General features: G+C 36.6%; 3 protein-coding genes across 6 annotated transcripts; 1 reads left to right on the top strand and 2 right to left on the bottom strand.

Annotated features, from left to right (window-relative positions):
* Positions 1-12,449: 12,449 nt before the first annotated feature.
* Positions 12,450-15,381, bottom strand: LOC127858539 (pyruvate dehydrogenase [acetyl-transferring]-phosphatase 1, mitochondrial-like). Its single transcript, XM_052395749.1, has one exon. The coding sequence runs from the start codon at positions 15,307-15,309 to the stop codon at positions 13,795-13,797; it is 1,515 nt and encodes a 504-aa protein (XP_052251709.1). The 5' UTR covers positions 15,310-15,381; the 3' UTR covers positions 12,450-13,794.
* Positions 15,382-15,531: 150 nt separating this feature from the next.
* On the top strand, positions 15,532-44,395 carry LOC127858541 (cysteine desulfurase, mitochondrial-like). The gene is made up of 13 exons (XM_052395754.1): positions 15,532-15,699; positions 20,749-20,852; positions 21,598-21,714; positions 22,693-22,830; positions 23,760-23,858; positions 25,110-25,203; positions 25,726-25,860; positions 26,373-26,530; positions 30,169-30,274; positions 30,751-30,832; positions 31,288-31,371; positions 38,435-38,524; positions 42,964-44,395. Exons 1-13 carry the CDS (start codon positions 15,606-15,608, stop codon positions 43,025-43,027), a joined length of 1,365 nt encoding a protein of 454 aa, XP_052251714.1. The 5' UTR covers positions 15,532-15,605; the 3' UTR covers positions 43,028-44,395.
* An 8,579-nt stretch (positions 44,396-52,974) lies between these two features.
* LOC127858537 (protein CBFA2T1-like) lies at positions 52,975-103,184 on the bottom strand. Of its 4 annotated transcripts, none has more exons than XM_052395748.1 (10): positions 103,081-103,184; positions 65,859-66,014; positions 62,296-62,507; positions 61,104-61,193; positions 60,307-60,488; positions 56,580-56,821; positions 55,491-55,561; positions 55,043-55,247; positions 53,647-53,837; positions 52,975-53,406 (listed from the first exon to the last, which is right to left on the bottom strand). In XM_052395748.1, the coding sequence occupies exons 2-10, from the start codon at positions 65,995-65,997 to the stop codon at positions 53,089-53,091; spliced, it is 1,650 nt and encodes a 549-aa protein (XP_052251708.1). In that variant the 5' UTR covers positions 65,998-66,014; positions 103,081-103,184; the 3' UTR covers positions 52,975-53,088. The 4 variants fall into 4 exon arrangements, with proteins under 4 accessions (XP_052251708.1, XP_052251706.1, XP_052251707.1 ...); XM_052395746.1 differs by lacking the exon at positions 103,081-103,184 and adding an exon at positions 76,513-76,807; XM_052395747.1 differs by lacking the exon at positions 103,081-103,184 and adding an exon at positions 71,261-71,282.
* Positions 103,185-144,179: the final 40,995 nt, after the last annotated feature.

Consider the following 144,179-nt stretch of genomic DNA (forward strand, 5'->3'; position numbering starts at 1 on the left):
AAATTTGACCTCACTGTGACCTTGACCCAACCCGGACTTAACCTTGACTCAATTCAGACTTAAACTGGACCCAACTCAAGCTAAACCATGACTCAATCCAGACTTAACATTGACTTAACCAAATCCAGACTTAACCATTACCATATCAAGACTTAAAATTGACCAAATCCAGACTTAACCCTGACCCATTCCAAACTTAGCCTTGACCCAATCCAGACCTAACATTGAGCCTATCCAGGCTTAACCTTGTCCCAATCCAGATTTAACATTGACCCAATCAAGATTTAACCTCGACCCAATCCAGACTTAACATTGACCCAAGCCAGACTTAACATTTACCCAATCCAGACTTTACATTGACCTGATTCAGAATTAACTTTGACCAAATGCAGACTTAACATTGTCACGATTCAGACTATACATTTACCTGATCCAGACTTAACCTTGACCAAATGCAGACTTAAAATTGACCCAATCCAGACTTAATATTGACCAAATCCAGACTTAACATTGACCCTATCCAGATTTAACATTTACCCAATCCAGATATAACATCGACCCTATCCAGATTTAACATTTACCCAATCCAGACTTTACCTTGACCCAATGTAGACTTAACCATGAATCAGTTCAGACTAAACAATTGCACCACAATTTGACAATAGGCCTCTGGGATCTTAGCCTTAGAAAGAGGGACCTTGGTGTTGCGTGCAATTCTTGCTAGGCTTTTTTAATATTCCATCATCAGTTACGCTGCAAAAAAACATGTTTTGAAAAAAGGGCCTTTGTCCTCTTAGTGCAACATTGACCTTGAAGCGAGAAATCTGTGTGATGCTCAAGACACATCATCTGGTAGAAGTGAACATTTTTGCCATGTTATATGAAAATCCTATCATTACTGATTTACTAATATTCGAGACACGATACACTACATTACAATTTGACCTTTGACCTCTAAGAGTGACATTGACCTCGGATCTTCAAACTTGTGAGTAAATGCACTTTCACGAGTTCTACCACGCCCATTTTTCTTTTTAAAAGTCAAAAGGTCAAGGTCACTGTGACAACAAGGGCAAAGTCTTTAAACAAGAATTGTATCTGTGTGCTTTGACCTAAAACTTTCATCTTTTCTAATAACGATTATTTTCCTTAAAAATTCTGCTTTACTGTAACATGTACTACATTCCGTATTCTCCTACCATTGTTCGATAGTGCCCAAGTTTTAGGCACATAAAACAACGCCTTGAAAATGGGCGTACATTCATGCAATTTGTGTATTTTCAATACGCAAAAATCAAATAAATGTATCAAAGTCTTAATTGTCAATGAGATCAGCATGATTGAAATGTTTATTCCGAATACATGTATACGCAACATGTTTAAGTACGCTACTACTATAACGTTCAGCCATTTTATTGAATTTGAGACGATGATATTAACAGATGTTGTGTATATCAGCATAAAAATAATAGCATAATTTTACAGAAAATAAAAAAATCACTGTCATTTTATATGACGATAGTCCGTATGAGTTCCGTAGAAAAAAGGCTGCCGCTGTTTATCTTCCTAGCATGTTCTCACAGGAGTATCAGTTTCTCCACTGGATGGCAGACCGTTGGGTGCAGGCAGTATCAGCGTCATGTGGCATTTGTAAACCCGGTTTCAGGAGTTGAGCCAATTCTTTAAAGTCTTTATTTTTGTTCTTCGGAATGGAGTACATTCGTTGAAGCAAATTACGTCTTGAATATCAACATTTGTGCCGAAATCTTGGCTATCAAATAGATCTGGTAAATGGAACATTACGTCAGGTTTTCCATAATTGAGCTCGTTATTCTTTTGGGTCTAATCGTTTGATATTTCCAATATTGAGTAATTCGATCAAGGTGTGTTTGAATTAGCAAAATTTTGAAATATTCAATAATAAGTTCAGATCTCTGATTCAAAGTTTTCTTTGGCAAATAAGTTGGTACAACACATATAACCACGTCAAAAGGCGCCAAAACTATTTATAGTATGAGCCCAATCTTTATTTCGATTGCCGTTAAGAGTCAATATCTGAAAAAATAAAACATAAAAATAATGTGAACAGTCATGATAATGTATGAACATTACAACATGATTTCTGGTATTTTATGTTCTTGCATTGTGTCAATAAATATTTTAAATGAAATGTTGATGAATTTTGTGTGTTTCAATCTTGAACACGCGTGTCAAGGGTTTGCTTTGGATAATATATAACAGCATATATTTAGGACTGATAGTGCAGAAGGGTTGATGCTTATAGACACTCTCTTGAATATCTTACAGGATAGGTGTTAATTTCTTGACAAGTGAAAAACCAGCTAGCCCAAACCTAGCAGAGTTTAAAACCGGACTACCAACAAATCCTCCAATCACAAGTAAAATGTGTAAACCACTCAGTCATTCTGCTACCCAGATCTTTGTTTTTGGGCGACACTTTCGCAACATAATTAATGGGAATATATATTGAAAAATCCATCGACCCTCAAATGTATCAAGTGGTTTATAAATATAGCGAATAATGACAGCTTTCACAATCGTTATTGAAATAATAAATGCTAAGAGAATCTACACGTGAGAGGGCTTTGTATAACACTTACATTTTGAATACGACATCACAGTCGACAATAGGAGATGCTCAGCAGCCTTCCAGTCGCAGCTTACTAAGATGATAAGAATATGCTTTAAGAAGAGACTATGTTAGAAAGTAGATTAAGTTAATAAGAAAACTGTTATAGAATATAAAGCGTTTTTGTCTGCCATATTTCATTAAAAAAAAACCTCTCCGAATTATGTCACAAGTAACAAGTCGAAAGTCAAAAGTCACAAGTCGAAAGTCATAACTCACAACTCAAAAGGGCAGGTTTATGCTTCCATACGTTAGCGTGTAGGTGACAGAAACATCATCAGTAGATAGTACAGTAAACACTAGTATTAAATTCACTCAGTAAGATAGGGCATATCGGAAAATTGTGCTCATGGTAGATCTAAATGCGCAATTATTTTCAACAGATGCTAGATATTAAATTTCCATGTGCAACATATAAAAGTATTACGCGCAACTGTATGTTAATGGTGGAAAATAAATATTGGACAGAGAAACAAGAAATATTTTAAAAAGATATTTGGCGTATATCCTGACTTTGAAATAAAGGTAGATTTTTTTAAGTTATTAAATTAAAAACAAAGGTTTAAGTATTGTTGTGTTCTTTTCTCACTAAATAGTCTCAAATCCACCGCATGAAATGTTTGTTATGTAGTGCACGTATATTTAAGTCCAGAATAGTGTTCGTAGATAAATATTTTACTACCTGAGATCACATAATTTGTGTCCTTCTATGAATTTATTTCTTCGTAATCGAAACATATGGTATGTTGATATATGACTAAGACACAGTTTTCTTTCCACACATTCATATAAAACTGCCACAGCCGCGTCATGCGAAAATTGGTCTTATGGCACATGCGGCAATCGTAGCGCAGCCGAGACCGCGCACTTCCGCAGTCTGATCATGGACTACGCTTTCCTCTATAAGAACACGCAATATTGTGTGGTATATCCGGAGTATCCTCCTCAGTATCCATATCCTGACAAAACTGAGCGGATGCACAGGCTGGGCTGTGATGGAGCAACGCTGGCAGCATATAAATAAGACTAATGTTCGCATGACGCGGGTCTTTAAAAATTTAATTGCGTCTTGTAAATGGAACATCAAACGAAGATGCTTAAATTGAAAAATGAAGTCAAACTGTTGGTTACTTATCATTATACTGTTAAGATCGTTTCATTTTTATTTCAGCAGAAGGAACAATTCGTTGTTGTTGATGTGTTGTTGCTATATTTACCGACTTCGTTACATACGCAAAATATTACATGCCCGCTGTATTTTGGAGCAAACGTTCTTAAGTTTTTAATCTTAATTTGAATTATTCAAATAATTTCAAATAATATGCAACATAATTTCCAGATTAATATCATAATAATGTAATTTGACCCCCTTCACGCCAATAATCGCCAGGTAAATCTTTGCCGTAACAAAGTTTAACGATATTACAGCCCTTAAAAAATACTCGACAGCCTTCTGAAAGAAACAAGATAATTATTTATCCCTTAAAACTATTTAAAGTAACGTACCTTATTAATAAATACATAGAAAAAAGTATTTTATATCAAAATTAAATACGACGAGCTTTACTATGTTTAAAACACATAACGGAGTATGCAAAAAAGTTAGCAAAAAATGTTGGGAACATATTTATTGGAATGATGGCATATATGAAACAAGTTGTGGAACTACGATATTGAATCAACAAATAGTTCCCATCCACGTTTTAAAGGGTATTGTTAACCGATTTTGGCTTTTTTTATTTATAGATGTCATTAGATACACTGTATTGATTACATTTCTTTAATGTTTTAAAGGGACCGTCAAACACAAACGACGAAAAAAAGAAAAGTTCTAAAATACCGTTTTTTTTAATTACAATTATTAGTTTATATTGATTAAAATATCAAGACTGGTATATTACATTACTTGAAAAAGTTCACATTTTCAGTATATTCGCTATAAATAAAATTTCGCGATGTAAAATCGAAAGAACATCGCGAAAATAGGTGACATAAGGATATACAACTACAGAGACGTAGATAACATGTTATCTACGTACAACTATAAATAACGCAAGTAGTTTGATCATTTTATATATAAAATATTTACAATTCACTACGCATTCACAATTTGCATTCCTGGGTTTACCACGTGATGATGATGATCAATCTACTTGCATTATTTATAGTTAACTGGTAGTTACCTGGTAGACATACCCAGTAAAATTGCATTACCGAATATACTGAAAATAAATTATGAAAACTTAATAACTTTTTCAAGTAATGTAATATCCCAGTCGTGATATTTTAATAAATATAAACTAATAATTGTAAAAAAATACGGTATTTCAGAACTTTTCTTTTTTCGTCGTTTGTGGTTGACGGTACCTATAGTCTTAACTAATTTTTATAGTAAGAAAAAATGTTGAAACAAAAAATAAGGTCGCCGGGAAACGAACACGTGCCTTCGGGATCCGTAGTCGGGCACGCAACCACTGTGCCAAACTGTATACTGTTGGAAACATAATATCTAATGTAAACGTAATGCATATCGTCTACCAACATCAGGATATCGAAGTCTTTGATAAACACGCAACTGACAGCAATATGTGTTTCTGGATACATGCTTCTGATTTGCGGTTTTCAATAGTCTATTGGCTAAAGCCAATAGCCTAATCATACGTTTAATATTCCCATCCCATGTATCATAAAACAAAGAATACATAGCAGACATAGCATGATTAGTAATCATTAACAAAAACACATTCAAACACTACATACAAGTCTTTTATTACCGCTAAGTATCAACAAGAACAAGTAAAGGGAAACAATCATAAACCTTAAAACGCAATACAGAGTTTTCTTCCTTAGTTGAAGTATCCTATGGATTTGCAACTTGGCTTTGTTACAGAATAAAAAATCGTAAGTCAGCAAAAAAGCACTTCGTCTACTGAATGTAATAACTAGGGTAACTGACATTTTGTGAATTGTTCAGGAAAGAATATTTTCAGACATTTTCCTAAAGACAGTAAGAGCACTTACGTTATTTTTTGCGCTCAAAATATTTCAGTGTTGAAATAATGGTAACTGCTCCTTTCTTAATGTTTTATTGTTTTAAAAAAGACATATCAATTTGGAGTTTTGTTTCGGTTTTCAAATGTTATTATAATACTAATCAGAAAATTTGAATACGGAAAAATGTTTACTATTTTAATAACACATTTTTTTGCTTCTCCTGAAAATTTAACAAAATGTCAGTTACGCTACTTTTTACATTCAGAAAATGACATGTGTTTGTTATGTCAATTTTGAAAATTCGATTAAAACATTATTTTTACCAAAAAGGTTGACTTAATATTTTAACAGTTGATGTATGTCACCTTAATAAACACAAAAATGGAAAAAAGTAAAAATGAACAAAAATGTCAGTTACATGACTTATTACATTCAGTAGGCGACTTGATAAAAAATATTTATATTTTATAAAACGCACATTTTTCAGGGCTCTTTATACATAACAAGCTAAACATTTTTTTATGGATGCCATGACAACAAGAGGGCCCAGGGGAGCTTAGGATGGTCACCTGGTTTCATTTTAGGAGGATTTTAAAAATATTAGGCTAAAATAGTTATATGGTACTCAAAGCTTGACCAATTTTGAAAACAAAAAATCAAGAACATAATACCCAGTTTTAATTCAACTGTTATATAAGTTCGACAAACATGAACTAAATTTCAAATGAAAATAAATATAGCAAGTGTTCATTTTAGCATTTCCTTTAATTTAACACTAAGTATTTAAACCCTCATCTTAAGTTTAACTCTTGGCTTAGATATATTCAGTACAGATATTCTAACAAAGATTCATGAAGATTGGGAAACCTACTACATGTAGTATATGTGGCTTCAAGATTGTTCACAAGCTTAAAATTGACTATGAATGATGAACAAAGGTGGTCACAAAAGCTCAGAATGTTGAGGCAACGGGATGTATTTGAGCTTCTTATTCCAATACTTTTTTAACTTTCTTAGCTATTTATCTCCCCCATTCCCCCCAAAATAAGTAATGACACAGTACTAAGTCAAGATCATTCTCAGTAAAAACCAACTGATAAAGATTTTCACTGATTATTTTAAAATTATAATTGTGTACATTTGAATTTCAGTATCAATAAAATAAAATATTTTACAGCCAACACGCATCTCCTTTTTCAATATTTCTAGAGAAGAAAATGCTATTAACTTATTCAGAAGAGCATAATGTGATTACATTTGTAGAATGTACAAGTCAACACCTTAAGTTTTGCCTACAAACTAATCACAGATTTGTAAAAATAATACAATTTAAGATATGACTTGCTTGCTAGTATCCTATTATTTATTTATTTATATCGTTTTATAATGTTTATTTTAAAAAACTATGTGATTCACACATTAATAATTTTGGCATACTATAACAACCATGTGCATGACTATGAATGATGAACAAATGATGTAGATGTGCATCAAAATCTATAATTTGTTACAACTAATACAATAATGAAATATATATAATTGTATATATAGTTATATTTTGCATATACTAGTATTATGCATTTATCTTTTTTTAAAGCAGTTTAACTAAAACAGCTAAATCATTAAGAAAAATCATGAAACACAAAAGTGACAACTAATAATAATATCAATCGGTAACAGTTTATTTACACAAGTATACAAGTCTATACTAAACTGACCAAACAACAATAATAATAACAATAGGCCACAATGGCTCAAAGCACACATCTGATTTTTTTCGTGTAAAGACTGGTAAAGATGCAAGTCATACTATCGTGAAATCATCTAGTGATTCTTATTTTATGGTCAGAGCAATTAGCATTTCAAGTTGGGAAGTTAAGCCGATGTGTTTTTGCTCATGGTGTGCATAAATAGGAAGCCATAGAGTTGCAGGGAAATATTATTGCATGAATATTGGCAATTGTTGGAAATACTATTTCCCCAGTTTTGAAGCAAAACTGTAAGATGAATTGAGGTCACTTTCCTGCATAGTATTTGTCATCTTACACCAACATGGGGCTGTTACTCTGGTATATGTAACCCAATACGTCGCATTCTGAGAAAACATTAGGCTGGACAAGACAATCTGGGACAACACTTTCTGCATAGACCAGATTTTCGTAGAGAAAAGACTTCCTTTAAAAAAAAACACAAACAAGAGGGCCTGAAAGGCCCAAAGTCACTCAATTGAGATAACAAGATATTATTGGGACAAATCTTCTGACCAAGTTTCATGAAGATCGGAAAATAAATGTGGCCTCTGGATTGTTAACACGGTTTTACTATAGCCATATAAGGAAAAATACCCCGCCCCTTGGAAGCCATTTTTTTCAAGCATACATAATTATTTTCGAACTCATCCAAGATATCATTGAGACCAATCTTCTGACCAAATTTCATGAAGATTGGACAATAAATGTTGCCTCTAGAGTGTTAACAAGGTTTTACTATAGCCATATAAGGAAAAATGCCACGCCCCTTGGCAGCCATGTTTTTCAAGCAAACGTTACCATTTTCGAACTCATCCAAGATATCATTGAGACCAATCTTCTGACCAAATTTCATGAAGATTGGACAATAAACGTGGCCTCTAGAGAGTTAACAAGGAAAATGTTGATGCCGCACAACGCACGCCGCACGACGGCAAAGCGATCACAAAAGCTCACAAGAGCACATTGTGCTCAGGTGAGCTAAAAAAAGCAAAAGGCTTTGCCCCTAATTAGCCTGCGCAGACTGCATTTAACCTCGTTTTCCAAGAGTGTAGCTAAAAAAGTTAATGTTTTGCTTCAATTCATAATAGTTCATGTTTGCATGCATCTTTTTTAAGGGTTATAACTCTTGTATTTAAAGAATCCTAAATCTAGCTTAAATTGTATTTAAATTATTCAGCCATACATGGTAATTGCATAATATTTGTCAAGATTTAATGAAAATTCGATATGTGTTTTTTGAATAAGCATTCAATACCTAATTTGGCCTGATACTGATGAATTCCAATATTTTACGTTGTTGTGCCCAAATCTTGCTTATATTCTATTTCATGTGTGATATTATGGTCGCAGAAATACTGTGCACAATTGTTGAAGATAAAAAAGTCTCAAATGTGAGAAGACAGAAAGTTGTTGCCAGCTTTCAGACTAATCAAAAGAAGCCCCCTATACCAATAGCTCACTGATCTCTTCATGCTCAGGTGAGTCAATGATGACAGCAATTTAAAAACATCTTTTAATAGCATTTTTGATTGAAAGCATAATTGAAATAAAAGCACTTACAAGTACATGTAACTCAAATAAATAAACAAATGTAAAAACAGAGTCAACAATATGCTAGGAAACTCTAGGAATTTCCAGGAAAAAAGATGTTTACAATATTTATCACAGTGACATGATACAGGTTTCAACAAGACAAAAAAGTCATGTTTACATATGGAACGAATGCCCCCAGATTTCATTTTTGTCTCAAATTCCAATAATGTCAAAAACAAACTGTTTACTTGCCAAATAATACATATGATCTCTTAAGGAGACCCTGACCTTTGAGGTATGGAGATGACAGATAGACTAGAGACCCAGTCACCTTATGGTAGTCATTTGTGGTAGAAAATAATATTACAAGTGCACAATTCATTACAAACTAGAAATGGCGCGGCAGAGGCCGACGCGTATCCCCACGCCGCATGTTTGACCCAGTGGTGCCCCAGGGTTGGTAATGGGGCCATGCATAGTTGAGATCGACCATATTGTCATCAAAGAAGTTCAGTATCAACTAGTTCAGTATCAACTAGAAGTGAATCTTTGTAGAAATGATGAAATTATAGTAAAAGACAATTTTGGGTGGGCATGGACTATGTGGGCGGGGCGCTCCAGGGTTGGTTATGGGGCCATACATAGTTGAGATTGACCATATTTTCATAACTGAGGTTCATTATCAATTCGTAGTAAATCGGTGTAGAAATGAAGATATTATAGTAAAAGGCAATTTTGGGTGGGCGTGGCCTATGTGGGCGGGGCGCCCCAGGGTTGGTATTGGGGCCATGCATAGTTGAGATTGACTGTATTGTCATTAAAGAGGTTCATTATCAATTTGAAGTGAATCGGTGTAGAAATGAAGAAATTATAGTAAAAGGCAATTTTGGGTGGGCGTGGCCTATATGGGCGGGGCGCCCCAGGGTTGGAAATGGGGCAATGCATAGTTAAGATTAACAGTATTGTCATAAGAGAGGTTCAGTATCAATTTGAAGTGAATCGGTGTAGAAATGAAGAAATTATAGTAAAAGGCAATTTTGGGTGGGCGTGGCGTATGTGGGCGTGGCCTATGTGGGCGGGGCGCCCCAGGGTTGGTAATGGGGCTATACATAGTTGAGATTGACCATATTGTCATAAGAGAGGTTCATTATCAATTTGAAGTAAATCGGTGTAGAAATGAAGAAATTATAGTAAAAGGCAATTTTGGGTGGGCGTGGCCTATGTGGGCTGGGCGCCCCAGGGTTGGTATTGGGGCCATGCATAGTTGAGATTGACTGTATTGTCATAAGAGAGGTTCAGTATCAATTTGAAGACAATTGGTGTAGAAATGAAGAAATTATAGTAAAATAACCTAAAAAAATGAGTAAAAATCTCTGACCCAGCCCCACCCCAACCCCCATAACTTTTGACCCAGGGGTCAGAGCAAAATTCCAAATAGTGCAGGGTCGCACATATGCCAATAGCTACCATGTGTGTAAGTTTCAAGGTTCTAGTGCTTATAGTGTAGGAGAAAATAGTGGCCAGGACGGAAGACGGAGATAACCACAATATCCCCACTTTTTCTCCGAAAAGCGTGGGGATAATTACAGAAATGTTTAATGGCCAAATTGGACCCGTGACATCAAAGTGTGTACTTTAAATAAGAGATAAGAAGACATGTGGCACAACCTACACATTGTCTCAGGAAGATTTGTGACACATTTTTTTAGAATCTATAAATACATGGAAACGTTATGGCTGAGACACACATTTTTCAGTTTTTTTTCCCCACTTTTTGGGAAGATAGCCCATGGCTTTGGATTTGGGAATTTTATCGGCATTTTCATGAAATTGGGAAAATAAATTCATTAGCCTTTTTTTTCCACACGAAAAGTCCACAGACAAGGGAAATACTTAATTTGATATAACTCTTTATAATCATTCAAATTAAAAAAAAAAAAATCATATAATACTTTGTTTGAGGTAATTGAATTAAAATTGAGATAAAATACACATTAGACACTTCTTTCTAAAAAAAAAAAAAAATGTTTTTTTTTTTTTTTTTTGTAAATGGGAATTTTTTGCCACATTTTGGGAAAAAAGTATACTTTTTGGGATTGGGAACATAGCCGAATTTCGGCTATAAAATCGGGCCAAAAAAAACCCTATTTTTTGACAGACATTTGAACACTTGTACAGACAGACTGTTATATGCCACCTCTGAAATGGGCATACAATTTCTACAATTTGAAAGCACTTAACACTCAACGCTGAAATACTTCAAATGATAATCATGTGCAATTCTAGGACCTTATTCCCCTAACCATTCCCAAATTTAAAATATTTGTACAATTTACAATTGTAATATTTTAAAGATGCTTTAAAGTATTGAATCTTACTTTGCCATAAGGAACTCTGATAACATCATTCTTCATTTAAATAATTAAATTGGTATCTTAATCACATAAGTAGCCTGAACAAATGTATATGCAAAGAATTCAATAATTCTACTTTTATCTACATGTATTAGGTCTTTCTTTCTTATGTAATGATGGGTTAGTGAAAATGGTCCCCACTTTTAATATCCACTCGAACATACAACACATGATGACTGGAAAACAATCTGCTGGCAACAAAGTATGATGAACAGAAATAAAACATTGAATGAATACCTTTTAAAAGTTACATTTCCCTATTTGACTGGTAAGTCTTAAATTTTGTGACACCAAAACATGCATAATTTTACCTTAAATTGATTAATATGGCCAGTATAAAAACATGTTTAAAATTATTAATAATCTAAGACAATTTATTTGTTAACTTTTACAAATAAGATTTTTAATTTCTCTGAATCTTAGACATTTTTTAATTTGTCTCTTTTTTCCATTTTCATAAATTAAGGTAATGGAGCATGGGAGACAACTCTTATTAATAGTGAATTTTAGGATTAAACAGTTACAATGTACTCCCATTTGACTGAAAAGTGAAACCAAATGGGAGAAACTTCTTCTGTTTTTCTTTCCTTGAAAGTTTATGCTTAGAATATCTGAAGGAATATGATAAAATCTGTGAATTCAATACTATTTACTGCAAAATTTGAAACATAACAAAAGAGCCTTTAATAATAAATGACATAAAAAAATCGGGTTTGCATGAAGAATATGAATAAATAATGTACAGTTGAGCATCTGTCAAAATAATCTGTATTTACATACCTATTGAGATAACATCATATAATTTTATAACAAGAGCACCGCCTTGCGGTGCAGATCGCTCATCTACCGGGTATTTTCTTTTTAAAGGTGAAGGAACTCTCAATTTCAATCACAAAGAAGGGAGGGGTGGAGGGAAGAGGGGTGTATAGTGTGGGGTTGTGGACATTTATTACATTATCTTCCAAAAATGCGGGGTGTGGTGGTGGGGGTATAGTGTGAGGGTGTGGTGGTCATTTGTGAGATGATCGTAAAAAAAAAAATTTGGGGGGGGATTCGGGGGGGGGGGGGGGGGGGGGATTCAGGGGGGGGGGAGGGCACGGGGGATGGTTTGGGTGGTGTCTATTGTGGTATGTCAGGTAAGAGTAGTTTTGTCAAAGTATCAATGAAATCTAATCATAAATAAAGAAGTTATGGCAATTTTAGCAAAATTTAATAATTTGACCTTGAGAGTCAAGGTCATTCAAAGGTCAAGTATAATTCAATTTGCCGTGTACAGTAACCTCATGATAGCATTAAAGTATTTGAATTTTGAAAGCAATAGCCTTGATACTTTAGAAGTGAAGTGGATCAAAACACAAAATTTAACCATATATTCAAAGTTACTAAGTCAAAAAAGGGCCATAATTCCGTAAAAATGACAACCAGAGTTATGCAACTTGTCCTTTTACTGTACCCTTATGATAGTTTGCGAGTGCTCCAAGTATGAAAGCAATATCTATGATACTTTAGGGGTAAAGTGGACCAAAACACAAAACTTAACCAAATTTTCAATTTTCTAAGTATAAAGGGCCCATAATTCCGTCCAAATGCCAGTCAGAGTTACATAACTTTGCCTGCACAGACCCCTTATGATAGTTAATAAGTGTTGCAAGTATGAAAGCAATAGCTTTGATACTGTAGGAATAAAGTGGACCTAAACACAAAACTTAACCAAATTTTCAATTTTCTAAGTATAAAAAGGGCACATAATTCTGTCAAAATGCCAGTCAGAGTTACATAGCTTTATCAAAACATGAGCAATGGTCATTTAAGTGCCATACTTTGATTCCAAACTCAAAAGCATAACCCATTGACCCTCTTTGCTGAAAGGGTGACACATTTTTTATTCTCTTAAAGATTTCCACAATTAGCTTGTTAAATATGTGATTTTGAACCTAATAAGGAAAACTGCCATACCCCAAGACAGACATGATATTCAATTGAATTTAACAGGAGCCATATCTTACTTGTTAGGGAAATCAGGAGAACAAAATTAATGCTCAGAGCAAGTTTCATTGTTATTCATGAGTCTATTCAAACATGGCTTGAATTTTTAAATCGTAATGTATGTTTGTTATACTATTCACAACATGATTTATTGACCTTGTTGCAGCAACTTTGTGTGTTAACGTAGCACAAAAATTTCATTTGCATAAGAAATTAGATACATTTTTTTTTAAATAAACAGATTAACATTACATGCACACAGTAAGAACAATAAAAAACCTTTCCAATAAATTGCTCAACTTGAAAATCATTTCACAACAATAAAACTGAACTGCAGATACACATGATATTTTATTATACATGTTTCTTGACTAACAAAGGTAACAATTATGAGTATTCATATTAAGAATGTGTTCATACACAGTTCCAACTAAATAATACAACAATACTTACACCAACATAGGTATTACTCATTCCTTTCAGCAATATAGTCTGTATCAAAATACACAACTGTAATTGTAATATCATCTCTATAATTCCTTACAATGTTGGGTGGAATTGTTAAATACTGTGACAATTGTGTATGATCAGGACCCAATGCCATTCTCAATACATGGGTGGCAACGTTTTCATCTTCTGGCTTTTTGGCAAGTATCCTCTTGCGCACCTTAAGAACATCATTTATTTCTTTCAAAGTTATTCCACTTTGTGGAACTACAAACTGTGAAATAATCTGCCTGTCGTCCATGTGAGCAGCAATAAGATCAACTACTTGATTGGGTTTCAGAAGCTCCCACAGTCCATCAGATCCAATAACCATGAACTTGTCTCGTGCACTTAGTGCATGATGTACAACTTCAGGCTCAGCAGTCAAATATGGGGGAGTCTTATAATTGTGAGGAATTAAACTTTCTCCATAGATGCTTATACCATTTGGGCTGAAGATGTTCAACGCATGCTTCATAACAGCAGATGGCCATTTGTACCGAGCATCTCCAAATGCACGTAATGGTGCTAGGTCACCTAATAAACGTCCATTTCTCAAAACAGTGTCACTTTCACCAGGATGAGCACTACATATTCTTGTAACTTCTTTTTCATTCTCTGCATCATGTTCATATGACAGCATAATGGGAATCCATTCATCTTGACCAATTTGGTGTCCAATAACTGCCTTGCAATCACCAGTATTTGCTACATAAACATCTGTGCCAGTTATGTATGCCAAGTTAGCACATGACCCTGTTAATGCAAGTGACAAATTTTCTATATTGATATCCCCATGACCTTCCTTTGGAAGAGCATCTGCAAGAATGTCATGGTCCAATCTCAAAAATGCAGCTTTAAAGATGTCTTCAACCGTGCTGTCATCATTTGGAGCAGATAACAAATCTCTTGCAAGGCGCTGTAAAGCAACTCTATAAAGATGCTCCATATCTTGACTATGATAATAGTCCTTGTGTGTAAATCGGTAGATAAGATCCCTACATGGGTCTATTTTCTCTAACTGAATTTTCCTTAGCAAATCATTTGATGATAACATTAGAGCTACATAGCTGAACAGTCGTTCTGATAAAATTTGAGCACATGCACAGCCTCCGTGTCCATCAAAAACTCCAAACAAATACTCATTTTTTCTCCCGTCTGAATGAACAAGTCGAACTTCAGCAGCACGGTCTTCGATTGGGTTGTTTGATGCCAACTTGTTGGTTGTGAATGACTTCAAGACACCATCATTTATTTCTCCACTATAATATTCATGATATCTAAGATACCATGATACTTGTTGTCTTGAAAGTTTTGGATACAGATCAGAGGTCAAATGTCTGCAATTTGTCACTGTCAGGTCAAGGTTTTGGCAATGTGAAGTCGACTCGAGTCCAACAACGGAACTATTTCTTGCAATGATTTTCGAAATCACGTTTTTAGATAGATAAAATCGGTTCATACTGTACATGTATGACTTTAACCATGAAACCATAAATATTAAAATATTAGAGCCATTTATTCAGTGGTTCTGTTTTCCCGTTGGTTGGATTTGCGACCAGCTTCATGTCACTTAGCCATAAAGTCGAATTTAATTGTTTGGCATTTATTTCATATTTTTTATTTAAATACAATTACTTTTATTTTGAAAGTCAACAATTTACGTGTTTTATTATCAAAATCCTAATGAACAAATGTCTTGCTAATTCGAAACAAAAGTTGCATAATTTCATTTGGATAGATTCGGGCATCTAGCTTGTTAATTATTTAGAACAAATTTCAACTTTCGGAATGTTCTCAGTTGGTTTACGCCATGGCAGCCGAAGTTGCTGCAATGGATTTATTAGGATCTGTGCCAGAATGCAGCATTCTAACAAACTAAACCGTAAGGCCCTGTATCATAGTTATAAAATATTATAGAAATTTCGTATTATGCAACTATTGAGAAAGGCAGTGGGTGGGGGGAGGTTTTGTATATTGGGTTACGAAACACTAAACACTGATACCAGTCCCATCAATGTTGTCCTAAAAATTTTCATTGATTTTTAACCATCAATCAACCACCAATTTTGTTTGATGTTCTGACACATAAATAAGTTTTCGAAAACACATATCACCACAAGACCCTGTATGAGAATTAGCCAAGGCAAAGAAACTCAAGCGAACAGATTTTGAAGTGTTGACTTACCTGGATCTAAGAGCCATAATTTTAGGGGTTAATCTATCTTGGCCCATCTGAGGATTGTCATCATGTATTATGTTGACAACTTATAATAGAATGTACTAATTTCAGAGTACACACACACTACATACTAGTTTGATTATCTCAAAACATGTTATTTACCCGCCTTATTGCATGACGTGTTCTAGCCATATGTTATACATTGGTAAAACAAAAAACATTATTCAATGTAGAATCTAGGTATTTTCAAATTGGTATTGTTTAATGTGTAATCCGAAAAGAATTATCATGTTTTATGGTTCACGTAAAATTAACTAACTCGAGTAACAAATAAACCTTTCTTATGTATTCAGGTGTATTTTTTGCCCGATTTTATAGCCGAAATTCGGCTATTTTCCCAATCACAAAAAGTATACTTTTCCCTAAATTCGCTAAAAAATTCCCAATTTGGAAAAAAACGCTAATGGCATCGGCTGTTTGGCTTTTTTAACAAAGCATAGTCTGATGCAGTCTCTAGATTGGTAACATATACCTCCCCTTATCTATCGCATACTCTCTATATATTATAGTCAACGGAGTTAACGATAATATTTAACGGGGGACCAGTTTATCTGGTCTCGTACGGGTTTAAGACTATACCTCAATTTGGATAACGCTGTCATTATTCGTGTTATTATATTTGCCATGAAATTCAAGCGTTTTGTGATTCGGCTGAATGGAAAACAAAGATGTCGTGCAATTCGAAATATTATGTGAACAAGATACCTTAACAAAACCCTGGCAGCAAAACAAAAACTTTTGATTTTTCTTAGGCAAGTGTCATTAAATAAACAAACATTGTAAACAAGTACAAGTCTGCCCATTGAAACTCCTTCCAATGTTAATGATAGTAATTTAACAACAAGTGACTTTTGCATCTTCATTGTTGATTTCTGAAAGTGCTGACTGATATTCAACATGTTGAAAGCAGTAGTTAGTTCTTCAGAAGAAAATGAAACGCCTCCTAATAAAATGATTTCTAATGTGACTGAAGACTTTGTGTGAGCTGATTATGTGGAAAACTGTTAATGATTATCATGATGGTGTTTGTGATTATAGATGCTGAACTCATGCATGTAGTTTGAAATCCCAATTTATTTTCCCAATTTCTTGAAAATGCTGATAAAATTCCAAAATTCAAAGCCATGGGCTATCTTCCCAAAAAGCTGAAAAGAAGCCCTGGTATTTAATTTTATTTCATGTCAATCCTTTGTACTGATTAAAAGCACGAGAAAATTAGACCTCGTGGACAACATCATGTCATTTTTCCTCAGGGAAAGCTTGGGCTTTCATATTTGTCAGATCGTTAAAAATGTCTTAGTGCAAAGAACTCTTTGATCTTTACTTTAGGTTTAACAAATTGTAGTGCATTTTTACAAAATGTGGACACTTCTCAAATTAAAAATCAAATTTAACACTTTATCCACAGGGCTACATTCGTTGACATAAGTCAGTATTGATCTATTATAAATTATGTACAGTTAATGTATACACCTTTACATGCTGACGGCCTGTATTTGGCTGCCTGAGTGCTGATTGGCTGATACAATAACCAAGAATGTCAGTTAAAAGCAAATTTGATAGAGAACGTTGTAAAAAGTTACATGCACCATGGCGTAAAAGTTAAATTGTTGATCTTTGATATTGGGCTAGTGGGATTTTTTTTTTTTGCATTACACAAGCATGAATGTGATGTACAAATAATATGCTAAATATCTGGACCAAACTGGATTTCAGGGGTCTAGCTAGGCTCAAAATTTAGGGAGAAGTCACTTCTCCCTAAAGCCAAAATAGGGAGAATTGGTAACATCTTTGGGAGAAATGGTACATTTGTGTCATCGATCTTAGTTGTACGTATATTTTGCGGCAACTTAAAGGATAAGTGGCTTCTGTTCAGCTTTCAATCAACTCTTCACTTGTTTTATACAATAAGACATGTTAAGTGAATACCTTTGGTTGTAACACTCATTGATTGTTGATAAGGATTGTACTTTTTTTCCTGAACATGTGTATCATAAAAACTTCAATTTTAACAAACCAGTAATGTTAAGAATCTTTTCATTTCCTTGTTAATTTTAAGCAATTCGACATTTAATCACATTCATATTTTGTAACAAATATTTGTTTTAAATTAAGAATTCATTTAAAATCTCATTTTACAGCAGAGATATAAAATCTGACCTGTGAATGATTCCCATATTTATTGCCAGTGCTAGGTTACGTCTTCCCATTTGTTCATTCTTGAGTATTGTTTTTATAATGGGGCATTTAACTTTGCTTAATCATAGTTATTTGTAGCCAGCACAATGCAATTAATCAAGGCATCAGAGATGAACAATTTTAAGAAGTCTAAAAGCTCCAGACTGTTCTTTTGAATGTTCAACTTTGCATGACCTGTAAATGGTGCAACTTATGGCTAAGAATCCGCCTGTGTCCAATTCTGTCATCAAATTGATTTTAATTGGTCAATGTCTGGCACATCATGTAAATCATTTAAAGGGGGAGATGTTACTTCACCTTCATGAAATTAATGTGCGAAATTAGTATTTCCAGGGCGAACAGATCGCCCACTTCGCCCACTCACTAGACCCCTGGATTTAGTTATGAATGTCAGATTAAATCGGAAGTAAACCAAGCAGTGTCACTGTAAACATTTACCTCGGAAATGCATTATTTGATTATTTGTTGGTTTATTTTAAAACTTTTTTTTCTGAATTTTGTTCATAGCCAATGGTAATTGATTGACAATTTTCTATTGCCAGAGCTGAAATTTCATCGTATTGGCAATCAGGCGATGGGTTAATTTTGCAGACTGGTTACCAGCATTTAAATATTTATATTTATATTTGCTCTATAATTCCTTTTCTATTTACTTGTATAAACAGTGAAGTGTATTTTTAAAACAGCACTCAGCGATTTTTTTTGTCCAATTGGGAAAAGTACCCGTACTGGTCCAATTGGGAAAAATTGAGTCGTGAAAACCTGAAAATTGGGAAAAATCGAGTCGTTAAAACTCGTCAAATTGGGAAATTGGTGTATTTGATCTTATGCTCCCAAATACTTTACAATTGATAACTAAGTGTTTTCAAGCTACATCAATATTATATTTACTAAGGTTTAAGCCATAGAGCTTAATAGGGAAACTAACAAACAAATTTTTAAATTTTTTTTTTTACCTTAAATTGGGAATGTTTTAGACAGCAATTGGGAAATTTGTAGTTTTTTCGTAATTGGGAAAGTGCCGTTTACCGGTACTTTATAAAGAAGGAAAAAAATAGCTGGCACTATCAAGGTTGAACTTAATAGATATCAATTTAATTTGAAAATAGGACAAGCACAAGTCATGGCCTGTAGAAAACATTAAATGTAACAAAACCATGAAATACACGTACATGTACCACAAGATATCATCATATTACTAATTGATTTGAATTGGACGATTATTGCAGTTTTTGTAATAAATAGTTATTTTATACTATTGTTTTAGACAGTATTTTGTCTAATGCACACTTATTTGGTGTAGCATTTTTTCATGTATTCAATAATGCTTCTGAGCCATCATGGCCAATGTGTGCCCATGTGCCCATCATGATTTTATTAGCTGGGCTGTTTTTGGAGAAAACCTGAGGTATTGCCATAGCCAGCTTGTCCACCGTCGTCGTGCTAAAACCTTAACATTTGCTCTAAAATCAAAGTGCTTCCACCTACAACTTTGAAACTTCATATGTAGATGCACCTTGATGAGTTCTGCATGACAATCCCATTTTTGGGTCACTAGGTCAAAGGTCAAGGTCTTTGTTACCTCTAAAAAAAGCTCCCATTTATTCAAAACTGCATCCGCAGCCGAGCGTTGGCACCTGTTATGCGATGCTCTTGTCTGAATTATGACATTCAATCTTTTTATGTCCCCCACTATAGTAGTGGGGGACATACTGTTTTTGCCCTGTCTGGTCTGTTGGTCTGTCTGTTTGCGCCAACTTTAACATTTTGCAATGACTTTTGCTATATTGGAGATAGCAACTTCATATTTGGCAGGCATGTGTATCTCATGAAGCTGCACATTTTGAGTGGTGAAAGGTCAAGGTCATCCTTCAAGGTCAGAGGTCAAATATATATGGCCAAAATTGCTCATTTTATGAATACTTTTGCAATATTGAAGATAGCAACTTGATATTTGGCATGCATGTGTATCTCTTGGAGCTGCACATTTTGAGTGGTGAAAGGTCATAATCAAGGTCATCCTTCAAGGTCAGAGGTCAAATATATGTGGCCCAAATTGCTTATTTTATAAATACTTTTGCAATATTGAAGATAGCAACTTGATATTTGGCATGCATGTGCATCTCATGGAGCTGCACATTTTGAGTGGTGAAAGGTCAAGGTCATCCTTCAAGGTCAGGGGTCAAATATATGTGGCCCAAATCGCTTATTTTATGAATACTTTTGCAATATTGAATATAGCAACTTGATATTTGGCATGCATGTGTATCTCATGGAGCTGCACATTTTTAGTGGTGAAAGGTCAAGGTCAAGGTCATCCTTCACATGGTCAAGGTCATCCTTCAAAGTCAAACGTCATATAGGGGGACATTGTGTTTCACAAACACATCTTGTTTAAATTATGCCATTGTACATACATTTTATGTACATTGCACATACATTTTATATATAATGCTATTGTGATAATGATGCATATAAATTATATTTTTGTAGATTTGCCTCCAGCAAGACAAACAGATTATTCCAACGTTCGTAAAGACATGCCAGACAAAGAGCTTCGACCTTTGTATCTTGATGCACAGGCAACCACACCATTGGTAACAAATATACTTTAAGATATTAACAACTGAAGAACACCCTTAAAACTGCTGCATATTTAGTATTTTATAAGGCAAGAAAATAATGAAAAAAATTAATAGTTCTTAACTGTAAGAATATAATTTGAAGAGGCTTTTTCTATTCTAACTGAAATGTGATGCTAAAACAAGTAAAAGTCATCCTTATTTTCTTAAGAATTTAAAGTTATCAGTTATTTCTTCAGAAAGATACACATACATGTAATGTACTTATCTTGACAAAAGATGCGTCAGAGTTTAGATAGCAAAGTGCTTTTCATGTCTTTCTCGGATGGGTCACCAAGATCTTACAAAAGTGAATGTTAGGTTAGCGACTTTTGAAATCTCAAAAATATGTATTAATCCTTGCCCGCTCAAAACCAAAAAGAAAATGGCTATATGCAACCAGCATCTAACCAGAACCGCCTGCAAGTAATGGCTATATGAAACCAGCATCTAACCAGAACAGCCTGCAAGTAATGGCTATATGCAACCAGCATCTAACCAGAACAGCCTGCAAGTAATGGCTATATGCAACCAGCATCTAACCAGAACGGCCTGCAAGTAACACACAGTCTGTTTACTGTTCAGGTTTTATGCTGTTTGCTGCTAATCAGTATCTTATGGTTGGAAATAAAGCATTTGATAAGATGTTCTCAAGGACTACAAACAGGTGAAATTGTGTATCTGAGTGGTAAAGGGTTAACGTATAATTTTCTCACCAAAGGATCCCAGAGTGCTGGATTCCATGCTTCCTTACTTGGTCAGTTACTATGGCAACCCACATTCAAGGACACACGCCTATGGATGGGAAACAGAGGCTGCAATAGAGAAAGCAAGACAGGTAACTGAGATTAACAGACTTCAGTCCTATTTATATATGATACGTTCAGATGGATTAAGTTATTTGGAACAAGAAATCTCTCAGGGGCCAACTTTGAACAATGTTGTACAAGTGGGACACAAGTGGATAAAAACAACAACAACAAATAGTCATAAGCATTTATCTATAAAATAGTTAGTCTATAGAAGTACAGTAAAAACCAGCTAGAGCAACCTGTCAGGTCTTTATGGAATGGTGCCAGTAAATTTTGAATACACATCTCAAATAATGAATTGGTTAAACCAATGTCAATTAGTTTTCTACATAACATTATTTGATATCATTAATTTATGTCACTTCTATTGCTATAGACGCAATATGAAATCTGAAATCACAAAGAAGATACAAGTTCATATGTGTTTATTGTACAGGATTAATCACTTTTACCATCTTTAGGTCAGTTATGCGCCACACATCTGTTACAGAGTTGTTTTCGCTAATCCTTTTTAAAAAACATTTTATTGTCTGTTACATTGTTTTAAATCATCAATTTGATAATTGCTAGTAAGTATGTCATGTGTTCTTACATGAAGATGTGAATTGTCAAAAGCCAAATGACGCTAGTCCTTACAAGAGAGTACAAGTTAAGTTGGAACTTTGGTCTGAGATAAGTTATGGTAAGATGGAATACTGGAGCACAAATCAGCATAAGGAATAGAAAAGCCCAAATAATCAGGGTATGCTATTAAATTGTATGAAAAATCAATCAGGTGTAAAATTTGCCAATATTACTAGGTTGTTTGTAGAACTTAAGTGGCCATATAAAGGCAGGTTGTTGGAAAGACATTAAAATGTTTGTCATTTTTGTCTGAAAACAAAGAAAACTTGTTTGTGTTCAGCCGTAATATTTTTTTGTTTGAGAATGTCTAATTTATAACCTTAACAAATATTTTTTGCAATGTAGACATTATAATTATATTTACAATAATTGATTTCCAGCAAGTTGCAGACTGTATTGGTGCAGATCCGAGAGAAATTGTGTTCACAAGTGGAGCTACGGAGTCCAACAACATCAGTGTCAAGGGAACAGCACGGTTTTACAAGAGCAAGAAGAAGCATATCATAACAACACAAACTGTAAGGCCACAAATACTCTGTGGATCTTGATTCCATCTTGATGTACACATTTATACGGGAATTTTCATTATTCTTTAGGGCAGTGGATAATCCTTGCATTTATATGACTTGGTGATTGTTTTGTAGTCAGAATAATTGACGTTTGTGTGGTTTGATTCAATTTAAATTAAAACATTGATAGAAATGTTGCTTTAAGAATTGATACAAGTGTGCTATTTTAGGTTCAGAGACAAAGTATACAAAACAAGAATAATAATACCAGCCACGTTCTGTATAGTGCTCAGCACCAACAAAAGTAGTGTTGTGGATTCATAAATGTCTATTGAATTTATTTTGCTATCCTGTCAGAAATCATAGTTCTTATTCTCATTATGATGTTGTCTTTCAATTAAAACACCTCTCGCTTCTACTAAACTTGACAATATTATGTTGTTCATCAGTGATATGTTCTGAATCAATCAGCATGATATTTATTACTGCTAAGATATCTTTATAACATTGGTTTACAAGTAAAAGTTGCATTGAAATTTGAATAGAGATCTAGTATCAGGAAGCTAATGCTTAAAAATACTTTAGTTGCTATCACAGTGAATGAGAAAAAGAAACACAGAACAAAGGCTCAGTTGTCAATATCCAAATTATCTGAAAGCTACAAAACTAAAATATTAAGCAGCTTCAGAGAAGGAAATTTTAGATCTGGTATCTATATGGCCTGTGCAAATTGCAATTAATTATCTATTTGCTACAATTTTGGAGTTGTTGCAAAGTTTTCATATAATTATGAAATCATCAGGTTCACCTTATACTTAAAATATTTGTAATAAAATGTTATACAGTTATATTTGATATAATTCTGTGTTGAATTGAAACTGCTACTGCATCGCAATCATGGTAAGTTATCTTCCTGTACGTCCATTGTTGAATTGCAGGAGCACAAGTGTGTGCTGGATTCGTGTCGGGCCTTGGAGGGGGAGGGATTTGAGGTCACCTATCTGCCAGTGAAGACAAACGGCTTGCTGGATATGAAGGTGCGAGTGTGTAACGTGGGTTCTATGGGAGTTATTGAACATAATGCCTTGACTTATCTGTGGTTGACACTCACAATTATAAAGAGCTGTTGTAGGTCAGTGGAAATACCTAACCATTGTGTACATGTTCATTGATGAGTTACCTAACCATTGTGTACATGTCCATTGATGAGTTACCTAACCATTGTGTACATGTCCATTGATGAGGTCATTGCAAAATTCCAAATTAAAAGTAGTTTTTAAGTCTTTATGCCACAACTTTATTAGTGAGTGCATGTAGATTTGTTGCCATTTTTCTTTCTTTGCATCCGTCCTTCTTTAAGTCCCAATTTTGTGTATCGCGTAACTAAAAAAGTATGGTGTTAGAAGGATACAACTTTGCAAACCTATCAACCAGCATTTGAGCTTAGCAGCTCCATATTTTGGTTAAGATATTTTCAACATAACCAGTGTAAAAGCCCCTTTTAAGCAAAAACAAAACAAAAACATTTTAAACTTGTGTCACACATTACTCAAAAAGTGTTAAAGGGCTACCACTTAACAATTATTTTAAGCAGTGTGTACACTTGCGCATCTCCATATCTTTGGTTAGTTTTTTTACCTATTTAAGTGGAGTTTGTAGACAAAAGTGGACTTCGTGGGAATCTGTGTCCTACTGACACATTTTTTATTGGATATATAACAATATTATTTTAATAATGAATACAACACATTTTTAATATTCAAATGTACGGGTATATTTAAATATGATAATCAAACAACAACTTATATATAATTGACACACCATAGAATTGTATTAGCTAGAAAAGAACACTTTTCAGTCAGTTAAATTTTCCTCAACTGTTTGAGTGTGATATTTCCATGTCCATTCTCAAGAAAGTTTTCTAACATGACTTTTGCTCAATGGCAAAAAATTTAGAAACATTATTATGGAACTCAGGTAATGATGAACCATTTTTTAAGAGTCAAGACTCTAGTGCAGCATAGTAATAAGTTTATATGAGCCGCACCTTGCAATACTGGTTCTTATGCCATATGCCGGAGTAGCTCCAAACCAGTGTGTGCAGTTGCGCAATCTAGTAAGGAGCTACTGAGTCAGCTATATAGTCACACAAGATTTTTTGGTGTCATTAGCTGCCAGGGTAGGGATACACAGGCTGGTCTGGAGTTACATTGACAGCATATGGCATAATACCCATTTTTGCGTGCAGCTTATAGGGTAAATTATAAATTGCCACTTTATATATTCAGCTGTTGGAGGAAGCCATACGTCCAGACACTGTGCTAGTCTCTGTAATGTTTGTGAACAATGAAATAGGGGTTAGACAACCTGTGGAGGATATTGGTAACTAAGCAATATTTGTTCACATTTATTGTGGTCAACATCCGCCGTCTGTTGTCATTTGTCCCACAATTCTCTTCAAGTATTTACTCTAAGACCACATGGTGGTTAAATATTTTTTTTAATGTGGTGACCAGGGCCTCAAAAAAGATTCAAAACAAAAATAAAAAAATTGATTCGTATAGAAGCATGTTTGCCAGGTGGAATGGCTGTTGTATATAAAACTTTAAAAAGCTGAACAAATCTTATAAGATTAAATACTGGTAATAATTTGACTGAAATATTCCTTACCGTATGTGATTTTCTACAAAATTAAAGAAAAATATTCATTAAACAATATTTTTACCAGTGGATGAAACTGTTTTTCTTCTATGGCTAAATGGAAAACCAATAAATCTGACCATATGTCAAATAACTCTTTATAAAGGAACATTACACATGAAGCAAGTAAGCTTTGTTCTATTAAGCACATTATACAATAGTTAAATGACAGTGTTTTGACGAATTTGATCTATGATATTGTAGGCTCATTGTGCCGTGCAAAGAAAGTGTTTTTCCACACTGACGCTGCTCAGGCGGTGGGAAAGATTCCCATAGATGTGAACAAGATGAACATTGACCTGCTGTCAATAAGTGGCCATAAACTATATGGTCCTAAAGGTAATGAAATAGGAATCCTGGTATTTGGAGTTTCATTTAATCTCTGAGCTTATCTTCAGTACATGTATTCAATTCAAATCAATCGAGCAATAAAAGCTTTCACTAACCTAGGCATCACTGACACCTCAGGTGACCTGTCATCATGTGGTCGATATTCCTTCATTGATCACAAGTTTTAACCATTGCATTTGATGGTTGTTTAATGAAAAATGTACATAACAGCCTCTACATTACAGCCTCTACATTACAGCCATATTGAAATGAAATGATGAAATGCAGTCTGCACACGCTCAACAGGGACAACACTTTCTGCTTATTTTTTTTGTTTAGAAAAGAATTCTTTTAAACGAAAAATTCCATAAAAGTGGAAAGTGTGGTCTCTGATTAGCCTGTGCAGACTGCACTGGCTAGTCAGGGACAAAACTGAAGCATATAAATGAAGCCCCGTTTTTCCAGAGGGCGGTTGATATATTCATACAAGTCTCATGTCAGGCTTTGTTTTCCTGGTGTAGGTGTTGGTGCCCTGTACATTCGTCGGCGACCCCGTGTGCGTGTGGAGGCCCCCCAGAGTGGAGGGGGTCAGGAGAGGGGCATGAGGAGTGGCACACTGCCCACACCCCTGTGTGTCGGGATGGGCGCCGCATGTGAGCTGGCCTCACAGGAAATGGAGGTTAGAGTGCGGCAGAAGAAATAATAGTTATTGGATTTAATGGATGTGTGTAAAGTGTCATCACAGATTACCCTTTGCAGTCTGCACCGGCTAATCAGAGACAACACTTTCTGCGTTCATGGAAATTTTTCGTGTAAAGCAAGTCTCTTCTTTGCGAAAAAAAGTTAAAAACAGTTCAGGAGGTAAGTGTTGTCCCTGATAAGCCTGTGCATACTGCACAGACTAATCTGGCATGAAACTTTGCGCACATCCATTATATAAAGTTTTCCCCTAGCGTGGCTCAAATAGATAATTACTTACTTATATTCTTGAGTAGGGTGTGAGTTTGATGGTGTAGTGAATTTGTGGTGGTAAAATTTAAAGTGTGTGTAGTTTGAGTGGCAAGGACGGTAGTGTAGGTGGGTATGATTTGAGTGATTGGTGTAGGGATGGTGATTGTTGTAGTACACAACCCAATAGGTGGAAATGTATAACGGAATAGTCAATGGTGGATGTGGATATTTTATTTAAATAAAGGAATCTGAATGGTATTTGTAGTAGTGTTGATGGAAAAGATAGTGGCAGTAGTTGAAGTAGCAGTTTAAAATTGTTAATTTTGATATGGAAGGAGTTGTTTCGATATAGTTATAATTGCAATTAAAGTAGAGCTACTGGTGATTGTGGCATGAGCTGTTATTATGGAATAGATAAAACAACTTTTTCAATGCGTTCTCAGGAATATAATTGAGATGTGCTCTTTGAAAAGGGGGTTAAATTCATGTGTGTAAAGTGTTGTCCCAGATTAGCCTGTGCATTTCTCTTATCTGGGACGACACTTTCCTAAAAATTTGCTTTTGCTAAGAAGAGACTTTCTTGAAACAAAAAAATACCATAAAAGCAGAAAGTGTTGTTCCTGATTAGCCTGTGTGGACTGCACAGGCTTATCTGGAACAACACTTTACGCACATGCAATAAACCCCCTTTTCAAAAAGCAGGGCCCAATTGATTATATTTGTTAAACTATAATTTATCAATCTTACTCAATACTGTGCAGTCCATCATAGCTCTTTAAATGTTATTACCACCACACAATAAGAAAACATTGAATGAACAAATGTTCTTCCCCAATGATATTTTTGTATCTGTCTGTTTTGCAATCTTGCCCTCAGTTGTTGTTTACATCTGCAGTATGATCACAAGAGGATATCGGCCCTATCTAACCGACTTATTGTTTACATCTGCAGTATGATCACAAGAGGATATTGGCCCTATCTAACTGACTTATTGTTTATATCTGCAGTATGATCACAAGAGGATATTGGCCCTATCTAACTGACTTATTGTTTACATCTGCAGTAGGATCACAAGAGGATATCGGCCCAATCTAACTGACTTATTGTTTACATCTGCAGTATGATCACAAGAGGATATCGGCCCAATTTAACTGACTTATTGTTTACATCTGCAGTATGATCACAAGAGGATATTGGCCCTATCTAACCGACTTATTGTTTACATCTGCAGTATGATCACAAGAGGATATTGGCCCTATCTAACCGACTTATTGTTTACATCTGCAGTATGATCACAAGAGGATATTGGCCCTATCTAACCGACTTATTGTTTACATCCGCAGTATGATCACAAGAGGATATCGGCCCTATCTAACTGACTTATTGTTTACATCTGCAGTATGATCACAAGAGGATATCGGCCCAATCTAACTGACTTATTGTTTACATCTGCAGTATGATCACAAGAGGATATCGGCCCTATCTAACCGACTTATTGTTTACATCTGCAGTATGATCACAAGAGGATATTGGCCCTATCTAACTGACTTATTGTTTACATCTGCAGTATGATCACAAGAGGATATCGGCCCAATCTAACTGACTTATTGTTTACATCTGCAGTATGATCACAAGAGGATATTGGCCCTATCTAACCGACTTATTGTTTACATCTGCAGTATGATCACAAGAGGATATTGGCCCTATCTAACCGACTTATTGTTTACATCTGCAGTATGATCACAAGAGGATATTGGCCCTATCTAACCGACTTATTGTTTACATCCGCAGTATGATCACAAGAGGATATCGGCCCTATCTAACTGACTTATTGTTTACATCTGCAGTATGATCACAAGAGGATATTGGCCCTATCTAACTGACTTATTGTTTACATTCGCAGTATGATCACAAGAGGATATTGGCCCTATCTAACTGACTTATTGTTTACATCTGCAGTATGATCACAAGAGGATATTGGCCCTATCTAACCGACTTATTGTTTACATCTGCAGTATGATCACAAGAGGATATTGGCCCTATCTAACCGACTTATTGTTTACATCCGCAGTATGATCACAAGAGGATATCGGCCCTATCTAACTGACTTATTGTTTACATCTGCAGTATGATCACAAGAGGATATTGGCCCTATCTAACTGACTTATTGTTTACATCTGCAGTATGATCACAAGAGGATATTGGCCCTATCTAACCGACTTATTGTTTACATCCGCAGTATGATCACAAGAGGATATCGGCCCTATCTAACTGACTTATTGTTTACATCTGCAGTATGATCACAAGAGGATATCGGCCCTATCTAACCTACTTATTGTTTACATCTGCAGTATGATCACAAGAGGATATCGGCCCAATCTAACTGACTTATTGTTAACATCTGCAGTATGATCACAAGAGGATATTGGCCCTATCTAACCGACTTATTGTTTACATCTGCAGTATGATCACAAGAGGATATTGGCCCTATCTAACCGACTTATTGTTTACATCTGCAGTATGATCACAAGAGGATATTGGCCCTATCTAACCGACTTATTGTTTACATCCGCAGTATGATCACAAGAGGATATCGGCCCTATCTAAGTCATAACTGACTTATTGTTTACATCTGCAGTATGATCACAAGAGGATATTGGCCCTATCTAACCGACTTATTGTTTACATCTGCAGTATGATCACAAGAGGATATTGGCCCTATCTAACCTACTTATTGTTTACATCTGCAGTATGATCACAAGAGGATATCGGCCCTATCTAACCGACTTATTGTTTACATCCGCAGTATGATCACAAGAGGATATTGGCCCTATCTAACCTACTTATTGTTTACATCTGCAGTATGATCACAAGAGGATATTGGCCCTATCTAACCTACTTATTGTTTACATCTGCAGTGTGATCACAAGAGGATATTGGCCCTATCTAACCTACTTATTGTTTACATCTGCAGTATGATCACAAGAGGATATCGGCCCAATCTAACTGACTTATTGTTTACATCTGCAGTATGATCACAAGAGGATATTGGCCCTATCTAACTGACTTATTGTTTACATCTGCAGTATGATCACAAGAGGATATCGGCCCAATCTAACTGACTTATTGTTTACATCTGCAGTATGATCACAAGAGGATATCGGCCCTATCTAACTGACTTATTGTTTACATCTGCAGTAGGATCACAAGAGGATATTGGCCCTATCTAACCGACTTATTGTTTACATCTGCAGTATGATCACAAGAGGATATCGGCCCTATCTAACCGACTTATTGTTTACATCTGCAGTATGATCACAAGAGGATATTGGTCCTATCTAACCTACTTATTGTTTACATCTGCAGTATGATCACAAGAGGATATCGGCCCTATCTAACCGACTTATTGAGAGGATAAGCTCAAAGGTGCCACGTGTCATACGTAATGGAGACCCTGAACACAGTTACCCAGGTCTGTTAAATTAATTTCTCTTATACCTGCATGTAAAAGATTGCTGTTTTTTTGTAAAAAATAAAAACAACAAATAAGTTCAGAACCCATATTTTACTTGAGACTATTGGATGTTGTTTGTCTTGTTTTCCAGTATTTATAAGTTTAATGATAAATGTTTCCATGATTTTAGTTAAATGAATATAAATATAAAATTGTAGTGACATGATAACATGTATAAGCCAAGCGCGTGTATTTTAAATCTCCTTTAAACATGTTTAAACCCCCAATGCTTTACATTCACTGTTCCAAGGTGGTGACCCCAATTTTATTTAGTTTTGAGTATTGTTTAACGTTTTTGTGTGTCATTTCCATTACTTACCTTATATGTCTACATTTTGGCAAAAGGTCCCATGCCATAAATAAAGGATCGCATGCTTTTATAGGATGAAAGGTCACGTATATATTTAGTAATTAAGTGTAGTGTGGCCTTTTAGGATGTATCAACTTATCCTTTGCGTTTGTGGAGGGTGAAAGTCTACTGATGGCCCTAAAGGATATCGCCTTGTCATCTGGGAGGTATGTCTATTTATACATCATGCTGCAGTATTTGGTATGCAGGTATATAAACTATAATCATTATTTGGTACATTTAAATTATGATATGCCAAGCATCACTCTCGTTATTGTTATTCATAGCTGTTATTGTTATTGATAGCTGTGCAGTATTTTTATTAATATTCCCATGTGTATACAAACTTTACCACCCACAATAATTAATCATGTACAATTGTTACTTTTTCAGTTGCTTTGTTTTATAGTCCTTGTACCACCTCCCCAATATTTTACCTTGTATCCTCATTAAATTACACAATTTATATGTTTTGTTGTGCTTGTACCTCTCCACAATATTTTACCATGTATGCTCATAAATTTCACAATGTCCATGTTTTGTAGTGCTTGTACCTCCCACAATATTTGACCATGTATTATCATTACATTTTACAGTACCCATGTCTTTCCATGTCTTGTAGTGCGTGTACCTCAGCCTCCCTGGAGCCATCATACGTTCTGCGCGCAATAGGAGCAGATGAAGATCTTGCCCATAGCTCTATCAGGTAGGCAGACATCTTATTTAAGCTTCAAACAAATGGTGAGGTTTGATTAGATTGCTGTTGCAGTAGTTTACTAGTTATACCCCCTGTTATGAAGTAAAGTGGGTATACAGGAAACACCATGAACGACTCTCCATCTCTGCCCCTCCATTTTGTTTTCCTACACTTTTCAACATACAATATTACAATTGGAAGGGTAGTTCTTTATGATATTAAGTTGTGCACATGTAATGTTTATTTTTATATGTTGAAATCACAAAAACTATGCCCCCTTTGAAACTTACAATCTCTGAAATCCATTTGTGTTGCATTACTTAGGTATGTACTATCCAATATTGGCCAAGTACTTTGTTTCATGAAATCATGACGCTGTGTTCATAACTGGCCACATTCAGGAAAAGAATTTATTGATCATTATACATGTAGCAAAAAAACTTATGAACTCTTCACTGGCCACATTCAGCGGGAGATTGTATTGATAATTATAGACTTATAACAACATAACTTATGAACTCTTCTCACTGAAACCCAAGAGGTTTAAAATTTGGTATGTTAACACTGTATTGTGGTTCTCTTCAAACTATTAAAAACATGTCCCTGGTGTCAAAACTGGCCATGCTCCAAGTTTTTATTTTTATTCCCCCCTTCGAAGAAGAGGGGGTATATTGTTTTTCACATGTCGGTCGGTCCGTCGGTTGGTCGGTCCACCAAATGGTTTCCGGATGATAACTCAAGAACGCTTAGGTCTAGGATCATGAAACTTCATAGGTACATTGATCATGACTGGCAGATGACCCCTATTGTTTTTCAGGTCACTAGGTCAAGGTCACAGTGGCTCGAAACAGTAAAATGGTTTCCGGATGATAACTCAAGAATGCTTAGGCCCAGGATCATGAAACTTCATAGGTACATTGATCATGACTGGCAGATGACCCCTATTGATTTTCAGGTCACTAGGTCAAAGGTCGAGGTCACAGTGACTCGCAACAGTAAAATGGTTTCCGGATGATAACTCAAGAATGCTTACGCCTAGGATCATGAAACTTCATAGGTACATTGATCATGGCTGGGAGATGACCCCTATTGATTTTCAGGTCACTAGGTCAAAGGTCAAGGTCACAGTGACTCGAAATAGTAAAATGGTTTCCAGATGATAACTCAAGAATGCTTACACCTAGGATCATGAAATTTCATAGGTACATTGATCATGACTGGCAGCTGACCCCTATTGATTTTCAGGTCACTAGGTCAAAGGTCAAGGTCACAGTGACTGGAAGCAGTAAAACGGTTTCCAGATGATAACTCAAGAACGCTGAAGCCTGGGATCAGGAAAGTTCATAGGGACATTTGTCATGACTGACAGATGACCCCTATTGATTTTTAGTACTCTACGTCAAAGGTCAAGGTCACAGTGACTTGAAACAGTAAAATGGTTTCCGGATGATAACTCACGAATGCTTAGGGTTAGGATCAGGAAAGTTCATTGGGACATTGGTCATGACCGACAGATGACCCCTATTGATTTTCAAGACTCTAGGTCAAATTTCAAGGTCACAGTGACCTAAAGCCACTACAACTGACAGCCCATTTGGGGGCATGCATGTTTTACAAACAGCCCTTGTTACAATTTTCTACCTGTAACTACATGCGGCGACAGGTTTTAGACATTACTGTGACAAGTTCTAGTTCAAGCTTGATCTGTTTAATCAACTTGTGTAACTAAAGTTATGAGCGAATCAAAAGATAAACAGAATTTGGTTGTATCCCTTGCTGTGATAAGCATGTGATATTATTATTTTCAGAATCTTAATAATCATTTGACTGTATGGTGAATAATGACCGATATTAATTACCATTATGTCATCAGAGCCATTTCACCAAAAGTGTCGTATTTCTTTACTGAATACATTGTTACCAATTTTACATTTTTGAAGAGATTTTGTCTGACTCCATTATTAGTTTCTTTCAGGTATGATAATTAGTTTTTAGCTCATCTATTTTTTGAAAAAATTATGAGCTATTGTCATCACCTTGGTGTCGGCGTCCAGTTAAGTTTTGCGTTTAGGTCCACTTTTCTCATAAAGTATCAATGCTATTGCATTCAAACTTGGTACACTTACTTACTATCATGAGGGGACTGGGCAGGCAAAGTTAGATAACCCTGGCTTGTAATTTGACAGAATTACGTGCCCTTTTTATACTTAGAAAATTGAAAATTTTGGTTAAGTTTTGTGTTTAGGTCCATTTTATTCCTTAAGTATCAAAGCTATTGCTTTCATACTTGCAACACTTACTAATTATCATAAGGGGACTGTGCAGGCAAAGTTATGTAACTCTGACTGGCATTTTGACAGAATTATGTGCCTTTTTTATACTTAGAAGTTTTGTGTTTAGGTCCACTTTTTTCCTAAAGTATCACAGCTATTGCTTTCATACTTGCAACACTTACTAACTACAGTAAGGGGACTGTGCAGGCAAAGTTATGTAACTCCCACTGGCATTTTGATGGAATTATGGGCCCTTTATACTTGAAAATTTGGTAAAGTTTTGTGTTTTGGTCCACTTTACCCCTAAAGTATCATAGATATTGCTTTCATTCTTGGAACACTCTCAAACTATCATAAGGGGACAGTAAAGGACAAGTTACATAACTCTGGTTGTCATTTTTACGGAAATATGGCCCTTTTTTGACTTAGTAACTTTGAATATATGGTTACATTTTGTGTTTAGATCCACTTTACTTCAAAAGTATCAAGGCTATTGCTTTTAAACTTCAAATACTTTCATGCTATCATGAGGGTACTGTTGCGTATGATCGTATAGTGTTAATAAACTACGGAATCGTGTGTTAGGTTCGACCTTTTAATAAACGTTAATACAAACTTGTATATGTATAACATAAGAAGTGACGTCGATAGTATACATGATGTCACGTGCATGTTAGCGGATAACGTCAACGTTATGAATTCCCGACATATTCTGGGCCTCGAAATGATATAAATTCTAACAACAGTAAAATATAACATGAAATTATTTTAACAAGTATTATTAAATTAACGAAAGTCTCTGCTTATCACAATAATCACATAAAGTCTATATTATCACATTATATTAACAGTCTCTAGATATTGTTTTCACATTCTTCAATTGGATAAAGTTTCACAATTGGTCGATGAGTGAGTCCATTTTTTGTTTGAACTTTCGCCGAACGAACGAGTCCGTCATTTCCCGGCACAAGTTCCTCCACAACGGCCAAGCGCCACTGCGTCCATGGGCAGTCATCTTGAATCTGTACGACGTCCCCTACGGATATCGTCTGATTGTTATTTCCCCGTACTTGACTTCTTTCTCTGAGTGCCGTCAGGTATTCACGTCGCCATCTTTCGCGGAAGTTCTGTATTAGTTGCACTCGTCGAGTACCTTGCTTCACAAGCGATGAACGATTGATGCAATAATCTGCTGGCAATGTCGCAGGCTCGACAGGAAGTCTTCCATATAGAAGATGGGCAGGCGTCAGTGTTTCCGGCTGTCCTGGCTCGTCGGAAGTGACGTAAGAAAGGGGTCTGTTGTTGATAATGGCTTCTTGTTGGTCTACTTTCTCAATGACACATCCTTTTAGCTGATCGGCGATTATCTCTCCAAAGGTCTTCAACACTTCCGGCTCTTGAGAAAATCGGCGTATGGTAGCCTCTGTCCGTCTCTTGCATATATGGTAGTTGGTTGGTAGAATAGGGTGGTAATCTCTCCATGGTAATTTTTGCCAATTACTGACAATCTTCGAATGAAATGCTGTTGCACATATATTCTTGAAGGTTACCGGAAGTACCGTCTGTTGACTCTTCTGAAGATATTCCCATAGACTCAAGCTGCCAAAACTTCTCCATTTCAAATGTACTTGGTGGAGCGCTGATGACATTCATCATGTGTAGGTCAGTGGTTCGATGTCTTGATTCCGGAAGTGGTCCAGACAACAAATAACCAATCTTCAATTTCACCGCTGTTGGTCCGTTGCCTCTGATAACTCGGTCTTCAACTATATCCCAATAATAATACGCACCAACCAGAAGCGAAATTTCAAACAGATCGTTGTTGTGTTCTGTGAGTGGATGGGCTAATTTCAGACCTCTCAGATAATCCAAATGACGCATTTCTGTGGGTATGTTCTGTAATGGCACTGCTATCGTTGGCACTACAAGAACTTCCAGTTTTATCAAATCCCTCGTCTCGCTTTTCAGGTAAATCTCGCTTGTAGGTATGGACCGAACCCCTTGTGACATTTCACCAAATGAAGCCAGAGAAATTGTATCATGTCCGGTAACAGGGAGATGTAGAACCCTCGCGAGGTCCTCTGTAATAAAGGATCGCTGTGCACCCTCGTCAAGTAAAATGTTGGCGGAAGAATTATGACTTTGAGATAGAACTTCGGCTACAGCAGTCTTCAATAAAACGTTTGTTCTATCATGGGAGGCAGTGTGTAAGATTGCACTGTTGGTCATAGCCGACTTTAAGGGAATGGCTTCCCGGTTCATGGACGAAGAGGGTGTCGTCCTCTTTGTGCAAAAGCTGCTGTGGTGTTTACTTTTACAATGACGACATCCAAATTTAGATTTGCAGTCCGACACTTTATGGCGGTTCAGGCAATTGAAACACAAGCGTTTGCTTTTCACAATGTCAATTCTCTGGTGAATGTCTATAATCTTGTTTCACACCTGGGGTTGATGATATTCACTACAAAATTGACATATCAGCAGTTTGACAATACTGTTCATGGGACGGCTTACCTCCCTTTTTGAAGCTGTGAGGAATGAGGCAGTCGGGAGATGAATTTCTTGATCCTTGCTATAGCCAGCGTCCATGATTCTGATTTCCCGCCCGATGGCCACACGTAGCTCCTGAAGCTGCCACTTGTAATCTCTGTGGCTCCTGATAAGGTTGCATATCCGGTGGGAGCTTCTTCATAATGATAAGAACAAGTAGATCTCCGTCACGGCACCAAATTGTTGCGTATGATCGTATAGTGTTAATAAACTACGGAATCGTGCGTTAGATTCGACCTTTTAATAAACGTTAATACGAACTTGTATATGTACAACATAAGAAGTGACGTCGATAGTATACATGACGTCGCGTGCATGTTAGGGGATAAACGTCAACTTTTTGAATTCCCGACTGGTACTGTACCTGGCAAGTTGAATTTTACCTTGACCTTTGAGTGTCCTTGACTCTCAAGGTCAAATTATTAAATTTTGCTAAAATTGCCATAGTTTTTTTTTATATGATTAGATTCGATTGATACTTTGACAAAACAACTCTTACCTGACATACCACAATAGACTCCACCCAAACCATCCCCCACGCCCCCCCCCCCCCCCCAATACCCCCCCCCCCCCTCACACTATACCCCCCCACCCCACCCCAAAAAAACCCACCCCAAACATTTTTTTTTATGCCCCCGATAGGGTGGCATATAGCAGTTGAACTGTCCGTCAGTATGTCAGTCAGTCTGTCAGAAAAAAACTTTAACATTGGCCATAAACTTTTCACTTTTGAAGATAGCAACATGATATTTGGCATGCATGTGTATCTCATGGAGCTGCACATTTTGAGTGGTGAAAGGTCAAGGTCATCCTTCAAGGTCAAATGTCAAATTTATGGTGTCTGCCCGTCTGAAAACTTTAACATTTGCCATAACTTTTTTAATATTGAAGATAGCAACTTGATATTTGGCATGCATGTGTATCTCATGAAGCTGCACATTTTAAATGGTGGAAGTTCAAGGTCAAGGTCATCCTTCAAGGTAAAAAAAATAAATAAATCAAAGCGGCGTTCTCATGAAGCTGCACATTTTGAGTGGTGGAATTTCAAGGCCAAGGTCATCCTTCAAGGTCAAGGTCATCCTTCAAGGTCAAAGGTAAAAAAAATATATATTAAATTTCGAAGCGGCGTTCTCATGAAGCTGCACATTTTGAGTGGTGGAAGTTCAAGGTCAAGGTTATTCTTCAAGGTCAAGGTCATCCTACAAGGTCAAAGGTAAAAAAAACAAAATTCAAAGTGGCGTTATCATGAAGCTGCACATTTTGAGTTATGGAAGTTCAAGGTCAAGGTCAACCTTCAAGGTCAAGGTCATCCTTCAAGGTTAAAGGTCAAATTATTATTTTTTTTAATTCAAAGCAGCGTTCTCATGAAGCTGCACATTTTGAGTGGTGGAAGTTCAATGTCAAGGTCATCCTTCAAGGTCAAGGTTATCCTTCAATGTCAAAGGTCAAAAAATATATGTAAAATTTCAAAGTGGCGTTCTCATGAAGCTGCACATTTTGGGTGGTAGAAGTTCAAGGTCAAGGTCATTATTCAAGGTCAAGGTCATCCTTCAAGGTCAAAGGTAAAAAAACACTTTTCAAAGCGGCGTTATCATGAAGCTGCACATTTTGAGTGGTGGAAGTTCAAGGTCATCCTTCAAGGTCAAGGTCATCCTTCAAGGTCAAAGGTCAACTTTTTTTTAAATTCAAAGCGGCGTTATCATGAAGCTGCACATTTTGAGTCGTGGAAGTTCAAGGTCATCCTTCAAGGTCAAGGTCATCCTTCAAGGTCAAAGGTGAATTAAAAAAATTTAATTCAAAGCAGCATTATCATGAAGCTGCACATTTTGAGTGGTGGAAGTTCAAGGTCAAGGTCATCCTTCAAGGTCAAGGTCATCCTTCAAGGTCAAAGGTAAAAAAAATAATAATTTCAAAGCGGCGTTATCATATTGCTGCACATTTTAAGTGGTGGAAGTTCAAGGTCAAGATCATCCTTCAAGGTCAAGGTCATCCTTCAAGGTCAAAGGTCAAAAAATAATATTTCAAAGCGGCGTTCTCATAAAGCTGCACATTTTGAGTGGTGGAAGTTCAAGGTCAAGGTCATCCTTCAAGGTCAAAGGTAAATCTACAACACCAGATTAGTTAAGCCATATATTAATTGCACGATTTGTTGCCTTTGGTATGCAACTAAATACAAGTTTCTCCAGTGAGTGATTTAGTGCCATGATTGCTCTTTTTCGATCATACACTTTAATACATGATCATTTCAGGTTTGGTATTGGTCGGTTCACAACACAAGACGAGATAGACTATACAGCTGACAAATGTATCGAACACGTTACCAGACTGAGGGAAATGAGGTACGTAGACATTTTGCAACAAGAATCAGTCTATTTTTCTGCTAATCCCTATTGAAAGATTTGTGGTAATGTTTAGGACTGAAATATAATCTGATTCAGGTTGAAAAGTAATGAGTTACACATATTTAAAATGGTTGAAAGTAGACATTTCTTTTTTAGCTCACCTGATTGCTCAGGTGAGCTTTTGTGACTGGTCATTTTCCTTCGTCCGTCCATCCGTCGTCCGTCCGTCCACATTTGTTCGTAAACACTCTAGAGGCCACATTTCTTGTCCGATCTTCATGAAACTTGGTCAGAAGCTTTGTCCCAATTAAATCTCGATCGAGTTCGAAAATTGGTCGTGCCGGGTAAAAAACTAGGTCAAAAAAAAGAAAAAACTTGTTAACACTGTAGAAGTCACATTTCATGCCCAATCTTCATGTAACTTTGTCAAAATGTTTGTCTTAATGATATGTTGGTTGAGTTCAAAAGTGGTTCCAGTCCGTTGAAAATCATGGCTGCCAGTGGGCGGGGCAGTTTTCCTTATTTGGCTATAGAGAAACCTTGTTAACACTCTGGAAGTCACAATGTTTGCCCAAGCATCATGAAAGTTGGTCAAACCATTGGTTTTATTGATTTCTTGGACGAGTTCGAAAATGGTCCATATCGGTGAAAAAACATGGCCGCCAGTGGGCGGGGCATTTTTCTCTATATTTATATAGTGAAAACATGTGAACACTCTAGAAGTCACATTTTTTGCCCAATTTTCATGAAATTTGGTCAGAACTTTTGTTTCCTAGATACGCGAGTTAAGTTTGAAAATGGTTCCGGTCCGTTGAAAAACATGGTTGCCAGTGGGACGGGGCAGTTTTCCTTATATTTATATAGTAAAAAGGCTTTTAAACAATCATGAATTAAGGTCATGTAACAACTCTTCTAAATATTGCATTTATGTTTACAGTAGTTACTCCCCTTTGATCATTAATGTTTTCATAATAATACATTGTAGTTGTGTGTATCATTAATTTGTTAATTGTTATTCCAGGTTGGATGTTTTTTTTAGCTAACCTGATTGCTCAGATGAACTTTTGTGACCGATCTTTGTCCGTCGTCCGTCCGTCCACATTTGTTCGTAGAGGCCATATTTATTGTCCGATCTTCATGAAACTTGGTCAGAAGATTTGTCCCAATGATATCTTGATCGAGTGTGAAACTGGGTCATGCTGGGTCAAAAACTAGGTCACTAGGTCAAAAAAAAGAAAAAGCTTGTAAACACTGTAGAAGTCACATTTAATGCCCAATCTTTATGTAACTTTGTCTAAATGTCTGTCTTAATGATAATTGGGTTGAGTTCAAAAGTGGTTCCGGTCCGTTAAAAAACATGGCCGCCAGTGGGCAGGGCATTTTTCCTTATATGCAGTGCTCACACTGCTGCCAGACATTGTCGCCAATGGCGATTATTTTATCCAACTGGCTATTATTTCTTAAAATTGTCTAGTAAAAATGGCGATTATTTTATCCGCCTACATCAAAAAAATAATTGCCTCTAAAAGTTGTCCGGCGATTGTAAATCGGGCCATCAAGCAGGAAAAATCGATAACGAGATTACCTGTGTACACACTGTGTATTGTCATAAACACGTCAATAACTTCTGCGTCATCGTGGCCTAGAGCGTTTTTCTCAGTGTCCGACAGCAGTGATATCTTTCGGAAAAAAACGTCTTTAATCTCCCCGTGATTTACCAATTATCGGTCACTGTTAGATCTATTAATTTTTCGCCAATTATAATTTGTCATTATTGAAAATGGACGCGAATATTTTCGGCTGGTTTTGTTTTTCACGCCTTTGAAAATTGCTTGATGAAATAATTATTAAATCGCCATCAACGAATTTTCCCCGTAATTACCGCTGTTTGTCGTCTGCTTTAACATTTCTTGATGTGTGATAAATTGATAATGATTTCAATTTTTAACCAGGTAACCTGGTTAAAAATAATACTGAAAAACACTTCTTTTCTCCATTTGAAGCATTTTTAGCAAAACAGCTACAACACAAATCCTTAATTTTAGTCAAAACCCTGCGAATTTTTCTCAATTCAAAGGGACCCGGCATATGTCATGGCCAGCTAATTTTAACGAAACACGTGTTTGGAATTACACTGAGTTGGTGTATTTTAAATCACGCGCTGTGACGTTATTTGATGTAAACATGATCGGCATTGCGAAAGTGTTATTGTTGGAATAAATTATTTGCATTTGATATTGGCCTCTGTCTACAATATAGCGGCCGATGGCAAACGTCGTAATAAGAGATAAAGCAGTCGAACGATATGCACCTTTTATTTAATCATTAATGTGCAAAACACGTACAATTTTTCGGATTGCCGTTTTCGGATACTGTATTTTTGTCGTCGATTATGATTTATTTTCGAAGTTCATAATAGAAAAAAATAGAATGACGAATACACATGCGGTGATACGGAAGGTGTGGTTTATAATATTTCGAATTGTATAAAAACTATAATAAAAAGTATAATTAGTAAGGGCTCTAGGTGGGGTGGGGGCTCTGCCCTTTATTCTCATGTGTATGTAACTGTAGCTGATATCTGGTTTGTTAAGTGACACCCAAACCTTGATTGTATTCTTTATTGTAATAATATTTTATAAGAAAATGACACACTGATATTATGCTTGTTATATATTATAACTTAAATTCAATAGATATACATTTAATAAAACATAGATAAAATGAGAGATCGTTTTTTTCTTTTTGCCTTCAGTACTGATTTGCTGAAAAGTCCGCGTCTGTTTTGGCTATTATTTTTTTAAGGAAAAAAATTATGGCTATTATTTTCTGAAGGCCAGTGTGAGCACTGTTATATGGCTATAGAGAAACCTTGTTAAAACTCTAGAAGTCACAATTTTGGCCCAATCATCATGAAAGTTAATCAAAACATTGGTTTTATTGATATGTCGGACGAGTTTGAAAATGGTCCAGATCGGTGAAAAAACATGGCCGCCAGTGGGCGGGGCATTTTTCTCTATATTTATATAGTGAAAACATGTGAACACTCTAGAAGTCACATTTTTTGCCAAATTTTCATGAAATTTGGTCAGAACATTTGTTTCCTTGATACGATAGTTGAGTTGCAAAATGGTTCCGGTCCGTTGAGTAACATGGCTGCCGGGGGGGGGGCAGTTTTCTTATATTTATATAGTATATCATCGTGAAACTTAGTCAATACATTGGTTTTATTGATTTCTTGGACAAGTTGGAAAATGGCTCAGATCGGTGAAACACACTTTTTAGCTCACCTGATTGCTCAGGTGAGGTTTTAGAATTGGTCTTTTTCCGCTGTCCGTCCGTCCACATTTGGTTTGTTAACACTCTAGCATTTACATTTCTCAAGCATTCTTTATCAAAGTTGCTGAATGATCTCAGTCAAGTTTGATGATGAGCAAAATCACATAATTAATGCCATAATTATTGCCCTGTCTAAATTTTCATTATATTATACAAAATCCTTGTAAACAAAGTTTGATGTTTGGTAAGGGGGTCAACTCAAAATATAGGTCACCATTTCAAATCTTACAAAAACAAAAACACTCCCTATGCCAGAGTTTTGGTTCAATAATGATGAAACTTGACCAGGATGTTTGTCTGGTCAATATCTAGGTCAAGTTTGACATTAGGTAAAGATTGAATGAACCGACACCTCTCAGGTGAGTGAACTAGGGCCATCTTGGCTCTCTTGTATTCATGAGTGTTGAGCAATTAAAAAATAGTCTCTTAATAATGAAACCAAAATAGATACATTTTTGTATTTTAAAAAATTCTTAATTTTGAGTTTTTGTTTTTTTGTTAATTTAAAATGTTGAATGCTATGTATTTGAGTGTTATGTTATATCAAATAAAGATGATTGATGTGAACAATTAAATAACAGTGTTAGTAATGGTATAAAACAAGTTATTGTCTATTACAGACATTTATTGTCTATTACAGACATTTTTAAAGCTTTATATATGATTTATTAGCATAAACTATTATTAGCATAACATAATAGAATACAACACTAATGACAAGTGTTAAGATTTAGTCTGTCATGCTTGGCATACAAAAATATTGTATCTAAGCAGAGCATGCCTCACTAAATAAGTATTCATACTAATAATATGAGCCGTGCTCTGTGAAAAATGGGTTTAATGAATGTTCGTAAAGTGTAGTCCCAGATAAGCCTGTGCAGTCTGCACAGGCTAATCTGGGACGACACTTTACGCTTTTATGATATTTTCTGTTTTTAAGAAAGTCTCTTCTTAGCAAAAATACAGTTAATGCGGAAAGTGTCGTCCCTGATTCGCCTGTGCTGACCGCACAGGCTAATCTGGGATGACAGTACGCACACGCAATAAACCCCCTTTTCACAGAGCATGGCCCATATAATTCTTGTATTTCCTCTCAGTCCTCTATGGGAGATGGTGCAAGAAGGCATAGATCTGAAGACAATCAAGTGGTCTCAGCACTGAACAACTGTCTGACGAACCTTCGTGCGAGTTATACCGGCTCAAGGCTGCAAGATGGTGGTCAGCCCTTTTGGAGCCACTTGGATAGGCACTTGATGATAAAAGTGGTGTTGTTGTCGCTGTCATCCATTTGTGTGATCCTTTTTTTGAAGCCTCATTACATGTGATAATTGATATCAAGCATTTGGGTTCTTTTATTTACTCAGCTATTGGTGTATGCTGCGCTTTAATTGTCATAATATCAGACTGTGATTTTGGGAAATAAAACTCAGTGAGATCTTCTGTATGCAAGTCAGTGAAAATTCGAGCAATTAATTTTTTACGTAACTTTGTTGTTACAAAGGAGCATGAAGTTTGAATTGGTTTATTCAAAATAGATGTATTGATATTAAAAAATTGGAAAATCTCCAAGCATAGTGTTATTATTACTGCTCACTATAGATTATACTGATTCAGAAAGTATTTGTGTGGCAGTCACTGTCTACAATTTAATCCATGTTTACTTCCTCTGCATTGCTTATTCTATTTATCTACTGATATTACTGACGTGGCCAGTACCTTAGTTCAGTCAGCTGGAACAATATTTCAATATGAAGTGAACCTTGCTCTGGGAAAATGAGGCTTAATGCATGTGTGTTAGGTGTCAACTCAGATTAGCCTGTGCAGTCAACACTGGTACGACACTCTACGCGAAGAGTTTACGGTTTTGTTTAGAAAATGCTTCCTTTTAACCCTTTGCATGCTGGGAAATTTGTCATCTGCTAAAATGTCGTCTGCAGAATTTCTAAAATTAGCATTTTCTTCGATTTTTTTCAAAGAATACTATCAGAATAGCAAACAGTTTGGATCCTGATGAGACGCCACGTTCTGTGGCGTCTCATCTGGATCCAAACTGTTTGCAAAGGCCTTTAAAATTCAGCTCCAGCGTTTTAAGGGTTAATGAAAGAATTCCATACAAGTTTAATTGAATGTAAAACTTTATTCAGAATATGATAATCCAGACATTACTGTATGGGCATCTTGTGATCTATTAACCTTTGGTAGTTTTAATTTGTCATTGTCTATGATGTTTAATTGTTATTGCGTAAGTATGTTCTGTTAAATATTTAACATGTGGTACAGCATAACTCACATAACAGGATCCTGGATAACTCAAACACATGTCGTACCTTGAACAATTTTCTCAGTCCTTCCCAAAGTACCATATTTGGAATTACATTTACTGTATATTAAATAAAATTAAAATTGTGATGTTTTTGTACTTGTGTGCATTTAGAAATTTAGTATTATGTTGTTGTGGTTTATTATATCTTTAAAACATTGTTAAAACTGCTACGATTACTTGTAACAAATAAAAAATGTGTACAATTATGAGATTGTTTGCTTTTTATTGTGTACACTACGTCTGGCGCAATTTCTGCTATCCACATCACTCCCACTGTGGACAATTTTTCGTGAGCGTGGTAAATCACCGTGATCGGAAGGTGTTTCCATCATGATAGATCGCGTCGACAGTGGCTGAACACCGCGAGAGTTATCAGGAAATCGATCTCACGGTTGACCACCGTGATTGCGGTGGACCACTGCAGCCTCGGTGGTTCGCGGTGAAATACAGGTAAATGTGAATGAACATGTATATTTCGATATTGCATACCGTATAATTTTTGCAAAGTTCTAGAATGTTCTATTACATTTGTTTGTACATTTGTATACATTGTAACTTGATTGTAAACAATCGTCATTATTTTCTATTGTTTACCCTTGTTCCAGAATCATTTGACATGTCGTACATCGAGCGTGATGTACTTAATGTTTTGTTTCTACAGATTCTGCGTGAAGATTTACTTGTTGTATATTTAAAGAATTGTTTGTTTTTGTTAAAATTTTGGAAATGCTCTTGTTTGTTCAGGTATAGCTTGCCAATAATTACATATCAACATGTTACGTGTAATTTGATTCTGACTATTTTAGTGACTCCCATGTAGAGTTGATAATTACTTTATTTATTATAAAAGATCTGTTAATTGGTAATTAGTTTCTGTGAATGTCAAATTAGAGTTTCTTTATTTACCAATTAACCTAATTATATAAAAATATATCGCCATCTTAACGAGTAGATGAGAGTGTGAATATTTGTTTTGATTGTAATAGAAAATACCGACAGAAGTGAGAAGATGCGTTCAAATACCATCTGTTCTGTTATGTGTAAATAAATGTAAACAACAAACTCTCCATTTTATATGATATAGTAAATTCATGTAGACATTACATTCTCCGTCATTATTTCGTAAGAAAACAAGCGTTTTATTCGTATTGTAATACGGCACATGTACAATAAATAGACATACATATACATGTATAACCAAATCATATTTATAACATAATCAGTATTTAAATGCATGTTTATAATATTAATGATAAAAAACTCGTCAGCGTTGTTACTTTGTTCATTATTTTCCGAAAACCATATTCTTGGTCGTATCTGAAATAAAAGAGTAAAACAGTTTTAAAAAAGCTAAATGTGAAATTATGACTCGTTAAATTCACCGCGATTTCTTAACAACACTTCTTATCGATACTTTATTAATTTGATATACATTGTATTTGCTCAATGCACAACATTATTGTAACACAATAAGTAAATCGATATATACCATAATATTACGATTTCTTTTTTTTACGTTATTTTACATACAGTGTATGTTTCCAAATGAACTTGTTATTGAACAAAGAACAGGTATACAAATAGTCACTCACCAACATGACAACTGATCTTTTCGCATGACTATGATATTAAAATATCGCGGAATTTAATACTTACTGCGGATGTCTCGAATTTGTACATGTACATTTATTCGATCCAATACCTGTAACAAAAGAAACAGGAAATCACAAAAATAGTCTGATATCAATTACATGTAGTTGTACATGTAACATGTATGTATGTTATTGTTGGCGAGCTATATATGTACACAAACGAGCAAGGGTTTTTGAAAGGTTAACAAAAAACAAATCTTTAATTAAGAACAACATGGGACACTTCATGCAGAAACAATTGAAACAAAACCTGAAGCATGAAACGCCAACTATACTCCCGCTCGATGTAAGAGATGTCAATGATTCTGTAAAGAGGGCAAACACCATAGAAAAGAGTTGAACATTCGGTGATTTTTATTTTTTAACATCATACGATCTGCAATGTGAATGAACAGGTACATTTGGATATTGCAGACCGTACAATTTGTATAATGTTGTTTTTGCACATGTATTTCACTGCGAACCACCTAGACCGTGGTGGTCCACCGCGATCGCGGTGGTCCACCGTGAGATCAATTTCCTGATAACGCCGAGACTGACACCGCAATTCGCCACGGCGAAATCACCGTGTTCTACGGTGTATCGTGGTGAGATAGTAATTGTCCACTCTGGGCTGAATCACGGTGATGCGATGTGGATGGCAGAATTCACGCTAGACGTAGTGTACTTGCCATGACCACGATTTCTTAAGATGTAAGTTTACATGACAAATCCCATGCATTGATATTGTATTGAAATGCCAGTTGTAGGAAAATGCATGAAAAACAAATTATCACTTGACAGGTACATCTTTGTAGGTTTAAAGATGGTGTTTTGCAGGCAGTTCTTATCAATTATCAGGGAACGGACTGGCAGCTAAAACTGTACTGAATATAACTTTTAAAGTGCTTCTTTCATCATGATTTTCTTGTTGTTGCATTGAAAAATTCAGTAAATTGCTACAAGAAACCAATATTAGAAGTGAGAGATTCTTTTTTTAAATGAATGACTATTTATGTAATACTATGGAAACATCTTTTGCATTCTGTATAAAAGCTCCAAAACAGCAAAGTAATCATACATATTTTGTTTGTGGCACTCAGTACTGTCAAAACAAAACATTTGATAAACCAGGAAATGACTTGATAATTGCAAATTGAAAGTAACATGAAAAAGACATACACGTTTTGAAAGAGCAAAGAACCAGAATGTACTTGTCAAGGAAATGCAATTTTGTAAACAATTCAAAATAAGGCCTGGGTTCTGTTTTGAAGAACAAAATAAGAAAGCAACTTGGTATGGGGTCTTTGTAGCCTATTTTGGGAGCTTTTTATAAATCTGTTTACGTACACAAGTTTGTAAACAATATGTACTATGTACTACACTTCTAGAACAAAAATTATTCTGAGAAAAGGCATGAAAAACAAATTATCACATCCACTGAAACCTAACAGACATCTGAGGTTTCTAAACTTTGTTTTAAACTGAAAGGGCAGGCAGCTTTAACTAGTTATTACTGATTTGACTGGCAGCTATTTAATCTGCACTAAACAACATTTTCAAAGTGCTTAATTCATAAAGTTTTTCTGTTGTTGCCTTAAAAAATTCATAAAATTAGTACAAGAAAACCAATTTCGATGGGGAAGATGCTGTTTTTGAAATGCATTACCATATCTGTAGGACAACATCAAGTACCGTGTGCCCTAACACACTCCAAAAAAGCTAAGTAATCATACAGCTTTGTTTGTGGAGCTCAGTGCTGTCAAAACCACTTGTTATATAGACCAGAATATGGATTGATAGTTAAAAGTACAAAGTAAGATGAAAACTAATGCGTTTTAAAGAACCAGAATATACTTTTTCAGTGATTGCAAGTTCGTAAACTGAAGATGACCGGTTTGTACTGGTTTCAAAAAAACGAAATTGGAAAGAGACTCTTTATGTGGTCTTTGAACCTTATTTTAGAGCTTTTCAAGAATACATTCTGTTATCAATATGAGGTCAATGTACTAATATAAGGACTTTGGAGAAGGAAATAGCATTTGCTCTTCAACATGTTTGAATACAACTTAATATGTGGATTTTTTAAACTTGCCTTTTACCTGTTTGTCATGTCAGATGGTATGTTGATGGTTTAATTTCAGACCATTTGTTCCCAAACTATACCAAGAGACACTTACCAATGAGAAATCAAATTGGGCTGCTGATAACTTTGGACACCTATTGATTCTTTGGTTAATCATTTCCCCCATCAGAAGCAAAGTGAAAATGGCTTTTGCAATTCGCAGTCTGTTCAGGTTTTATGCTCTTTGCTGCTCATCAGTATCTTAAGATTGGAAATGAAGCCTTTAAAACTTGATTCTAGTAATGAATATTTTAAATTTAATTATATTTTCTAATCGCCTACAAGCACATCAAAGTGCGTTTATAAGGCATAAAGGGTTAACAGGTCAAGATCACAATTTTGAAAAGTAAAAATTGTTTCTTCTCACTAGGTGCAGGTCAGCTAAAAGTATGGTAAAGCAGTCATGTCTTTATTTCATGTAAAGGTCTTCTAGGTACTCTTGCTGGTTTTAACAAATCTCAAGCTGACGTTAACTTCAAACAGTGAGCAACATTATTTTTGTCATTTTAAACATTTAGTCTGTATTACGCTTACTTTAAACAACCACAATAAGTTAGAATATGGTGCATTAATGATTTTACTGAAGAATTTAAATAGATCATTTAAAGAACTTTCTCAATATGTATATGTAACAGAACATAAGGATCATAGAATAGTTGTTGATATAAGAGAAACGCCTGGCTGTTAATATGGAATTAACACCTAATAAAACTTGCATTAGCCACCAATAGAGCTGAGCAACACCCACTTGACAAAGTGGCCAGATCCAAAGGGCACTACAAGATTCTATCAGCATGCTAAAATACTTTTGAAATGAATCTTAGTAAAAGAAACTTTGACACCACAAACCTTAAGAAGAAAATTATTTATGTTAATAATACAAACACATATTTATTTAGATTTCTTTCATGTATTCAATGAAATTAATGTTTCATCTAATGAAGAGGGCCAGGATATACCTGGATGGCTCTCCTGAGTTTAAGGCAACTTAATGACATTTGTAAGTCTTATATATGCTGACATCAAATGATAATATATTTATCCCAGAAAAGCAACCTTTTGGAAAAACCCACTAATCTGCTTGTACAAATAAAATCACAGACTGTCTCAACCCTTATTATTTAAATCAAGCTATCATTGGTTGATATAATGGACAAGCGTTGTTTGTACAGAGGGATTAGTGTTTTTTTCTAAACTCAAGCGAATTTTGGGATCAGTCTATTGTTGACCAGTAGCAGCAACAATTTAAACTTAATTATCTTCAGTCATTAACCCTTTTCCCATCAGAAGCAAAGTGAAAATGGCTTTTGCAACCAGCATAAAACCAGAACAGCCTGAAAGTATCTCGCAGTCTGTTCAGGTTTTATGCTGTTTGCTGCTCATCAGTGTCTAAGCGTTAGACATGAAGCCTTTAAAAGTTGAATATAGTAAGAAATGTCTTTAATTAAATTTATCTTTCTAAGGTACTACAAATGGGTCAAAATGCGTATCCAAGTGGTAAAGGGTTAAGTAATGCAGAGTCTGGTAAATGTCCTCCAAGTATTGTCAGGTCAGTTACCAATGTAAATACTTATGACATAGGCACTCCAAGTATTGTCAGGTCAGTTACCAATGTAAATACTTATGACATAGGCAGACTGTGACTCACCAACATTTTTCTACCTTCAACACTTCCTGCTAATGTAAGATAACAACTCTTACAACCTCAATGCTTAAATTGTGTCCTTAGAAAAGTCACTAATATTGACGAAACACATCACAGAACATTGGTTACACACCACTAGGGCTAAGGGTACACTCATTTTATCGTCCCAACTAAAAAAATTGCAATGGATCCAAGTATTAGACCGACCACTTTTATATAAAGGCAAATAGGAAAAATTAAGGGTAGGTATAATATTCCTTTATTATCACGAGTCTCAATGAATGAAAGAAATACATAACCATCATTGGCCTAAACAAAAACTAAGACTTCTTTAGATTGTTTTTTATTTTATTTTGTAAGTACCACATTCACACATTGACAACAACACCTTGACATTGATCACTGTGTAACATCAAGAACAATTTACCCTATAGATACTACACAAAGTGCCAAAAAACTGTAACAGCTACCGAATAAAAAGCATTTTGAACATACTGCAAATTATTATGGCATCCACAGTTCATAAAAATAACTTCTGAAAAATAGTAAAGATATCTTACACATTTCAAATGCAAATTAACACAAATCTAATGACTCACATTACAGTGCAGTCAATACATGTTTATGTTCTATTATATTGATATGATATATGTTGGCTGTTATATAAATCATTCGCATTTTTAATACTGGACTAAAAATAATCAATTGGATACTGGTACCAGTTACTAGATTTCTGTCCGCAACATGTCAAGCCACACTTCATCTATGATTTTAATTATTTAATAAGAAGAACCATTCACATTTTTGACCTTTCATCTTTATTGTGACCTTAACCTTAAGTGTGACACTTTCTACACACCGTGTACAATTTTTGGTGTATTATTTTAAAATTGCAAGATTATTTTACAGTGTGGACAAGCTGGTTTATTGCCAAACATAACCTTTGACCCCTATGTATGACCTTGACCTTTGAGGTAGGAGACGGTTGTTACACATGACATGCAGTCTCAACATGGTAAACAGGTTTGGTAAATTATTTTAAAATTGCACGATGACTGATGAAGTTTCAGATCTTTATGGCCAACTTCGAGATTTTACCTCTATATGTGACCTTGACCTTTGAGAGAAAGAGACTGGTGTTGCATATGACACATCTATACTCATGATTGTCATTTCTGTTATTTTTTTTTTGTAAAATTGCATGAAAAATGTTTAAATATACAGTCTGGACAAACTCTTTCAAGGCCAAATTTTATATTTGACCATCAAACATCATTGCCAAAGGTGTACGTTTGATTTATTTTTAAAAGAGTGTTTTTTTATTTATCAACAATGAATGCCTGGGTTAGTGTATGGCTCAAAGATTGTCAATGAAAACATGTTAAATAGACAATACAATCATCCTCAAAGCTTGCAATCATTTACTGCACAATGAAGTTATCAGCTGCATACATTCTCATAGAATAAATAAAATTACGTCCAATACATCTAGAAACAGATGTGCCAATGTTGTTATTTAAATAATTTATTACATACTTTTAATACATAAAAAAATCTGATAATATTTGACAAATCTGAAAATCTATCATTTTAAAGCCAACTTTGCTCAACACTTCTGAGTGTGTAATATTAAGCACTTCTAGACATTGGATAACAATCATCGCTACCACCCTTCCTCAGAAAAAAGTAGTTATTATAATGTTTACTTCAATTTAACTTCAGAAAACATATACACATAAAAGCCCATATAGATATAAGAAATCTATAGATTTATCTCCCTTTCAAACACTTCCCATATACATCTCAACAACAACAGATTTATTTCCCCTTCGAACAGTTCCAATATAGATCTTTGAATCAATATATTTATCTCCCTTTTGAACAGTTCCCATATAGATGTAGGAATCAATAGATTTATCTCCGATTTAAAAAGCTCCTATATAGACCTAAGAATCGATAGATTTATCTCCCTTTCAAACAGCTTCTATATAATCTAGGAATCAATTAGATTTATCACCCTTTGGAACAGTTTCAAACATAGCAAAACCAATATAAAGTGAAATGTAGAAACACTAGGAATATCCAGATGTTATCAATATAACATTATTAGTAAGACTGCTGGAAATCACCACACAACTCCTATTGAGATTTGCAGGTCCCTTATTTATGGCTTTTTTTTCAACTTGTGAAAAAGTCGTTCGGGAATAAAATATACCCACTGTTCAGTAAGTGTTTCTTGTCAGCCAAAAAATTATGTAATTTGTTTAAGGACTGAAAGACCAGTCATCAAAGTATTAATGACTCTGAGGAAACAATTAAGGAAGCATTTCATCAAACAAAACTGAGATCACAAGAAAGGACCATATAATCTTGCCTCTACACATCATTCCAAAATAAACACACTTGTAATAATGCAGGGGTGCCTAAATCATTTTGGATATGCATTTATGTTTTGTAGATGGAGAATGTTATGTTTTGTCTTAGAAATACATCGAGTGAAAGCTGACACATTATAAGTATAGCACAAAATATTATACAAGTATATGTTCACAGTTCCATCATCATATTCCTGGATAAAAGGAAAAAAAAAGTTCAACAAGACGCAATTGTTCATGAACATGTGTTTATGTTGACATGATCTGATGACAAATAGTAAATTTCATGATGACTAAAACAACAACACTTAATGCTTTAATATTAACAAATAAGATGAAAACAATGAAAGTTTATACAATAGTTTAAATAGTTTATATACACGGTTTTTATATATACCCTTAAATGCAATCGCCCAAAGTAACTTCAAAATAATATGTTTAACAATTTACTTAGCTATGAACAACTCATGTGTATTATTGATTTGAACAAGAGCTCTCACAAACTCAATGAAGATTTTGAACATTAAAATTAATACATTTATGCCTAGCGTCCTGAAAAAAGGACTTTGCAAACAGCGTGGACCCAGATGAGATGCCGCATGATGTGGCGTCTCATCTGGGTCTGCGCTGTTTGCTTAAAGGAATTTCAGTAAGCAATAATCTAAATATAGTAATAAATATACTAGAAATCCCTAATTTTGGAAATAAATTAATCCAATTTAGAAGGATGGGAGAGTCCACTAGGCATAAATGGGTTAATACATGTTTTTGAATTAATCATATGTGCATATCCTTCAATCAAAAAGGAAAGTGTTCATAATAAGACATAATACCTTAAGAAAAATTTAGAAAGCAAAACAGCTTTCCTGAAGACTGACTTCAGAATGAGCCAAACCATTTTTACACAAAACTGCTGATAACAAAAAGTTTAGGCCAAGTATTTTAGTCTCAACTTAAAATAAAACAAGCATCTGTATAAACCAACCATTCATAATGTTCACTAACATGTGAACCATCTAGGAAAAAACAAAACAAATTTAACACCAAATATATTTAATCTCTAACAACAGAAAAAATAAACAACAAAAGAGCACATTTTGTAAAATAATGAACACAGAGCCCCTCAGCGACTGACATCAGTTGAAACCAGCTCAACCGGTTTAACACCAGATTCTGCTGGCGTGCTTGATCGAGAGGCTGATTTAATCGATGAAACAGAGTTTGCTGGGCTGGGGGAGCGTCTGTGGGCCCCTGCTCTGGGGGACATGGCCACCGTATGGGGTGGGGAACCCCGCTGAGGGGGCATAGTGGTGAGGGAGGCCTTGCCACACACATGGTGGTGGTTCTCCCAGTCCTTGTGCTGGCAGAAGCTGCCACAGTATCGGGCCGTGTTACACCCACTGCAGGTCTCACTTGCTTTGCGGCCGCAGTTCCAACAACTCTGCACGCATAAAAAGTGGGTGTGATATTGCATAATGGATTTGATTATTGTTTACATATTTTTTGCTGTACATGTATAGCTACCTATACTGGCACACAGCATAATTGTTTTGTGTTTCCTGATAAACCTATAGTTATCACAAAATGAAATAAAAGACTACTTTGGTATTATTTCTAATTTATTTGTCTATCATTTCACAACAAATCAACACAAAACAAAAACATTCAAAATTATCCTGACCTCACTACTCTCTTCTTGACGATGCAATGTGCCGAGGATTTCCTCCCTTGTCTGTTTACGCACATCTTGTATTGCTCGCTCCATCTTTGCCCGCTCCTGTGTCACCATGGCGTTGGCCTTCGTTTCCGCGGTAGCGACTGCCTTGTGCAGCTCCAACATGGCCTGCCTCTTCACTTCTTGTACGGCTTCCTCTAGCAGGGGATTATGGGTAAATGCATAACAATACATGAAGTAATAAGCTTTAAATGGACATAGTTATCTGACCTGCCCAGGTATATATTTTTGTTAAAAAAATCAAACCGGTGCAGTAGGCGGCATTGTGTTTCTGACAAACACATTGTGGTAAAAGGTCAAGGTCATCCTTTACGGTCTACGGTAAACAATACAAATTTAAGGGAAGTAATTAGCTTTAAAAAGGGAGAAAATTATTCAATATTGAACATAGCCACTTTATATATTTGGCATTCATGTGTATCTCATGGAGCTTCACATTTCTAGTGGTCAATCACAGTCACGGTAGTGGCTTTTAATTATTTGCTACTAAAAATAGAGATTTGTTAAAGAAAAATATTTTCAAGGGAAGTAATTTATAAAATTATAAATATCGTATTATATATTTTCTTACCAAGAATTGAAGTTCTTTTCACAGTTACTGTGCAGATTCATTAGTTTGATTATTTATAACTCAAATGATTGATTTGTCAAAGTTTTTTTTAAATGATACAATTATAATTTCTTTGATGTTCATTACATACTTGTGGATACATGATCAACTCTGGCTATGATCTCTTTTAAACCACAGACCTTGGTTGTCAGTGATGTCTGACATGGTCGTAATTGACTGTGAGACCCCCCCCCCCCCCCACCGGGTTGGATTGGACAAAATACAAGGGAATTAATAAGCTCTAAAGGGAGATGATTTCTATACCTGCAAAAGGATAAATAGCAATTTTATTTCAAAGCGGCGCAATAGGGGGCATTGTGTTTCTGACGAACACATCTCTTGATATAATTATAATTTCTTACCTGTTCTAATTTGTGAATGCTAGTTTTCATTAAATACCAGTGGACTTATGTGTCCATACAGACATGATGAACTCTGGCTATGATCTCTTTGATAAACCACAGGCCTTGGTTGTCAGTGATGTCTGACTTGGTCATTTTTTACTATTTCAAAGTGGCGCTGTAGGGGGCATTGTGTTTCTGACAAACACATCTCTTGTTGGGTCACAAGGTCAAAGGTCAAGGTCATTGTGACCTCAAATTATACGGTGCTCTTGTTTATAATTGAACTAATTTTTCTATTTGTATATTCCTATTTAATAAATAAAAGTCACTCTTTCTTCTAACAATAATTCAAATACAGCACAGCTACTTCTGATCAGCTTACACTTACCTGCCCGACGTCGAACCTCTGCAATACGATCATCGCCGCTTCTGATGGACATCCATTCAGAGTTGCGTTTCTTGAGGTCAGTGTCCTCGCCTGCGCCACGCCGCATCCACATTGAAAGCTCCTCTCGGTCCCGTGAACTTCTGTCTTGCAGCACGGACAGGGCACGCCTCGTTTTGTCCACCATGCCGATGATACATGACAACATCTGGAACATAAATGTTGTATCATGTAGATATATACACGACGATATCTGGAAACCAATTTTGAGGTCTGAGGTATGAGAAAATGTCTTTTAAAAATGTTTCTCAAACAAAAAGTTGCATGAGCCTTGTAATGTGACAATGGGTCTCAGACAGAAAGGTGTACTACCCATGTCGTGCGAAAATGGGTCTCAAACACGCAGTTGTGTATAATTTTCAAATGATTCCATGCCACTAATGGTACGTACTGTTTCCACATGTCTCCAGTCATCATCATATCGCTCCAGGGGGTCAAACGCAGACTCAGATCGACCAAAATCTGAAAGAAATCACAGGTATAAACTTATCTGTATTATCATAATCATATAGGCTAGTGTGGAACTAAACATGTCTTCTGATTAACCCATAAAAGATTGTTATTACAGTGTGCAAAAGGTAGTTATTGTTATTATTTTATACTTTATTTTCACAAATAAAACTCTATTCTGGAAAAGCCTGGTTTACATTGACATATTTGGTGTTATTCAAGATACATCTGTATTATCTGTATTTTATATCAATATTTTGTTAAAAAGTCTAAATTCAAAAGAAATAACAAAATTATGAATGTAAAGATTGAAAGATCAAATAATATGGCATTACCTCCCTTTACTTAAAACATGTTAAGTATTGCTAACACAATATTTTCTTAGACACATTTGTTTAACAATTACTTTTCTATTGACATGTTTCAACAAAACAATATTCTGTTGATAAAGACTGCCCGTTTCACCACATTATAAATGACTAAAATTAAATAAAGTCTCTGTGACATTTAATGGATTTGTATTCATGAAATATAAGAGACAGTAACATCATTATATTCCAATAGTGCTTACAAACATGATAAAATCATATTAATTCCAAGATATTTTTTTTCCCTTTTTTAGACATTTTGTTTGTTGTTTGTTAGCAAAATGCTTTAACATTTATACTGATTTACTCCATGAGCATCAACCGGTGACAGTATTTATCACCTTCACAAATAGACTATAAACTATTACCAATACCTTATCATTTTACCCATTCCAATTCTTGTTTTCTTGTAAGATACGTGTACATCATGGTGTCCATTAGAAACAATTAAAGCAAACAAGCTGTCTATAGGCCTTACTCTGGGAAAACAGGGCTTAATGCATAAGTGTAAAATGTCGTCTCAATTAATCAGGGACAACACTTTTCACTTTAACGATATTTTTCCTTTAAAGGATGTCAATTCTTAGCAAGAATCCAGTTTAGACAGAAAGTGTCGTCCATGATTAGTCTGTAATCATTTATTTCACAACTGCTCAACTTACTGAAGGCAGGGTAATGCCTCTCCCGTTCATAGTCCCGATCCCTGTGTTCCCCGTGGTCCTTCTCACGCTCACGCTCAACTTTCTCACGCTCCCTGAGTTCCCGAGAGAGGCTGATATCCTCCAATCTGATTGGTCCATTGGAAAGGTTCATTATGCCATTTGGACTGATTCTGCTGTTACCATGGGGGCTAAGTGCCTGGTGTCGCTTAGCAGAAGGTGCTTCTTGATTTTTGTCATGACGACTGGAATAAAATAAACATCTTTTTTCAGCCAATATACATTCAAATGTTTAGATTTGATACATCATTTTTGGAAAAATTACATTTAAAGTATCAGCAAAACAAATTATATCACTTTGTTAGATGATATGATAAAAAAGTCCTGTTTAGGGTTGCCACCAGCCTGATGAAATAAAATTCCCTGACTTTTCACTGACTTTTCCCTGACCAAATCTTGGTTTTCACCGACTAATAATTTCTAATTTCGCGACATATTTGGCCTCCTCCTCCCCATACAACCGACAAAATCCACCCATTTAATGTTCATTCTATTCTTTAACATATTAAACAAATAAAAAAGCAGTACTACTTGTACACTAAACTATGCATGATGCAAGGCTATATAGAAAATCCACAAAACCAAAGATAAAAAAGTTATGAACAAAATCTATGAACAAAACATACTTCTATAGGTAGATACATGTGATGTTAGTTATGGCAATACAGTAGTAGCACAACACCTTTGACACAAAAAATAGATGTGTTTGTCAGAAACACAATGCCCCCTATTGCGCCGCTTTGAAGCCATAAATTTGACCTTGAAGGTTGACCTTGACCTTTCACCACTCAAAATGTGCAGCTCCAGATGTACATGCATGCCAAATATCAAGTTGCTATCTTCAATATTGCAAAATTTGAACTTTTACCTTGATGGATGACCTTGACCTTTCACCACTCAAAAATGTGCAGCTCCATGAGATATGCATGCATTTTAAATATCTAGTTGATATCTTCAATATTGCAAAATTTGACCTTTGACCTTGACCTTGAAGTATGACCTTGACCTTTCACCACTCAAAATGTGCAGCTCCATGAGATACACATGCATGCCAAATATTAAGTTGCTATCTTCAATATTTAAAAAGTTATGGCCAATGTTAAAGTTTTCGGACGGACGGAATATTTGACATTTGACCTTGAAGGATGACCTTGACCTTCACCATTTACCACTCAAAATGTTCAGCTCCAGGAGATACACATGCATGCCAAATATCAAGTTGCTATCTTCAATAGTGAAAAAGTTATGACCAATGTTAAAGTTTTCGGACGGACGGACAGATGCCATATATCAGACATTTGACCTCGAAGGATTACCTTCACCTTCACCTTTCACCACTCAAAATGTGCAGCTCCATGAGATGCACATGCTTGCCAAATATCAAGTTGCTATGTTAAATATTGAAAAAGTTATGACCATTAAAGTTTTCGGAAGGACGGACAGACTGACATACTGATGACTGACGGACAGTTCAACTGCTATATGCCACCCTACCGGGGGCATAAAAAATGTCTTGTCTTTGTGCTTTTTGCCTTTGGCATGACTCCTTAAAGCTTGTTTTCCCATGTTTCCTAGCGTAAAGGAACCACCACCACATATAAGACAGCGTGCTTTGTTTTCATTTTTAGAGTTTTTGCCAACCCATGATGAAAACTCAGGGTCTGTGAGCCAACAATCATTAAATTATGTCTGTTTACTCATGCTTGTATTATGTTCATCTATGTGTACATTATATTAAATCTGAAATTAGATCAGAAAAACAATATGTGATCTGTGATATATGGTAGGTTAAAACATAGAAATCATGCAGTTAGGAGCAGAAGCAGGTCTTCTTGATAACTGAAATAAATAAGCAAAGTTAGTATAGCTCTTTCATGTTGTCATCTCTAATGATCCTGCAAAGCATAAAATATAGAATTAATCAGCTCTGGGGGCAAGGGTTGCAAAGTCTTTCAGCTTTCAAGGATACAAAGAAGAGCTGTCACCATAGGATGACTTATGCCCCCTATACACGCTTGATAGAAGTTATGAGCTTTTTTCGAAACCTAAACGCAGATTTCGAAACCTAAACGCAGACCCTTAGTTCAAGGTCAAGGTCACAGGGGTCAAAATTTGTGTGCGTATGGAAAGGCCTTGTCCATATACACATGCATACCAAATATGAAGGTTATATCTCAAGGGACATAGAAGCTATGAGCATTTTTGAAACCTTAACACAGATATCGAAACCTAAACGCGGACCCTAAGTTCAAGGTCACAGGGGTAAAAAATTTTGTGCGTATGGAAAGGCCTTGTCCATATACACATGCATACCAAATATGAAGGTTATATCTCAAGGGCAATAGAAGTTATTAGCATTTTTCGAAACCTAAACGCAAAGTGTGACGGAAGGACGTACAGACAGACAGACAGTCCGATCTCTATACGCCCCCTTTTCTACGAAAGGGGGCATAAAATTTAATTAAAGATAACAAAATAGATAAATTTACATTTTTGAACATGCTTTACACATGTTAATGTTTTATGTACATATAAATAGTCAAAACATTTCAAATAAAAACAAGGGCTGTTTGTAAAACATGCATGCCCCCCATATGGGCTCTAAGTTGTAGTGACAGCCATTTTGTAAATATGTTTTTTGTCACTGTGACCTTGACCTTTGACCTAGTGACCTGAAAATCAATAGGGGTCATCTGCGAGTCATGATCAATGTACCTATGAAGTTTCATGATCCTAGCCATAAGCTTTCCTGAGTTATCATCAGGAAACCATTTTACTATTTCGGGTCACTGTGACCTTGACCTTTGACCTAGTGACCTGAAAATCAATAGGGGTCATCTGCCAGTCATGATCAATGTACCTATCAAGTTTCATGATCCTAGGCATAAGCGTTCTTGAGTTATCATCCGGAAACCATTTTACTATTTCGGGTAACCGTGACCTTGACCTTTGACCTAGTGACCTGAAAATCATTAGGGGTCATCTGCTAGTCATGATCAATCTACCTATGAAGTTTCATGATCCTCGGCATAAGCGTTCTTGAATTATCATCCGGAAACCATTTTACTATTTCGGGTCACAGTGACCTTGACCTTTGACCTAGTGACCTCAAAATCAATAGGGGTCATCTGTGAGTCATGATCAATGTACCTATGAAGTTTCATGATCCTAGGCCTAAGCATTCTTGAGTTATCGTCTGACAACCACCTGGTGGACGGACCGACCGACAGACCGACCGACCGACAGACCGACCGACATGAGCAAAGCAAAAAACCCCCTCTTCTTCGAAGGGGGGGCATAAATATACTGTTGAATCTACTAAAACAAATGATACATGAAGACTGCCATAGCCACTAAATAACTAAAGCATCAACCCAAAATTGTATTTTTCCATGACTTTTCACTGACTTTTCTGAAATTTCATTTTTCACTGACCATTTTTTAAAATTCCCTGACTTTTCACTGACCTTGAAAAAAAATCAAATTTCCCTGACTTTTCAAGTTAATTGGCAACCCTGATGCTACACTTTACCCAAATCTTACAAAAATATTTAAAAAATAACATGTATAATTTTTTATCGAGCTTTTATCTCTGAAAAAAAATGACAAAAACATTAAGCAGTTAAAACAGTATTGCAAATTTCATTGTTCATGCTAGCATGCATGCTACCTGTCGGGCGAGAGACGTTTTCCGTTCTCATTGATCTGTGGGGCAGAGTTTTCCTGAGGTTCCACGGGGGACTGGGTCGCATTGAAGAGGATGTGCTCATTTTGGGAGAGGTATCCCTGAGGGGTCTGCTTCGCCATTCGAGCTAGATGCATCAGCTCTCGTTGCAATAACGGCAAATTTGCCTGAAATTGAAAACCAGCGATTAATTATGTGAATAGGCTTGCAATTAAAAATATAAAAAATACCTATAAGCCACATATGATTATATATTATTGAGTATCATCTGCAACACAAAAATAAAACATAGGACAGTTACTACAAAAATATTGGTGACAGATTTCCAGTCTTGTTCTCTGCAATTTCTCTTAATGTCCTCTTATCACAATATACAGAATCATATTCAGCAGGAAAGATGGGTGGACAAGCAGGTTACAATCAAGTAACTATAGACCTATACAATGCCCTTCTGGGGCAAAAAATCATAAAGCTACATACTGGTTTCGTTTAATGTTGAATAGAGATAATTTTATTTAGGGAGACTCCAAAAACCTGTAAACCAACTGTGCAAGTTTTTTGACCGAGCTAATAAACATATCTGTACTGAACAATTTCTTGGTATTCTATTTACCAAATCTTAAGAATGTATTTACAAGGAATGTTTTATCTAAAAAAATTACATGTTTTTTGCTGTGATTCATTTAGTAGTTCCGACCTCAGCATCAAACAATTGCATTTTCTATCAATACTTTTCAAATAAATGAACATATTTTTTTAAATGTTTAAACACATGCTTGTACCTTCAGGAAAGGTATTACAAATGGTCTCAATGGAAAGTTTGTGGCCTCTTGAAGTTTTGAATGGAATTCTTCAATGGACAGGTGAGAATTCTGAAATAATAACGTTAACATGAACAAGATGATAAACTACACAAAGACACAAAAATCTTTAAAGTAGGTATAGGAACGTATACCGTATTTGAATAATCAAAATCAGATGAACATTCAACTCAAAAGTCTGATTCAATATTGAATTTTTATGCATGGAAACTTTCAACAAATGCACAAGTTCAATTTTGTAAAGTCATTGTTTTCATAACAGCTTCTTTCAAATAATGATATGACAATTGGTATAGGGAAGGTAGGTTTCTGGGATATGGTAGTTCTACAGTGATTTTATGCCAGTTTGCAAGGAAGTTATTACACCAAGTTAAACCTATAGTTCAATGTCTTGCAATGAAAACAAATGAGGAAACCCGACTGGCTGTAACGTCAAATGGCCAATCATTTTAATTGCTACATGTATATCTATATATCGAATTCATGATAATCCAATAAGAATTAATTTACTTAAATATTAATAAATTACATTTGTTTGCAAGAATTATCAATTTATTTAGGCTCATGAGCTTTCATTTCAAACTAGCTTCATTTTCTAGATACATAGGGCCTTTTTCCTTCTTAAGCAGTAGCCTCATATAGGCCTCTTAATTCCCACAAGAGAAATACCCATTCCCCCACGAGAATTTCTTTAAATGATGCAAATATCCCCTTTGGTTTCATAACACCTTTATTGGTAAAGTTCTTTATTGGTAAAGTTCTTTATTGGTAAAGTTCTTTATTGGTAAAGTTCATTTCAACAAATATATGTGAATCCGCCTCTCTGGGAAAACGTGGTTTCATGCAAGTGCATAAAATGTCGTATCAGTTTAGTCTGCACAGGCTAATCAGAGACAACTCTCCGCCTGATCTGGATGAACAGAAACTTCTATAAACTAATATTACAATGAAAGTAGAAAGAAGACTGGTCTGGCTAATCTTGGACAACACTTAATGTACTTGTTGGACAACACTTTATGCACTTGTTGGACAACACTTTATGCACTTGTTGGACAACACTTTATGCACTTGTTGGACAACACTTTATGCACTTGTTGGACAACACTTTATGCACTTGCGTTAAAAACTGACATAGAAAACAAGAATAACATACTACAAGTCCGAGAACCAGTGCCCGGACACGTTCCCCGATTTCTGGCGAGATATCGGAGCCAAATTGCTGAAGCGTAGTTAGAAATCTCTTCAACTTGCTGAGTTGTCTCGCCCCACATGCTGGAGGAAGCTGCTGATTGGACGATGTTGGGGCTGCGTTCGGGGAGGGTGTCCGTCCGTTCATCATGTTTGGAGTTGTTGGCGACAGTTCACCTGAAAATCCATGGATGACTACCAGTTACATGGTTTTGCATTAATGATAACTAGTTTATACTTACAGGGGTGTGATTTTTCCGCGGATCCGCGGATTTCCGCGGATCGGGTTGTCCCGGATGTCACTTCTGAGATTTGCGTAAATTCGTTTTAAAAAATGTGGGGGAGAGGGGCTACCACCGATTCCGCGGACGTATTTCATAAGCGGCCCGAAATATCTCCGCATTTTACACTGGTAGATCCTGCCTAAGCATTTTTAAAACGAGCCATATAATTGGCTGTGGTTTCCCAATCTTCCAATTAAAATCGTGTTTTTAAAATGCGCTCTGTGATTTGTTTGCAAATGGTGCCGTTGTGAAGAGAAAATTAAGATTATTGAAATAACAAATAGCAATCGAATAAACGACTGACATCACCTAGTCTGATAGGAATAATGAAATGTGTTTGTCAAAAAAAAAAAGACTACGTTTTAGATACAAGCAACACATATTTTGTTAAGAAATGTGCCCACTGAATTTGTGTCACGGAAACCAGTGTTTGCAAATTTGAGAGTAGACTGTAGTCTACTCGTGAAGTAAAACAATTTAGAGAGTATCGTTCGAACATGGAAATAGACAAACATGATTTGATTTTTATATGTCTGTGGGTCTGTGTATAATCAGATTCATATGCATATTCTGCTTTATTATGTTTGTCACGCTGTTCAGTTAACTGAAATAGCTTTGAACTGAGTGAAGATGTGAAATGCAAGATATTGAAAGGTAAACAAATTCAATATATTAATTTAACTCAGTTAATACATCATTAACACCAGAAGAACACTCAAGTGTGTTTGGTTATATTTAGTCTATTAACTGTCATTCAATACATTGAAAAACTGCTGCTATTGATCACAATAAATACTTACTTAACTGTTTACTTTGCATCCTCAGTATCATTAATGTGAAGTTTAACAGGTTTTTATAAAGAAATATTGTTATGAAGTTAAAAAAATTGTTTATTTTAATGTCTGTTTTTATGTTTGTCATTGCGTTATGCGCGCCATTCGCGTAGTCATAATCAGTCAACAGAATTTTCCTCCCTTCTGACTTTGCCTCAATCACACCCCTGACTTATCAAATTAACATCATGAACTACCCTCTCTATTCAGTCATTTAAACATGACACATTTTGTCTAAATGCATACATATTTATCATTATCATTTTGTGCTAGATGCGGACTGCACAGGTTAATCTGGGACGAAACTTAACGCACATTCATTTAACCCGCTTTTCACAGAGCACAGCCCATATTATTACCAAATATCCAAAATGGTATTGTCATAGTCAAAAAATTCAGATCGTTATGTGTCAAATTTCAAACATACTTTTTCATGCAGCAGGTAAGGTTCATCATAGTTCTCTAGTCAATAATAATCATGATGAACCTTCATACCACACTGATGTTGTTACATACAATAATAATTTCATGTTATAAGAAATTTCAGTCCATAGCATATATAATGGTAAATATTTACAATAAAGAAATATTCATTCAGAAAAATCAGAGAAATCATTTTAAAACAATAATAAATTTAAATACTGACCCAAGAAACTGAATGCCTTTACATCCAATTAGCATTTCAGTGTTCCCTATACTAAGCTATTATATGTATATATATATATAAATGACCATTGAACACGTCACAGATTTCACTTGTAGAAGACAAACACAAGCTTATATGTTAAAGACGCACAAAATGTGCTAATGTGTACGTCAAATGTTTATCAGATGCTTCCTGAAAACCATAAAAGGTCTTCCAATGAAATGAGTCATTTTGTGCCGTCAAAGACAACACGTGCTGCTACAAGTTGACACACCTTCTTTACAGTTTGCTTTATTTGAAGGGTTGTTCGCAGTTTTGAACAGTATTTCAGTGATCTTGGCCAGTCAGATAACCAATTCACCTTTTACTGGGTTTGCTGTTTGTCCAGTTCTAGGAGAACATTTTTATGCCAGTAACTGACAACTGCCCTACCTAAATCAGAGGTCTGGGAAGAAAAGCACCAGAAAGGATTTCATGACCAATCCATACACAAGTTATGTGATTGAGCCAAGAATCAAACCCATGTTTCTCCAATTTGTAGTCAGGCACTTGTCCAACTGAGCTTACCAGGACAGTATCTTTTCAGCTACATTTAAAAGTAATAATTGTCTACATTTGCAAGGCATGCAAGAAGTTGCTTTATTTTAAAGCATATTTTAATCCGAGCAACAGAACATAAAATGAAAGGTAAAGGCTGTGATAACCATGATTTTTACGCCCAAATGTGAGCCAGGACAAGTCAAGGCTGGGATTGCCAGTCTTAGACTTAATATAGGATAGGACAGGTAATGGCCTATGATAGCAGGTCATACGGACAGGATAGGTTAAGGCTGTGAAAGCCAGTCTTTTGAAGACTTAATATAGGGCAGGAGAGTTCAAGGCTAGGCATTGTTATATGCATTCTTCTTGCCATGTTGCAGGAATATAGGGACGCAAATGTATTGTACATTATAGTTGTTTTTCAATGCCAGTATTTGTTGAGTGATTTTTTTTGCAGAAGGCGCTGAATTTCTTTTGATGCTCTTTAATCAAGAGATTTCATCTTACTGGATTAGTTGATTGTCAATTACTCTTTTTTTTGTTATTAATGTGTTACCTTTTATTGACCAAGGAAATATTTGATTGATAAATTATGAACCGCTGTAGAAGTAAAGGTCTAAGACCTGTGTAAAGTATACCTCCTCCCAACAGAACGCAACTTGGAAGCTTATGACTTATGTGAACTAGTAGATGGTCATGTGACCATCGGTCAAAAAGTTCAGCAGATAACTCTTGTAACTGCTATATATTGCTACACCCAAAACCTGTTAGTGATTAATAGAAGAGACTGGAATTGTATGCAGGTGCACTCCTTATATAAGGCAAACAGACATAAGAACTCTTCTCAGCCTTGGTCTGGTAACCTGGTTACCTCTATGTTATGCACTGGTCAATGACTGCTGCTGGTAACCTGGTTACCTCTAAGTAATGCACTGGTCAATGACTGCTGCTTAGGAAATACCCTGAATTGAAATGTTGCAGATCACAGGGACAGACTTCCAGCTAATGTACTTTCCATGTTCTTTGCAGATAGCAGTTTACATGTGTAAACTGGTGCCAAGTATTCAGCCCCAAACTTCTAACATGACAGGGTTCACTAGAATGCCAATACATTCTCGAAATAAAATTGATGCGATTATAATGAACTCGTAAATAGTTCGTTAATTTATTTTATTACATTCTTGTATATGCACCGTAGTTACAATGAAATATCTACCACACTTACCAGAATTGTTGTTGTTGTTGTTGTTGGAAAGGGGCCGTGAGGGTTCCCTGTGTCCCGCCAGGGCCATGCCGGCAGTCATTGGAGCAGGGGAGGTAACTGGAGTCTGCTGATGTCCCTTGGTTTCTGGACTCTCGGGCATTATGCTCTCGCAATGATCTGGAATACACAGAGTGCACATTTTTGGAGTCCTCTCTATATATAATTTACAGTCTTGTAAAATAAAAGCATATGACCAACAGTTCTGATATTTTTTGTACCCCTAAACACTAAAGCTGTTAATAATGTGGTCAAAGTCAAATTATGTACCAAAGTATTGACCAAATTATTTTGATCCCTTTATATTTGAAAATTAAATTTTCAGAAAAAATAATTTTAAATAGACTTTTAACTTGTCTTCACCTTAAAAAAGCATTCATATGCAATCATTCATTTAACTTGACTAACATATTTCCACTAAGGTAGTTTAATACTGATATTTGTAAGTAGTACTCCTTCGTGGGAATTAATTTTAAAACTGATTTAAGTTTTAACAATATAATTAAATCTCTAGCAAAATGCACCCATAAATTAACCAAGTTCTTAATTTTACAACAATTATTTCAAACATATTTTTAAGTTAATCTGTCAAATGTTCAATTTTTTTTTAATTTAAACATTATTATGTTGACAAGCACTTAATTGTTTCTATAAATTAACAACACTAAGTAAACGAATAATCTAAACATCAAAGCAGGGATTACAGCAAAGATTACAGTGAAGGGTAATATATTAATATTAATAATAAAGACTGTTAGTTTAAACCTATTTATTAAAGTTCCATTGCACAGAGAGCCTTAGAAGTATTGACATGCTCTTGAGTCCATTTCCTGGGTAGAACCAGCACTTGGTGTCTATGGTGGAGATTTAAAGAATGCTACAACAGTGGGGATTGAACCCATGACCCATTGGAGAACAGTTTACAAGCAGACAGATACCTTAACCCTTTGCATGCTGGGAAATTTGTCGTCTGCAAAAATGTCGTCTGCTGAATTTTTGTAATTTGCATTTTCTTTGATTTTTTTCAAAGAATACTATCAGAATAGCAGTTTGGATCCTGATGAGACGCCACGTTCTGTGGCGTCTCATCTGGATCTAAACTGTTTGCAAAGGCCTTCAAAATTCGGTTCCAGCACTGAAAGGGTTAATGTAAGCAAGGTATGTTTTTGAGAATTAAATTTGTTCAATCCATTTAACCAAAACAGGTCCACATTTTACCTCTTGAAAATATCATAACTCTTGTTGTTCTTAACCGTTTTATTTACCTAAATGTAGCACATATCCTTTCATGTTGGCTTCAAATCCAATGATTGTCCAAGTAAGAATCAACTTGCACAGTTACAAAATAAATAACAGCCTATTACAACAGCCTCTCAAAACCAGTTTATTTCTACAGCCTCTACAATATTTAGTTTTAGTTTCTTAAAAAATACACAAAACGTGATAGTACTATAAATGTCCTGGTACTGGGCACGAAAGCACTTTGAATATTAATTTTTATTTTCTGAAGTACTGAGAAGCACAGCTCAATGCAATTCTCTTCATAGAGATGACTGAAATTCCACTGCCATTTCACTGGAGTTATATCCCTGCATGGTCCATTAGTCCACTCACTAAAGATAAGGAACTGTATGCCTGGTAAAATAATGGTTAAGATACTGAAAATTACTTTTGATAATAACCATATAAAGTGTGAAAGTTTAAATACGTAAATAAATAAAAAGATCAAAAACATAAAATAGAGAGAAAACGTAAAATATTATATTTTATCTTCTGATATAAATTCCACCATTTTTTGTTTTGCATAAATTATTTGATACTGAACTTCAACAGTAGACTATTACTGAACAGAAATGCAAGAAAGCTCAAATATATTTTACGCAAAGCATTTTAAAATTGAGCACTTCGTTCTCAGTGAATACTATCAGATGGAAGCAGGGCATGAAATATGACTGCCACTGCATTATACATACCCTCAATACCCTCAGACTTGGCCAACTTTAAACGCTCCACAACAATGCCATAAAATCACATAAAGCTTTGAACAACATCCCAAGTCAATTTATTTCCTTTCAAAGGGTTATGACTTTCCGCAATTGACTGCCCTATCACAACCAGCATCTAAGCAAGATCACTTGCTGACAATTGCCAATTGATCGGCTGCTGGTCACAATAGATCTCCAAAGATTTTCTTTGTGTCACCAGCATGGTGATGAAGTAAGTCATCGAAGCCACTAATAACTCAACAATTATGCCTTTGTCATCTTGGCGATTAAATGCGGGCCAATTGATTCACAAGTTCCGTTACAAAGTTATTGTTGTCAAAATGGAGTGTGCGTATAATTGATGAAGAAATTGTTCTCGCTTGTAAGATATAGTAGTCAATTGGATAATTGGGTAAAGTAAAATTTTTAGGCAAATGGATGCAAGTTAGCCATGCAAAATGTGATCTTAAAATGCTCTGAGTATTTTGCTTTGAAACCTATTTTTGTGTTGTTAATTTTTCTATTTATAATACATTTTATAAAAAGAAAACATTAAGCAAATATGTTTATTTTCCTCAAAGAATTTATCTCACCGATTAAGAAACACATTTTACAAACTGTACAACAGACCTTATCATAAAATCTTCAACACTTCAAATGGAAAGACAATTCAAGCGTTTCAACAAGTTGCATTAAACATGATGAACAAATAGCACCCAGGGACGGGAACACATTTTATCATGCTATTTGATTATTGTTTATGCAGAATAAGTTTGTGTTACAGTAAACAAGAAAACAAATATTTATGTTAACAGTTTTTAACTAACCCCATTCTTGTCATTAAGACCCACTGAGAAGTGGAACATATGGAGAAAAGAACAGAACTCAGCAAATATTTGTGGTAATTGAATAATCAATGGAACCACGATGGTACCATGTCCCATGATGAAATGTTTAGCAGATGGTCCCAACATTAGTCTGTTCCCATCGGCATACACATGCAGAGGTCACTAGTCAGTACCAGGGGACAGTTTCACTTTCAGCTGCATCTCTTGCATAGTTGATTATATTAATGAACTTTGCAACACTGTGACATGATGAACCTGAATAATATTTATTTTTGGAAATAACTGTATATAATAATGATATGTATCTGTACAAAAAATCTTTAGAATATAAAGAATAAGGAAATAGTATTTTTTTATGCCTCTATGAAAACTGGGTTTATTGACAGAATTTTCTATTTTTTTTTTTTGATATATTCATACAAGACTTTATTGCTATGTCATTAAAGTAACAAAATTTCAATCCATATATACATAAGTAAGTAGCAAGTTGAAGATTATAAATGTAAAATATCCGAGTGCCAGTGAATTAACATTGACAGAACTTGACATCGAGTCTAAATTAATGACTCAACACAATAACTTTATCATGGCAAAATATCATTTAAAAACATTGTATACACATAAATATTTAGCCAAACAAATAATTATTGAACGTAATGATTGAAAATAATAATAATAATCTATGAGGACGATGTACAAATCGTGTTTTTTACTCCTATTTTGTTTGCAGTAAACACACTTCATGGCTTAGATATTTTGGACTGAATGTAAAATGATTTAATCATTCTGTGATGACATCATGTTATAGAACAATTGTTTAAATTATTTTTTTCATAACTAAAATATGCATCACGTAATGTACACTTTAGATCGAAATGATTTTTTAGTAACAGTGATGGTTTTATTTTATATTGATTACACACAACAAAGTCATGAAATTAATTACATGTATATAGCTACCTTTCCAACTCATTGCGTAGCAATAGCCTGTGCAAACCGTGCAGGCAATAGCCTGTGCAAACCGTGCAGGCTAATCTGCAACGAACACTTTACGCACAAGCATTTCAGTACAACACACTGGTAATTCATAAAATAAACTCATAATAATATTGGTATATTCAAATCAAAGGCTTATTCAAGGACGCCAGAAATAACATCTGCATTCCAGGAGAAGAGTTTGAAAGACAACTTAAAAACCTTGTCAAAATTTCTTGGAAGCAGAAGGGGAGCAGATGTCTGAAACCTTGTACAGAGTGCTGGATGGAAAACACCCCAAGAGCCTTGCTGTTAGACTAACCTCTGAGATAACCATCTGCTCACCATACAATCCTGGGAATGGCTTGAGGTTGGAAAAATAAAAATAAATCCAAATGTTCACTTCCATTCAGTGATGGAAACCTTAGTAAATACATATACTGTTATATCAAAACTTTGGACATTATTTAAATGACAGGCATTGATCAGGCATTGAACATTAATACCGGTAATTACAGGACTTAGTATAGTTATTTATCTGTTAGTAACATTTTCCTCTTCAATAGACCTTTTCACGTCTTGATGAATTGACAAAATAATATTTAGATTTGCAAATTTTTGTTGTAATGATTTTTTTGCAAGGAAATAGTAATACTGAACATTATCCCTGCTCTAAAATATCCATTTTTATTAATCGTTTGACGATTTAAAAACCTGAAAATGATAAAGCGTTACAAACCGTGAAATGGATATCAATTGTATAATTTGGAAAGTTCTGTTGTTATCGTTATATTGTGTGAAATTAAGAGGATTGCTTATATAAAGTAAAAAATACATGCTGCACATGTCAGAACTGATGGCTGAGAGGATTAATTGGTGGACTTTTACTCCAACCGTCTGTGGTTCTAGCCCAGGTGTAGATTGACTTAAAAAAAAATTGTTGCTTTAAACTGGAACTCTTTAGTTCCAATATTTACATTTATCAATTTAAAGCATTTAATGACAAACTTCAATAAATTTCCAAAATCTGTTAAAATTAATATTCATGGATTTTATATTTAATTTAATATGAAGACAGAACGGCCCAGACAATATAGATTCATAAGCATATTATACAATAATTAACATAATGTCATTATACCATAATAGTTATGAAATTTTATTGAAATGTACATTCATATTAATAAACTAGATGATTCTCAATCATAATGTTTCTCTCATACAGGGAACTATTTAACAGACTTTGGCTGAAATATGCCATTTAAAGCAAAACATGGTTTTATTTAGTTAAATTTCCAGTTGTAAATAAAACTCTTACCAGAACTTTATTTGTATTCCGTTTGATTTTTGTATTTTACTGAATAACATGTATTTAACTATCAATACATGAAGTCTTGAAAATGTCTTAATAAATAAAAACTATTAAATATATACTGCTGTCAACAAGGCACATCTGCCTAAACTAGAAAAACTTATATTTATATAGTTTTTATTACTAATTATCTACTAGCTAACAATTTAACACTGTATTCAATATATTAATAAAGTAGACATTTACCTGTGGCAACTCTTGATTAGCACATCTGTCTGATTAATTTTAATAATTCCACTCACAGAGACAACACTGGAGCTAATAAAACATATTCCTCCGATGTTATACAGATATCAGATAATAAATGAAAGCTTCTAATTAGTTTTTATTATCAAGTTGACAGATGCAATAAACAATTCTTAGAAATCACACACACATATTTCCTCATCCAAACAGCTGAGTTTTAATTCTGGAATTATTTCTTAAGATTGTTCTTAAATTGATATTATACTTATTTCTACTTAATCATTTTCCAAGGAAAAAACTAACTAGGAATCAGCTGCACAATTCTCAGCGAACAGTTTGTAGTTCTTTTCATCCCGGTGGATACAACATATGTGGATTGGAAAATATTGCAGGCAAATAACTGCTGTTACAAACTAAATCTATCAATAAAATGCTTGTCACATGGGACCGTCAGCCTGTCTTTGGTATTTTTCAACTAAAGCGGCCCTGTATTAATAATGCAATTGTTCAGCAACGAACTTGACGGATATACAGCCTCTGTTGTATTGTCCTATTAAGTGATGTTAGTGGACATTAACCCTTTGCATGCTGGGAAATTTGTAGTCTGCTAAATTGTCGAGTGCTGAATTTCTTAAATTAGCATTTTTTATTATTAAAAAAACAAAAAACTATCAGAATAGCAAACAGTTTGGATCCTAATGAGACGCCTCATCCAAACTGTTTGCAAAGGCCTTCAAAATTTGGTTCCAGCACTGAAAGAGTTAAGTTTATGACTGTTGGACAGGCAATGGCTCTATTAGCATCATGATACTGTATTTATATTGGATAAACAGTCATGTATATACATCAAAATTGGATATGGATAATATTTCTTGTTATTCTACTTGCTTTACACAATTTTTAAGCAACAACCCCTTCTGTAACAACCCTTTTTAACAACAAACTAAATGATACAAATCTATCTTAACTATTCAGCACTAAAATTAAATAAAAAAACATCTATTAATTACCATTGCAAAGTTAGGATATTTATTTGGGGTAAATTGCTAGGTAGGTTTAGACAGTGCATAGCAGATGCCACAATTATTCTACAATTTAGTGCAACTTTCAACTGGTGCTGAATATTCAGGAAGTGTAGCATGACTTTAGATTCCCGACAAAAACAGTTGACTACTGGTACTTGTGTCCAAACCCTGTACAGTGCGGACAAAGTGTCCCTCAACCACAGTTGACCACTATTGTCCAAACCCTGCACAGTGTGGACAAAGTGTCCCTCAACCACAGTTGACCACTATTGTCCAAACCCTGCACTGTGTGGACAAAGTGTCCCTCAACCACAGTTGACCACTATTGTCCAAACCCTGCACATTGTGGACTAAGTGCCCCTTAACCACAGTTGACCACTATTGTCCAAACCCTGCACAGTGTGGACAAAGTGTCCCTCAACCACAGTTGACCACTATTGTCCAAACCCTGCACAGTGTGTACAAAGTGTCCCTCAACCACGGTTGACCACTATTGTCCAAACCCTGCACATTGTGGACAAAGTGTCCCTCAACCACGGTTGACCACTATTGTCCAAACCCTGCACATTGTTGACTAAGTGTTTGTTTTGAAAAACCCTATGCAGCATAACGCTTGGTGAGATAATTATCATTTATACAAAATACCAAGTTTGACAAATAGATCTAAAGTTTTGAGTTACAGTGCAGAAATTATCTAACAGACATATTTAAAGAAATTAAAGGACAATTACTATGAAGCACATGGTGAGATTTGGCTGTTTTTTTTCCCTCAATTAAATGCTTATAAAATAAAGTTCGGTGATGATCAGAACTAAACCGGATGAGTATGCTAGCCTTTGCCTGGTGAGATTTTGGCTGGTTGTTATATTTGGCCTCCATTGTATACTAATTTACATTTTCAGAAAGATTAGTGTGATCAGATGAAATCTGGTTGCATTAGAGAACAGGAACCAAAACATGAAGACAGACTACAAAATCTCTCCATTTGGAAACATAAACAACAAGGCTATTGTCAAGCAATATGTTCCCCTACCAGCTCCACCATTGTCAGAAATTCCAGCATTTTCAGATTATTTTTTTTTGGTTGCCATAGCAACCACAATTTTTGACGTAGGAACAAAATGAAATGACGTGCATAATGTCCATATTGCAATCTATAAATGTTGCAAGTTTCATGAAAAAATATTAAGAACTTTTAAAGTTATTACAGGATCCAGAAAAGTGTGACAGACAGACTCCAAGTTTCACCTGGAAGACCAAAAAGTAGGTAATAAATCTGGATACAGTGCAGTTTATTGCTCTCACAAAGCACTGATTTCATCAATACCGGACATGTATCACCCCTCATAATGAGTTTTTAATAAGGGAACATATGGAGACAGGTGCTAGAATGGCTAATGTCATGGCCTGGTTATTGGTGCATGGGGGGATAATAACTTGGGGGATTGAGTTTCCCTGCTACTTCAATTCAACACCCCAACATGTAAGGGACTCTGAATGTTATTGGTTCCAATTATACCAAATATGAACACTACTTTTCTGCACCAACTGTTTTGGGCATATAATTTATTCTTACAATTATTAATAACATATAAATTAACATGCATGAGGAAGCATTCTAGAAACACACCCGCGCACTCAAAAGTGCCCTTTTGACAAAATACTGCGCGTCCAAAGTGCCCTTTCGACAAAAAATCCCCCTGCCCTTTTCAAATCCTAGCTGCAGCACGGTTTACATATCGAAACCACACAGTTAAGTACGGTAGTTAATACCAAATTATGGGCTTGCAATGAATTTCAAAAAGTATAATTATGTTTTACTTTGTTTTACCTAAACATATTCCAAGGCTGAAATTTGACCACAGTGAGCAATTATTAGCAATTGATAAACTGCACTAAGAATTTTGTATTTGCACCCAAACAAATAGGGGAAATTTTTATTTCAGTGCTTTAAACACATAACAATTTGGCGAAGTTAAATGTGTGTTAATTTATCTCATTTGAGCAGGAACATTATAGCCGCAGATAACTAAATTGTTAATTGACATTAATGAATGAAACGAACATTTCCATTATTAATAAAGTAAACATATTTGGTGCTAATTAACATCACACAGTTGTTCCTAAAGTGATTTACACCAAAATGCATCAATTAGATTTGCACCAAAAAGCATAAATTCATCAATAAGAACTTATTGTTTCCTTATCATGATCACTTTGTCCAGTGACTTCTAAGATTTATCTGCCAGGTAAAAAGCATGTCCAATGTATCACCAATAGATTGATTTCTGATAGAAAGCTTCCAAAAATTGTCATTAATTATTGGGGACAATCTGGGTGTTTGAAAAATTAAGTCGCAAAAAATTATCATTTTTGCTTTAAAAGAGGATGTCTTACTTAAGAGTGTCAGAAAACTTTGAGTAATTATGATTAATACTTCTGTGGTTCTTTTCTACTTCTAAACCATTATTTTTTAATATTTAAAAACCATGGTGTAACTTCTTGAAATATAATCGCTTATATCTGTTAAAACAATAGCGATTTACTCCAACATAAATTTTCCTAAGACCAAAAGTCATATCAATATTTATCACATTTCTATCATAACATATTTATCATAATTATTTCTAACATAACAATGTACAGTGGTTGAGTGTGAATCTGTCATATCTGCATCACACTTTATTACCAGATACAGCTGTTTGATGCCAGACCCTAATCTTGTCTTCTGTATTTAAAATTAAATACCGAACTGGGAATAATAAATATTGACTTGCACAAAAATGAAAGACAATTTTAATAACATTTTCTACAGATGTGAGACACAAGGGAAATCAAGGCTTGTCCAAAGTTTCATAATCATTTATTGTATGAATTAGATTTTTCTGCCAGACACATATGAAATATTAATATTTTAAAATCAGATTCTTTCATACATGAATACTGTACAACCATTAAATTTCATGTGGTACGAATTTTTGTGGATTTCTTTGGTCCGCTGAACCACGAATTCAAATAGGTACCAACGATTATTTATACATTTTTAATCCGAAATCGGTAATTTCCGAATGTCATTTCCAACATTGTCTTTTGTTGTTGGTAATCCGAGATATTTATTTAACTTTTTTCGAATTGAAAATGGTGTTGTTATTTTCCACCCATTTGACGTAAATTATATATGTTTGAACTAAGATGTTTATGATTACTTAGTATGATAAGAACTACGATATTAATGATCACTTAGTATGAATAACAAGAAGTGTGTTTATATAAAATATCAATTTGTACGCAGTTTGCAGATTTATCACATATGTCAATTAGTGCCAATTCAAGTTAAAAGAGACGAGAGAGATAACGGTTTTCACACGTGTATTTTGGGGACCTTATTACTCAATTGTTACTACAAGTGCGCCTATTTATCGCTCTTATCGGCAACACTATCATGCATCAGTGCACATTAACCTCAGTCTTGCTGTCAACACAGATAAGCAGATTACGCTTCGTTATTTCTCTGGGTTTTTAATAAAAGTTTAATTATTATGACGGTCAATCTTCCCCAATTTGAAATCCACGAAATTACATATCAACGAATTAGTTGTTTTTATTTGAAATCCACGAAATTACGTGTCAACGAATTAGTTGTTTTTATAAAATCACGAAATTTCATACTGACGTTTACAGTAAACATGAATGCTCTAGAAGGTAATTTCGATAACATTCTTTAAAATTGTTCAATAGAAGGATGTCCATGCTGAACATTTTACATATCTATATAATCCCTATTTATATTCACATACCAAAAAAATAAAAAATATATTTCTGTTTGAAGGTTTTCATTTCCATTTCTTTCCACCATTTTTAAGTTTACATTTTGAAGTTTTTGTAAATAATAAGATTTTTTCCATGTTTTCTGTACAGCATTTTTTATGCAATTTACAAATACTGAATGGTCTAACACACACATCACTAAACTAGTAAGCAACAGACCGTCTGTAATATAAAATTGACTGATAAACTTTACAACTATTAAAACTACATGTTCACAGATAAAAAGAAGGTAAATGATCAAAATGCAACAAAATGAGACATTAAAACAGAATGCTTTCAGTGTTTAAAAAGTTTTAAATAGGCTGTAAAAACTGATCAACAATTTTTAACAAGAGAACATAATAAATGTCAAAACTGGATAAATAAATAAAAAATATTCACGTTTATTTCTATACTTACCATCTCATAAAACCACAAATCATAAAATCCTTGCAGATTGATATAAATAAATCCAGGATCAATTTCTAGATTCACACTGGTAATACTTAAAATATATAATTTCGCAAGTATTGTCAAAGGAATAAAACTAATAGCATAATTGTTCCTTGCACAGCAACTGAATAAATTATGTTAAATGCACACACTTGAAAGTCGTGTTCAAAGTGTTAATTGCCAGATGAACATTTATTTTACTTCTGACAGAAGAAGAGAAACAAGCACACCCTGATAATTGGTTAGCAGTAACTATCCTGGACAATCCGATGAAGCACAGGAGTTAATATGGCAGACACTGATAGCCAGATTCTGTGAGTTTGTTTTCCAGTGATAGCAGGAAGCCTGCTCAGGAAAGCAGACAGCCCGCTCAGAATTGACTGGGTATTCTTGTTAGGGAGCTTTAAAAGCAACAATGGTTTATACCCTGAGGGGATAATAAGGATTTAAATACTAGTAAAACATCTTAGAAAAAAGAGGAAACATTTCTGTCCTTATTCTTTCCCCCAAAAGAAGCGAAGTGAAAATGGCTTATGCAACCAGGATAAAACCAGAACAACCTGGGAGTAACTTGCTGTCTGTTCAGGTTGTATGCTGTTAGCTGCTCATCAGTATCTAAAGGTTTGAAATGAAGCCTTTAAAACTTGAATTTAGTAAGAAAGGATTTTAATTAAATTTAACTTGTTAGGGATCACAAATGCGTCAAAATATGTACCCGTATCTAAGTGGTAAAGAGTTAAACTTTTCATCAATGCTGTAAGCATCATTGAGTGGGAGAGTTCACTGGTTACCACCTCACCCAGGGTGGTTAATGTCAGAGGTTTGGTTACAAATGCTGTCCAACAATTTCAGAATGTCTTTCTATTTTGACTTAAGTTGGGGTATACAATGCAAATACACAGGATTATTGTAAGTATTATTGACCAGAAAAGCTAGAAAGAGTACTGTATTCATGTAACACTTAAAGTTTTGAACTAAAGTAACATTATTAATTATGATTGTGAAGTCTACTTATCAAAGGGATATTGAAACTTTTAAGCACTAATAAATAATTTTTGCCAAACACACATTATTGCAAATAGAAATCATTATAACACTTCATTGTTTGTAACACTTCAACATGGATAATATCATATGCAGTGAATTCTGAATTATGGGAACTTCATGAGATGCTGAAGAAGATGAATTAAGCCATATTCTGGGAATACTGGGCTTAATGCTTGTGAATAAAGAGTTTACCCTGATTAGCCTGTGCATTCTGCACAGACATATCAGGGACAACACCACTTGCCTAAATGCATTCTGCACAGACATATCAGGGACAACACCACTTGCCTAAACGTATTCTGCACAGACATATCAGGGACAACACCACTTGCCTAAATGCATTCTGCACAGACATATCAGGGACAACACCACTTGCCTAAACGTATTCTGCACAGACATATCAGGGACAACACCACTTGCCTAAACGTATTCTGCACAGACATATCAGGGACAACACCACTTGCCTAAACGCATTCTGCACAGACATATCAGGGACAACACCACTTGCCTAAATGCATTCTGCACAGACATATCAGGGACAACACCACTTGCCTAAACGTATTCTGCACAGACATATCAGGGACAACACCACTTGCCTAAATGCATTCTGCACAGACATATCAGGGACAACACCACTTGCCTAAACGTATTCTGCACAGACATATCAGGGACAACACCACTTGCCTAAACGTATTCTGCACAGACATATCAGGGACAACACCACTTGCCTAAACGCATTCTGCACAGACATATCAGGGACAACACCACTTGCCTAAACGCATTCTGCACAGACATATCAGGGACAACACCACTTGCCTAAACGCATTCTGCACAGACATATCAGGGACAACACCACTTGCCTAAACGTATTCTGCACAGACATATCAGGGACAACACCACTTGCCTAAATGCATTCTGCACAGACATATCAGGGACAACACCACTTGCCTAAACGTATTCTGCACAGACATATCAGGGACAACACCACTTGCCTAAACGTATTCTGCACAGACATATCAGGGACAACACCACTTGCCTAAACGCATTCTGCACAGACATATCAGGGACAACACCACTTGCCTAAACGCATTCTGCACAGACATATCAGGGACAACACCACTTGCCTAAACCCATTTTGCACAGACATATCAGGGACAACACCACTTGCCTAAACGCATTCTGCACAGACATATCAGGGACAACACCACTTGCCTAAACGCATTCTGCACAGACATATCAGGGACAACACCAATTGCCTAAACGCATTCTGCGCAGACATATCAGGGACAACACCACTTGCCTAAACGCATTCTGCACAGACATATCAGGGACAACATCACTTGCCTAAACGCATTCTGCACAGACATATCAGGGACAACACCACTTGTCTAAACGCATTCTGCACAGACATATCAGGGACAACACCACTTGCCTAAATGCATTCTGCACAGACATATCAGGGACAACACCACTTGCCTAAACGCATTCTGCACAGACATATCAGGGACAACACCACTTGCCTAAACGCATTCTGCACAGACATTTTCAGGGACAACACCACTTGCCTAAACGCATTCTGCACAGACATATCAGGGACAACACCACTTGCCTAAACGCATTCTGCACAGACATATCAGGGACAACAACACCTGCCTAAAAGCATTCTGCACAGACATATCAGGGACAACACCACTTGCCTAAATGCATTCTGCACAGACATATCAGGGACAACACCACTTGCCTAAACGCATTCTGCACAGACATATCAGGGACAACACCACTTGCCTAAACGCATTCTGCACAGACATATCAGGGACAACACCACTTGCCTAAACGCATTCTGCACAGACATATCAGGGACAACACCACTTGCCTAAACGCATTCTGCACAGACATATCAGGGACAACACCACCTGCCTAAAAGCATTCTGCACAGACATATCAGGGACAACACCACTTGCCTAAATGCATTCTGCACAGACATATCAGGGACAACACCACTTGCCTAAACGCATTCTGCACAGACATATCAGGGACAACACCACTTGCCTAAACGCATTCTGCACAGACATATCAGGGACAACACCACTTGCCTAAACGCATTCTGCACAGACATATCAGGGACAACACCACTTGTCTAAACGCATTCTGCACAGACATATCAGGGACAACACCACTTGCCTAAATGCATTCTGCACAGACATATCAGGGACAACACCACTTGCCTAAACGCATTCTGCACAGACATATCAGGGACAACACCACTTGCCTAAACGCATTCTGCACAGACATATCAGGGACAACACCACTTGCCTAAACGCATTCTGCACAGACATTTTAGGGACAACACCACCTGCCTAAAAGCATTCTGCACAGACATATCAGGGACAACACCACCTGCCTAAACGCATTCTGCACAGACATATCAGGGACAACACCACTTGCCTAAACGCATTCTGCACAGACATATCAGGGACAACACCACTTGCCTAAACGCATTCTGCACAGACATATCAGGGACAACACCACTTGCCTAAACGCATTCTGCACAGACATATCAGGGACAACACCACTTGCCTAAACGCATTCTGCACAGACATATCAGGGACAACACCACTTGTCTAAACGCATTCTGCACAGACATATCAGGGACAACACCACTTGCCTAAATGCATTCTGCACAGACATATCAGGGACAACACCACTTGCCTAAACGCATTCTGCACAGACATATCAGGGACAACACCACTTGCCTAAACACATTCTGCACAGACATATCAGGGACAACACCACTTGCCTAAACGCATTCTGCACAGACATTTTAGGGACAACACCACCTGCCTAAAAGCATTCTGCACAGACATATCAGGGACAACACCACCTGCCTAAACGCATTCTGCACAGACATATCAGGGACAACACCACTTGCCTAAACGCATTCTGCACAGACATATCAGGGACAACACCACTTGCCTAAACGCATTCTGCACAGACATATCAGGGACAACACCACTTGCCTAAACGCATTCTGCACAGACATATCAGGGACAACACCACTTGCCTAAACGCATTCTGCACAGACATATCAGGGACAACACCACCTGCCTAAAAGCATTCTGCACAGACATATCAGGGACAACACCACTTGCCTAAATGCATTCTGCACAGACATATCAGGGACAACACCACTTACCTAAACGCATTCTGCACAGACATATCAGGGACAACACCACTTGCCTAAACGCATTCTGCACAGACATATCAGGGACAACACCACCTGCCTAAAAGCATTCTGCACAGACATATCAGGGACAACACCACTTGCCTAAACGCATTCTGCACAGACATATCAGGGACAACACCACCTGCCTAAACGCATTCTGCACAGACATATCAGGGACAACACCACTTGCCTAAACGCATTCTGCACAGACATATCAGGGACAACACCACTTGCCTAAACGCATTCTGCACAGACATATCAGGGACAACACCACTTGCCTAAATGCATTCTGCACAGACATATCAGGGACAACACCACCTGCCTAAACGCATTCTGCACAGACATATCAGGGACAACACCACTTGCCTAAACGCATTCTGCACAGACATATCAGGGACAACACCACTTGCCTAAACGCATTCTGCACAGACATATCAGGGACAACACCACCTGCCTAAACGCATTCTGCACAGACATATCAGGGACAACACCACTTGCCTAAATGCATTCAGCACAGACATATCAGGGACAACACCACTTGCCTAAACGCATTCTGCACAGACATATCAGGGACAACACCACTTGCCTAAACGCATTCTGCACAGACATATCAGGGACAACACCACTTGCCTAAACGCATTCTGCACAGACATATCAGGGACAACACCACTTGCCTAAACGCATTCTGCACAGACATATCAGGGACAACACCACTTGTCTAAACGCATTCTGCACAGACATATCAGGGACAACACCACTTGCCTAAACGCATTCTGCACAGACATATCAGGGACAACACCACTTGCCTAAACGCATTCTGCACAGACATATCAGGGACAACACCACTTGCCTAAATGCATTCTGCACAGACATATCAGGGACAACACCACTTGCCTAAACGCATTCTGCACAGACATATCAGGGACAACACCACTTGCCTAAACGCATTCTGCACAGACATATCAGGGACAACACCACTTGCCTAAACGCATTCTGCACAGACATATCAGGGACAACACCACTTGCCTAAATGCATTCTGCACAGACATATCAGGGACAACACCACTTGCCTAAACGCATTCTGCACAGACATATCAGGGACAACACCACTTGCCTAAATGCATTCTGCACAGACATATCAGGGACAACACCACTTGCCTAAACGCATTCTGCACAGACATATCAGGGACAACACCACTTGCCTAAACGCATTCTGCACAGACATATCAGGGACAACACCACTTGCCTAAACGCATTCTGCACAGACATATCAGGGACAACACCACTTGCCTAAACGCATTCTGCACAGACATATCAGGGACAACACCACTTGCCTAAACGCATTCTGCACAGACATATCAGGGACAACACCACTTGCCTAAACGCATTCTGCACAGACATATCAGGGACAACACCACTTGCCTAAACGCATTCTGCACAGACATATCAGGGACAACACCACTTGCCTAAACGCATTCTGCACAGACATATCAGGGACAACACCACTTGCCTAAACGCATTCTGCACAGACATATCAGGGACAACACCACTTGCCTAAACGCATTCTGCACAGACATATCAGGGACAACATCACTTGCCTAAACGCATTCTGCACAGACATATCAGGGACAACACCACTTGCCTAAACGCATTCTGCACAGACATATCAGGGACAACACCACTTGCCTAAACGCATTCTGCACAGACATATCAGGGACAACACCACTTGCCTAAACGCATTCTGCACAGACATATCAGGGACAACACCACTTGCCTAAATGCATTCTGCACAGACATATCAGGGACAACACCACTTGCCTAAACGCATTCTGCACAGACATATCAGGGACAACACCAGTTGCCTAAAAGCATTCTGCACAGACATATCAGGGACAACACCAGTTGCCTAAAAGCATTCTGCACAGACATATCAGGGACAACACCACTTGCCTAAATGCATTCAGCACAGACATATCAGGGACAACACCACTTGCCTAAATGCATTCTGCACAGACATATCAGGGACAACACCAGTTGCCTAAACGCATTCTGCACAGACATATCAGGGACAACACCACTTGCCTAAACGCATTCTGCGCAGACATATCAGGGACAACACCACTTGCCTAAACGCATTCTGCGCAGACATATCAGGGACAACACCACTTGCCTAAATGCATTCAGCACAGACATATCAGGGACAACACCACTTGCCTAAACGCATTCTGCGCAGACATATCAGGGACAACACCACTTGCCTAAACGCATTCTGCGCAGACATATCAGGGACAACACCACTTGCCTAAATGCATTCAGCACAGACATATCAGGGACAACACCACTTGCCTAAATGCATTCTGCACAGACATATCAGGGACAACACCACTTGCCTAAATGCATTCTGCACAGACATATCAGGGACAACACCACTTGCCTAAATGCATTCTGCACAGACATATCAGGGACAACACCACTTGCCTAAACGCATTCTGCACAGACATATCAGGGACAACACCAGTTGCCTAAAAGCATTCTGCACAGACATATCAGGGACAACACCAGTTGCCTAAAAGCATTCTGCACAGACATATCAGGGACAACACCACTTGCCTAAATGCATTCTGCACAGACATATCAGGGACAACACCAGTTGCCTAAACGTATTCTGCACAGACATATCAGGGACAACACCACTTGCCTAAACGCATTCTGCATAGACATATCAGGGACAACACCAGTTGCCTAAAAGCATTCTGCACAGACATATCAGGGACAACACCAGTTGCCTAAAAGCATTCTGCACAGACATATCAGGGACAACACCACTTGCCTAAATGCATTCTGCACAGACATATCAGGGACAACACCAGTTGCCTAAATGCATTCTGCACAGACATATCAGGGACAACACCACTTGCCTAAACGTATTCTGCACAGACATATCAGGGACAACACCAGTTGCCTAAACGTATTCTGCACAGACATATCAGGGACAACACCAGTTGCCTAAACGCATTCTGCACAGACATATCAGGGACAACACCACTTGCCTAAATGAATTCTGCACAGACATATCAGGGACAACACCACTTGCCTAAAAGCATTCTGCACAGACATATCAGGGACAACACCAGTTGCCTAAAAGCATTCTGCACAGACATATCAGGGACAACACCAGTTGCCTAAACGCATTCTGCACAGACATATCAGGGACAACACCACTTGCCTAAACGCATTCTGCACAGACATATCAGGGACAACACCACTTGCCTAAACGCATTCTGCACAGACATATCAGGGACAACACCACTTGCCTAAATGCATTCTGCACAGACATTATCAGGGACAACACCACTTGCCTAAACGCATTCTGCACAGACATATCAGGGACAACACCACTTGCCTAAATGCATTCTGCACAGACATTATCAGGGACAACACCACTTGCCTAAACGCATTCTGCACAGACATATCAGGGACAACACCACTTGCCTAAACGCATTCTGCACAGACATATCAGGGACAACACCACTTGCCTAAATGCATTCTGCACAGACATTATCAGGGACAACACCACTTGCCTAAATGCATTCTGCACAGACATATCAGGGACAACACCACTTGCCTAAACGCATTCTGCGCAGACATATCAGGGACAACACCACTTGCCTAAACGTATTCTGCACAGACATATCAGGGACAACACCACTTGCCTAAACGCATTCTGCACAGACATATCAGGGACAACACCACTTGCCTAAATGCATTCTGCACAGACATATCAGGGACAACACCACTTGCCTAAGTGCATTCTGCACAGACATATCAGGGACAACACCACTTGCCTAAATGCATTCTGCACAGACATATCAGGGACAACACCACTTGCCTAAACGTATTCTGCACAGACATATCAGGGACAACACCACTTGCCTAAATGCATTCTGCACAGACATATCAGGGACAACACCACTTGCCTAAATGCATTCTGCACAGACATATCAGGGACAACACCACTTGCCTAAACGCATTCTGCACAGACATATCAGGGACAACACCACTTGCCTAAATGCATTCTGCACAGACATATCAGGGACAACACCACTTGCCTAAACGCATTCTGCACAGACATATCAGGGACAACACCACTTGCCTAAACGTATTCTGCACAGACATATCAGGGACAACACCAGTTGCCTAAACGCATTCTGCACAGACATATCAGGGACAACACCACTTGCCTAAACGCATTCTGCACAGACATATCAGGGACAACACCACTTGCCTTAATGCATTCTGCACAGACATATCAGGGACAACACCACTTGCCTAAACGCATTCTGCACAGACATATCAGGGACAACACCAGTTGCCTAAACGCATTCTGCACAGACATATCAGGGACAACACCACTTGCCTAAACGCATTCTGCACAGACATATCAGGGACAACACCACTTGCCTTAATGCATTCTGCACAGACATATCAGGGACAACACCACTTGCCTAAACGCATTCTGCACAGACATATCAGGGACAACACCACTTGCCTTAATGCATTCTGCACAGACATATCAGGGACAACACCACTTGCCTAAACGCATTCTGCACAGACATATCAGGGACAACACCACTTGCCTAAACGTATTCTGCACAGACATATCAGGGACAACACCACTTGCCTAAACGTATTCTGCACAGACATATCAGGGACAACACCACTTGCCTAAACGCATTCTGCACAGACATTATCAGGGACAACACCACTTGCCTAAACGCATTCTGCACAGACATATCAGGGACAACACCACTTGCCTAAACGCATTCTGCACAGACATATCAGGGACAACACCACTTGCCTAAACGCATTCTGCACAGACATTATCAGGGACAACACCACTTGCCTAAACGCATTCTGCACAGACATTATCAGGGACAACACCACTTGCCTTAATGCATTCTGCACAGACATATCAGGGACAACACCACTTGCCTAAATGCATTCTGCACAGACATATCAGGGACAACACCACTTGCCTAAACGCATTCTGCACAGACATATCAGGGACAACACCACTTGCCTAAACGCATTCTGCACAGACATATCAGGGACAACACCACTTGCCTAAACGCATTCTGCACAGACATATCAGGGACAACACCACTTGCCTAAACGCATTCTGCACAGACATATCAGGGACAACACCACTTGCCTTAATGCATTCTGCACAGACATATCAGGGACAACACCACTTGCCTAAACGTATTCTGCACAGACATATCAGGGACAACACCACTTGCCTAAACGCATTCTGCACAGACATATCAGGGACAACACCACTTGCCTAAACGCATTCTGCACAGACATATCAGGGACAACACCAGTTGCCTAAACGCATTCTGCACAGACATATCAGGGACAACACCACTTGCCTAAACGCATTCTGCACAGACATATCAGGGACAACACCACTTGCCTAAACGTATTCTGCACAGACATATCAGGGACAACACCAGTTGCCTAAACGTATTCTGCACAGACATATCAGGGACAACACCAGTTGCCTAAACGCATTCTGCACAGACATATCAGGGACAACACCACTTGCCTAAATGAATTCTGCACAGACATATCAGGGACAACACCACTTGCCTAAAAGCATTCTGCACAGACATATCAGGGACAACACCAGTTGCCTAAAAGCATTCTGCACAGACATATCAGGGACAACACCAGTTGCCTAAACGCATTCTGCACAGACATATCAGGGACAACACCACTTGCCTAAACGCATTCTGCACAGACATATCAGGGACAACACCACTTGCCTAAACGCATTCTGCACAGACATATCAGGGACAACACCACTTGCCTAAATGCATTCTGCACAGACATTATCAGGGACAACACCACTTGCCTAAACGCATTCTGCACAGACATATCAGGGACAACACCACTTGCCTAAATGCATTCTGCACAGACATTATCAGGGACAACACCACTTGCCTAAACGCATTCTGCACAGACATATCAGGGACAACACCACTTGCCTAAACGCATTCTGCACAGACATATCAGGGACAACACCACTTGCCTAAATGCATTCTGCACAGACATTATCAGGGACAACACCACTTGCCTAAATGCATTCTGCACAGACATATCAGGGACAACACCACTTGCCTAAACGCATTCTGCGCAGACATATCAGGGACAACACCACTTGCCTAAACGTATTCTGCACAGACATATCAGGGACAACACCACTTGCCTAAACGCATTCTGCACAGACATATCAGGGACAACACCACTTGCCTAAATGCATTCTGCACAGACATATCAGGGACAACACCACTTGCCTAAGTGCATTCTGCACAGACATATCAGGGACAACACCACTTGCCTAAATGCATTCTGCACAGACATATCAGGGACAACACCACTTGCCTAAACGTATTCTGCACAGACATATCAGGGACAACACCACTTGCCTAAATGCATTCTGCACAGACATATCAGGGACAACACCACTTGCCTAAATGCATTCTGCACAGACATATCAGGGACAACACCACTTGCCTAAACGCATTCTGCACAGACATATCAGGGACAACACCACTTGCCTAAATGCATTCTGCACAGACATATCAGGGACAACACCACTTGCCTAAACGCATTCTGCACAGACATATCAGGGACAACACCACTTGCCTAAACGTATTCTGCACAGACATATCAGGGACAACACCAGTTGCCTAAACGCATTCTGCACAGACATATCAGGGACAACACCACTTGCCTAAACGCATTCTGCACAGACATATCAGGGACAACACCACTTGCCTTAATGCATTCTGCACAGACATATCAGGGACAACACCACTTGCCTAAACGCATTCTGCACAGACATATCAGGGACAACACCAGTTGCCTAAACGCATTCTGCACAGACATATCAGGGACAACACCACTTGCCTAAACGCATTCTGCACAGACATATCAGGGACAACACCACTTGCCTTAATGCATTCTGCACAGACATATCAGGGACAACACCACTTGCCTAAACGCATTCTGCACAGACATATCAGGGACAACACCACTTGCCTTAATGCATTCTGCACAGACATATCAGGGACAACACCACTTGCCTAAACGCATTCTGCACAGACATATCAGGGACAACACCACTTGCCTAAACGTATTCTGCACAGACATATCAGGGACAACACCACTTGCCTAAACGTATTCTGCACAGACATATCAGGGACAACACCACTTGCCTAAACGCATTCTGCACAGACATTATCAGGGACAACACCACTTGCCTAAACGCATTCTGCACAGACATATCAGGGACAACACCACTTGCCTAAACGCATTCTGCACAGACATATCAGGGACAACACCACTTGCCTAAACGCATTCTGCACAGACATTATCAGGGACAACACCACTTGCCTAAACGCATTCTGCACAGACATTATCAGGGACAACACCACTTGCCTTAATGCATTCTGCACAGACATATCAGGGACAACACCACTTGCCTAAATGCATTCTGCACAGACATATCAGGGACAACACCACTTGCCTAAACGCATTCTGCACAGACATATCAGGGACAACACCACTTGCCTAAACGCATTCTGCACAGACATATCAGGGACAACACCACTTGCCTAAACGCATTCTGCACAGACATATCAGGGACAACACCACTTGCCTAAACGCATTCTGCACAGACATATCAGGGACAACACCACTTGCCTAAACGCATTCTGCACAGACATATCAGGGACAACACCACTTGCCTAAACGCATTCTGCACAGACATATCAGGGACAACACCACTTGCCTAAACGTATTCTGCACAGACATATCAGGGACAACACCACTTGCCTTAATGCATTCTGCACAGACATATCAGGGACAACACCACTTGCCTAAACGCATTCTGCACAGACATATCAGGGACAACACCACTTGCCTAAATGCATTCTGCACAGACATATCAGGGACAACACCACTTGCCTAAACGCATTCTGCACAGACATATCAGGGACAACACCACTTGCCTAAGTGCATTCTGCACAGACATATCAGGGACAACACCACTTGCCTAAACGCATTCTGCACAGACATATCAGGGACAACACCACTTGCCTAAATGCATTCTGCACAGACATATCAGGGACAACACCACTTGCCTAAACGCATTCTGCACAGACATATCAGGGACAACACCACTTGCCTAAACGCATTCTGCACAGACATATCAGGGACAACACCACTTGCCTAAACGCATTCTGCACAGACATATCAGGGACAACACCACTTGCCTAAACGCATTCTGCACAGACATATCAGGGACAACACAACTTGCCTAAACGGATTCTGCACAGACATATCAGGGACAACACCACTTGCCTTAATGCATTCTGCACAGACATATCAGGGACAACACCACTTGCCTAAACGCATTCTGCACAGACATATCAGGGACAACACCACTTGCCTAAACGCATTCTGCACAGACATATCAGGGACAACACCACTTGCCTAAACGCATTCTGCACAGACATATCAGGGACAACACCACTTGCCTAAACGTATTCTGCACAGACATATCAGGGACAACACCACTTGCCTAAACGTATTCTGCACAGACATATCAGGGACAACACCACTTGCCTAAACGCATTCTGCACAGACATATCAGGGACAACACCACTTGCCTAAACGTATTCTGCACAGACATATCAGGGACAACACCACTTGCCTTAATGCATTCTGCACAGACATATCAGGGACAACACCACTTGCCTAAAAGCATTCTGCACAGACATATCAGGGACAACACCACTTGCCTAAACGCATTCTGCACAGACATATCAGGGACAACACCACTTGCCTAAACGCATTCTGCACAGACATATCAGGGACAACACCACTTGCCTAAACGCATTCTGCACAGACATATCAGGGACAACACCACTTGCCTAAACGCATTCTGCACAGACATATCAGGGACAACACCACTTGCCTAAACGCATTCTGCACAGACATATCAGGGACAACACCACTTGCCTAAACGCATTCTGCACAGACATATCAGGGACAACACCACTTGCCTAAACGCATTCTGCACAGACATATCAGGGACAACACCACTTGTCTAAACGCATTCTGCACAGACATATCAGGGACAACACCACTTGCCTAAACGCATTCTGCACAGACATATCAGGGACAACACCACTTGCCTAAACGTATTCTGCACAGACATATCAGGGACAACACCACTTGCCTAAACGCATTCTGCACAGACATATCAGGGACAACACCACTTGCCTAAATGCATTCTGCACAGACATATCAGGGACAACACCACTTGCCTAAATGCATTCTGCACAGACATATCAGGGACAACACCACTTGCCTAAACGCATTCTGCACAGACATATCAGGGACAACACCACTTGCCTAAACGTATTCTGCACAGACATATCAGGGACAACACCACTTGCCTAAACGTATTCTGCACAGACATATCAGGGACAACACCACTTGCCTAAACGCATTCTGCACAGACATATCAGGGACAACACCACTTGCCTAAGTGCATTCTGCACAGACATATCAGGGACAACACCACTTGCCTAAAAGCATTCTGCACAGACATATCAGGGACAACACCACTTGCCTAAATGCATTCTGCACAGACATATCAGGGACAACACCACTTGCCTAAAAGCATTCTGCACAGACATATCAGGGACAACACCACTTGCCTAAAAGCATTCTGCACAGACATATCAGGGACAACACCACTTGCCTAAATGCATTCTGCACAGACATATCAGGGACAACACCACTTGCTTAAATGCATTCTGCACAGACATATCAGGGACAACACCACTTGCCTAAACGCATTCTGCACAGACATATCAGGGACAACACCACTTGCCTAAACGCATTCTGCACAGACATATCAGGGACAACACCACTTGCCTAAACGCATTCTGCACAGACATATCAGGGACAACACCACTTGCCTAAACGCATTCTGCACAGACATATCAGGGACAACACCACTTGCCTAAACGCATTCTGCACAGACATATCAGGGACAACACCACTTGCCTAAATGCATTCTGCACAGACATATCAGGGACAACACCACTTGCCTAAACGCATTCTGCACAGACATATCAGGGACAACACCACTTGCCTAAATGCATTCTGCACAGACATATCAGGGACAACACCACTTGCCTAAACGCATTCTGCACAGACATATCAGGGACAACACCACTTGCCTAAATGCATTCTGCACAGACATATCAGGGACAACACCACTTGCCTAAATGCATTCTGCACAGACATATCAGGGACAACACCACTTGTCTAAACGCATTCTGCACAGACATATCAGGGACAACACCACTTGCCTAAACGCATTCTGCACAGACATATCAGGGACAACACCACTTGCCTAAACGCATTCTGCACAGACATATCAGGGACAACACCACTTGCCTAAAAGCATTCTGCACAGACATATCAGGGACAACACCACTTGCCTAAATGCATTCTGCACAGACATATCAGGGACAACACCACTTGCCTAAACAAGATTTTGGTTTAGAAGAGTCCTCTTTTAACCCTTTGCATGCTGGGAAATTTGTCGTCTGCTAAAATGTCGTCTGCAGAATTTCTAAAATTAGCATTTTCTTCTATTTTTTGCAAAGAATACTATCAGAATAGCAAACAGTTTGGATCCTGATGAGACGCCACGTTCTGTGGCGTCTCATCTGGATCCAAACTGTTTGCAAAGGCCTTTAAAATTCGGTTCCGGCACTGAAAGGGTTAATCCTATCCCACTCAGAGGCAAAGTGAAAATGGGTGAGTTACTCGCAGTCTTTTTATGTTTTATGCTGTTTGCTGCTCATTAGTATCTACAGGTTGGAAATGAAGTCTTTAAAATTTGAATCTATTAAGAAAGGTTATTAATTTCATTTAACTTTCGAATGGACTACAAATATGTAAAAATGCATATGTAAGTGGGAAAGGGTTAAAGAAAATTTTCATAAAAGGGGAGAGTGTGGTCCCTGATTAGCCTGTGCAGACTAACCTGGGATGACACTTTGAGCACATGCATACAGCAGTTTTCCTGGAACAAGGCTTAAATAATGGGCCCATGTGCAAGCCAGCTCAGTGATATCATCAGCACACTCCATAATATTATCTCTCCTTTTCTAGCAGCAATAAAGAATCATGCATATTTCTCCCATAGGAAATATTTGTTCTGATACAATTAAAAAATGTCCATCATAATTCTGTTTCTGGGCAGGTGGAAGGCTCAGAACTTCTAGCAAATTGTTTAATTTTCTCTCTTAATAACAAATGATGCCTTTTCTGAAAAGCGCAGATGTTTGTTGAAAATGTAAGTTCTCAAATTTATAGTATTTACCAATATAATCCTATTACAATGCTATATTAAATTGTAGAAGACTTAGCCTATTAAAGATCATTTAAAAGTAAGAGTTAATTAACTGGAAAAAAACAACATCAACCTATATTTTTTGGTCATATTGATCATATGTAACATCTTACCAAAATTAACACATGAAAATAATGACCATACAGCTGACACTTGTAAGTACAAATTAAACACAACACAATACACTCTATACTAGACATGGCAATATGACTGTAAAGGGCACACTACTCCTCATACATATTGCATGCAAAGTCAATGTATATCATAATACAACAAGACTATTGCCAAGCAATATAATATAATTATTTCCCCTACCGGCTCCACCATTGTCAGAAATTCCACCATTGTCAGAATTCTTAAAAAAATAATATTGGTTTCCATAGCAACCACAATTTTTGACATATTAACAAAATGAATTGACGTGCATAATGTCCATATTGCCATCTATCCATGTTTCAAGTTTCATGAAAAAATATGAAGAACTTTTAAAGTTATCGCAGGATCCAGAAAACTACCATTTTCAGCAGTATTTCTATTCTATTTGTTGCCATAGCAAACAGAATTTTTGACGTAGCAACAAAATGAAATGACGTGCATAATGTCCATATTGCCATCTATCCATTTTTCAAGTTTCATGAAAAAATATGAAGAACTTTTAAAGTTATCGCAGGATCCAGAAAAGTGTGACAGACAGACAAACAGACAGACGCACAGAGTGAAAACCATAAGTCCCTCCGGTGAAACCGGTAGGGGACAATAAACAGTAAAACAGATCATACTGCACATACATAGTAAGACTAATCATACTGCACACACAGGGCAATAATGGCAATACAAAAACACAATTAATATTGAGCATGCTGCATACACACATGGCAATAATTACCACAGAGCAAACACAATTAATATTGACCATACTGTACACACATGGCAATAATGACCATACTGCACACACATGGCAATAATTACCACAGAGCAAACACAATTAATATTGACCATACTGTACACATATGGCAATAATGACCATACAGCAAACACAATTAATAATGACCAAACTGCACATATAGCAATAATGACCATACAGCAAACACAATTAATAATGACCAAACTGCACATATAGCAATAATGACCATACAGCAAACACAATTAATAATGACCATACTGCACACACATGGCAATATTGACCATACAGCAAACACAATTAATATTGACCTAATGTACAGACATGGTAATAATGACCATACAGCAAACACAATTGATATTGACCATACTGCACACACATGGCAATATTGACCATACAGCAAACACAATTAATAATGACCATACTGCACACACATGGCAATATTGACCATACAGCAAACACAATTAATATTGACCATACTGTACACACATGGTAATAATGACCATACAGCAAACACAATTTATAATGACCATTCTGCACACACATGTCAATAATGACCATACAGTAAACACAATTAATAATGACCATACTGCACATATAGCAATAATGACCATACAGCAAACACATGGCAATAATGACCATACAGCAAACACAATTTATATTGACCATACTGCACACATATGGCAGTAATGACCATAGAGCAAACACAATTCATATTGACCATACTGCACAGGCTTGGCAATAATGACCATACAGCAAACACAATTAATAATGACCATACTGCACACGCTTGGCAATAATGACCATACAGCAAACACAATTAATAATGACCATACTGAACACATATGGCAATAATGACCATAGAGCAAACACAATTTATATTGACCATACTGTACACACTTGGCAATAATGACCATACTGCACACACATGGCAATAATGACCATACTGCACACACATGGCAATAATGACCATACTTCACACATATGGCAATAATGTTCATACTGTACACACATGGCAATAATGATCATACTGTACACACATGGCAATAATGATCATACTGCACACACATGGCAATAATGATCATACTGTACACACATGACAATAATGATCATACTGTACACACATGGCAATAATGATCATACTGCACACACATGGCAATAATGATCATACTGTACACACATGGTAATAATGATCATACTGTACACACATGGCAATAATGATCATACTGCACACACATGGCAATAATGATCATACTGTACACACATGGCAATAATGATCATACTTCACACACATGGCAATAATGATCATACTGCACACACATGGCAATAATGATCATACTTCACACACATGGCAATAGTGATCATACTGTACACACATGTTAATAATGATCATACTGTACACACATGGCAATATTGATCATACTGCACAAACATGGCAATAATGACCATACTGCACAATTTATAAATGGCACAAATGACCACACTGCTGACAAATGGTCACATTGATCATACTGGGGGACATATGGCGGTTACGGCCCTTAGCAATAAATACCGATTGTACCCTGGAAAATACATGGTAATCATGACCATGCTTTAAATGTTAACAGTTTTGATCATAAGCTAATTGCACAAATCTTGCCAGTTTTGTAGAATGAGGTTTGCTTCTATATCACTGAAGCTGCATTTTAAGGCCAACATTGGGTAATAAAACACAGAACCACAGAACCTGTTTTAAATTATTGCACAACATTGTTTTCCTAGCAATAAAACTGTATGTGTTTAATTATATCTGTTGGAGAGGAAGGATAATTACAAGTAAAACATATAACCTTCTCTGTCTCTAATTACGTGGACATTACACTGATCCTCTCAGAGAAGAATGAAACAGAAAAGAAAATCCTCATAAAACTGCGCTGCATTAGTTTTAAATCAAAACCTTACATGACAAATTATGAGCAGCATTAGATCAAAGCAAATGTGCCACCTCAATCCAGAAGGAACAATTATAAACAGCGCATGTAATTAATGACAGGACTGCTTCCCAGGCTACTGGAATGTACAAGACTACAGTCAGACTGTAATACTGCCAACAATTTTCATGAGGATCATACCAAGGATGTAGTGTTTCCAATCACTCACTTATCAAGAAATTAAAAACAAATGTTCCTAGGTAATGTTTAGTGTATGTAGCTAGCGGTAACCCTTTTAATTTAGGCGCAAAACTGGATCAGCATGGGTAAAGGTGCCCATATAAAAACGAAGAACATAAGAACATCATTTCTTAGACACATGTTTTCACTCTATGCAATTGTAAGGTTCTTCTGTCTATGTTGTTGGATTGAATAAGTAAATTGGCATTGTGACTAAGGAAGCAACAGTTCCTGGTAACCACAACAAGGAGAGGCCATAGAACCTGCACTTGGGAAAGTGCTTGCTGATTGGCCCTTTATAAGTAAATCATTATGCAATGAGCAGAGCAAACAATATTTAGATAGTGTGCATGAAATATCAACGGAATCAACTTTTTATTTAGCAATTGTTAGTTGTTCTGTATTGTGACTTTTTATTTCAATTTCTAAGATCCAATGTTTGCTAGAAAATAAAAAAATTATAATTAGATACACATTTCTTATCAAACTGATTGAAATTACAAGTTTTATTTCACAAACAGCAATGACAATGACCTACGGAAATGAGAAAAGGACAAGAGCATCTCAGTTTATTAGACCACTTTAACTACTAATCCCCCATCTTCAGGATGCCGCCAACCATTTGGACTTCTCATTACAGCCCTGCTAGATAATTACCCCTCAGGTAACTATTATGCTGCTACTAATGCATGGCTGACAGCTGGAGAACACATTGATACTATTTGTTTCCATTTGTTTAAGTGATCACAGTGTTGGCCTCTGCAGATCACTGTCAACCTAGAGGGCAATTGCCTACAAAGGCTTTCAGATACACACATCTTTTACGACCTTACGCATTTTCCCAGATGAATCACAACAATAATATGCAAGGAGAATTAACTGGTATCAGGCAAGGAAAACTAAACTGGTATGAGCTAAGAAAACTGAACTTGTAAAATGAAAGACAAATGAACTTTTACAAGAAAAGGAAAACTGAACTTGTATACGACATGGAAAACTGAACTTGCACAAGACAAGAACAACTTTACTTTTATAAGACTGTCTGTATAAGGCAAGGAAAACTGAACTTGTATAAGGCAAGAAAAACTGAACTTGTATAAAGCAAGGAAAACTGAACTTGTATAAGGCAAGGAAAACTGAACTTGTATAAGGCAAGGAAACTGAACTTGTATAAGGCAAGGCAAACTGAACTTGTATAAAGTAAGGAAAACTGAACTTGTAAAAAGCAAGGAAAACTGAACTTGTATAAAGCAAGGAAAACTGAACTTGTATAAGGCAAGGAAACTGAACTTGTATAAGGCAAGGAAAACTGAACTTGTATAAGGCAAGGAAAACTGAACTTGTATAAAGCAAGGTAAACTGAACTTGTATAAGGCAAGGAAAACTGAACTTGTATAAAGCAAGGAAAACTAAACTTGTATAAAGCAAGGAAAACTGAACTTGTATAAAGCAAGGAAAACAGAACTTGTATAAGGCAAGGACAACTGAACTTGTATAAGGCAAGGCAAACTGAACTTGTATAAAGCAAGGAAAACTGAACTAGTATAAGGCATGGAAATCAGAACTTGTATAGGGCAAGGAAAACTGAACTTGTATAGGGCAAGGAAAACTGAACTTGTATAAGGCAAGGCAAACTGAACTGGTATAAAGCAAGGAAAACTGAACTTGTATAAAGCAAGGAAAACTGAGCTTGCATAAAGTAAGGCAAACTGAACTGGTACAAGACGAGGACAACTGACTTTATATAATTACCTACATATAAAAAAGTATGGATTCAAGTTGTGCATGGAATAAGTTCATGACAACAAATACTTTCATAGTAGCTGAACATTTTTAAATATTCATTTTTTTGCAAATGCCATTCAAAAGTTTTTAATATTAAAGTAGAGAGATGTACATTGTAAGCATTATACTTTCCTTGTCAAATATGAGGCCATTTAATGTCTAGACATCTGTCAAATAATTGGACACATGTGTGGAGGATAAAATTTTATATTAAAATATATTACTAAAGTGGTTGAGAAATACATATTATTAAAAACTTGGAGAAGATATTTAAGGCCAACAATCTGGGTAGTGTAGATATTTACTTTAAATTTACATAAGTATTCTGTAATAAAACAGCTGAGGGTAGGGTATCACTCTTAGATAATTTCATGCTTCTCTGAAAATGGACACCTTTTTTGCACTTAACATTATTATTAAAAGCAAACATTCTGATTTTGAATATGAAAGTTCATTTCATGACAATGACAGACACTTTGTGACATTGTGCATGTTTCTTGGAAAATCAACACCCTTATGATAAATTAAAGATTAAACATTTGTGAAAGAAGATAAATAATTCATGGGCAATAAATTTGTAAATGCTGTTTAAGTGTGAGCCACAGCTGCATGGTAACTTGGAATTGCAGATGGAACTTGAAAGAGTTTCATACACAACTCAACCTATCAAAATAGCTGCAGCTGCTGGCATAGGCAAATTGTGAAAATTAATATTTCACAACACCTGAACATTGAACAGGTTCAATCCACTCTTAGCACTCTAATTTTAAGGAGTTGATGGTTATCCATGACTATTATGACGATCATTTTCATGATTTCAGGTGTTAATTGTAAAGAAGGTCATGTTTATTCCAGGGTGAAGCTATGATTTTTAAATTATATAACAAACAATTATGTTAGTTTGTTTATGAAATAATAGTACCTTTATGAAATGTTTTATATGCCGCTTATTGTTGAATTTTTGAATCAAAATGTAAAAATATTTTACGAGCGTTTCCTTTTTTCTTTACTCTTTTTAGAACAAGCACATGCGCATAGTAACAAATCTTAGCACCCGAAGGGCTGATATTATGAGAACATTTGTACATGATACAGATGACTATCGGCAGCTAAATCTAGCCAGTAGTTTGTCAAAGAATGTCGATTTTAATGCAGTTTTTGTTGTTATGTCAAATAATACACTCTTAACTATAGATTGACATAATAACGCATGCATGTTTTTGTATTTGATCACTTCCAAAATCTGTAAGTATCCATCAAGAGGGCAAATACTATGGATAGACATGCTTCAGCATGTGGAACTAATCACATATGGCAGACACATAGGAACCAGTCTGGAATTTTCAAGCATCTTGAAGAAACTGAGTTCCTGTTCAAACTACATGGAATGCTTTAATTGACAGAAAATGCATGTCTGCCTTCAATTGAAAACACTTGTGTGAGCTCTATGTGTTGAAAATACTGGGAACAAAACAAGATTGTTTAATTTGAACCATATTTTTTAGTTAATAAAACTAATTGGGCACAGAGGGAAGCCTTTTAAAAAAAGGTTACAAGAGTGGCACTACTCCAAAGACCACTCAGTACCTGCTTTCTGTCAAACGTTAGGCCAAAATTGATGCAAACCATAAGCAGTATTAATTTTGACAGTTATTTAAACATTGTTAAGAAAATGGTTAAAAGATAAAACTTGAAATTAACATCATGAAGTATTTAATTTATTCTTCTATATTCATCGCAATACACCTGTACAATTTGTGGAGTCCTGGGATGGATGATTTTTACACTATAAATGTAATTGTCTTCTGATTAGAAGTATAAAAAAAGAAGTCATTTCTGATAGTTCTAATCATATGACTTGCTTATTTTACTATTCTATTGTTTTTGTATGTATTGTTTATACTTTGTGTAGTAGAAGTGGACTCAAAAGCACTTCTTGGGGCAACAACCCAGATATAAAGAACATTATGAGGAGTCCTTCAAAAAAAATGAGCCTAGTTCTTATAAGACTTGGCTTAACCCTTTGCATGCTGGGAAATTTGTTGTTTGCTAAAATGTTGTCTGCTGAATTTCTAAAATTAGCATTTTCTTTGATTTTTTTTCAAAGAATACTATCAGAATAGAAAAACAGTTTGGATCCTGATGAGATGCCACGTTCTGTGGCGTCTCATCTGGATCCAAACTGTTTGCAGAACGTGGCATCTCATCTGGATCCAAACTGTTTGCAAAAGCTTTTAAAATTCAGTTCCTGCACTGAAAGGGTTAATTTGTGTACCTAAAGTGTCATCACATAAAAGCCTATGTAGTCAGCACAGACTAATCAGGGATGAAAATTTCCACCTAAACTGGATTTATGGAAAGATGCCATAAATGTGAAAAGTGTCTTCCCTGATTGGCTTTGCGGACTGCACAGGCTAATCTTGAATGCGGACTGCACAGGCTAATCTTGAATGCGGACTGCACAGGCTAATCTTGAATGCGGACTGCACAGGCTAATCTTGAATGCGGACTGCACAGGCTAATCTTGAATGCGGACTGCACAGGCTAATCTTGAATGCGGACTGCACAGGCTAATCTTGAATGCGGACTGCACAGGCTAATCTTGAATGACACTTAATGTACATGCTTTAAGCCCTGTTTTCCCAAAGCAAGGCTCAGATAAATGTTTCACTAAGGACGACTGCCAATTGATTGCAATTGACGGCTGTGCAAGACGTGCGTAAGACGAAATAAATGTGATGGTTAAACTCAATGGATTGTTCGACAGTGATGGCATAATAAAAAGCATTGTTTGGAAAATCTTATTAAGCAAGACTAATATTTCTAAATTAGCAAGACGTAAAAACAGGAAATTGGATTGCAAGGTTATTTAAGATAACTGCTTCGGCTATCATAAATGCCTTGCAAAAAATAATTCATTTTAGAATGTTTTCCCAAATATGCAGTGTTCAAATAAACTTCGCAGCAAACAGGAAATATTTGTAGAAATTACATTTTTACCATCTTTACTTGTGCAAATAATGATGTTCCACTACTGGAATTGGAAGCCTTTGTTATTTATTGCAATTATTTTTCTATAAAGATCTCCGTTTTGAATTTTTTTAATGAATTAATATCATCCAAAATTCATAATTTTTCAATGGCAATGATAAAACGTAAGTTTACAATCAGTAATTAACACAACATTGAAACAGATTGAACTGAAAATGAGAACAACTGAAAATGAGGCAGCAGCTTGCATTTGAAACAATTCAAGCCAATTATGTTTCTTCATCATTTTCATTCAGTCCAAATGAATTGCAAAATTCCAAGTTGTAATTCTCCAGCTGTTCTGAAGACCTTGTTTACATACTTTTATCAGAAACAACAGGATAATAATTACTAAAACGACCTCTTCATTTTGAGAGACAGCACACATGTTTCCAAGTGTCCATCCATTTTTTCTGACAAGCTGAGTCTACCATCCTACAGATTCCAATCAAAGCATGGTACCTCTCTGAATACACTAGACCATTAGCTCACACCTGTCTGTTAATTAGTCTGTTGCACCTGGCCTGACCAGTCTGTCAGTTTTATCGGTCAATTTAACTGATAAACATCCTGCTGCTGGGTTTATTTATGGAGTATAGTTCCATACTGGAATGAGCACTATGGAGCTTTTTTTCCCAGAACCAAACTAGTGAATTGTAACATTACAGTGTGTTTAGTAGTGAATTTTATTGAAAGAAGCAGGATTCTTTGCTAATTAATCATGCCTGAAGAAGGTGTCAGCTGGTTTAGTTGTCTTCATTCAAGATTAACTGGAGACCCACAGTTCCAAATGAAGCCATGTTTTAATATCTGGGGTTAACCCTTTACCACTTAGATACCCATTTTGATGTATTTGTAGTCCCTTAGAAAGTTAATTTTACTTGAAGGCCTTTCTTACTATATTCAAGTTTTAAAGGCTTCAATTCCAACCCTTAGAAACTGATGAGCAGCAAACAGTATAAAACCTGAACAGGCTGTGAGTAATTCGCAGGCTGTTCCGGTTTTATGCTGTTTGCACATAGCCATTTTCACTTTGCTTCTGAGTGGGAAAGGGTATTAAAGAATCAAGGGCGCTCCCCCTCAGACTTATAGACTGATAATTTAGAAATAAATGTGGTACTTTTCCAAAACTTCAACCTCAGTCATTTTGAAGCCAGCCTTTAACAACTAGGTCATTATAGACCAAATATCTTGCTTTTGATCACTGAGGACATCTTCCATGTTTTTGTTTTGATCTTTATGCTCTTTCCCAACCAAAAGCTCAAGGTGAAGGACTTATTACTTACAGAATTACATAGCCATGATCTCATAGTTGCTGGTCAATGGCAATTGTTGCCAGTTGGTAAATGTCCATGACTGGAACATGGTTCCCTTTATTGGCAAGGTGGAGCCAACAGATGCACTGTTTACCCACATTCCAGACTTCCCAGGCAGCACATGGCCAGCTTCTGTCAAGGTACAAGTGGGTGGGGCATGCAAACAAGGCTTTACAGACTCCCTTCACACTCTGGCTCACAGATAAGCAGAAGACATTGACGAGATGCACATGTGTGGGATAGAAGGAAAGGTAAAGCACACTTGGCGCCAGACGCACATTAACTACCCTGTGTATCTGTGTGTGTTGACAGATAGAAATCATACTCGCCAAAATAGGAATCTAACATCATTGCTGTCATGATTTAAAGTCAGCTATTTTGAGGAACTGATTGTTTTTACCTGTGTCTGTAACTTCAGTTTTACATGAACTAAGCACTTCCTCACCCTTACACTTACCCAGGTCTAGGTATATAATAATATTTTTTTTGAAGTAAAGAACATTTTGAAATTAGGCACTATATGCCAATACCAGGAAAACCTTATTTCTTTTCAGAAAAGGAAGGCATGACAATAATTCAAATTCCTGCCAATATATTATGTGCAGTTGTCATTTCCTCCAATCTATTCCCAATATTGTCCCATCTCTTTTATAAAACTTTTATCAACCAAAAAAGAGATGGACATTTGTTTCAAAATCTGAACAGCCGTTCAATTAGCGAGTGAATTTAATTAACACTTCAATTCTCAATAATGCACTTGTTCCACATGCCATAAAACATATGGTATTGTTAGCAATCCTCTTACAGCATTTTAATATCATAGGATAATGAGAACAGCTGTAAGACACACCTGTTCAAAATATTTTCTGGGCTGTTGCAGCAGGGAACCAATAGAGCTTGGATTTCCTGATTTCAAGTACAATAAAGACAGAATCCCTTAGAAAATGACTTATGTTTTGCTAGCATTTTAAGAATACTGTTGGGAAAAGATTTCATTTCAAAACAGATGCATGTCAATTTAATATGATTGCATGTGTTATTGAGTCTAGTAAAACAGACACTTGGCCAGTGGTAATAAAACATCTATGAGACAGTGGATTTTTAATTTGTTGTTTTAAAGAACACAATTCTTGCTCATTTATTTCACATAATGTGCTCATACTTTTCCATATACGGTATTGTGATACACCATCCATCAGTTGGTGGTCAGAGAATGGCAATGTTACTGGGCAATACCAGATTGTGCCCATGATTATGAATCGATCACATTAATTTCCTTTACATTATTATAATTTATACCTGGTAATTCATGACCCATGTTTTATTTGGAAACAATCACATAGCAGCATACCGTAATAGAAAATTAAACAATTCTTGGTTTCACTTTAAGAATGTGCATTTGTTTCTTTTTAAATTTCAATGAGTCCACCATATGATTAATTTTTATGATGTTTATTCATTTTCCATGTTTGATTGTTTTTTTATAAAGAATAATAATGAAAAAAGATCAAAGAAGCCTTATTGAAATAAAAGATTATGACCAGACAATCTAATTTAATAAGGAAAACTTGTCTTACAAGAGTTAGATCAGTGTTGCATCGAAATAGAAATTGCTTATCCATTCCATGAATATAAGGATAAATGTTCTGAATTCAATCATAATTAATATCTCCTTTACAGTTAATATAATTTTTTTATTCATGTTGTTTTATATGTTTAATTATAATTTTGAAGTGTGCAAGATCTCATAGAGAATACATAATGTTATATCCACTTCCTGGACAGTTAGTTAGATTAGTGGCGTTGACCCTGTCATTGCTCTTAGTTTTGAAATGACTAATCACTGTGATCAGTGAGAATCAAACACTGGCAACACCTGACAATCAGTTCAATTATCCCATATTCAGTTCAGTACATCTATCACTATGCAGTTCTCTTCCCGGTTCCTAATTAGTGATTTGCTACTCACTATAGCCACTTATTCTACCTTATAGAACAAGGAAGACCATGGTTGTCATTGAAGAGATAGGGTCAGTGTCCCCTGTATTGCATCACCATGCATAGCTGCTGAAAGGAAATTCCTTCCTCTGTCAATATTTTTGAAGATTTTGTACTTTTAAGGACTGGTAACAAGTATAAATTAATTCAATTGTTTTTTTAATTGCACATTATCACCAGCTGAGAAAAACGTCTACACTGTTATTAAAAAAAGAGGGCCTGAAAGGCCCAAAGTCGCTCACCTGAGATTCAAAGGAACTGCCCTGTTCTGTGCAGCCCAAGTTGTCATTAGAACAAAATGTGCTTACCAACTGTCATAACTATTGAACACCCTGGCAGCCACCTTTTTCAAGAGACCAGAACCATTTTCATACACATCCAAGTTATCATTTAAACAAATTTACTGACAAAGTTTAATGAAGATTCATAAGTCCATAAAAGGAAAAATGCCCCGCCCACTGCTGGCCATGTTTTTAAAGCAACTGGAACCATTTTTAAACTTGTCCAAAATATCATTGGGACAAATCTTCTGACAAAGTTTCATGATAATTGTACAATAAATATGACTTCTAGAGTGTTAACTATAGCTATATAAGAAAAATGCCACGCCCCATGGGCGGCATTGTTTTTTCACCAACCGGAACCATTTTCAAACTCATCCAAGATATCATTGGGACAAATCATTTGACCAAGTTTCATGATGATCGGCCAATAAATGTGGCCTCTCGAGTGTTAACAAGGTTTTACTAAAGCATCATATTTAGCCATATTAGGAAAAATGCCCCGCCCCCTGGTGGCCATGTTTTTTAAGCAACTGAAACCATTTTGGAACTCATCCAAGATATCATTAGGACAAATCTTCTGACCAAGTTTCATGTAGATCGGAAAATAAATGTGGCCTCTAGAGTGTTAACAAGGTTTTACTACAGCCATATAAGGAAAAATGCCCGGTCCACTGGCAGCCATGTTTTGCAACCAGCCAGCATCATTTTTGAACTCGTCCACGATATTATTGGGATGAATCTTCTGACCAAGTTTCATGAAGATCAGACAATAAATGTGGCCTCTAGAGCGTTAACAAGATTTTACTAAAGCCATATAAGGAAAAATGCCCCGCCCTTGGCAGCCATGTTTTTCAAGCAAACGTAACCATTTTCGAACTCATCCAATATATTATTAACACCAATCTTCTGACCAAATTTCATGAAGATTGGACAATAAATGTGGCCTCTAGAGTGTTCACAAGGTTTTACTATAGCCATACAGTACAGCCAAAGCGGCACAAACATAATCTGCGGCTATGCCACGGCCAGATTATTAGTCCGCGGCGGCCGAATCGTGTGTTCACGCGGCGTATCGCCGTGGCACTCAGCATCGATCCGCGCAACGACGCCGAGTCTGTATTACCTTCGCGTACTTTCGCGGAGTAAAACCGCCGCATACGTACGCGGCGGATTGAGTGAAAAGATATCCACCTACATTTACATACATGTATGTGTAGCGTAGAATAAATTACATGCAACTGTTTATGTTTCTTTCGATTATATATATTAAATTTGTAATCCGAAACACACTTCCGAATTTTAATGCTAACGCGTCTTTTGGCAAATTCTAGCATCAAATAAACAGTGCTAAAATATCCTTTGTTTCATAAAAAGCGCGCGAAAATTATGCAGACATATAGAACGTCGTTTGAAAAGTTTGGGTGTATTTTGTGTTGTATAAATACATGAACATCGGGACAGGCGTAAATCGCGTGTTCAGTGGAAAAAAACGCCCCGATTGGACGTTATTTCATCATCTCTATAAATAGAAACAAATGCCAAAATGTATTTGATACTTAAGGAAATATCGAGAATGTTTGTGCATCGTAAATATTTACCAGCATTTGCTTTAAAACTGGAATATACGGGATTATCGGGTAATTAGTAGCGATATTAACTGTATAATATGAACAAAATATAACGTGTTTATATACGCATATTCAAACAATAGTTATAATAAGCTGATAATTAACAAAACAACAAATACGTCGTCACCGTCGTGATTATTGATGTGGCTTCAAACTGCTAATTTTCTCAGCTAAAATATAAAAGCAGAATCAACATGCAATTAATTTATAAATCCACCATATGCTGGAACCTTGACCACTTGTATGTGCGAAAACATAATTACGTGACCTTGTTTATGTGTGAAATACATACACTACGGGCGGGAAACAAACTTAATTGGCCAGACACATTAACTATGCTTACATGTATATGCTAATACAATCCGCGCACAATAAATTTATTATGATTTTAATTATTAATATAATTGTTCTTTAAAAATTTGTTAACTACATGTAACTAATAATTTTAAAAAGATTTTTTATTTTATGATGCGCATCGACTCGGCATCATGTCGCGGATCGTGGCATGCCTCGGCGGACAGTTTCGCGGCGAAATGCGACTTGCCGCCGCATACTGACGCGGCTTCAACGACTGACGCGGCATCGACTCGTTTCGCCTTGCCGCCGCGGATCGCGAAATACGTTTGTTCCGCTTTGGCTGTACTGTACAAGGAAAAATGCCCACCCTTGGCAGCCATGTTTTTCAAGCAAACATAAACTTTTTCGAACTCATCCAAGATATCATTGAGACCAATCTTCCGACCAAATTTCATGAAGATTGGTCACTAAATGTGGCCTCTAGAGTGTTAACAAGGTTTTACTATAGCCATATAACGAAAACTGCCCTGCCCCCTGGCGGCCATGTTTTTTCACCGATCTGGACCATTTTCGAACTCGTCCGAGATATCAATGAAACCAATGTTTTGACCAAGTTTCATGACGATTGGGCAAACTTGTGACTTCTTGAGTGTTCATAAGGTTTCTCTATAGCCATATAAGCTGAGATATCAATGAAACCATTGTTTTGACCAAGTTTCATGACGATTGGGCAAAAATTGTGACTTCTTGAGTGTTCACAAGGTTTCTCTATAGCCATTTAAGGAATACTGCCCCGCCCCCTGGTGGCCATGTTTTTCAACAGACCGGAACCATTTTTCACAAGGTTTTTCTTTTTGTTGACCTAGTGATCTAGTTTTTGACCCAGCATAACCCAGTTTCAAACTCGGTCGAGGTATCATTGGGACAAATGTTCTGACCAAGTTTCATGAAGATCGGACAATAAATGTGGCCTCTAGAGTGTTCACAAGGCAAATGTTGACGACGGACGCACGACGGACGACGGACAAAAGGCGATCACAATAGCTCACCAAAAAAATAATACTATAAAAATGTGAAGAAGAATATTTATAATTTCATTTAAGTAGTGTTTTGGTTAATATTATATTTTGGCTCTATAATTTACTTTTGATTAACAATTTTTATTATTTCCTTAAAACAATTTTTGTTTTGCTCTGGTTGTACTAACATTTATAGGGTTATGCCATGTTTGAGCCTGGTAAGACACGAAACCGTGGGAGACGGGTGATGCTCCCCAAAGGTTTTTTTTGTCACAATATTGCACTATATAATCAGATAAAAGGAAACGTCTTGAGGGGCATAACTTTGGACAAAATAATACGATGGATGGTTTAGCAACTTAAAAATTTCAAAGGGCCATAACTCTCTAAATAAATAATCTAACCAGAACCCACAAATAACATGCACATCTCCTCAAGGCAGTTAAGCTTCCCTTAAATCTTCATTGAATTCCAGTCAGTAGTTAGGGAGAAATAGCCCGGACAAGAATTGCACTACATATACAGTTTATAGAAAATTTCAAAGGGCCATAACTCTGTGAAAAATCATCCGACCATAACCGGTTGATTATATGCACATCTCCTGTTGGTAGTGAAGCTTCCCATAAAGTTTCATTGAATTCTGGTCATTTGTTGCTGAGAAATAGCCCGGACAATAATTTGCACTATATGTTCAATTAATGGAAAATTTCAAAAGGCCATAGCTCTGTGAAAAATCATCCGACCAAAACCAGCCAGCTGAAAATATGCACATCTCCTCTTGGTAGTGAAGCTTCCCATAAAGTTTCATTGAATTCTGGGCAATAGTTGCTGAGAAATAGCCTGGACAAAAATTTTGCACGGACGGACGGACACACGCACGGACAGATGAAGCGGCGACTATATGCTGCCCCCAAAAATTTTGGGGGAGCATAAAAATTCGAACAAGGAAGTCTAACATCCCAGTAGCATTTGTTGGCCGACTTTCCATAACAAAACTTTCACAATGCTGAGATCTCCCAGGTGTTATCTGTCTGGTTCCACAGGTGTGCTAGTTTCAGAGCCAAAATATTTTCATGTTGTAACAACAGCACATGTTATATGACCACACAACATGCACTCAGAGTTCCATGACTTCCTGATTGGTGGGAGTGAAGGTCTGTCATTTACCTTAAACATTCTATTAATTTTCTCTGGTTAAGATAAAAGCTTGTTTATTCTGGTCTGTTTCTGTTCCTTGCAATATGTGATGTACTTATCAGAATATTTTAAACGATTTAAATAATTTTTTACTTAATTTCCATTGCTTTCGGTAAACCTAAAAAAAAATGAACAGATGTTACAACCCGTAAGCTAGTTTTTACTACAAATGTGTACCAGATACTGCAGATGCCCCAAAGACATATGTTCACATACACACAAACACACAATATATTCTACAGCAAATCAAAAGATTAAAGGGCCATAATTCTGCCAAAACTGTTCACAGTCGAATTCCCTTCTTCATGATCATTCGCACAGTCATTAAGGTCATTCAAATGTAAAAGTGCGGGCAAGATACAAATTGCATTAAACAAGAGAGGAGTTAAACACACACACACACACGCACAATTTTGGGAATTTATATTCTAATGTGAAAAAACAGACAACGGGCCATAATTCTGCCAAAAACTCATTGCTGCAAAAAATCCTTATTAATTTTCATCTATACAATAAGGTCATTCATGGTAAAACTTTGAGTGAGATTCACCCAGTGATTAAAGAGGGGTTGAAACTCAAGCGTAAGGACATGTAAAACAGAAAAAGTGACATAATTCTTCCAAATCTGGGCACCAACATTTTGAACCATCTTCATATCAATCTGCATGATCATCTTTGCATGGATGTCATGCGGCTCTGAAAGTTTTAACAAAGTCTACCTCGCTATAATTAAAGAGGAATAGCAATGCAAGCTTGGGGATGAACAGACGGATGGAGGGACTGACAGACAAGTTCAATTCATATAGCCTACCAGTCTGTGGCAGCAACGTCACAGATAAGTAAATTACTATTTAATACATTTAGTTTAATTTTATTTAGAACGTTTACTGTTTTTCTGTCTTTGTAAATACAAATGTAGAAGAATGTCCTTGATTCCATCCAGATAGAAGTCACGCAATGCAAATAGTGTCCCATAAATTTTAAACAGATCCTTAAAAAGACCATATATGGACTTTTACTACTAGCCAATCAGAAGTATTCCAGAGAGTTCTTCCTTGTCTGTAGAACCATAATCGCTTGTATGACACACACATTTGACCTCACTAAAATCTTTAGGTCACTTTTATTTATGCCTCAAATCATTATGAATGAACAAGACGGAGAATTGAGTAGAAATTCATATTGTCAGTTTATTTTTGATATTTTTTATAATATGTGATATAAAATTCTTTAAATCATTGGTAAGGGTTGGAAGTAATTTATTTTATTTGTAAATATTGCCCATTTCTTCTAGATGAAGTAGCAATAATGGACATGTACAATCTATACAGCGGAGACATTATAAACATAAGACAGTAATAATAATGACTGAATGCTATATAATTGTGTTAACTAGTATTGCGTTAATGTTTCAGTAACTAAATTTCATTGTAGATAATACTGACAACAATCATAACATTAAATTGTAATTAATGCCAAAGAATCCTGAAGATTCAAGAAGTCCTATATATCTCATAGTGACAGTTATAGGCCAACAGTTGTGACCCTACATGAGCCCACATGTTGTCAACCAGCATTGCTGTGGCAACAAATTACCCAGAGTGCCTCAACCAGCTGCCCTGCCCCATTTGGGAAGGAATCAGAAAAATCCAATTATGGAATTCCATGTCAGAGAGTGTGTTTGTACCAAAGCCTGCCAAATCATATATTGCATAGCAGAGAAATGAAATGCAGCAAATATTAATGCAAAGCTATAGTTCCTCTTATTTTTTGACCAGTAAAAATATGCATGTATATAATTAGTTAAATAGCTGTTAATTGTTTGATTATTTAGGTTGTTGTTTTCATCAATATGCCTCTTGCATAAAGTTGGTTTAAAAAAAAACACATTGAATATCAATATATATATGAGTCGTGCTCTGTGAAAAGGGGGTTTAATGCATGTGCATAAAGTGCCATCCCAGATTAGCCTGTGCAGTCTACACAGGCAAATCAGGGACGACACTTTGCGCTTTTTATGTATTTATTGTTTAAAGGAAGTCTCTTATAAGCAAATATCCAGTTTAGGCGGAAAGTGTTGTCTCTGATTAGCCTGCGCGGACTGCACAGGCTAATCTGGGACGACACTTTCGGCACATGCATTAAACTCCCTTTTCACAGAGCACGGCCCATTATGTATTTTTATTATACCAGGATGGTTTTAAAGAGTATTTACCAGTAAAAAAGCCAATTTAAAATCAGAATAAACCCAACTGATGATAATCTGGTAAATTTTAGCAAAGGGCAAAAAAAAGTACTTTCAATTAAAGAAACTTACCATATGTGTCAAAAGCTCTAAATGCTATCTTAATATTATCAATGTGAGAACCATATTTAAGCATGCTGGAGAGAATCTTGTCAATACAAATGCAGGATAATTCAGCAGACAGCAGCCAGAGCCATCCCTCTGTTTGACGATTTGCATAACCAAAGGACCTGTATATTATCAGCGAGCTTCAAGTGAAACTGATCAGACTGGTTGGTTGAAACACTGTGATGTGAACCAGACCACTATCTTCTAAATTAATCCTCTTTGTTTAAGGTGGTTGTCCTGGGCGATATGTGCAAATAGGCGGAGACAGGGTCCAGATGCGGACTGGTTTTAAGCATATTGCACTCCACAGACTTGTTATTATTCATAAAGATTCAGGCATTTGACTAAATATTTAAGATGGGCTTTTTCTCAGCCATGAACAATTATTGTCCTGCTTACATTGTTTGTAAGACACATTCATAGATTGGCAAAATGTTGTTTTTTAATAAAAAGATAAAGTGTTCTCATACATTATTTTAGAACACTAAATAAGACTGATAGCATACAAATACAATCAAAGTACTGAAATTACTGGTGTGACAATGCTTTTGAGAGGATGGATATAAAAGCATCAAGTTAAGTTTACCTACATCACCACAATCACCACAATTGTGTATGTTGGTACGAAAAAAAAAATTTGGTACAAAAATTTTGCGAAAAAAATTTGGGAACACAAAAATTGGGACTGAATTTTTTTTGGATACAAACAAAAAATTGGGGATTAAAAAAATGGGTACGAAAAAAAATTGGGTACGAAAAATTTTAGGTACAGAAAAAAAATTGGGGGAACTGGAAAGTAGTACCTGTGGGGAACTTGACCCACACTAGCACATTTTCAGCCCTTTCCGTCAAACATCAGATAAGTTCCTCGAAGGCAATAGATTGAATACACATTTCGGAAGCGGTAATGCGGTCCTACCTACGCGCGTCAAAATGTAAGCGAAATATGTACACAAGTCTGTCAGGAATGATTGAATTAACGAAGAAAATCGTGTATTGATGTAAGTTATTTTAAGAAATGTGCAGAAAATATATTAAACAAGAGCTGTGTTTGTGAAACACAATGACCCTGCTGCGCAGCTTTGAAGCCATATATTTTACCTTTGACCTTGAAGGATGACCTTGACCTTTCACCACTCAAAATGTGCAGCTCCATGACATACACATGCATGTCGAATATGGAGTTGCTATCTTCAATATTGCAAAATTTGACCTTTGACCTTGACCTTGAAGGATGACCTTAACCTTTCACCAATCAATATGTGCAGCTCTATGAGATACGCATGCACGCCAATATTGAAAAAGTTATGGCCAATGTTAAAGTTTTTGGACAGACAGACAGACGCTTTATATTTGACATTTGACCTTGAAGGATGACCTTCACCTTCACCTTTCACAACCGAAAATGTGCAGCTCCATGAGATGCACATGTATGCCAAATATCAAGTTGCTATGTTCAATATTAAAAAAGTTATGGCCATTAAAGGTTTCGGACGGACGGACAGATCGACTGACACACTGACTGACTGACTGACAGTTCAACTGATATAGGCCACCCTACCGGGAGCATAAAAAGCAATGGCGATATTTTTCTCAGCCACATAATTGTTAATAGTTTGATATCACAAAATGAAAGTGAAAGTAGAACTGTCAAAAATGACAACCTGTCAACGTGTTGTTCTCGCTGGCACGAGAGGGCGATTACACTTAATGTGTTCACATTTTGACCATAGGCTTTGTCAATGACCTTTATAGTATGGGTAGCTTTGATATTATTTATTGCTATCATGTAACTGCATGATTGTGTATATGTTTACAATACACAAAGCATAAATAATGATATAAATATACTGATTGAGCTTACAATAATTTGAGAACTATAGCCAGGTCAATTAAGGACTTAAAATACAATTTCATGTCCTGATTTCATGAAGAAATGACCATGCATGTCCTAGATTTCAAATTCAAGGCCCTGGTGTGACACATTGGTAGCATTACCGTTAAACTGTTACCAGGCTTATGAAATTAGTTTTTATTGAACTATCTAAGGAAATCTAAATCAGGCACTGATTTTTCTTGTTTTAATACAGTCATAGACCAGTTGTGGCCTCTGGGTAATGACCAATTTTTGCTTACTTGTCACACCCTTAAAACTTTCCACACGTCTATAATAGCAAATCTCGATTTAGGTGATCTTCAATGGTACATTTGAACTTTAGCTCTGTTACAAGAGTGCTGGTAAAGTCCAGTCACATATTTAAATCTAGGCCATGTCAAAATCAAAGTGTCAAAGACAAATGAAAGATGCATTCATTAATTATTGTCCAGTTGTTTACTACTGCTGTCTGTTTGTATATACACTTCAACACTGTTATTTCGAACACCGATAATCCGAAGTCACCGTTATTTCGAAGTATTTTTCGGGTCCCGATTTTGGTTCTTCTTTGTTTAATGTAAAATTTCATTGATAATCCGAACTTCGTTAAACCAAAGAAATCGTTATTTGGAAGTGATTCAGTCGGCCCCAACACTACAATTCGCACCTCATTATAAATCTTTAATCCGAAGTCAAAACTGCAAAACTGAATTTACCTGTAAACAATCAGTCGTACAACAAGAAGACCAATAAGTAGGCCACCCCCATTTGCTCGATATTTCATCTATACTGTTCGACAAAATATAAGTGTCACCAATTGAAAATGTCGTCTACGCCTGTAGTGTCGTCTACGCCAGTAACATCTCGTGTGGTTACAGACAAAAAACGTGAGGCATCATCACCATTAGACGTTGACGACTATAAGAAATCTCGCCTTTGCTCAAATGGGGGCGAAAGCGATTGCGTTGACATTGACACCAGCCTGGACTATGTCAAAGTAACACTAAGCGACGAACAACTAAGGAAACTGAGTATGTTGATGAAGGATTCGCTTGAAAATCAGCTTTCTTCCCTTGTGAGCAGTATTGTATCAGGGGTCGTAGATGGTCTAAAACTAAAGATAACAGCGATTGAATCCGAAAATGCTGGACTTAAATCATCAGTTACCGGTCTTAAATCTAAGGTAGTCGATCTCGAAAAGAAAATAAGCGAAATTGAAGAGAAGAACGATTCATACGAACAATACTCCAGGCGCAACTGTTTGAGATTATCGGGTCTAACAGAAACTTCCAAAGAGTCAACGGATTCATTGGTGCTTGAAATCGCAAAAGCAGTTGGGGCCAACCTTACAATAGACAAAATAGACCGTTCCCATCGACTCGGCAAGCCTAAATCCAACCAAACCAAAGTGGGCTCAGTGGGAGGCAACATCAGACCCCGCGACATCATTGTGAAATTTATTTCCTTTCGTGCGCGCCAGAAGCTATACAGTCTCCGAACAAAGCTTAAGCAGAGCAGCCACAAAAATGTTTTTGTAAACGAAGAACTTACTAAACAACGCAGTGAGCTGCTCTACCAGGCACGCATACTCGTAAAGGAGAAACGGATTGATAGCTCTTGGTCGTTTGATGGAATTATATTCATCAAAGATAAAACACAGAAGGTCCACAGAATAACAACCAGAGCAGATTTCTCTTCGTTCACTGAGAGTATTTAGCGAGCTCTACCTTTTATGTACACTATACCTATTCACGCATGGACTACGACATTCCACTACTAGTATCTTGGTTTATCGGATTACAACCCACCGTAACACATAAACCTCGTGTAACACGCTAATAACCGAATTAATTTTCTAAACTAAGCCGACTTATTTTTATGCAATCGTTAGAGCATATCAAGATTTAAAACTTTGCCGTGTTTTAGTATAAGTATTGGCCTTTTCTTTATGTAGATGACTACTTTAACTACATTATAGGCATGCTGTTTTTACAAAAAATTCAACTTCGTATACATGCATTGACATTTACTCAACGAACGATCCACAAAATATAGTTTAGTGATCACCAAAAACTATCGATTATTCTTGTTGCTGTATTGTGTCAGATGACTGCCTATTGTAGTTTACAGTTAAATGTACCACCTATTCATGCCTACCAAACAGTTCATACCTGTATAGCACTCATACTTGTATACATTCAAGTACTGTGTTAATAATCTGATATGTCCTTATCCGCCGTGTATCTTGATGTTGCTTCTTTTTTGTAATATCATAGAATTTTGCCATGTTATATTTATTCTTACATATACACGATATTTAACAACTATGTACTAACAATTCACATCTCTTCTTTAAGATAATAGAGTAATGTCTTTGCTATAGTGGGACATTTTAACTAACCATTTAACCGGAAACAAGGCTACTGAGACGCATTCAAACAATCAATCCTTTTACTTGTTAAAAACTTAATACGAAAGGATTTAAAACATTAGCCTGACGACCTCCATTAGAAGCTTCTTCCACGATACCCATATTTTGAAGATACTGTTCTTCCGCCAGCACTTACCAATACCACAATGCCCGTTAAGCATCATGTCCTTAATCATAATATGTTACATTTTTCCACTCATCTGTTTATTTTATTTTATAAGTAACCCCTTTGGTACACGGTTCACGTTGGCGAGTATGAGATCCGACCACCACACATTGTCTACAACTGAAAAGGCGGCATGGCTTCTACTCAGCCGTCCCAGTTATCATCCTCCCTAGTCAAATGACTGTCTACACTGATAGGACATGCCGCCCATCCTACTACAAACCTAGTTTTCTGTTGCTAAACCTCATTCATCGACCCTTAACGTTCAGAAACCATACACAGCTGTACCTGTGCTCCTTACTTATTCTGTGTTCTGGAGACGTCCACCCTAACCCCGGCCCCGACTCATCGATTAGTTCTTCCCTCTCAGAATACAGCCATATATTAAACAACAACGGACTCAGCATCATGCACCTGAATATTCAGAGTCTTAGACCAAATCTTGATATCCTAGAAGTCGAGGCACATCCATACGACGTACTCGTTCTTACGGAAACTTGGCTTAACCCATCGATTCCTGACGATGATAGCGCTTTATTGCATTTTCAGCAACCATTTCGCTGTGATCGTATAAATCGTCTTGGCGGCGGTGTAGTTATATATGTTCGAGAAGGTATTAATGCAACCAAGCGATCAGATCTCTGTATAAATGGCTTAGAATCTCTTTGGGTCGAATTATCAACAGGTAGGCACAGATTATTGTTGGGAGGCATCTACCGTCCTCCGAACGCAAACAATGACTACTGGACCTTACTAGAACATAACATCGATCAAGCTTTTTCCATGTCCTATGATAATATCATCATCACTGGAGACTTTAATATGAACGTCCTCAGTCAATGCCCAAATAAAATCATAAATCTTATGACATCATACAACGCTGAACAACTTATCTCCTTACCAACTCACATCACAGAACACTCTAGCTCACTTATCGATCTAATCTTTGTAAAAAACAAAAATCACATACTATCCAGCTTTGTTGCAGACCCTTTCATTCCAAACTTAACTCGTTTTCACTGTCCAGTAGTGGTAGTTCTTCATTTGCATAAGCCCAGAACAGCTCCATTCAAACGACGTATATGGGTCTACGACAGAGGAAACTATGACGATTACAGAGCCGGCTTACGGTCGACGGACTGGAACAGCCTTTTCGACAACGACGACCTAGATGATATTACCGAGAAAAAAACAGACACAATCCTATCAATAGCATCCCAAAATATCCCAAACAAAATAATCACAGTAAGACCTCATGACATCCCATGGATGTCACACCTGATTAGAACTCTTATAAAAAAGAGGCAAAAACTTCATAAAAAAGCAAAAAAGTTGAATACGCCAGAAGCATGGTCAAAGTTTAAACACGCAAGAAATTTAGTCACTAAACATATACGTCAGGCAAAACAAAACTATAAAAATAAATTAATTGAGAAATTAAATCAACCTAACACATCTCCTAAAACATGGTTTAAAACAGCTAAACAACTTGCAAACAAAACACAATCGCAAACAATACCAACATTATACGACCACAATCACGAGGCAACTACTGACGATGGCAAAGCTGATCTTCTTAACAACTACTTTTCTTCTCAGTCAACTATCGACGATCGAGATCACTATCCTCCACCAATAAATCGTGTTACGGAATCCTCTTTGAGAAGCATCACCATTACGCCCCAAGACGTTCAAGACGCTCTTTCACTTCTTGACCCAAGCAAAGCAAGTGGCCCAGACATGGTCAGTCCTAGGCTTCTAAAAGAAGGCATACACGAACTTTCTATACCTCTTTCAACATTTTTCAATAAGCTCATGCAGAGTTCGTATTTCCCTGATTCTTGGAAGCTTGCAAACGTTGCGCCCATCTTCAAAAAATCAGATCCTTCTAAACCCGCCAACTACCGCCCTATTTCCCTACTTAGTTGCCTCGGCAAACTAATGGAGCGTTGCATACACAAATACATATATAATTACCTAACGACAAATAATCTTATTACCCCTTTCCAATCTGGCTTTATAAAAGGGGACTCGACCGTAAATCAACTTACATGTCTTTACAACGACATATGTCAGGCCATGGACGAGGGCAAGGAAGTGCGTGCTGTATTCTGCGATATTTCAAAAGCTTTCGACCGAGTCTGGCATCGTGGTCTCATCACAAAACTTTCGTCTTTTGGAATATGTGACTGCCTACTTAACTGGATTATGTCTTACCTGTCAAATCGCAAACAACGCGTTGTGTATGCAAATTCTACATCATCATGGCGCCATATACTCTTTGCCGACGACACCAGTCTCTACATTATTGTAGAAGATCCTGTAACTGCATCAACCACGCTAAACAACGACCTTGCATCCATACATTCGTGGTCCCAGTCTTGGCTTGTATTGTTTAACCCTGAGAAAACTGAATCTATTATTTTCAGCAGGAAAAGGCTTAAATCACAACACCCACCTTTAATTATGAATTCTCTAAATATCGAAGAAGTTGACACTCACAAGCACTTGGGTCTAACCCTTTCCTCTGACGCAAAATGGAACGCACATATCTCAATTACTCTGTCAAAAGCTTGGCGACTTATCGGTATTCTTAGGTCGCTTAAATTCTTCCTCAACCGCTCCTGTCTCGAAAAAATGTATTTTTCACTAATCCGCCCTACACTTGAATACTCTGATGTGGTCTGGGACAACTGTAGCGAATACCTAAAGCAAGAACTTGAATCTGTTCAAGTGGAAGCTGCCCGTATATGTCCTGGAGCAACAAAATATTGCAACATCCAAAAGCTACTCAACGACATCAAATGGGATACACTATCGGAAAGAAGGAAACAACATCGCCTACTTCTATTTTACAAAATGGCACATGGACTTTCACCACCCTACATGTCAGATCTAATTACACATATTAATCAAACCCAATCAGGCGGATACAACTTAAGACACATCCGACATGCCAGAGCACGCACGCAAGCATATAGTTTATCTTTCTTACCCAAAACAATACGGGAATGGAATCAACTGCACATAACAATACAAAATTCACCGGACGTACAATCATTCAAAAACGCCCTACAAAAATAAAAAAATAAATCCTCACCTCTTTTTTACTGCGGTTCACGAACTGGGCAAATCCTACACACACGTCTTCGACTCGACTGTAGCGGTTTGAACCACGATCTGTACAGAAGGTCTTTAGTAAGCTCCCACTTATGTTCCTGTGGATCTTCAGAAACAATTGAACATTTCCTCTTAAGATGTCCACATTATACAAACCTCAGAACCCACTGCTTTGCCGATATACGGTGCCCTATTACTACAAATAATCTCTTAAATGGCTTTGATCGATTTTCTCTTGCAGAAAACGAACTTCTGTTTCACGCTGTATATATATGGCGTGAAGATTACAAATAGATGTCTTAAATAGATGAATATTGAATTCAATAGCATTAGTAAGGCAAGCTAATAAGAATGATTTAATCATAATTGCGCATCTCCAAGCACAAAAAAATACAAGTTGAATGATAAATATAAAGGTTTTTATAATACTTGGGTCAGGGCACATGAAAGATTGGTCAGGGCTAGTAGGTTCTGCATTTACTAGCCCGAATGGGCTAGTTGAAAAAAAAGTTAGTGTTAAGCCCTGATGTGTATATATAATTATTACAAAAAAATAGTCGACAAAGACTGATTTAGGGTTAAATTTCCCGGGTACATTTTAGTATATTTACCGTACCCGGGATACATGTAAGTATACTTAAAGAGTACCCGGGGTACATGTACGTAGTACCCGAGCCGACAATGAACAATCAAGCGATACTGGAAGGTGCAACATCTCTCACGCCCCCTAGCATCGCCTTTAGCAGTATTCAATTCTCAACAAGAAAGTGCTGGAGTCATTGATCCCGAGGGACAAGAAAAACAATTGATTAATGTTCTAAATAAATAATTTGATTAATGACAATTCTATTATATGAGCCAGGTCACAGGAAAACGACAGTCAAATCAGTATCCAATTAAATTATTTGTTATTGTCAGAAAAATGCTTTTAAGCAAACAGCTTTCAAGCGACTGCAGGCTGATCTAGATTCAAACTGGCCACAATCGCCTTAATGTCTCTTTTACTGTGACACAGTTCATTTAACTTAAAAATGATAAAAAGTACTAACACTAAGGAAGAGTATACAAACCAGTAAAGAGTTTGAAATCAATGTTGAATTTCAGGACAGCTTGGTGATCTGCAAATCCCCGATGAAATGTTGATATCGGGTATCATAGTCATTCAATAAGTCGCAAAATGCTCGAATACAATTTATAAAGCACAATGTGACTTATATTGATAACTAAAAATACCAGTATGCCAGTTTTGCCGTGTCAAGCTGTTACGATCCAGAAAGTCCTTCATTCACATCAAGTATATATCCTTCGAATTCAAACTATTGTTGTCATAAGCGGAGATTTAGTGAATAAATAATTCATATATCCTAAGTGACAGCTTCTAAATAGCGAAACAAGCCAATTTATGCAGTAAGAAAGTTTTGAATCGAGACTCTCATGGTGGCGGCCATTGTTGAATGTTGAAACACGAACGATACCTCTGCTAGGAGAATGTTATCAATGACGAGGAATCTCCTACGCAGTGGTGAATGCAAAAGGGAAGTAACTGAAAAATCGAGTTATCTTAATCGGACTGGCTCGGTCTTTTACATAGGTCGCCACTGTGAAAAAAAAAATCATGGTTATGATACCTTGGACGATGCTGTTTGCATTGTCAAAAATATATCCTTTATGGCTAAATAGATAACAAGAAATATCTTTAAAAAAGATATACAGCGTTGATAGTTCAATGAATGAGATCAAGGATAGCGAATGTCTTTCTGTGCAGTTCTTAGCTGCATCACACGCAATACGGGATTTTACGCGGAGTTTTCGCGGCTTATTTTACATGATTACATATTGCTTGTCATAAGCCTATAGATACAAAACAGAAAACCAAAAGAAGAATGGAAGTAAAATTAAAACATATGAGTCAACTGGCCACACGCGTAGTATCCGTATTTATAGACGCGTTCTTCGAACAAACCTGTTTAAGTGGTTTGTCGGGCATTGCTATTTGATTCGAGAATCATCGCGCTCATGCTTAATACATTAGTCAATATGGTGGAATAATTATTGTTAAATTAATCAAAAATAATATTTATCATTGTATTGTTGAAAACACATTAAGAATCTATTAATGACATACCATAATTATATTGCTGAATATCTTCATTTAACATATTTCTGGTCTAAAGAAAATTCCAGGTCACCTAGTTCACGGATAGTGTCTTTATTATAGAACAATTATTTTACTGGCCGTGAACTCCGGTGATGACCTGTATATAAACTCTGACATTCACACACTTACCGAGAATTGACCCGATACCTCGCGGGTTGAAATGAAATGCATTTAAGTGAGGCCTCGCTTCCACTGCTCTTTATACATTTACATGTTAACATGTTGACAGGAATATGGAAGTAAGTACTAAATATGAGAACATAGCCTTTAAGTATTAACGCTTTTGCACTGGTAATTCTCTGAAAATAAAAGGTGCACGCACAAACTGTATAGATGTCGAGAGTTGAGTGTAAAACTGATCTATCTATTAAGCCTTTTCATTAGAGATAAAATTGTTTCATGCAGTAAAACAGTGTTACAGAGACGCGGATATGTTTCCAATGGTCTGTTGGTATACTCAAATCAGCCAATGGAATAAATGAAATGTATTCATTAGTACCTAGCTGCGGGAAATTTTATTTGAATTTTATTGGACACTTACAAAGGTCAGGTAAGGTGAAAAGCTGGCTTAATACAGCTACGCCGAAAAAGAAAAGCATTTTCATCAATAATTAAGAATATACATATTCTTATAAAAGTGTTAAAAATACTCTGTGAACTTCTGAATGGCCTAGTACCGGTAGTAATGGTCCATTAGTAATATATTGTACTTTGCTTCCATTGGACACTGGTATTAGACCCATCGAGGCCGATCGTTCATTAACATTAATACATTGAAACAAAAGCTGAAGGGGTGAATAAAAGACATTATTACGGCCCATTGGTGCAAAAAGGTACCATGTGTAATTAAAATTTAAAGGCACATGGTACTTTTTTGCATCAATGGGGCGCATTTATGTGTTTATTATACACATAAAGGTACTTAAATGACATAATACAAACTAATGTGTCCTATTAATTAAAGAGGATTACAAAAACACAATTTTGGGCCTATAATATATATTCTATAGTGAAAAAACAAACAAATAGCCATAATTCTGCTAAAACTTCTCACAGCCAAAATTCCTTTCTTTCTGATCACCTACACATAAAGATTATTTAACTGTGAAGTTTTAGCAAGATCCAACAAAATGTTAAAGAGGATATGAAAACACAAGCAATAGAATATATTTAAGCACAGTGTTGGTACAGACAGACAGATTTACAAGAGTAATCCTTAATTCCTCAAAATCTGTGGGGGCATAACATTTCTGTACAGCTCATTGTTTGATCATGTTTTCAATTCATAAATTGAAACATCAAAGACAGGCCCTAAACAAGTGTATCTTTCTGCACATGACAGTGACTGTGAGCTTCTTATAAAGGCATGGCCACAGGATGCCATGGAAGTTTCCTTCCCTCTAGATTATCAACTCTGTCTGTGATATGCTTACTGGTGTTCAGGACAGTTGAAAAGCTTTGCAGTCACAAGCACTGGATGTATGGCTAAAGACATGTCAAGTACAGAGCGCCTTAAGATGCTACCAGATATAACAAGATCTGTTTTCAAAGGTTGTGTGTTTATGCTGCTATTTTCATATCTATCAGAATTTGGCTTTAATTTTTATGTCTTTTATCTGTATGAAAGGACACTATTTTAAGAACAGGAATTCCTTAATGGTAAATGAAACAAAAAAGTGCCAAAAAAAGAATGCCAATCTCAGAAAAAAACACAATTTACATAAATTATAAATAAAAATTTGGTATTCATCAAGGCAAATTGACAATGTGATGCAAGGGCATTAGTGAACTGATATGCTCTCTAAAACACATAATGATAAGTTTTGAACAAACAAATTCAATTATAAATTGATAAATTGAATGCAGTTCAAATGAAAAGATATTTACTTAAAAAGTAACTTTTTACCAAAACTAGTACTGAACCAAAATGTTTCCTTAAAAAAAAAAAAATCAACTGGTTATTGCTTTCTCCCAAGGGACATTCAACTGGCGTGATCTGCCATTTTAGTTACTGTATTTTTTTCTATTACTAACCATGATAGAGTAGATTTGTAAAAATGGGGTTTTGTTATTATGTGCTAATCTAATGGGAAGAAATATTTTACCACCTCTGAATCAGAAAACATATAACGGGTCATGGCCATTTTGGAGGGTCAGTTGGAGAGAGGAAACAAACATATCTGGTAACTCCCAGGGTGGGGCCAGTTTTGACTGCAAGGGCATTATTTGAACAACCTTTTAACAAGCTCAAGATGATGCTTAATACCCAATATGAAAGCCTTGGGCTTTTCAGTTTCAGACAAGATTTGTTCTTTTAAGGTTTTCACTTTACATGTATAAGTCTATAGGTTTTGCATTTTCAGACAAGAGGATTTTTAGCTCATCTGTCATGAAGTGACATGGTGAGCTTATGTGACCGTGTGATGTCCGGCGTCAGTTGTGCATGCGTGTGTGCGTGCGCCGTCAACAATTTGTTTGTGTAGACAGTAGAGGTCAGTTTTCATCCAATCTTTATGAAATTTGGTCAGAATGTTCATCTTGATGAAATCTGGGTTGGGATTGTATTTGGGTCATCTTGGGTCAAAAACTAGGTCACTAGGTCAAAAACTAGGTCACATAATAGGTCAAATAATAGAAAAACCTTGTGTAGACAAAAGTGGTCACAGTTTCCATCCAATCTTTATGAAATTTGGTAAGAATGATTATCTTGAGGAAATCTGGTTTGGGATTGTATTTAGGTCATCTGGGGTCAACAACTAGCTAGGTCACTAAGTCAAAAACTAGGTCAAATAATAGAAAAACCTTGTGTAGACAGTAGAGGTCACAGTTTTCATCCAATCTTTATGAAATTTGGTCATAATGTTTATCTTGATGAAATCTGGGTTGAGATTGTATTTAGGTCATCTGGGGTAAAAAACTAGGTCACTAGGTCAAAAACTAGGTCAAATAGTAGAACAACCTTGTGTAGACAGTAGAGGTAACAGTTTTTGTCCAATCTTTATGAAATTTGGCCAGAATGTTTATCTTGATAAAATCTGGGTTAGGATTGTATTTGGGTCATCTAGGGTCAAAATCTAGGTCAAATAATAGAAAAACCTTGTGTAGACAATAGAGGTCACAGTTTTCATCCAATCTTTATGAAAATTGGTCAGAATGTTTATCTTGATGAAATCTGGGTTGGGATTGTATTTGGGTCATCTGAGGTCAAAAACTAGGTCACAAGGTCAAATAATAGGAAAACCGTCAACAATTTGTTTGTGTAGACAGAAGAGGTCACAGTTTTCATCCAATCTTTATGAAATTTGGTCAGAATGTTTATCTTGATGAAATCTGGGTTGGGATTGTATTTGGGTCATCTGGGGTCAAAAACTAGGTCACTATGTCAAAAACTAGGTCACTAGGTCAGATAATAGAAAACCTTGTATAGACAATAGAGGTCACAGTTTTCATCCAATCTTTATGAAATTTGGTCAGAATGTTTATCTTGATGAAATCTGGGATGGGATAGTATTTGGGTCATCTGGGGTCAAAAACTAGGTCACTAGGTCAAATAATAGAAAAACCTTGTGTAGACAATAGAGGCCACAGTTTTCATCCAATCTTTATACAATTTGATCAGAATGTTTATCTTGATGAAATCTGGGTTGGGATTATATTTGGGTCACCTGGGGTCAAAAACTAGGTCACTAGACACAGTTTTCATCTAATCTTTATGAAATTTGGTCAGAATGTTTATCTTGATGAAATCTGGGTTGGGATTGTATTTGGTTAGTTAGGTGAGCGATTCAGGGCCATCATGGCCCTCTTGTTACAGTTTTCGCTTTATAAGTAGACATGTAAAAATAGTGACCCCTGTGGCTGGGCCAGTTTTGACCCCAAGGGAATTATTTGAACAACTTAGTAGACGATCTTTGGATGAAACCACATTCCTTGTATGAAAGCCATGGGCTTAGTTTAATATTTTTTCAGAAAACTATTTTTGTATGGGTGTTCCGTGATATAACTCTGATCTGTAAAACTTGTGACCCATGAGGCAGGGATATGTTTGACCCCAGGGCAATAAAACACTTTGTAGATGACCTTTAGCTGATGCTACACACCAAAACATGAAAGCAATGAGCTTTCAAACTTTTAAAAGGCACATAAACAAGCAAACTCATTGAATTGATATCCCCAGCCAATTTCAAATTGTGACCTACGGATAGACTGACAGACAACGCCAATTCTATATCCTTCCGCCTTTAGTGGGGGAGGGGGGGGGGGGAGGAATTAGTCTAAATGTTCAAGAAATTAAGAATGATTGGTGAACATGGGGCCCAACATGTGTGTATCATAACATTTCATGCATATATTTTTTGATAAATGAAATGCATTTATGTACAAATAAGTTTCATTGAAATGCACGAAAGCAGTTCCACAATATTCTTCTGGACACAAAAGTTTTCTGGACGGATGGACAAAGCCAAAACAATTTCATCCAGATAAAAGGACGGATGGACAACGCCAAAACAATATCCTCCTCCAGATAAAATTATGAGAGAAAGAAGGACAGACAAGTCAGCGACTATATGATCTCCCTTGTTGGAGCACACAATCACTAACCTGTAATTTCTAAGTACAAAGATGTATACATAATTCTGGGAAAAAATCAGTTAAGGGAATTAGCGTATGGAGTTACATGAAATATTTGTGTAACCTTGACCCTTGATGTGAATCATATGACCTTACATGAAGTATATTGTGTGAAGTTGAACTTAACGCTAGACACGAACCTTGACCTTAACCCTAGACATGAATCTTACATATGAAACACAGCAAGGAAGAAGATGGAGAAGAATAATGGAAGGTTATTACAGAATCCACTAATGCATAGTAAAATAATGGCTAAATAATAAATATTTCTACAAATGTGTGACCTTTGATGTGTGACCTTGACTTTGGTCAAAAACACATAGGTCTTACACTGCCTGATAATTGAGAACATCAGGACATTTTGACAATCCATTTAAGTAAGGTAGAATCCTTACAAAATAAGACATATTTAATCAAAATGTGTGATTTTAATCTTTGTGTGTGTCTTTGACCATGACCCTTACGAGCAACCTGGATCATATTTGACACTCAGCTACATGTAGATAATGGAGAACAATTGTGGACAGTTATTACAGAATCCCTTGATGCATAGTAAAAGAATGACTAAATAATGAATAATTCATCGAATTTGTGACCTTTGACCTCAATGTGTGACCTTGACCTTAGCCCCTAGGATTACGGGTGTTAAATGTGAAGCAACCCCAGCTGATTGAGAACACTTATGGCTCTGGCTCATGTGTTAATGGAGATAAAGCTCTAAGCTTATATTAAAAAGCATTTTTTCAAGATACAAAGGGCCATGACCTTAGCCCCTAGGATTATGGGAGTTGAATGTGAAGCACCCCCAGATGATTGAGAACAACTATGGCAAGTTTCATGGCTCTGGCTCATGTGTTAATGGAGATAAAGCTCTAAGCTTATATTTAAAAGCATTTTTTCAAGAGACAAAGGGCCATAACTCTGTTATCAACAGATGGTGTACAATGCCATTTGGCATGCATCATCCTCTTATCCATAAATATACTCATATCAAGTTTCAATAAAATCCACCAAAGCATTTTCAAGATATGGCTCCAGACACAAAAGTGCTAGGTTTAATTAACTGCATTAGGATGATCCATGACGGTATAGGCCACTGACAACAAAACCCAAGTAAAAACAAAACACCATTTTTTCATTAAAATTGTATCATGCCATTCATATGATTTATCCCTTCCTATGTGAGTAAGCTTTCCCAAATATGCCATCTAACAAAAAGACAAGATCAATGCACAGATTTGAACAACATTTAATGGGGAAAAAAACATTTTTTCTTTTTGCATAATTGACATGTTCATTCTATTTCTGAAATTCCAGCACAGCTGGATTTTGTTTCTGGAGAGCATGAAGATTACATTAGGAAGTAAAATGCTTCCCTAACCCAATATTTCCAAGTACCTAAATGAGTTGCGCCATCTGCCCATAGTAAGAGGACCATTATTGAGCCCAATTATTACAAATTGTTGATAATGTTTTGTCTGATGCAGGCCTTTTGAAATAATAGAGGCAAGTTCGATATAATATTGTGTTTCTTTGGCAAACAGTATTATTTTTAAAATGTGTTTGCTCTCAGACAATTATGCCACCTGGAACACTGGCAGAGCAAACAGGTTCTTCACAATCCCTTGGAGACACCACATCCCTGTCAACAACAGGAACACAAAACTTAACTTGAATATTGGAACATATTTTTTATCAAGGGTTTTACATTTCTACTTCAGACTCCATAGACAGTTCTCTTTTTGTAATGTAGTTGTAAATGTTGCTATAGATTTTTTATCTGCAGAACAATCTTCTATTTTAGTTAGCGACCAAAATTGACCTGACTTGCACAACGATTCAGTGAAAATCTCCCATCAAAACTCAAGTTAACCCTTTACAACTTATCGGTAGATACGTATTTTGACACATTCGTAGTCACTTAGAAAGGTAAATTTAATTCAAGACCTTTCTAACTAGATTCAAGTTTTAAAGGCTTCATCTCCAACCTTTTGATACTGATGAGCAGCAAACAGCATAAAACCTGAACAGACTGTGAGGTACTCGCAGACTGTTTAAGTTTTATGCTGTTTGCACATAGCCATTTTCACTTTGCTTCTGAGTGGGAAAGGGTTAATCAGAAGGCAATAATACATTTTTAGTTATAAGACATTTACCTTGACCAAATACCGGTATGCTTATAGAGAATACTAGGTTGGTGCCGAATAAAGCAAAGTTAATTTTGCGAGGCTTAGAAAATCTGAACCACCAGCCTTGGCGAGTGGTTCAGATTTTCGTGCCGAGAAAAATAAACTTTGCTTTATTCGGCACCGACCTAGTATTCGATTTATTCCATCAATTTTCTTAGTCGTAAAATATTTCTTTAAAAATAGAATAGGAAAATCAAACTACACGGAAAATCGCAAAATTATTTTAAGCAAACATTTTTCTATTATTTTAATCATGCCGAGCCTAATACATTACAAAAAGATCAGTAACTAACGTGTTTTTCTGTTTATCATACCTCTACGTCCCCGATTTTAAAGGAATAATGAAAAAAACAACACTAAACAACTGCAGCTTTAGCGTGAAAGAACATGCATTGTGTCGTATGACGTGTTAATAATGACGTCACGAGTACGCGCACTTAATATTTGTAAATAATGTTTTTTTGCTATTTGAGTTGCATTATGTGTTAAAAATATATTACATTTTGGTATCAAATTGTTTGTTTTGTTGAATCTTATTCGATTTTACTAAAAATGATTACTTTATAGTTGATTCTGAGTAATATGACCATTCTCCGCCGCGCGTGACAGCTATATTTCAGCACTGCCGAAATAGAGGAAAGTTTATTCCACAGTGGTTTATTTGAACAATGCACGTCTGGTGATGGGATAAAAAATGCAATCCCATGTTAAGTCTCAGCCCAAGATTGTTTTAGCAAAAGTTTAATCACATTTTTTCAATTTAAGACGGAACATTTTTAAGTAGGATTGAACTCAACCCAAGTGGATCACCATGTTACATTTGCCTTATAATTGACTTTTATGTAACGTTCCTATAAAACAACAACCTTTGTTTGTTATCTCAGTTAAAGGGGCCTTTTCACAGTTTTTGGCATGTTTTGAAATAAGTAATTAAATGCTTTATATTGATAAATGTAAACATTAAATCTTAAAAGCTCCAGTAAAAAATCAAGAATAAAATTTAAAAAAGAAAAAAAAAGTAGCCGCAGCTTGACTCGAACCAGTGACCCCCGGAGTCCTGGAGTAACCTGGAGTAAAAACGCATTAGCCCACTCGGCTATTTTGCCAAGCATACTCGGTTGCAGTATTTTATGCATTATATGAACAATCTTTGTAGTTTCACAAAATCTAACGACAACAACAGAACTATTCAAATTATTCAATCGTTTCGCGTTGCAACGCTTTATAATTTTTAGGTTTTAAAATCGTCAAAAGATGCATATATTGGCTATTTTAGACCATGGTAAATGTTCAGTAATACTGTTTCCTCACAATATCATAACTCAAACGAAAATTTGCGAATCGGAAACAACTTTTTAAAAATTTTGTCAATTTACCAAACCATGAAAAGATCCCTTTAAGATTATTTTTGCTCATCAAATGTTCTGGTCACTAATTTGATTGATTAAATCGTAGAAAACAACATATATGCTTTAATTTTTAGAAATTTTCAAAACAAGCAGATTCGTCTCTGTCCATTTATTATTTATTTTTAAATTTCAACAACCCACGCTTCCAGTGGCGGAAGTATTTCAAGACAAATATTGGTATCTTCAATACCTACATAATGTAAATCTGTACTAAACACAGAAAAATCCTTATAAAACATGCAACATAAATGGATTGCAAAAACTTGTAATCACACATATACACAGAATGTCACCAAAGTCTGTTACACACATTCAAGTCATACCATTGTTTTATGCACAGACACTATTGATGCATGGCGTCAGGTTGTGATGGTCAGTACATAATATTTTCTGGTCATTAAAACCGTATGTTCATGATTAGCAAATTTGATTCATATTATTAAGCTTTTGTAGTCTAGTCCAAGGAAGAATGAGTGGGTATTTTTAGTCCAAGTGCATAGAACAGAACAGATATTTTATTTGACTGATACATAAGTACATTGCCTTAAAACATGCAATATAGAAGTAAGTATGTAAAGTTTCCAATACATTTAAGTTCAATAAAAATTGTCGATATTACCTTGCTGTATATTATTAGAGGTAATAACCTTAATAATTTTGACAGTCATTATGTTATGAAATAATTGTGCTTTCTTTCAATGGTCATAATTTGGGGAATATTAGACAGCCACAAAACTTGTCATGATTTCCTTTTTACTTTCTAGCCCCCCCCCCCCCCCCCCCCCCCCCCCTCCCCCATGTCCTACTTATTACAGTAAGGCACTTCATCAGTGACGACACTTTCAGCTTTTATGGAACATTTCTTTCAATGGAAATTTTCTAAATAAAAATCCAGTCTAGCTGTGAAGTGCTGGAACCTTGACAACATACACTGAAGTCCTGGGATATAATTCTTTAGAAAAATAAAATAAAATAAATAGCATGCAAAACAGAGGAGTAAGGAACAGAATCTTATTTATAACATTTTTAATGAAGGGCAACAACTCCTGAACAAGAGCACAGCATAACGGGTGCCACGCTCGGCTGTGAAAGCTTGTCAGAATTTTTTTTTTTTTTGAGGTCAGTGACCTTGAACTTTGACCTAGTGACCAAAAATGGGTGTGGTGTGTAGAACTCATCAAGGTGAATCTACGTATGAAATTTCAAATTTGTAGGTGGAAGCACTTTGATTTTAGAGGCAATGTAAAGGTTTTAGCACGACGCCGGCGGAGGACGAGCAGGCTATGACAATACCTCGGGTTTTCTCCGAAAACAGCCTCGCTAAAAATTACTTGATTGCATACTCTTGACAATAATGATTTTCGCACAAAAAGGTTTCTCAATTTGTTAAAGTTTAATGAAAATGGTGTTCAAAATATAGGAAAAGATGCAAATAGAAGATTTCCATATCATTTCAAACAAAGGGCAATGACTCCTAAAAATAATTCAATTCAATCATGAAACCCTTCTCGCAAAAGCACTTGGAGATAAAGTGAAAGTGTGACAGAAAATGAATTTAAAACATGGGGCGCACTGCCCAATATGCACTTAGCATTTCGTTGTGAGACAATTCAACAAGTTTCACTGTAAAAATTAATTAATTACATCTTCAAATAAAATGTGCTGTTGAATAATGAGATCAAACAAGAGATAGCCAAGCAATATGGTCCCCTACAGGTGAAACTCCACCATTGTTAGAATTAAAAATTTTTTTTTAAATTTATTTGTTGCCATAGCAACCATAATTATTGATGTAGGAACAAAATGAAATGACGTGCATAATATCCATATTGCCATCTATCCATATTTTAAGTTTCATGAAAAAATATGAAGAACTTTTAAAGTTATCGCAGGATCAAAAAAAAAGTGTGACGGACAGACTGACAGAGCACAAACCATAAGTCAACTCCGGTTTCACTGATAGGGGATAATAAAACAGGGCATGGTTGAGGTCCAAATTAGCAGGGTTGGGTCTTTGAGGAGGGAGGGGGGGGGGGGGGGACCAGGGTGCTGAGCTCTGCCATTTAGGCTTAGCTGAAGCTCTTAAGCTTGGCAAGGTACTCTTTTTGTTTCAACCCCCATATGTATTTATGCTATAATTTAAAAATTACTTTGTATGTAATACGATTATTATGTACCAAATGTAAAATTTAGCGCAAAGGCATGTGTAAATTATAAGAGAAACTGCAATGAAAAAACCTTGGAATGAAGTAATTTTTAACAAAAGGGAATAACTCCAAAACCTAAATAACATGCCCTGTAGCATTTGGAGATAATTATTCAGTAAAATTTTGATAAAAATTGCATGCAAAATGTTGTACGAGTTTCCCAACTATGCTTTTTTAAAATTCATCTATTCTCGACCAAATAAATAGAGCCGAAAAGCAAAAAAAGTTGACTTCAAGTGTGACCTGCACTGTGGGTCACTTGGGAATGTCCTAATGAAGAGCCTTCTGTTTCTATATAAATTAGAATTCCAGATTTGTACAAGAACAATGTTGGTGATAGATAAGAACTATTCAATGAAATTATGGAACAAACCATAGAAAAAAAGAAAGAAAAACCACTATATCTATGCATGGGGTAAATAGAAGTTAGCAGGGCATGAAATTTATTCTTGACATTTACCCAAAGACAGATCTTCATCACAAAACTGAATAAAATGGTCAACTGGATCTCGTTGGGGGGGGGGGGGGGCTGCAATTTAAGTGCATTACAGCTTTGATTGCAACCAGATGGTGTCCAGATGTGTCTTGGAAAGCTCTGTTCATTCAGTGCCCAAAGCATGATGACAAACACCATATTGCCACTCCAAAATGTGGTCCACGAAGGTATTGCAGCATGGTCACAACTGCTGTTGTTTTTCATTTGTTTAAATTTAGAAGATTTCATAATTGAATGGCACCATTTTCAGGTAATTATATTTCTGGAATGGATTTCCTAACCCTCAAACAGATTAGCTTGCACACATTACTATTTACACTGTTCTTGGCACCTTTTTTAATTGGATTAGAATAATCTGAAATAAGAATGTATTTAATACTAAAATGGTTTATTTTATAAAAGAATAAAAATCTACCATCTGTCTTAGTTTGATCCAAGTAACATAAAACCAATTGGGATAAAGTGAGTTAAAACATGTTAGAAAACATCTGGAGTCTTTCAAGTTTAAATGACAAAAAATTAACTTCGTAATCAGGTGTTTTAGAAATTTAGAATGCCATGGAATTATCAAATTGTGATAACATATTATTTATTAACCAGAAGAGAAGATTATTCCATGACCATTCAATCAGAAAAAACAATATTAGATAAAGTCTTTGACCAAAATGAGGTCCATATCAAGGGCAAAATAAAGTCAGGTGATGCGAGTGTTAAATGGAAGTATCAAAGCTTATTTGGAAGTAGCAATAAATACAGTAGAAAACCGATGGCTTGAACTCGCGGAAATAAAAAACAAAAGTTTGAGCCATCCCGAATTCGAGCCAACTGATTTCTAATATACTTTTTCTTACTAACCTTAAATCAGCTATAGACTTGCATCTCCAGTGGAAGAGTAGTAATACTGCCTAAAATTTCTGCTTTTGAATAACTAAGAACCTAATATATACTTAATATTTTATTGATAAATATTTTAGAACCGTTACACATACAATCAAACAAAAATAGCATATTTATATTTAACAGCACTAATTGCAGTTATTTATCGCTTTTTTTTTAAAGAATGACATTTTTTTAGTCTCTGTTGTGTTAATGAGTTATTGTCGCGTCAAGATACAAAGTTTTATATTTCATCAAGTTGAGATTGAACAAGGGAAGCTTATTGCTACCATCTATTTGTCGGCAGACCATGACCACATGTTTTAAACAAAATGTAATCTTTTACTCAATTCAAATAATGATTGAGACAATGACATGTTTGCAACCGGTGTTAAATCAATTATGGCGTGCCTTGAATCAAGCGCTCCTAATAAATTAATCAGATTTATGGGACCGGAAGCGAATGTAAGCAAAACAAACAAAAGAACGTGTGATAATTGTTTGAGCCATCCAATAATTTTACCCCCATAATGATCCATCCAACAAAAATGTATCTAAATGTATAGTCATAAAAAATCAGTGCTTCGAGGAGAGTTCTAGGCAACCAGATATACCAGCAAGCGAATTCGAGCCATCTGGTTTTGATCTTTTGATTTTAAACTAAAAAGGGTTCATGCTTAGTCTAGAGTAAAAGCATACTAATTTATATGATTGATCGTAAGAATTCTCTAGAAATAATGTGAAGCGACTGTAGTGATACAAGCAAGTGTGACCTGTATCTTTTGACCTGCTCACCTATAATTAGACATCAATATTTCTTATAAATAACCAACATCCCAATTTAGATGTTGACAGGTAAAAGCATTCTTCAAATTATTGGCAAGAACACATTTCATGATACTAGCCACTGTGACCATGACCTTTGACCTGATGACCTCAAACATTACAGCTTTCTTCATTTGCACACCACGTAACCACTATACCAATTCACATTATCATAGGCCATGACGTTCTCAAGAAGTTGTGACCTTGACCTTTGAAATGCTGACAACAAAATCAATTGGCACCTTCCTCTTCTTTAAAGAACCATCAGACCTATTTGCATGGTTGCAGATTAAAGCATTCTATAGGGATCTCCTGGGAAAGAATGTCTATAAAAACCATACGGACAAACCAACCAATGGACAGTTGTGAAGACACATACCTTTGCTCCTTTGAAGGACAGCATTATAAAATAAAAAGCTTGTGAATGCTATACAAGAGGGCCATGATGGCCCTGTATCGCTCCACTGTTTTTTCTTTGCAAAAAAACGTGCAATGCGCATGGGATGAAATGTACTCAAGCATGTGATTTCTCTTTCTATCCCTCGTCCCTGTTGCACAGGTCCTTTGCTTATAACGTAGGTACATTTATCTCTCCAAAAGATATTGGCGTTCTTTCTATGTCACATATTTTTAGGTGAAGATCAAATCTACACATTTGATTTGAAACAGATTCACAAGACCCATAGGAATCAAAATGCCTTAACCCTTTACCAAACGACACATTTTGGACTTTCCCAATTTGAAAGAGGTTGCAGACGTCAATTAAATTAAAATGGAATATGAAGGAAACGATCAGGTAGGGTAGAAATCATTGTGATAAAAGGAGAAATTGCTCATCAACCCACACATCTCAAAGACCAAAAGGCCTGAGAATATTATGATAATCTAAAGATTATTTCTTTATATTTATAAATGTATTTAATTAAGTAATACATTTGACTTCTAAGATCAATTCATAACTTATATTAAGAAAATTATAAAATAGTCAGAAATATAAATGGATTGTTAAGCAATTTACAATCATATCCACAATTCATGAGTCACGATTCACAAATGGAACAATGAATCATTAGTTATTAAAAAGCAGCATATACGATAGTTAAGAACATTGCACTTCATTAATTTCAAAACCTTCTCTTGGATACAAAGTTTAAGTTTACGGTGCAGTATCATATATTGACTTTTCTTGAAATAATTATGTTCATGGAAGTTGTGTTTTTAAAATCAATAATATATTATTAAACTGGTTTAAACACTACAAAAAAGACATGAAATTAACATGTCATACAAAATATTTTCATCCGGATATATTGTCACTTTCGACATATTTAAATAAAACCCGACTTTTTTCAGTTTGTAAGAAAAACATTCATAACACATGTTCTTACTTCAACGCCTTTGTAAGCAGTCACCATCTGCCCTAAAAAGGCACTAAATGACAGGGTTTTATCTTATGTTTTCAAGATGTTGATGTTGTTGTTGGTCACAGCCAAACGGCCGCAGTAATCGTCATATGTTCAGTTTTGTGAGCCCCGGGGCCGGGTCAAATTTGAGCCCAGGGGAATAATTTGAACAAATTTGGTAGAGGACTATTAGACATCACTACATACCAAATTTAGTAGCCCTAGGCTCTATAATTAAGAACAAGAAGATTTTTAAAGTTTGCACACAATTAGCCTTATTTAAGCATATGTTCATTTTTGTGACCCCTGGGGCAAGGTCAAATTTGTTCCCAGGGGCATAATTTGAACAAACTAAGTAGAGAACTATTATATGTCACTACCTACCGAATTTAGTAGAAATAGGCCCAATGGTTATGGACAAGCAGATTTGTATAGTTTGCACAAAATGGGCCCAATATAAGCATATGTTCAATTTTGTGACCCCTGGGGAACGGTCAAATTTGATCCCAGGGGCTTAATTTGAACAAACTTGGTAGAGGACTATAAGATGTCATAACATACCAAATTTGGTAGCCCTATGCCATACGGTTATGGACAAGAAGATTTTTAAAGTTTGCACAAAATAGGCCTTATTTAAGCAAATTTTCGATTTTTTGACCCCCCCATGGCAGGGTCAAATTTGACCCAAGGGGCATAATTTGAACAAACTTGGTAGAGGACTATTAGATGTCACTACATACCAAATTTGGTAGCCCTTTGCCCAATGGTTATGGACAGTTAGATTTTTTAAGTTTTCACAAAATAGGCCTTATATAAGCAAATGTTCAATTTTTTGACCCCCCCGGGGCAGGGTCAAATTTGACCCCAGGGGCATAATTTAAACAAACTTGGTAGAGGACTATAAGATGTCACTACATAGCAAATTTGGTAGCCCTAGGACCAACGGTTATGGACAAGAAGATTTTTAAAGTTTGCACAAAATAGGCCTTATATAAGCAAATTTTCTATTTTTTAACCCCCCGGGGCAGGGTCAAATTTGACCCCAGGGACATTATTTGAACAAACTTGGTAGAGGACTATAAGATGTCACTACATAGCAAATTTGGTAGCCCTAGGCCCAATGGTTATGGACAAGAAGATTTTTAAAGTTTGCACAAAATAGGCCCTATATAAGCAAATTTTCAATTTTTTAACCCCCCGGGGCAGGGTCAAATTTTCCCCAGGGGCATAATTTGAACAAACTTGGTAGAGGACTATAAGATGTCACTACATAACAAATTTGGTATAGTTTGATTTAAGAAGATTCTTAAAGTTTGTACAAAATAGGCCTTATATAAGCAAATTTTCTATTTTTTAACCCCCCGGGGCAGGGTCAAATTTGACCCCAGGGGCATAATTTGAACAAACTTGGTAGAGGACTATAAGATGTCACTACATACTAAATTTGGTAGCCCTACGCCCAATGGTTATGGACAAGAAGACTTTTAAAGTTTGCACAAAATAGGCCTTATATAAGCAAATTTTCTATTTGTTAACCCCCCGGGGCAGGGTCAAATTTGACCCCAAGGACATTATTTGAACAAACTTGGTAGAGGACTATAAGATGTCACTACACAGCAAATTTGGTAGCCCTAGGCCCAATGGTTATGGACAAGAAATTTTTTAAAGTTTGCACAAAATAGGCCTTATATAAGCAAATTTTCAATTTTTTAACCCCCCGGGGCAGGGTCAAATTTGACCCCAGGGGCATAATTTGAACAAACTTGGTAGAGGACTATAAGATGTCACTACATAGCAAATTTGGTAGCCCTAGGCCAAATGGTTATGGACAAGAAGATTCTTAAAGTTTGCACAAAATAGGCCTTATATAAGCAAATTTTCAATTTTTTAACCCCCTGGGGCAGGGTCAAATTTGACCCCAGGGGCATAATTTGAACAAACTTGGTAGAGGACTATAAGATGTCACTACATAGCAAATTTGGTAGCCCTAGGCCCAATGGTTATGGACAAGAAGATTCTTAAAGTTTGCACAAAATAGGCCTTATATAAGCAAATTTTCAATTTTTTGACCCCCCTGGGGCAGGGTCAAATTTGACCCCAGGGGCATAATTTGAACAAACTTGGTAGAGGACTATAAGATGTCACTACATACTAAATTTGGTAGCCCTACGCCCAATGGTTATGGACAAGAAGATTTTTAAAGTTTGCACAAAATAGTCCTTATATAAGCAAATTTTCAATTTTTTGACCCCCCGGGGCAGGGTCAAATTTAACCCCAGGGGCATAATTTGAACAAACTTGGTAGAGGACTATAAGATTTCACTACATAGCAAATTTGGTAGCCCTAGGCCCAATGGTTATGGACAAGAAGATTTTTAAAGTTTGCACAAAATAGGCCTTATATAAGCAAATTTTCAATTTTTTGACCCCCTGGGGCAGGGTCAAATTTGACCCCAGGGGCATAATTTGAACAAATTTGAAAGAGGTTCACCACATGAACATTCCTGAGAAATTTCATCTCACCAGTAGGTGAGACCAGTAGTTTAGGAGAAGAAGATGTTTAAAGAAAAAGTTAACGCACGCACGGACGCACACACAACAGACACAGGACCATGACATAAGCCCGCTGGCCTTTGGCCAGTGGAGCTAACAAGTCACATTTATTTCCAAATCCTAATGAGACATGGTCACAACATTTGTTCAAATGATTTCTCCACAGCATGAAACATGGTTTTTGACAATTGAAACAAGAAATATCTTTAAAAAAGATATACTGCGTTGATTGTGGTCGATGTTTATGAACGATCAAAAGTTATCTCTATGAGATAAAAAGTAGCCGATGCCTTTTTTCTGCGCAGTTCTTAGCTACATCATAAGCAAATCAATTACGGGGTGTTGCGCCAGATTTCGTGGCTTATTTTGCTTTATGTGATATTATTACTCAGATATCTATATTTACAGAATAGAAAAACACAAGAAACATGAATAAAAACGAGTGCATATAGGTCAGCCGGCAATACTCGAATCTTATTTAATTGCATAATTATAGTATAGTGAATTATTGTGCTCATGCTTAATAAACTTGTCTAAATGGATAAATATTTCTAATTAATTTTATCAAAATTGGTCCTTATCATGCAAATGTTGAAACCATATTAAAAATCGATGATTGACATACCACAATAATATCGCCGAATATCTTTATTTAGTATCTTTCTGATCAAAACAGACTTCAAGTGCACAAAGTTTACGAGACGGCGTTTATATAAAGATTTCTGCAACTGACCGCAAACTGACCTTGACCGGTGTAACACAATGATCGCAACCTCTTCTGCGAACTCCGGTGATGAACTGTATATAAACTCTGACTTTCACAAATGGCCGCGAATTGACCCGAAACCTCGCGAGTTGAAATGCAATGCAAGTAAGTACTAAATATGACAACATAGCCTTTAGTATAAACGCTTTTGCGCTGGTAATTCTCTGAAAATAAAAGGTGAACGCACAAACTGTATTTATGTCGAAAATTGATTGTAAAACTGTTCTATCTATTGAGCCTTTTCATTAGAGATAAAATTGTTTCATGCAGTAAAACAGTGTTACAAAGACGCGGATATGTTTCCAATGTTCTGGTGTTATACTCAAATCAGCCAATGGAATAAATGAAGTGTATTCATTCGTACCTAGCCGCGGGAAATTTTATTTGAGTATTATTGGACACTTACAAAGGTCAAGTCAGGGTGAAAAGCTGGCTTAATACAGCTTACGCCGAAAAAAATGGTTACCATGAGGCTGCCAAGTGTTAGGACAGATTTTTGTTATAAGTCTATTGTAACCCAGGTGAACACTGTTAGCTTAGAACAGTTAAGTTCCTTGAGGTCTAAAGTGAGCACCATAGGACCTTTGGTTCTCTTGTTACATAATTAATATTGCTCTAGAGAATATTTTTTTCACAACTGACTGCATTACAATAAGGCGATTAATAATTTGAGAGCAATCACAAATAGGTTGCAGTTAAAAGTTAAACATTTTGTACATCATAGACACTCAACAGGGCACCAATTGTTTACATAAATGCATGAGCTGACTAATTTTATTTGGTTCAAACAGTACAACAAGCCCTGTGAGACAGCAAAAGGAAAACAAAAATAAAATACAAAGAAGAACATGTGAGACTGGTTTGAACAACAGAACACCATACAGGGCATCTGCAGGGTCTGTTCTTGTGAACCAGTCTACCAGAGCTGAAAGGTATTTCCATAATGAGCAGGGACTGGGGTAACCAAACTGATTGGGGGCTATGGTAGACTGCGTCATGGACGCCTGTCAATTACTTTGATACTGCAATACAGAGCCCATTGAACACCATGTGCATACCCAACAGTTCAGTCTGCAAATAGCAAGGTTAATCACCATTAATGACTGATTACACTTTCATACCTTCTTCATAGAGTGCTCTTTAGATGGAGGAAAAAAACAGGAACACAGAGTCATCAGAGGAAGCATGGCTTTCAGAAAGACAGGCAATAAAACAGCCAGTCATACAAGTAGACACATGTTTGTACATATTTCACATCTGGTAGGATGTGTTTTACCAATTAGATGTGTTGTATTGCAATCCAGAGGCAAGAAATGAAATGTATCGGAGCTCTTTTCGCCTGAATCTTAGGTCATGTAAACGATCATGCAGATTCAAGGCAGACACACTGGCGCCAGGGATTATAGTTAAAACACTTGTGTGCCTGCAGAACTTACTACAAGAGCTCAGACACTTCATGATATAGAAAACATGTGTTAATAGTTGATAAAACAGGAACTGTTGCTATTTAGCAAATGGGGGATATCGAGGAAATAACAGATGTAGCCGAAATATCTACCATTTTCTCCATGATTGTAATGCATAGCTATGCTGCAAAGTAAATCAACATCAGATGGAGATAAATCAAGCAGGGAGATGATGTATGCTAAATTGCTACTAGAGTACTATTGTGGATAAGGCTGCATTCTATAATTATGGCATCCCGATCCACATTTGTATGGCATGAATTCCTTTATGGATGTCCTTTTACGCATCTTCATGAATTTTGATATGGATGTCCTTTGAAATGTATACACATTTAAGATTGAATAATATAGGCGTACCTTTTAACCCTTTACCACTTAGCTACGTACTTTGACGCATTTGTAGTCACTTAGAAAATTAAATTTATACCTTCCTTACTTGATTCAAGTTTTAAAGGCTTCATTTTCAACCCTTAGAAACTAATGAGCACTCTGTTCAGGTTTTATGCTGTTTGCACATAGCCATTTTCACTTTGCTTCTGAGTGGGAAAGGGTTAAGCCAGGCACTTGGCAGGATGGCCAGTAGCCATGGATACAACAAGCTTCTGGGTTTGTTGGGCAACCATATCAGACCAAACACGATGAAACATGCAAGCCATAAACTCCACTCCTTAGGGGTGCTGTAATTAAATATAGGGCATAATTACCCTTAATTGATTCAAACCAATGTAATATCAATTCGAAGATGGACCATTCGAAGCACTGTTGTAATGCTTTAAGCAAAAAATGTTTTAAGTGAAGTTTACACTACAACCAATATCATAGGTGGTATTACTTTAACACAACAACCAGTATGAAATGTGACAAAAAAGATGCAATATAAAACACATAGTGCTTATGTCTTACATGATTTGTCTTCCATTCTATCACCAAATATAAAAACTTTAAAACACAGACAGATGAAACCAATAAATGTCAGCAAAACTGCCACCCATTTTTCGTTTGATTGCATTGAAGCACTGTTGAGGCACCCTGGACAGACAAAATTACAAACACAAGTTCAAATTGATTATTCCAGACACTGTATTTGTTATATTTGTAATGTCTAATATTTTCTTGTCCCAAAAATTTATATAATGGATTTGTTTTCACAAGAAGAAATAATAATAAATACATCTTTCATAATAAATACTCAGGAGGAATGATCCAGAGTTAATTGGACTGTGGCTGTAGTTTATTGCATTAAAGTTATTTATTGATTATTGTTTAACAATTCTTAGTTAATTTTTTAATGTGGGAATAGTACAATATTTTTGGCACAGCAAACAAAAAGAATGATGTTCTTTTCTGACTATAAAATTAAGTGGTTACATGATGTTTGGGCGCCAATTGACATAAGAATGCAAGAAAATCATTTTGCATTATTTGGCATTTTTTCCCCTACGTCATTAAATTTGCAACCCTTAAAAATGCGAGTAACAGTGTTACTACTCCTGTTCTAAAAAGGAACACCAGAAGACACATTAAACATCAATAAGCAAGAAAATGTCATAGTGGCACATTTTTTAATGGCATAGAATACTCATGTAAGGCCAGTGGTAGTTGGAAGGAAGAATTCAGAAGTGGTCTTTAGACCCAACGTTAATTGCTACTGTAAAGGACATTGTTGATAAGGGTAGTCCAGTCACTATTTAATACAGGCTTTTCAAATGTGATTTTTTTACATAAAATACTTAAATTAGAACCGGCAATGCAAACTTAAAAAGTAGTTATATGTATAACAACATTTACTATAACATGAAAGTTTAAATATCATTTTTGCACATGTGCATGATTTGTTTTTATTTTGCAAAGGTAGAACGAACATATCTGGTACATGCATAGAAGGAGAAAGCCCCCCCATTCTCCTGCATAAACATAGGTGATATCCAAATTTCACCATGACAATACACTATCCACTACTGCTGCTTGATTTGTCGTTGTCGGCTTGGGAACTACTTAAATGTACTTGGGTACTTTTAAGTATGCTTAAATTAACCCCAAAAATAACCTCGCCAGAAGTAAAAGGCTAATCTGGGAAGACACTTTCTGTCAAGACTAGATTTCCAATTAGAAGAGACTTCCTTTAAACCAAACAATACCGAAAACCAGAAGGTGTTGTCCCAGATAGGCCTGTGTGCACTGCACAGGCTAGTCTTGGATATTTTATGCAAATGCATTAAGCCTGTTTTTTCCCCAGAGCGCAGCTCCTATAAATTGACTATGAAGAGAATGTCACAGAGTTACTGATACTTACTATCTACCATTGGGAAGCAGAAAGTGTGTCGATCTTATAGTTACTATCTACCATTGGGAAGCAGGAAGTGTGTCGATCTTATAGTTACTATCTACCATTGGGAAGCAGGAAGTGTGTCAATCTTATAGTTACTATCTACCATTGGGAAGCAGGAAGTGTGTCGATCTTATAGTTACTATCTACCATTGGGAAGCAGGAAGTGTGTCGATCTTATAGTTACTATCTACCATTGGGAAGCAGGAAGTGTATCGATCTTATAGTTACTATCTACCATTAGAAAGCAGGAAGTGTGTCGATCTTATAATTACTATCTACCATTGGGAAGCAGGAAGTGTGTCAATCTTATAGTTACTATCTACCATTGGGAAGCAGGAAGTGTGTCGATGTTATAGTTACTATCTACCATTGGGAAGCCCGAAGTGTGTCAATCTTATAGTTACTATCTACCATTAGAAAGCAGGAAGTGTGTCGATCTTATAATTACTATCTACCGTTGGGAAGCAGGAAGTGTGTTGATCTTATAGTTACTATCTACCATTGGGAAGCAGGAAGTGTGTTGATCTTATAGTTACTATCTACCATTGGGAAGCAGGTAGTGTGTCAATCTTATAGTTACTATCTACCATTGGGAAGCAGGAAGTGTGTCGATGTTATAGTTACTATCTACCATTGGGAAGCAGGAAGTGTGTCGATGTTATAGTTACTATCTACCATTGGGAAGCAGGAAGTGTGTTGATCTTATAGTTACTATCTACCATTGGGAAGCAGGAAGTGTGTTGATCTTATAGTAACTATCTACCATTGGGAAGCAGGAAGTGTGTTGATCTTATAGTTACTATCTACCATTGGGAAGCAGGTAGTGTGTCAATCTTTTAGTTACTATCTACCATTGGGAAGCAGGAAGTGTATCGATCTTATAGTAACTATCTACCATTGGGAAGCAGAAAGTGTGTTGATCTTATAGTTACTATCTACCATTGGGAAGCAGGAAGTGTGTCAATCTTTTAGTTACTATCTACCATTGGGAAGCAGGAAGTGTGTCGATGTTATAGTTACTATCTACCATTGGGAAGCAGGAAGTGTGTCAATCTTATAGTTACTATCTACCATTGGGAAGCAGGAAGTGTGTCGATCTTATAGTTACTATCTACCATTGGGAAGCAGGAAGTGTGTCGATCTTATAGTTACTATCTACCATTGGGAAGCAGGAAGTGTGTCAATCTTATAGTAGTTGTTTCACTTATTAAAGCTAGATTGGTCATTGTTGGCACAGGTACTACTTAAATGTACCCCAGGTACTCTTTAGTATACTTAAATTTTTTCCAGGTATGGTAAATATACTAAAACGTACCCGGGAATTCTTAGGCTACATTGGTCGTTGTCGGCTTTTTTTTGGTAAAATAATTGTGGTCATATTTATGTCAAAATTGTGTACAATGACCTCTGTATTCGAAACGTATACTACAAAAAGATGTTGCCACAGGTTTTTTTTCTAAGTGAATTCTTTTTCATATTCTGAAGCATGTTTTACGTCATCCAATTTTTGGCGTGAATAAAACTCTGGTAAAGACTAAATTAGCTTGATACGTGTTAGTATATTTTTAGTACCAGGCCGTAACCAGGGGTACATTTAAGTATACTTAAAGAGTACCGTGGGTACATTTGAGTAGTACCTGAGCCGATAATGACCAATCAAGCCTTATTAAAGAATACTTTATGCACTTTTTCATTTTTGAAAGTTTGGCTATCGGAGCCACAAACTCTGAACTGATGCTCAAGATAAGCTAGGTATCAAGTTACACACTTAATATGTATCACCTTCCTACTTGTTTTACTGAACTTACTTGTTCTTAGTAATTAGTTATTTAAAAACTATGTAAATATTATCAAGACTCCTAAATCTTTTATTAGGTCTGTCATTGACTAGCATTATGGCCTTTAATGCTCATAGGTGGGATTCACTAACCCATTACTCATCTAACTGATTAAGATAAATTAGTGTTACAGTAAAATGTACTTCTCATTTACTATTCATTTGTACAAACTAATGAGCATGGATCCCTCTCACATCTGCTCATTCACTTCCCTGAGTATAGGCCTGCCTTAACAATCAGTCTTCCAACTCTAAATGACAATTCTGTAATTCCAGGTATGTAAAACATGTCAGGTGTTTTTAATGAGTTTGACAGAATGGGGCATGGTGAAACCATCCACATGTTATCTCTGTTACATTTGGGCTATGGATTTAACAGTCTCAGACAGAAGGAGCTGGCGCCTTGAGTTCCATACACATTTCTGATTATTTATGCAGGTCTTTCTTACAAACAAAGATACCATTGATGAAATGTTTGATTGATTTTCAATAAAAGGCAATCAAGGGTTTGAAGAATTGTTTTTTCTCATGGTAAATCCATTATCCTATATACCTGGTAAACAAGTGAAAGAAAGTTATATTTCATCCTTGTAATAGATATCAAACAAAAATATTTTCTTTGCTTCAATGATAGTATTCCAGCACATTTACTTTACAAATACTAGTATGCACAAAGATGTTAAAAGTACTTGTCCCCGCTGAACTGAATATATTCAGGGTCTTTCACTAACAAGATAAACAGAGGGGGTAATCACATGATATTCAAGATCGCGAAGCTCATTCCAAGACAGTTATTTTTTGCCATTTCATACCCATTATTACTTTTTTTTAATTTTTAAATGATGCTCAATTTCCAGCCATATCAGTAAAAAGGTAATTAGCGTTTATTTCGTATTAAAATTTGCTTAATATATCGACTTTACTTCATGCAGATTTTTTTAATGGAGCTGTGATAATGTCATCCGGCTAAAAAAATTCCCAGCAAGTAAAGGAAAGTAAATATTAATATCAAACAAACACAAGTAACTTTATTGCTGATATTGCTGGAAAGTGATTGACATTAAAAAAATTAATAAAAGTAAGAAAGGGTATAAAATGGCAAAAAATACCTGACTCATCATTGATGTCGCCATCTTGACTATCAGTTGATCACCTCTCTGA

Source organism: Dreissena polymorpha, chromosome 14 (assembly GCF_020536995.1).
Source record: "Dreissena polymorpha isolate Duluth1 chromosome 14, UMN_Dpol_1.0, whole genome shotgun sequence".
NCBI classification, from domain to species: Eukaryota; Metazoa; Mollusca; class Bivalvia; order Myida; family Dreissenidae; genus Dreissena; species Dreissena polymorpha.

Excerpts from the sequence above, each read along its gene's own strand:
- LOC127858539 (XM_052395749.1), bottom strand. The coding sequence starts at position 15,309 with ATGGTTTCATGGTTAAAGTCATACATGTACAGTATGAACCGATTTTAT.
- LOC127858541 (XM_052395754.1), top strand. The coding sequence starts at position 15,606 with ATGTTCTCAGTTGGTTTACGCCATGGCAGCCGAAGTTGCTGCAATGGA. Across the intron at positions 21,715-22,692 it reads CAATAGAGAAAGCAAGACAG|CAAGTTGCAGACTGTATTGG; the intron begins GTAACTGAGATT and ends ATTGATTTCCAG. Across the intron at positions 30,275-30,750 it reads CCCTGAACACAGTTACCCAG|GATGTATCAACTTATCCTTT; the intron begins GTCTGTTAAATT and ends GTGGCCTTTTAG.
- LOC127858537 (XM_052395745.1), bottom strand. The coding sequence starts at position 67,184 with ATGAAAGGATATGTGCTACATTTAG. Across the intron at positions 62,508-65,858 it reads CAACAACAACAACAATTCTG|GTGAACTGTCGCCAACAACT; the intron begins GTAAGTGTGGTA and ends ATGGATTTTCAG. Across the intron at positions 53,838-55,042 it reads AGAGGTTCGACGTCGGGCAG|AGGAAGCCGTACAAGAAGTG; the intron begins GTAAGTGTAAGC and ends ATCCCCTGCTAG.